This window comes from Oncorhynchus nerka, linkage group LG7, assembly GCF_034236695.1.
Source record: "Oncorhynchus nerka isolate Pitt River linkage group LG7, Oner_Uvic_2.0, whole genome shotgun sequence".
In the NCBI taxonomy this organism is placed as follows: domain Eukaryota; kingdom Metazoa; phylum Chordata; class Actinopteri; order Salmoniformes; family Salmonidae; genus Oncorhynchus; species Oncorhynchus nerka.
The window spans coordinates 40,452,206-40,578,971 of record NC_088402.1 but is presented as its reverse complement, the minus strand read 5'-3'; the positions used below and the strand labels follow the sequence as shown (position 1 = coordinate 40,578,971).

The 126,766-nt window shown below is 43.2% G+C and overlaps 11 protein-coding genes and 2 long non-coding RNA genes across 24 annotated transcripts; 6 read left to right on the top strand and 7 right to left on the bottom strand.

Moving 5' to 3' along the window:
* Window positions 1-638: 638 nt before the first annotated feature.
* LOC135572338 (uncharacterized) lies at window positions 639-4,001 on the bottom strand. Of its 2 annotated transcripts, XM_065020045.1 has the most exons (14): window positions 3,457-4,001; window positions 3,139-3,245; window positions 2,984-3,055; window positions 2,811-2,894; window positions 2,546-2,692; window positions 2,376-2,456; window positions 2,103-2,252; window positions 1,940-1,989; window positions 1,751-1,820; window positions 1,574-1,660; window positions 1,377-1,475; window positions 1,187-1,267; window positions 992-1,096; window positions 639-838 (listed from the first exon to the last, which is right to left on the bottom strand). In XM_065020045.1, the coding sequence occupies exons 1-14, from the start codon at window positions 3,620-3,622 to the stop codon at window positions 707-709; spliced, it is 1,431 nt and encodes a 476-aa protein (XP_064876117.1). In that variant the 5' UTR covers window positions 3,623-4,001; the 3' UTR covers window positions 639-706. The 2 variants fall into 2 exon arrangements, with proteins under 2 accessions (XP_064876117.1, XP_064876118.1); XM_065020046.1 differs by lacking the exon at window positions 1,574-1,660 and having other exon boundaries at window positions 3,457-3,998.
* Window positions 4,002-12,831: 8,830 nt separating this feature from the next.
* LOC135572374 (uncharacterized) lies at window positions 12,832-15,303 on the bottom strand. Its single transcript, XM_065020066.1, has 11 exons — window positions 15,286-15,303; window positions 15,021-15,167; window positions 14,851-14,931; window positions 14,579-14,728; window positions 14,414-14,433; window positions 14,225-14,294; window positions 14,048-14,134; window positions 13,851-13,949; window positions 13,661-13,741; window positions 13,466-13,570; window positions 12,832-13,312 (listed from the first exon to the last, which is right to left on the bottom strand). The coding sequence occupies exons 1-11, from the start codon at window positions 15,301-15,303 to the stop codon at window positions 13,181-13,183; spliced, it is 990 nt and encodes a 329-aa protein (XP_064876138.1). The 3' UTR covers window positions 12,832-13,180.
* Window positions 15,304-15,484: 181 nt separating this feature from the next.
* Window positions 15,485-16,476, bottom strand: LOC135572337 (uncharacterized). The gene is made up of 3 exons (XR_010464220.1): window positions 15,931-16,476; window positions 15,613-15,719; window positions 15,485-15,529 (listed from the first exon to the last, which is right to left on the bottom strand). It is a non-coding gene; the product is annotated as an uncharacterized LOC135572337 (long non-coding RNA).
* Window positions 16,477-25,287: 8,811 nt separating this feature from the next.
* Window positions 25,288-28,916, bottom strand: LOC135572336 (uncharacterized). The gene is made up of 13 exons (XM_065020044.1): window positions 28,384-28,916; window positions 28,066-28,172; window positions 27,911-27,982; window positions 27,738-27,821; window positions 27,473-27,619; window positions 27,303-27,383; window positions 27,030-27,179; window positions 26,867-26,916; window positions 26,678-26,747; window positions 26,305-26,403; window positions 26,115-26,195; window positions 25,920-26,024; window positions 25,288-25,766 (listed from the first exon to the last, which is right to left on the bottom strand). The coding sequence occupies exons 1-13, from the start codon at window positions 28,547-28,549 to the stop codon at window positions 25,635-25,637; spliced, it is 1,344 nt and encodes a 447-aa protein (XP_064876116.1). The 5' UTR covers window positions 28,550-28,916; the 3' UTR covers window positions 25,288-25,634.
* A 2,197-nt stretch (window positions 28,917-31,113) lies between these two features.
* LOC115131667 (zinc finger protein 706-like) lies at window positions 31,114-36,635 on the bottom strand. Of its 2 annotated transcripts, none has more exons than XR_003863989.2 (4): window positions 36,535-36,635; window positions 34,713-34,854; window positions 32,685-32,848; window positions 31,114-32,586 (listed from the first exon to the last, which is right to left on the bottom strand). XR_003863989.2 is itself a non-coding variant. In XM_029663556.2 (4 exons), the coding sequence occupies exons 2-3, from the start codon at window positions 34,845-34,847 to the stop codon at window positions 32,753-32,755; spliced, it is 231 nt and encodes a 76-aa protein (XP_029519416.1). In that variant the 5' UTR covers window positions 34,848-34,854; window positions 36,535-36,635; the 3' UTR covers window positions 31,114-32,586; window positions 32,721-32,752. The 2 variants fall into 2 exon arrangements, 1 of the variants encoding a protein (XP_029519416.1); XM_029663556.2 differs by having other exon boundaries at window positions 32,721-32,848.
* A 14,751-nt stretch (window positions 36,636-51,386) lies between these two features.
* On the bottom strand, window positions 51,387-55,033 carry LOC115132753 (fMet-Leu-Phe receptor-like). The gene is made up of 2 exons (XM_029665490.2): window positions 54,894-55,033; window positions 51,387-52,705 (listed from the first exon to the last, which is right to left on the bottom strand). Exon 2 carries the CDS (start codon window positions 52,702-52,704, stop codon window positions 51,631-51,633), a length of 1,074 nt encoding a protein of 357 aa, XP_029521350.1. The 5' UTR covers window position 52,705; window positions 54,894-55,033; the 3' UTR covers window positions 51,387-51,630.
* Window positions 55,034-58,045: 3,012 nt separating this feature from the next.
* On the top strand, window positions 58,046-65,645 carry si:ch211-171h4.5 (sialoadhesin). 6 transcript variants are annotated; one of them, XM_029663549.2, is made up of 9 exons: window positions 58,046-58,151; window positions 59,291-59,783; window positions 60,551-60,919; window positions 61,731-62,042; window positions 62,584-62,850; window positions 63,061-63,157; window positions 63,280-63,298; window positions 63,645-63,731; window positions 65,192-65,645. In XM_029663549.2, exons 2-9 carry the CDS (start codon window positions 59,615-59,617, stop codon window positions 65,252-65,254), a joined length of 1,383 nt encoding a protein of 460 aa, XP_029519409.1. In that variant the 5' UTR covers window positions 58,046-58,151; window positions 59,291-59,614; the 3' UTR covers window positions 65,255-65,645. The 6 variants fall into 6 exon arrangements, with proteins under 6 accessions (XP_029519409.1, XP_029519413.1, XP_029519411.1 ...); XM_029663553.2 differs by having other exon boundaries at window positions 58,048-58,151; window positions 59,701-59,783; window positions 60,816-60,919; XM_029663551.2 differs by having other exon boundaries at window positions 58,049-58,151; window positions 59,701-59,783.
* A 4,142-nt stretch (window positions 65,646-69,787) lies between these two features.
* Window positions 69,788-74,166, top strand: LOC135572485 (uncharacterized). The gene is made up of 2 exons (XR_010464339.1): window positions 69,788-70,451; window positions 73,136-74,166. It is a non-coding gene; the product is annotated as an uncharacterized LOC135572485 (long non-coding RNA).
* A 5,812-nt stretch (window positions 74,167-79,978) lies between these two features.
* On the top strand, window positions 79,979-84,559 carry il11b (interleukin 11b). Its single transcript, XM_029665489.2, has 4 exons — window positions 79,979-80,261; window positions 80,577-80,672; window positions 83,403-83,573; window positions 83,841-84,559. Exons 1-4 carry the CDS (start codon window positions 80,214-80,216, stop codon window positions 84,003-84,005), a joined length of 480 nt encoding a protein of 159 aa, XP_029521349.1. The 5' UTR covers window positions 79,979-80,213; the 3' UTR covers window positions 84,006-84,559.
* Window positions 84,560-85,078: 519 nt separating this feature from the next.
* LOC115132751 (serine/threonine-protein kinase SBK1-like) lies at window positions 85,079-88,413 on the top strand. 2 transcript variants are annotated; one of them, XM_029665488.2, is made up of 4 exons: window positions 85,080-86,171; window positions 86,593-86,737; window positions 86,849-87,051; window positions 87,190-88,413. In XM_029665488.2, exons 1-4 carry the CDS (start codon window positions 86,166-86,168, stop codon window positions 88,039-88,041), a joined length of 1,206 nt encoding a protein of 401 aa, XP_029521348.1. In that variant the 5' UTR covers window positions 85,080-86,165; the 3' UTR covers window positions 88,042-88,413. The 2 variants fall into 2 exon arrangements, with proteins under 2 accessions (XP_029521347.1, XP_029521348.1); XM_029665487.2 differs by having other exon boundaries at window positions 85,079-86,171; window positions 86,593-87,051.
* Window positions 88,414-100,479: 12,066 nt separating this feature from the next.
* On the bottom strand, window positions 100,480-106,286 carry necap1 (NECAP endocytosis associated 1). The gene is made up of 8 exons (XM_029665485.2): window positions 106,034-106,286; window positions 105,079-105,179; window positions 104,819-104,923; window positions 104,496-104,577; window positions 104,141-104,249; window positions 103,820-103,967; window positions 103,500-103,596; window positions 100,480-101,814 (listed from the first exon to the last, which is right to left on the bottom strand). Exons 1-8 carry the CDS (start codon window positions 106,126-106,128, stop codon window positions 101,760-101,762), a joined length of 792 nt encoding a protein of 263 aa, XP_029521345.1. The 5' UTR covers window positions 106,129-106,286; the 3' UTR covers window positions 100,480-101,759.
* Window positions 106,287-107,106: 820 nt separating this feature from the next.
* Window positions 107,107-115,627, top strand: epn1b (epsin 1b). 3 transcript variants are annotated; one of them, XM_029663546.2, is made up of 11 exons: window positions 107,107-107,165; window positions 107,774-107,924; window positions 108,129-108,214; window positions 108,872-109,027; window positions 110,480-110,608; window positions 111,003-111,123; window positions 111,290-111,471; window positions 111,630-112,593; window positions 112,790-112,942; window positions 113,412-113,540; window positions 113,843-115,627. In XM_029663546.2, exons 3-10 carry the CDS (start codon window positions 108,146-108,148, stop codon window positions 113,534-113,536), a joined length of 1,899 nt encoding a protein of 632 aa, XP_029519406.1. In that variant the 5' UTR covers window positions 107,107-107,165; window positions 107,774-107,924; window positions 108,129-108,145; the 3' UTR covers window positions 113,537-113,540; window positions 113,843-115,627. The 3 variants fall into 3 exon arrangements, with proteins under 3 accessions (XP_029519406.1, XP_029519407.1, XP_029519403.1); XM_029663547.2 differs by lacking the exon at window positions 113,843-115,627 and adding an exon at window positions 113,108-113,129 and having other exon boundaries at window positions 113,412-113,487; XM_029663543.2 differs by having other exon boundaries at window positions 113,412-115,627.
* A 51-nt stretch (window positions 115,628-115,678) lies between these two features.
* On the top strand, window positions 115,679-124,386 carry si:ch211-232m10.6 (uncharacterized protein LOC572203 homolog). 2 transcript variants are annotated; one of them, XM_029663548.2, is made up of 7 exons: window positions 115,679-116,561; window positions 119,186-120,301; window positions 120,876-121,070; window positions 122,063-122,110; window positions 122,292-122,450; window positions 122,624-122,735; window positions 123,668-124,386. In XM_029663548.2, the coding sequence occupies exons 2-7, from the start codon at window positions 120,106-120,108 to the stop codon at window positions 124,050-124,052; spliced, it is 1,095 nt and encodes a 364-aa protein (XP_029519408.1). In that variant the 5' UTR covers window positions 115,679-116,561; window positions 119,186-120,105; the 3' UTR covers window positions 124,053-124,386. The 2 variants fall into 2 exon arrangements, with proteins under 2 accessions (XP_029519408.1, XP_064876575.1); XM_065020503.1 differs by lacking the exon at window positions 115,679-116,561 and having other exon boundaries at window positions 118,137-120,301.
* The last annotated feature ends 2,380 nt before the right edge of the window (window positions 124,387-126,766 follow it).

Sequence of the window (126,766 nt, the reverse complement as noted above, 5' to 3'; positions counted from 1 at the left end):
TTTGAACAGGGTATGGTAGTAGGTGTATCAAGAATGGTCCACCACCCAAAAGACATTGAATGAATTTGACACAACTGTGGGAAGCATTGGGAGTCAACATGGGCCAGCATCCCTGTGGAACACTTTCAACAGCTTGAAGAGTCAGTACAGTATCACACATCACAATACAATGCCATAAAGTGTGGGCATGTAGTACCTGTAAATCAATTAAATGTTGTTTATTTCCATATGCAAAGAATAAAGCACAATTGTTCATGTAATATTAGCCTCATAACTCCAGGAAGAGGAAATAGTGATGAAATAATCAAGTAAATGAAACGACCGAGACAAATGCTGTTGAACTACTAGTTATTTTATTTAAAAATGTAAAATTCAGTGCAAAGTAATATAGTGCGTTAATGTCTATATCCCTCTTAGGTGGCAAAGTGGCACAAGAATCCTGTGGGGAGAGAAAACAAGAGAAAACATTAATTTAATGTGTGTTAACTAATCAAGGTTCAACAAAGCACTTCAAGTCCTCAAATCCTGAGAGAGAGAGAGAGAGAGAGAGATGGACAGAGAGAGAGAAAGAGAGAGAGAGATCGACAGAGAGAGAGAGAGAGAGAGAGATGGACAGAGAGAGAGAGATGGACAGAGAGAGAGAGCGATGGACAGAGAGAGAGAGAGAGCAAGAGAGAGTGTGGCCTTTCAGATCTCTGCAGTAGGACTACATGCTGGCCATGAGGTTCTCCAGGTGGTACTCCAGGAGGCTGGAGAGCTCAGTGACCAAAGATTCTGGGTTAAAGTACCAGGCCAGCTGCTGCCCAAACATGTCATCAAGCAGAGCCATCAGCCCGCCCTGAAGAGAACACCACACAACACATAGATAATGGCTCTGAGTTACTAGCTTACCAAGAGGAAAGAGACAAGGAGAGTTACTCCCTGTAAAATGTAATTGAAACCCTGTTATTCAGGTCAACTAGGAATAAGGAAGTAAACTATTGACTCTTACATTGAGCAGCAGCAGGTATCTCTCAGCCTTTGGCTCAATGCTGGCAGCAGCGGGCAGGAAGGAGTACAGGAGAGCGTACAGACGCTCCATGAACCCACCAGGGTGCTAAAGGAAACAGAAGAGGAGAGAAGAGAAATTGAAGTGAATTTGCTAATAGAGAGACATCGAAACATGTACCAGTGAGATGCTACTTACCACCATCAGGGACTTCTGAGCTGTCATCAACCCAAACAGCACCAGTTCAAAGAGGACATCTATCAGGTTAACATGATGGATCTAGGACAAGAAAATAGGAATGATTTCAAACAGATCAGATACTGTGATGTATAAAAGACATGCATGTGGTAGAACTCAAAGTGAGACATGAAAGAGTTAATGAACTCACCTTTGCCTCAGCCAGCTCCCTCTCAATGTCAATCTTCTTGGAGGGGTCACTCAGGTAGTCCACAAAGTCATTATAGGCACGGATGAATTCGGACTCGTCCTATCACAAAGCAAAGAGCGTTGATATTAATGAACAGAACACATTTCCCACTGAGGACGCTCTCTTTCCCTTGAATGAATAATGAGTTAGTGAGCTACCATGTGGTGGGCCTGAACCAGTGCGCCCATTAGGACCTTTCCTGCCACAAACAGATGGTTCCTGCTCAGGGTGGAACCAAGCAGTGTCTAGAGAAGAGGGAAGAGTTAGGGTGAGACACCCATCTTCCTCTAGGAGACAGACAAAACAAGAGAAAAAATTTAAGTGGGTCCACTCACAGTGAAGGCCTGGCGCAGGGAGACGAGCCTCAGGGCGATGTCCTCCACTCTCTTGGTGGTAAGGTAGAGGCTGTGGGAGGGAGGGAATGGAGCATGTCAACCATTAGAGTCAATGGGGATACAGCATGGTGATAACTATCCTTCAGCATCTGACAAGCCCAGACTACACAGACATTTAGAGGAACTCACTTTAGCAGAGGAACCTCCCTCTCCTCAGGCAGCAGGTCCTCCTCCCAGCCCTACAACAACAGAACAAACATTCAACATCTGTGACATGACAAACAATGGGTCAATGGATGGATCTTAATGCTACTAGTCTATAGAATGTGTAGCTGTGTGTCTAACATCTGACCTCATAGAGGTTGTGGCCCTCAGGCTCTGGCTCAGTGAACTGCTGATTGGTGGGCGTAGAGACGGAGGCAGCCTCCGACCCCCACGAGGAGGAGAGCAGCCCATCCAGCCCCATGTGGAGAGTGGCGTACACCACCGAGACATCAGTCTGCTGCTCCAAAAACACACACAACACACCTGTTTACCACACACACGTTATTAAAAAACAGAGCAGATCTAATGGAAAAATGCCCAGTAATTGGTATTCTATATACATAGGAAAACGTTTATTTACCTGGTAGCAGCCAAACGTCACGTCCACAGACGTCTCGTGGCGGAGGTGAGACGCATACTGGGTCACCCTGCCAGCCACATACTGACAGAGAGAGACGACATGTTAAGGCCAAATGGAATAAGTGAAGAAAAGCCCAATCTAATACTATTTCAGTAGTATTTACATCTTACCTGGATCCAAGTGACAGACTGCACCTTGGTGGCACAGTAGGGGATGCCCTCTGGACTAAGCCTGGCTGTCTCCTTGGAGATGGCCCACACCAGTTGAGTCTCCAGGCCTCGAACCCTACTCACATGGTGCATCCTCACCACCACCTGCTGTGGAGAGAAACGACAAGTAACATCAACAAAACAACATCAGCCATCGCTGTAACATATTTCCATCTTGATCACATGACTCTGAAGATTAGGACTAGATAGTTACAAAGACACATACCTGGGATCCCCCACGCATGTAGGTGATAATGGGGCTGATGAACTGGAAAGTTCTCCAGGCTTTAGCCACTGGACCGGCATTGTTCTGCACAAGAGGGGGGTGACATTACAGTAAATTCAGGTTAGAAACAGCAAACATTGTAACGGTGATGTGACTGTGTGTGGTTCTCTTACCCTGATCACAACAGGATCACAGTACAGGGGGCTGAACCTAATCGGTATCAGCTGCCAATTACCAGTGGGCTCCTAAAGCAGACAACAAAGATTTTCAGAATGAATATGTGGGATACTTTTCAAACATAAAACCAAAAGCTTTCTGAAAAGTGTACCTCAAGGATAGTCGGCACATCCTCAAGGATGATAGCAGCATCCTGGACATGAAGGATAACTGGCAGCAGTGGCACATCCAACTGGACCTCATCCAGTACAGTTGATTCTAAAAGTAGGAACAGGAAAACAAACAAACAGTTATTAGGACGTAAAACGTAGCGCGCTAGCTAGTACTACTAGCAAAAGTGCATCGCTTAGCAACAATTACTCAAGTTAACGTTACCTTGAAAGTTTGGATGACAGAAATACACAACATTTCACAAATTACATTGTCAATGTTGAATGTGGTAAAATAAGAAGTTTAAAACTCCACGTACCCTCTTCGAAGTCGCTGTCGCTGTCCACCTCCCGACGATCGCGAACCCTGCAAAACGGAAAAAGACAACAAAAACAACCCATAAATGAATTTGAACAACCTGTCGACGCAGAAGGCTGCCGACGTCCTCGCACTCTCTCTGTCAATCTTGAAAAGCACCCAGGCATTTTCCTATCGATGTTTTAATCTCAGGTCTCAAAAATCAGTCAAGTTTGTTGTTGTTGAACAGCAAATTGAAGTTGTTCTTGTTTTCGAACAGAAAACGTTCAATAGAACGCCAATATGTTCTAACGGTTAGATGTCTCATGGCAACGCATATATTTGAAATTGTTGTTTATAAAATTGACAGCTGTGTTGCCATAGAAATGAGTTTGGAACTCCATGGTTACCATTAGAATCCTATACAATTCCTGGTCATCATTCTAATTCCATTGACCCTATTTTGTCACCAGAGGCTTTCCTATGTTGTGTGTGTATAATCTAAAACTTAAAGACCAAATCTATTTTTTAAAGTCACTAGCTAGGTCAATGGCCCATTGAAATGTTTTAGCTTGTTTCATGGAAGTTGTTGTTGAACTTCTGAAAGTCTAGGCTTTGGCTCAGTGGGCTATAAAGTCTTGTGGAGCACAGACAACACGGGATAAAACATATTGACCACATTCAGACAAGGGGGGCAAAGCCACCTCCCACTGAGGTAGGAGAGCACTGAACCATCTGCATAATAATAATCCATACCTCTTTTATAAACAGGATATTATCATTGATTATATCAAAGTGTATGTATGAATAAGTCTGATTGACCTTTATTTATGGCAGGTTCACCTTTTGAAGCCGGATGAGGTTCCCAAAGCGTGCTGCGCACCCACCAAGCTCAGTCCCATCTCTGTACTCTTCTACGACGACAACAACAATGTGATCCTAAAGAAGCATCGCAACATGGTGGTCAAGACCTGTGGATGCCTGTAACATCTGTGGTGGCCCATCTATTCTACATCATTTTAATAAACTTCACTACCATTGTTCCAAAAGATACAAACAGGGTTGATAGCAATAATCTGGCAATATGTGGAAAAATAGTATGTATCTACACTGAACATAAATATAAACTCAACATGCTACAATTTCAACGATTTTACTGAGTTATAGTTCATATAAGGAAATCAGTCAATTAAAATATGTTCTTTAGGCCCTAATCTATGGATTTCACATGACTGGGAATACAGATGTGCATCTGTTGGTAACAGATACCTTTTTAAATGAAGATAGGAGCGTGGATCAGAAAACCAGTCAGTATCTGGTGTGACCACCATTTGCCTCATGCAGCGGGACACATTTAATTTAATATATATATATATATTTTTTAATATAACCTTTATTTAACTAGGCAAGTCAGTTAAGAACAAATTCTTATTTACAATGACGGCCTACCCCGGATGACGCTGGGCCAATTGTGCCCCGCCCTATGGGACTCCCAATCACGGCCGGGTGTGATGCAATTAATCAATCAAATGTATTGATAAAGCCCTTCTTACATCAGCTGATGTCACAAAGTGCTGTACAGAAACCAACCTAAAACCCCAAACAGCAAGCAATGCAGGTGTAAGAAGCACAGTGGCTAGGAAAACCTCCCTAGAAAGGCCAGAACCTAGGAAGAAACCTAGAGAGGTACCAGGGTATGGGGGGTGGCCAGTCCTCTTCTGGCTGTGCCGGGTGGAGAATATAACAGAACATGGCCAAGATGTTCTAATGTTCATAGATTACCAGCAGGGTCAAATAACAATAATAATGCAGCTTGGATTTGAACAAGTGACACCTCTTGCACGACTGACACAGTACCTTAGACCGCTGCGCCACTCGGGAGCCCACATCACCTTAGCATAGAGTTGATCAGGCTGTTGATTGACGCCTGTGGAATGTTGTCCCGCTCCTTTTCGATATTTTTTCCTACAGGTGCTCCCGGACGCTCAGCGCTGCCAGAGTCTTCCTCCTGCCCAGCGCTGCCAGAGAGTCCCGTCTGTCCTGAGCTGCCAGCGTCTCCCGTCTGTCCTGAGCTGCCAGCATCTCCCGTCTGTCCTGAGCTGCCAGAGTCTCCCGTCTGTCCTGAGCTGCCAGCATCTCCCGTCTGTCCTGAGCTGTCAGCGTCTCCCGTCTGTCCTGAGCTGCCAGCATCTCCCGTCTGTCCTGAGCTGCCAGAGTCTCCCGTCTGTCCTGAGCTGCCAGAGTTTCCCGTCTGTCCTGAGCTGCCAGAGTCTCCCGTCTGTCAGCCAGGAGCTGCCAGAGCCGTCAGTCAGCCAGGAGCTGCCAGAGCCGTCAGTCAGCCAGGAGCTGCCAGAGCCGTCAGTCAGCCAGGAGCTGCCACAGCCGTCAGTCAGCCAGGAGCTGCCAGGAGCTGCCAGAGCCGTCAGTCAGCCAGGAGCTGCCAGAATCGCCCTTCACTCCGGAGCTGCCGGAGTCTCCTGCCTGTCCGGTGCTGCCGGAATCTCCCGTCCGTCCGGTGCTGCTGAAATTTCCCGTCCGCTCGGGACCTGTGGCTTGTGTCCCCAGTCCGAGGTCGGCGGCGAGGGTCGCCGCGTTAAAGAGGCCACGGAGGCTGGTGAAGAGGCGGAGAAGGACTATGGTGGAGTGGGGTCCACGTGCCGCGCCAGAGCCGCCACCGCGGACAGACACCCACCCAGACCCTCCCCTACAGGTTTAGGTTTTGCGGCCAGAGTCCGCACTTTTGGGGGGGGGGGGGGGGTACTGTCACGTTCTGACCTTCTTTTATTATGACGTTCTTTTATTATGTCTTTGTTTAGTATGGTCAGGGCGTGAGTTGGGTGGGTTGTCTATGTTGTTCCGTTTTCTATGTTGTGTTTGCGTTTGGCCTGGTATGGTTCTCAGTCCGAGGCAGGTGTTGTTAGTTGTCTCTGATTGAGAATCATACTTAGGTAGCCTTTTCCCACTTGTGTTTCGTGGGTGTTTATTTTCTGTTCTGTGTTTTATTTCACCGTTCAGGACTGTTCATTTGTCATTTTATTGTTTTTGTTTCAGTGTTCACTATTTGTATTAAAAATCAAGATGAACACTTACCACGCTGCACTCTGGTCCTCTCCTTCATACGACAACTGTTACAGTATGCTGTAGAGTTAAGATTTCCCTTCATTGAAACTAAGCGGCCTAGCCAGAACCATGAAACAGCCCCAGACCATTATTTATCTTCCACCAAACTTCACAGTTGGCTCTATGCATTAGGGCAGGTAGAGTGCTCCTGACATCGGCTAAAACCAGATTTGTCCGTCAGACTGCCAGATTTTGAAGCGTGATTCATCACTCCAGAGAACGCATTTTCACTGCTCCAGAGTCCAATGGCTTCAAACTTTACACAACTGCAGCTGACACTTGGCATTGTGAATGGTGATCTTAGGCTTGTGTGCGGTGACTCGGCCATGCAAACCCATTTCATATTGCACCCGATAAACAGTTCTTGTGACGTTGCTTCCAGAGGCAGCATGGAACTCGGTAGTGAGTGTTGCAATCGAGGACACAAGCTCCCGTTTTGTGAGCTTGTGTGGCCTACCACTTAACGGGGCAGGATAGCAGCATGAGAGGGTGTAACATTTCAAGCCGAGGAAAATGTTTTGTGTTTTCTCACAAAGTTTATAGTTTTAGACTGTAGTTGCAATTTGTTTTTTCACAAAAAAATATATCTAACCATACAATGTAGCTATTTTGAATAATTGTGTAATTAATTGAAAATTCAGGTTGCAAAGCAGAAGAAACTCACTGAAATGGAGTCAAAGGTAAACGAGAATGGCAGGTATGGTCGGAGATGGAATCTTCGAATTTATGGAATAGCAGAAAAATCTGATGAGAACATCAAAGCAAGACTGAAGGACATTTGCAGGGCAGTTGTCCCGGAGGAGGAGCGAAATGTTGTTGCAGGTTCTCTGGATGTAGTGCACGATCTGGGTAGGCTGAGAGATGGGGAAAACAACCTGCCACCACGACCAGTGATCATGAGATTCATCTCCAGGACAGTGAGGGACCCCACCCCAACCAATCAACACCCCCCCACGTCAACCATGCCCACACACCATTTAGGCCCCCTCAGATCAGACCTATGCCACTCCTGCCCACCCCATGCACCCCACCCCCGCAAAGAGGGCCTCAACATGGAAGCCACACATACGCCCAGGTAGTGAGCGGGCAAACAGTCCCAACCCCCACTCTCACACTCGCCCAAGCCAATGGCATGTACCAGATGCTCAGCAGGCTCTGCTCACACTTTCTGGCCTGAGGCCAAACCCGACCAACAACATTGGACACTCTATGGAACAAAAAGCATTCACTATATCATCCTGGAATATCCAAGGCCTGAGGTCATCTGCCTTTGGCATGAAGAGCAGAAACCCGGACTTCACCAAAGAAATCGGTAACACAGACATTGTCATCCTGCAAGAAACCTGGTATAGAGGAGACAGACCCACTGGTTGCCCTCTAGGTTACAGAGAGCTGGTAGTCCCATCCACCAAACTACCAGGTGTGAAACAGGGAAGGGACTCAGGGGGTATGCTAATTTGGTATAGAGCAGACCTAACTCACTTCATTAAATTAATCAAAACAGGAACATTCTACATTTGGCTAGAAATTCAAAAGGAAATTATCCTAACAGAGAAAAATGTCCTCCTGTGTGCTACCTATATCCCCCCACTAGAATCCCCATATTTTAATGAAGACAGCTTCTCCATCCTGGAGGGCGAAATCAATCATTTCCAGGCCCAGGGACATGTACTAGTCTGTGGCGACCTAAATGCCAGAACCGGACAAGAACCTGACACCCTCAGCACACAGGGGGACAAACATCTGCCTGGAGGTGACATCATCACCTCCCACATATGCCCCCCTAGGCACAACTATGACAACATAACCAACAAAAACGGGTCACAACTCCTGCAGCTCTGTCGCACGCTGGGTATGTACATAGTCAACGGTAGGCTTCGAGGGGACTCCTATGGTAGGTACACCTATAGCTCATCTCTTGGCAGTAGTACTGTAGACTACTTTATCACTGACCTCAACCCAGAATCTCTCAGAGCGTTCACAGTAAGCCCACTGACACCCCTATCAGACCACAGCAAAATCACAGTCTACTTAAACAGAGCAATACTCAATCATGAGGCATCAAAGCCAAAGGAACTGAGTAACATTAAGAAATGCTATAGATGGAAGGAATGCAGTTTGGAAACCTACCAAAAAACAATTAGGCAACAACAAATTCAATCCCTTTTAGACAATTTCCTGGGTAAAACGTTCCACTGTAATAGTGAAGGTGTAAACCTGGCAGTAGAAAATCTTAACAGTATATTTGACCTCTCAGCTTCCCTATCAAATCTAAAAATATCAAATAGAAAACCGAAGAAAATTAACAATAATGACAAATGGTTTGATGAAGAATGCAAAAATCTAAGAAAGAAATTGAGAAACCTGTCCAACCAAAAACATAGAGACCCGGAAAACCTGAGTCTACGCCTTCACTATGGTGAATCACTAAAACAATACAGAAATACACTACGGAAAAAGAAGGAACAGCATGTCAGAAATCAGCTCAATGCAATTGAAGAATCCATAGACTCTAACCACTTCTGGGAAAATTGGAAAACACTAAACAAACAACAACACGAAGAATTATCTATCCAAAATGGAGATGTATGGGTAAACCACTTCTCCAATCTTTTTGGTTCTATAACAAAGAACAAAGAGCAAAAACATATACATGATCAAATACAGATCTTAGAATCAACTATTAAAGACTACCAGAACCCACTGGATTCTCCAATTACATTGAATGAGTTACAGGACAAAATAAAAACCCTTCAACCCAAAAAGGCCTGTGGTGTCGATGGTATCCTCAATGAAATGATCAAATATACAGACAACAAATTCCAATTGGCTATACTAAAACTCTTTAACATCATACTTAGCTCTGGCATCTTCCCCAATATTTGGAACCAAGGACTGATCACCCCAATCCACAAAAGTGGAGACAAATTTGACCCCAATAACTACCGTGGAATATGTGTAAACAGTAACCTTGGGAAAATCCTCTGCATTATTATTAACAGCAGACTCGTACATTTCCTCAATGAAAACAATGTACTGAGCAAATGTCAAATTGGCTTTTACCAAATTACCGTACAACAGACCATGTATTCACCCTGCACACCCTAATTGACAACCAAACAAACCAAAACAAAGGCAAAGTATTCTCATGCTTTGTTGATTTCAAAAAAGCCTTCGACTCAATCTGGCATGAGGGTCTGCTATACAAACTGATGGAAAGTGGTGTTGGGGGTAAAACATACGACATTATAAAATCCATGTACACAAACAACAAGTGTGCGGTTAAAATTGGCAAAAAACACACACATTTCTTCACACAGGGTCGTGGGGTTAGACAGGGATGCAGCTTAAGCCCCACCCTCTTCAACATATATATCAACGAATTGGCGCGGGCACTAGAAAAGTCTGCAGCACCCGGCCTCCCCTGCTAGAATCCGAAGTCAAATGTCTGCTGTTTGCTGATGATCTGGTGCTTCTGTCACCAACCAAGGAGGGCCTACAGCAGCACCTAGATCTTATGCACAGATTCTGTCAGACCTGGGCCCTGACAGTAAATCTCAGTAAGACCAAAATAATGGTGTTCCAAAAAAGGTCCAGTCACCAGGACCACAAATACAAATTCCATCTAGACACTGTTGCCCTAGAGCACACAAAAAACGATACATACCTTGGCCTAAACATCAGCGCCACAGGTAACTTCCACAAAGCTGTGAACGATCTGAGAGACAAGGCAAGAAGGGCATTCTATGCCATCAAAAGAAACATAAATTTCAACATACCAATTAGGATTTGGCTAAAAATACTTGAATCAGTCATAGAGCCCATTGCCTTTTATGGTTGTGAGGTCTGGGGTCCGCTCACCAACCAAGACTTCACAAAATGGGACAAACACCAAATTGAGACTCTGCACGCAGAATTCTGCAAAAATATCCTCCGTGTACAACGTAAAACACCAAATAATGCATGCAGAGCAGAATTAGGCCGATACCCACTAATTATCAAAATCCAGAAAAGAGCCGTTAAATTCTACAACCACCTAAAAGGAAGCGATTCACAAACCTTCCATAACAAAGCCATCACCTACAGAGAGATGAACCTGGAGAAGAGTCCCATAAGCAAGCTGGTCCTGGGGCTCTGTTCACAAACACACCCTACAGAGCCCCAGGACAACAGCACAATTAGACCCAACCAAATCATGAGAAAACAAAAAGATAATTACTTAACACATTGGAAAGAATTAACAAAAAGACAGAGCAAACTAGAATGCTATTTGGCCCTACACAGAGAGTACACAGCGGCAGAATACCTGACCACTGTGACTGACCCAAAATTAAGGAAAGCTTTGACTATGTACAGACTCAGTGAGCATAGCCTTGCTATTGAGAAAGGCCGCCGTAGGCAGACATGGCTCTCAAGAGAAGACAGGCTATGTGCTCACTGCCCACAAAATGAGGTGGAAACTGAGCTGCACTTCCTAACCTCCTGCCCAATGTATGACCATATTAGAGAGACATATTTCCCCCAGATTACACAGATCCACAAAGAATTCGAAAACAAATCCAATTTTGAAAAACTCCCATATCTTTTGGGTGAAATTCCACAGTGTGCCATCACAGCAGCAATATTTGTGACCTGTTGCCACAAGAAAAGGGCAACCAGTGAAGAACAAACACCATTGTAAATACAACCCATATTTATGCTTATTCATTTTATCTTGTGTCCTTTAACTATTTGTACATTGTATATATATATATAATATGACATTTGTAATGTCTTTACTGTTTTGAAAATTCTGTATGTGTAATGTTTACTGTTAATTTTTGTTGTTTTTCACTTTATATATATTCACTTTGTATGTTGTCTACCTCACTTGCTTTGGCAATGTTAACACATGTTTCCCATGCCAATAAAGCCCTTGAATTGAATTGAATTGAAAGAATATGACATCATAAAGGGAATAATGGATTGTACTAAAAAAACTGAACTAACTAATCAGGAATTACTGGAGCTATCATCACGACAAATGCAGTTTGGCTGTTTCTACAAGGAAAAGGCCCGGGGAGCGTTTGTAAGATCAAGACGAAAATGGATGGAAGAGGGAGAGAAAAATACAAAATATTTCTTTAATTTAGAAAAAAGGGTAGGCGAAAAAACTTGCATATGTAAATTAATGATTAATAATACTACCAGTGAAAATCCAAAAGAAATCTCTCAGCATGTTACCCAGTTTTATCAGAATCTGTATACATTTAGCCCAATCAACTTCCAATGTGGATCTTTTCTTAGACAATGTAGCAAACATTGCTAAGAAGATAGAAATTGATTTCAGGGATTTTTGTGATGAGTTATCTGAAGTTGAGATAAAAGACTGTATTAAAAGCCTTAAGGACAATAGGTCCCCTGGAAATGATGGTTTAATAAGCAAGTTTTAGAAAGCATTCGATGATAAATTGATTCCTTTCATTCTTGCTATGTTTCAAGAATCAATAGAAAAAGGGGAGTTACTGAGGACTTTGAAAATTAATATTTGTGTCATTCTCAAAACTTTTGGCCACGACTGGACACATTATTCCACCCTCTGGGTTCCTGCATGAACACCACAAACCACGCTATGATCCAACTAGTGGTCAGTATGCACTACTACACCCTCTCTCACATGAACAATAACATTGGTTTCAGTAGAGTACAGATAGTGAGAAGTTACATTCAAGACTGAAGTGGTCGACTTTATACTATATGCCTGCTCTTTAAATGACAGACTGACCAGGTAAAACTATGATCCCTTATTGATGTCACTTGTTAAACCAACTTCAATTAGTGTAGATGAAGGAGACAGGTTAAATAATGATGTTTAAGCATTGAAACAATTGAGATATGGATTGTGTATGTGTGCCATTAAGACTAAATATGTAAGTGCCTTTGAACAGGGTATGGTAGTAGGTGTATCAAGAATGGTCCACCACCCAAAAGACATTGAATGAATTTGACACAACTGTGGGAAGCATTGGGAGTCAACATGGGCCAGCATCCCTGTGGAACACTTTCAACAGCTTGAAGAGTCAGTACAGTATCACACATCACAATACAATGCCATAAAGTGTGGGCATGTAGTACCTGTAAATCAATTAAATGTTGTTTATTTCCATATGCAAAGAATAAAGCACAATTGTTCATGTAATATTAGCCTCATAACTCCAGGAAGAGGAAATAGTGATGAAATAATCAAGTAAATGAAACGACCGAGACAAATGCTGTTGAACTACTAGTTATTTTATTTAAAAATGTAAAATTCAGTGCAAAGTAATATAGTGCGTTAATGTCTATATCCCTCTTAGGTGGCAAAGTGGCACAAGAATCCTGTGGGGAGAGAAAACAAGAGAAAACATTAATTTAATGTGTGTTAACTAATCAAGGTTCAACAAAGCACTTCAAGTCCTCAAATCCTGAGAGAGAGAGAGAGAGAGAGAGATGGACAGAGAGAGAGAAAGAGAGAGAGAGATCGACAGAGAGAGAGAGAGAGAGAGAGATGGACAGAGAGAGAGAGATGGACAGAGAGAGAGAGAGCGATGGACAGAGAGAGAGAGAGAGCAAGAGAGAGTGTGGCCTTTCAGATCTCTGCAGTAGGACTACATGCTGGCCATGAGGTTCTCCAGGTGGTACTCCAGGAGGCTGGAGAGCTCAGTGACCAAAGATTCTGGGTTAAAGTACCAGGCCAGCTGCTGCCCAAACATGTCATCAAGCAGAGCCATCAGCCCGCCCTGAAGAGAACACCACACAACACATAGATAATGGCTCTGAGTTACTAGCTTACCAAGAGGAAAGAGACAAGGAGAGTTACTCCCTGTAAAATGTAATTGAAACCCTGTTATTCAGGTCAACTAGGAATAAGGAAGTAAACTATTGACTCTTACATTGAGCAGCAGCAGGTATCTCTCAGCCTTTGGCTCAATGCTGGCAGCAGCGGGCAGGAAGGAGTACAGGAGAGCGTACAGACGCTCCATGAACCCACCAGGGTGCTAAAGGAAACAGAAGAGGAGAGAAGAGAAATTGAAGTGAATTTGCTAATAGAGAGACATCGAAACATGTACCAGTGAGATGCTACTTACCACCATCAGGGACTTCTGAGCTGTCATCAACCCAAACAGCACCAGTTCAAAGAGGACATCTATCAGGTTAACATGATGGATCTAGGACAAGAAAATAGGAATGATTTCAAACAGATCAGATACTGTGATGTATAAAAGACATGCATGTGGTAGAACTCAAAGTGAGACATGAAAGAGTTAATGAACTCACCTTTGCCTCAGCCAGCTCCCTCTCAATGTCAATCTTCTTGGAGGGGTCACTCAGGTAGTCCACAAAGTCATTATAGGCACGGATGAATTCGGACTCGTCCTATCACAAAGCAAAGAGCGTTGATATTAATGAACAGAACACATTTCCCACTGAGGACGCTCTCTTTCCCTTGAATGAATAATGAGTTAGTGAGCTACCATGTGGTGGGCCTGAACCAGTGCGCCCATTAGGACCTTTCCTGCCACAAACAGATGGTTCCTGCTCAGGGTGGAACCAAGCAGTGTCTAGAGAAGAGGGAAGAGTTAGGGTGAGACACCCATCTTCCTCTAGGAGACAGACAAAACAAGAGAAAAAATTTAAGTGGGTCCACTCACAGTGAAGGCCTGGCGCAGGGAGACGAGCCTCAGGGCGATGTCCTCCACTCTCTTGGTGGTAAGGTAGAGGCTGTGGGAGGGAGGGAATGGAGCATGTCAACCATTAGAGTCAATGGGGATACAGCATGGTGATAACTATCCTTCAGCATCTGACAAGCCCAGACTACACAGACATTTAGAGGAACTCACTTTAGCAGAGGAACCTCCCCCTCTCCTCAGGCAGCAGGTCCTCCTCCCAGCCCTACAACAACAGAACAAACATTCAACATCTGTGACATGACAAACAATGGGTCAATGGATGGATCTTAATGCTACTAGTCTATAGAATGTGTAGCTGTGTGTCTAACATCTGACCTCATAGAGGTTGTGGCCCTCAGGCTCTGGCTCAGTGAACTGCTGATTGGTGGGCGTAGAGACGGAGGCAGCCTCCGACCCCCACGAGGAGGAGAGCAGCCCATCCAGCCCCATGTGGAGAGTGGCGTACACCACCGAGACATCAGTCTGCTGCTCCAAAACACACACAACACACCTGTTTACCACACACACGTTATTAAAAAACAGAGCAGATCTAATGGAAAAATGCCCAGTAATTGGTATTCTATATACATAGGAAAACGTTTATTTACCTGGTAGCAGCCAAACGTCACGTCCACAGACGTCTCGTGGCGGAGGTGAGACGCATACTGGGTCACCCTGCCAGCCACATACTGACAGAGAGAGACGACATGTTAAGGCCAAATGGAATAAGTGAAGAAAAGCCCAATCTAATACTATTTCAGTAGTATTTACATCTTACCTGGATCCAAGTGACAGACTGCACCTTGGTGGCACAGTAGGGGATGCCCTCTGGACTAAGCCTGGCTGTCTCCTTGGAGATGGCCCACACCAGTTGAGTCTCCAGGCCTCGAACCCTACTCACATGGTGCATCCTCACCACCACCTGCTGTGGAGAGAAACGACAAGTAACATCAACAAAACAACATCAGCCATCGCTGTAACATATTTCCATCTTGATCACATGACTCTGAAGATTAGGACTAGATAGTTACAAAGACACATACCTGGGATCCCCCACGCATGTAGGTGATAATGGGGCTGATGAACTGGAAAGTTCTCCAGGCTTTAGCCACTGGACCGGCATTGTTCTGCACAAGAGGGGGGTGACATTACAGTAAATTCAGGTTAGAAACAGCAAACATTGTAACGGTGATGTGACTGTGTGTGGTTCTCTTACCCTGATCACAACAGGATCACAGTACAGGGGCTGAACCTAATCGGTATCAGCTGCCAATTACCAGTGGGCTCCTAAAGCAGACAACAAAGATTTTCAGAATGAATATGTGGGATACTTTTCAAACATAAAACCAAAAGCTTTCTGAAAAGTGTACCTCAAGGATAGTCGGCACATCCTCAAGGATGATAGCAGCATCCTGGACATGAAGGATAACTGGCAGCAGTGGCACATCCAACTGGACCTCATCCAGTACAGTTGATTCTAAAAGTAGGAACAGGAAAACAAACAAACAGTTATTAGGACGTAAAACGTAGCGCGCTAGCTAGTACTACTAGCAAAAGTGCATCGCTTAGCAACAATTACTCAAGTTAACGTTACCTTGAAAGTTTGGATGACAGAAATACACAACATTTCACAAATTACATTGTCAATGTTGAATGTGGTAAAATAAGAAGTTTAAAACTCCACGTACCCTCTTCGAAGTCGCTGTCGCTGTCCACCTCCCGACGATCGCGAACCCTGCAAAACGGAAAAAGACAACAAAAACAACCCATAAATGAATTTGAACAACCTGTCGACGCAGAAGGCTGCCGACGTCCTCGCACTCTCTCTGTCAATCTTGAAAAGCACCCAGGCATTTTCCTATCGATGTTTTAATCTCAGGTCTCAAAAATCAGTCAAGTTTGTTGTTGTTGAACAGCAAATTGAAGTTGTTCTTGTTTTCGAACAGAAAACGTTCAATAGAACGCCAATATGTTCTAACGGTTAGATGTCTCATGGCAACGCATATATTTGAAATTGTTGTTTATAAAATTGACAGCTGTGTTGCCATAGAAATGAGTTTGGAACTCCATGGTTACCATTAGAATCCTATACAATTCCTGGTCATCATTCTAATTCCATTGACCCTATTTTGTCACCAGAGGCTTTCCTATGTTGTGTGTGTATAATCTAAAACTTAAAGACCAAATCTATTTTTTAAAGTCACTAGCTAGGTCAATGGCCCATTGAAATGTTTTAGCTTGTTTCATGGAAGTTGTTGTTGAACTTCTGAAAGTCTAGGCTTTGGCTCAGTGGGCTATAAAGTCTTGTGGAGCACAGACAACACGGGATAAAACATATTGACCACATTCAGACAAGGGGGGCAAAGCCACCTCCCACTGAGGTAGGAGAGCACTGAACCATCTGCATAATAATAATCCATACCTCTTTTATAAACAGGATATTATCATTGATTATATCAAAGTGTATGTATGAATAAGTCTGATTGACCTTTATTTATGGCAGGTTCACCTTTTGAAGCCGGATGAGGTTCCCAAAGCGTGCTGCGCACCCACCAAGCTCAGTCCCATCTCTGTACTCTTCTACGACGACAACAACAATGTGATCCTAAAGAAGCATCGCAACATGGTGGTCAAGACCTGTGGATGCCTGTAACATCTGTGGTGGCCCATCTATTCTACATCATTTTAATAAACTTCACTACCATTGTTCCAAAAGATACAAACAGGGTTGATAGCAATAATCTGGCAATATGTGGAAAAATAGTATGTATCTACACTGAACATAAATATAAACTCAACATGCTACAATTTCAACGATTTTACTGAGTTATAGTTCATATAAGGAAATCAGTCAATTAAAATATGTTCTTTAGGCCCTAATCTATGGATTTCACATGACTGGGAATACAGATGTGCATCTGTTGGTAACAGATACCTTTTTAAATGAAGATAGGAGCGTGGATCAGAAAACCAGTCAGTATCTGGTGTAACCACCATTTGCCTCATGCAGCGGGACACATTTAATTGAATATATATATATATATTTTTTAATATAACCTTTATTTAACTAGGCAAGTCAGTTAAGAACAAATTCTTATTTACAATGACGGCCTACCCCGGATGACGCTGGGCCAATTGTGCCCCGCCCTATGGGACTCCCAATCACGGCCGGGTGTGATGCAATTAATCAATCAAATGTATTGATAAAGCCCTTCTTACATCAGCTGATGTCACAAAGTGCTGTACAGAAACCAACCTAAAACCCCAAACAGCAAGCAATGCAGGTGTAAGAAGCACAGTGGCTAGGAAAACCTCCCTAGAAAGGCCAGAACCTAGGAAGAAACCTAGAGAGGTACCAGGGTATGGGGGGTGGCCAGTCCTCTTCTGGCTGTGCCGGGTGGAGAATATAACAGAACATGGCCAAGATGTTCTAATGTTCATAGATTACCAGCAGGGTCAAATAACAATAATAATGCAGCTTGGATTTGAACAAGTGACACCTCTTGCACGACTGACACAGTACCTTAGACCGCTGCGCCACTCGGGAGCCCACATCACCTTAGCATAGAGTTGATCAGGCTGTTGATTGACGCCTGTGGAATGTTGTCCCGCTCCTTTTCGATATTTTTCCTACAGGTGCTCCCGGACGCTCAGCGCTGCCAGAGTCTTCCTCCTGCCCAGCGCTGCCAGAGAGTCCCGTCTGTCCTGAGCTGCCAGCATCTCCCGTCTGTCCTGAGCTGCCAGAGTCTCCCGTCTGTCCTGAGCTGCCAGCATCTCCCGTCTGTCCTGAGCTGCCAGCGTCTCCCGTCTGTCCTGAGCTGCCAGCATCTCCCGTCTTTCCTGAGCTGCCAGAGTCTCCCGTCTGTCCTGAGCTGCCAGAGTTTCCCGTCTGTCCTGAGCTGCCAGAGTCTCCCGTCTGTCAGCCAGGAGCTGCCAGAGCCGTCAGTCAGCCAGGAGCTGCCAGAGCCGTCAGTCAGCCAGGAGCTGCCAGAGCCGTCAGTCAGCCAGGAGCTGCCCAGCCGTCAGTCAGCCAGGAGCTGCCAGGAGCTGCCAGAGCCGTCAGTCAGCCAGGAGCTGCCAGAATCGCCCTTCACTCCGGAGCTGCCGGAGTCTCCTGCCTGTCCGGTGCTGCCGGAATCTCCCGTCCGTCCGGTGCTGCTGAAATTTCCCGTCCGCTCGGGACCTGTGGCTTGTGTCCCCAGTCCGAGGTCGGCGGCGAGGGTCGCCGCGTTAAAGAGGCCACGGAGGCTGGTGAAGAGGCGGAGAAGGACTATGGTGGAGTGGGGTCCACGTGCCGCGCCAGAGCCGCCACCGCGGACAGACACCCACCCAGACCCTCCCCTACAGGTTTAGGTTTTTCGGCCAGAGTCCGCACTTTTGGGGTGGGTGGGTGGGGGGGGGGGGGGGGGGGGTACTGTCACGATTTGACCTTCTTTTATTATGACGTTCTTTTATTATGTCTTTGTTTAGTATGGTCAGGGCGTGAGTTGGGTGGGTTGTCTATGTTGTTCCGTTTTCTATGTTGTGTTTGCGTTTGGCCTGGTATGGTTCTCAGTCCGAGGCAGGTGTTGTTAGTTGTCTCTGATTGAGAATCATACTTAGGTAGCCTTTTCCCACTTGTGTTTCGTGGGTGTTTATTTTCTGTTCTGTGTTTTATTTCACCGTTCAGGACTGTTCATTTGTCATTTTATTGTTTTTGTTTCAGTGTTCACTATTTGTATTAAAAATCAAGATGAACACTTACCACGCTGCACTATGGTCCTCTCCTTCATACGACAACTGTTACAGTATGCTGTAGAGTTAAGATTTCCCTTCATTGAAACTAAGCGGCCTAGCCAGAACCATGAAACAGCCCCAGACCATTATTTATCTTCCACCAAACTTCACAGTTGGCTCTATGCATTAGGGCAGGTAGAGTGCTCCTGACATCGGCTAAAACCAGATTTGTCCGTCAGACTGCCAGATTTTGAAGCGTGATTCATCACTCCAGAGAACGCATTTTCACTGCTCCAGAGTCCAATGGCTTCAAACTTTACACAACTGCAGCTGACACTTGGCATTGTGAATGGTGATCTTAGGCTTGTGTGCGGTGACTCGGCCATGCAAACCCATTTCATATTGCACCCGATAAACAGTTCTTGTGACGTTGCTTCCAGAGGCAGCATGGAACTCGGTAGTGAGTGTTGCAATCGAGGACACAAGCTCCCGTTTTGTGAGCTTGTGTGGCCTACCACTTAACGGGGCAGGATAGCAGCATGAGAGGGTGTAACATTTCAAGCCGAGGAAAATGTTTTGTGTTTTCTCACAAAGTTTATAGTTTTAGACTGTAGTTGCAATTTGCTTTTTCACAAAAAAAATATATCTAACCATACAATGTAGCTATTTTGAATAATTGTGTAATTAATTGAAAATTCAGGTTGCAAAGCAGAAGAAACTCACTGAAATGGAGTCAAAGGAAACGAGAATGGCAGGTATGGTCGGAGATGGAATCTTCGAATTTATGGAATAGCAGAAAAATCTGACGAGAACATCAAAGCAAGACTGAAGGACATTTGCAGGGCAGTTGTCCCGGAGGAGGAGCGAAATGTTGTTGCAGGTTCTCTGGATGTAGTGCACGATCTGGGTAGGCTGAGAGATGGGGAAAACAACCTGCCACCACGACCAGTGATCATGAGATTCATCTCCAGGACAGTGAGGGACCCCACCCCAACCAATCAACACCCCCCCACGTCAACCATGCCCACACACCATTTAGCCCCCTCAGATCAGACCTATGCCACTCCTGCCCACCCCATGCACCCCACCCCGCAAAGAGGGCCTCAACATGGAAGCCACACATACGCCCAGGTAGTGAGCGGGCAAACAGTCCCAACCCCCACTCTCACACTCGCCCAAGCCAATGGCATGTACCAGATGCTCAGCAGGCTCTGCTCACACTTTCTGGCCTGAGGCCAAACCACGACCAACAACATTGGACACTCTATGGAACAAAAAGCATTCACTATATCATCCTGGAATATCCAAGGCCTGAGGTCATCTGCCTTTGGCATGAAGAGCAGAAACCCGGACTTCACCAAAGAAATCGGTAACACAGACATTGTCATCCTGCAAGAAACCTGGTATAGAGGAGACAGACCCACTGGTTGCCCTCTAGGTTACAGAGAGCTGGTAGTCCCATCCACCAAACTACCAGGTGTGAAACAGGGAAGGGACTCAGGGGTATGCTAATTTGGTATAGAGCAGACCTAACTCACTTCATTAAATTAATCAAAACAGGAACATTCTACATTTGGCTAGAAATTCAAAAGGAAATTATCCTAACAGAGAAAAATGTCCTCCTGTGTGCTACCTATATCCCCCACTAGAATCCCCATATTTTAATGAAGACAGCTTCTCCATCCTGGAGGGCGAAATCAATCATTTCCAGGCCCAGGGACATGTACTAGTCTGTGGCGACCTAAATGCCAGAACCGGACAAGAACCTGACACCTCAGCACACAGGGGGACAAACATCTGCCTGGAGGTGACATCATCACCTCCCACATATGCCCCCTAGGCACAACTATGACAACATAACCAACAAAAACGGGTCACAACTCCTGCAGCTCTGTCGCACGCTGGGTATGTACATAGTCAACGGTAGGCTTCGAGGGGACTCCTATGGTAGGTACACCTATAGCTCATCTCTTGGCAGTAGTACTGTAGACTACTTTATCACTGACCTCAACCCAGAATCTCTCAGAGCGTTCACAGTAAGCCCACTGACACCCCTATCAGACCACAGCAAAATCACAGTCTACTTAAACAGAGCAATACTCAATCATGAGGCATCAAAGCCAAAGGAACTGAGTAACATTAAGAAATGCTATAGATGGAAGGAATGCAGTTTGGAAACCTACCAAAAACAATTAGGCAACAACAAATTCAATCCCTTTTAGACAATTTCCTGGGTAAAACGTTCCACTGTAATAGTGAAGGTGTAAACCTGGCAGTAGAAAATCTTAACAGTATATTTGACCTCTCAGCTTCCCTATCAAATCTAAAAATATCAAATAGAAAACCGAAGAAAATTAACAATAATGACAAATGGTTTGATGAAGAATGCAAAAATCTAAGAAAGAAATTGAGAAACCTGTCCAACCAAAAACATAGAGACCCGGAAAACCTGAGTCTACGCCTTCACTATGGTGAATCACTAAAACAATACAGAAATACACTACGGAAAAAGAAGGAACAGCATGTCAGAAATCAGCTCAATGCAATTGAAGAATCCATAGACTCTAACCACTTCTGGGAAAATTGGAAAACACTAAACAAACAACAACACGAAGAATTATCTATCCAAAATGGAGATGTATGGGTAAACCACTTCTCCAATCTTTTTTGGTTCTATAACAAAGAACAAAGAGCAAAAACATATACATGATCAAATACAGATCTTAGAATCAACTATTAAAGACTACCAGAACCCACTGGATTCTCCAATTACATTGAATGAGTTACAGGACAAAATAAAAACCCTTCAACCCAAAAAGGCCTGTGGTGTCGATGGTATCCTCAATGAAATGATCAAATATACAGACAACAAATTCCAATTGGCTATACTAAAACTCTTTAACATCATACTTAGCTCTGGCATCTTCCCCAATATTTGGAACCAAGGACTGATCACCCCAATCCACAAAAGTGGAGACAAATTTGACCCCAATAACTACCGTGGAATATGTGTAAACAGTAACCTTGGGAAAATCCTCTGCATTATTATTAACAGCAGACTCGTACATTTCCTCAATGAAAACAATGTACTGAGCAAATGTCAAATTGGCTTTTTACCAAATTACCGTACAACAGACCATGTATTCACCCTGCACACCCTAATTGACAACCAAACAAACCAAAACAAAGGCAAAGTATTCTCATGCTTTGTTGATTTCAAAAAAGCCTTCGACTCAATCTGGCATGAGGGTCTGCTATACAAACTGATGGAAAGTGGTGTTGGGGGTAAAACATACGACATTATAAAATCCATGTACACAAACAACAAGTGTGCGGTTAAAATTGGCAAAAACACACACATTTCTTCACACAGGGTCGTGGGGTTAGACAGGGATGCAGCTTAAGCCCCACCCTCTTCAACATATATATCAACGAATTGGCGCGGGCACTAGAAATGTCTGCAGCACCCGGCCTCCCCCTGCTAGAATCCGAAGTCAAATGTCTGCTGTTTGCTGATGATCTGGTGCTTCTGTCACCAACCAAGGAGGGCCTACAGCAGCACCTAGATCTTATGCACAGATTCTGTCAGACCTGGGCCCTGACAGTAAATCTCAGTAAGACCAAAATAATGGTGTTCCAAAAAAGGTCCAGTCACCAGGACCACAAATACAAATTCCATCTAGACACTGTTGCCCTAGAGCACACAAAAAACGATACATACCTTGGCCTAAACATCAGCGCCACAGGTAACTTCCACAAAGCTGTGAACGATCTGAGAGACAAGGCAAGAAGGGCATTCTATGCCATCAAAAGAAACATAAATTTCAACATACCAATTAGGATTTGGCTAAAAATACTTGAATCAGTCATAGAGCCCATTGCCCTTTATGGTTGTGAGGTCTGGGGTCCGCTCACCAACCAAGACTTCACAAAATGGGACAAACACCAAATTGAGACTCTGCACGCAGAATTCTGCAAAAATATCCTCCGTGTACAACGTAAAACACCAAATAATGCATGCAGAGCAGAATTAGGCCGATACCCACTAATTATCAAAATCCAGAAAAGAGCCGTTAAATTCTACAACCACCTAAAAGGAAGCGATTCACAAACCTTCCATAACAAAGCCATCACCTACAGAGAGATGAACCTGGAGAAGAGTCCCATAAGCAAGCTGGTCCTGGGGCTCTGTTCACAAACACACCCTACAGAGCCCCAGGACAACAGCACAATTAGACCCAACCAAATCATGAGAAAACAAAAAGATAATTACTTAACACATTGGAAAGAATTAACAAAAAGACAGAGCAAACTAGAATGCTATTTGGCCCTACACAGAGAGTACACAGCGGCAGAATACCTGACCACTGTGACTGACCCAAAATTAAGGAAAGCTTTGACTATGTACAGACTCAGTGAGCATAGCCTTGCTATTGAGAAAGGCCGCCGTAGGCAGACATGGCTCTCAAGAGAAGACAGGCTATGTGCTCACTGCCCACAAAATGAGGTGGAAACTGAGCTGCACTTCCTAACCTCCTGCCCAATGTATGACCATATTAGAGAGACATATTTCCCCAGATTACACAGATCCACAAAGAATTCGAAAACAAATCCAATTTTGAAAAACTCCCATATCTTTTGGGTGAAATTCCACAGTGTGCCATCACAGCAGCAATATTTGTGACCTGTTGCCACAAGAAAAGGGCAACCAGTGAAGAACAAACACCATTGTAAATACAACCCATATTTATGCTTATTCATTTTATCTTGTGTCCTTTAACTATTTGTACATTGTATATATATATATAATATGACATTTGTAATGTCTTTACTGTTTTGAAAATTCTGTATGTGTAATGTTTACTGTTAATTTTTGTTGTTTTTCACTTTATATATATTCACTTTGTATGTTGTCTACCTCACTTGCTTTGGCAATGTTAACACATGTTTCCCATGCCAATAAAGCCCTTGAATTGAATTGAATTGAAAGAATATGACATCATAAAGGGAATAATGGATTGTACTAAAAACTGAACTAACTAATCAGGAATTACTGGAGCTATCATCACGACAAATGCAGTTTGGCTGTTTCTACAAGGAAAAGGCCCGGGAGCGTTTGTAAGATCAAGACGAAAATGGATGGAAGAGGGAGAGAAAAATACAAAATATTTCTTTAATTTAGAAAAAGGGTAGGCGAAAAACTTGCATATGTAAATTAATGATTAATAATACTACCAGTGAAAATCCAAAAGAAATCTCTCAGCATGTTACCCAGTTTTATCAGAATCTGTATACATTTAGCCCAATCAACTTCCAATGTGGATCTTTTCTTAGACAATGTAGCAAACATTGCTAAGAAGATAGAAATTGATTTCAGGGATTTTTGTGATGAGTTATCTGAAGTTGAGATAAAAGACTGTATTAAAAGCCTTAAGGACAATAGGTCCCCTGGAAATGATGGTTTAATAAGCAAGTTTTAGAAAGCATTCGATGATAAATTGATTCCTTTCATTCTTGCTATGTTTCAAGAATCAATAGAAAAAGGGGAGTTACTGAGGACTTTGAAAATTAATATTTGTGTCATTCTCAAAACTTTTGGCCACGACTGGACACATTATTCCACCCTCTGGGTTCCTGCATGAACACCACAAACCACGCTATGATCCAACTAGTGGTCAGTATGCACTACTACACCCTCTCTCACATGAACAATAACATTGGTTTCAGTAGAGTACAGATAGTGAGAAGTTACATTCAAGACTGAAGTGGTCGACTTTATACTATATGCCTGCTCTTTAAATGACAGACTGACCAGGTAAAACTATGATCCCTTATTGATGTCACTTGTTAAACCAACTTCAATTAGTGTAGATGAAGGAGACAGGTTAAATAATGATGTTTAAGCATTGAAACAATTGAGATATGGATTGTGTATGTGTGCCATTCAGACTAAATATGTAAGTGCCTTTGAACAGGGTATGGTAGTAGGTGTATCAAGAATGGTCCACCACCCAAAAGACATTGAATGAATTTGACACAACTGTGGGAAGCATTGGGAGTCAACATGGGCCAGCATCCCTGTGGAACACTTTCAACAGCTTGAAGAGTCAGTACAGTATCACACATCACAATACAATGCCATAAAGTGTGGGCATGTAGTACCTGTAAATCAATTAAATGTTGTTTATTTCCATATGCAAAGAATAAAGCACAATTGTTCATGTAATATTAGCCTCATAACTCCAGGAAGAGGAAATAGTGATGAAATAATCAAGTAAATGAAACGACCGAGACAAATGCTGTTGAACTACTAGTTATTTTATTTAAAAATGTAAAATTCAGTGCAAAGTAATATAGTGCGTTAATGTCTATATCCCTCTTAGGTGGCAAAGTGGCACAAGAATCCTGTGGGGAGAGAAAACAAGAGAAAACATTAATTTAATGTGTGTTAACTAATCAAGGTTCAACAAAGCACTTCAAGTCCTCAAATCCTGAGAGAGAGAGAGAGAGAGAGAGATGGACAGAGAGAGAGAAAGAGAGAGAGAGATCGACAGAGAGAGAGAGAGAGAGAGAGAGATGGACAGAGAGAGAGAGATGGACAGAGAGAGAGAGAGCGATGGACAGAGAGAGAGAGAGAGCAAGAGAGAGTGTGGCCTTTCAGATCTCTGCAGTAGGACTACATGCTGGCCATGAGGTTCTCCAGGTGGTACTCCAGGAGGCTGGAGAGCTCAGTGACCAAAGATTCTGGGTTAAAGTACCAGGCCAGCTGCTGCCCAAACATGTCATCAAGCAGAGCCATCAGCCCGCCCTGAAGAGAACACCACACAACACATAGATAATGGCTCTGAGTTACTAGCTTACCAAGAGGAAAGAGACAAGGAGAGTTACTCCCTGTAAAATGTAATTGAAACCCTGTTATTCAGGTCAACTAGGAATAAGGAAGTAAACTATTGACTCTTACATTGAGCAGCAGCAGGTATCTCTCAGCCTTTGGCTCAATGCTGGCAGCAGCGGGCAGGAAGGAGTACAGGAGAGCGTACAGACGCTCCATGAACCCACCAGGGTGCTAAAGGAAACAGAAGAGGAGAGAAGAGAAATTGAAGTGAATTTGCTAATAGAGAGACATCGAAACATGTACCAGTGAGATGCTACTTACCACCATCAGGGACTTCTGAGCTGTCATCAACCCAAACAGCACCAGTTCAAAGAGGACATCTATCAGGTTAACATGATGGATCTAGGACAAGAAAATAGGAATGATTTCAAACAGATCAGATACTGTGATGTATAAAAGACATGCATGTGGTAGAACTCAAAGTGAGACATGAAAGAGTTAATGAACTCACCTTTGCCTCAGCCAGCTCCCTCTCAATGTCAATCTTCTTGGAGGGGTCACTCAGGTAGTCCACAAAGTCATTATAGGCACGGATGAATTCGGACTCGTCCTATCACAAAGCAAAGAGCGTTGATATTAATGAACAGAACACATTTCCCACTGAGGACGCTCTCTTTCCCTTGAATGAATAATGAGTTAGTGAGCTACCATGTGGTGGGCCTGAACCAGTGCGCCCATTAGACCTTTCCTGCCACAAACAGATGGTTCCTGCTCAGGGTGGAACCAAGCAGTGTCTAGAGAAGAGGGAAGAGTTAGGGTGAGACACCCATCTTCCTCTAGGAGACAGACAAAACAAGAGAAAAAATTTAAGTGGGTCCACTCACAGTGAAGGCCTGGCGCAGGGAGACGAGCCTCAGGGCGATGTCCTCCACTCTCTTGGTGGTAAGGTAGAGGCTGTGGGAGGGAGGGAATGGAGCATGTCAACCATTAGAGTCAATGGGGATACAGCATGGTGATAACTATCCTTCAGCATCTGACAAGCCCAGACTACACAGACATTTAGAGGAACTCACTTTAGCAGAGGAACCTCCCTCTCCTCAGGCAGCAGGTCCTCCTCCCAGCCCTACAACAACAGAACAAACATTCAACATCTGTGACATGACAAACAATGGGTCAATGGATGGATCTTAATGCTACTAGTCTATAGAATGTGTAGCTGTGTGTCTAACATCTGACCTCATAGAGGTTGTGGCCCTCAGGCTCTGGCTCAGTGAACTGCTGATTGGTGGGCGTAGAGACGGAGGCAGCCTCCGACCCCCACGAGGAGGAGAGCAGCCCATCCAGCCCCATGTGGAGAGTGGCGTACACCACCGAGACATCAGTCTGCTGCTCCAAAAACACACACAACACACCTGTTTACCACACACACGTTATTAAAAAACAGAGCAGATCTAATGGAAAAATGCCCAGTAATTGGTATTCTATATACATAGGAAAACGTTTATTTACCTGGTAGCAGCCAAACGTCACGTCCACAGACGTCTCGTGGCGGAGGTGAGACGCATACTGGGTCACCCTGCCAGCCACATACTGACAGAGAGAGACGACATGTTAAGGCCAAATGGAATAAGTGAAGAAAAGCCCAATCTAATACTATTTCAGTAGTATTTACATCTTACCTGGATCCAAGTGACAGACTGCACCTTGGTGGCACAGTAGGGGATGCCCTCTGGACTAAGCCTGGCTGTCTCCTTGGAGATGGCCCACACCAGTTGAGTCTCCAGGCCTCGAACCCTACTCACATGGTGCATCCTCACCACCACCTGCTGTGGAGAGAAACGACAAGTAACATCAACAAAACAACATCAGCCATCGCTGTAACATATTTCCATCTTGATCACATGACTCTGAAGATTAGGACTAGATAGTTACAAAGACACATACCTGGGATCCCCCACGCATGTAGGTGATAATGGGGCTGATGAACTGGAAAGTTCTCCAGGCTTTAGCCACTGGACCGGCATTGTTCTGCACAAGAGGGGGGTGACATTACAGTAAATTCAGGTTAGAAACAGCAAACATTGTAACGGTGATGTGACTGTGTGTGGTTCTCTTACCCTGATCACAACAGGACCACAGTACAGGGGGCTGAACCTAATCGGTATCAGCTGCCAATTACCAGTGGGCTCCTAAAGCAGACAACAAAGATTTTCAGAATGAATATGTGGGATACTTTTCAAACATAAAACCAAAAGCTTTCTGAAAAGTGTACCTCAAGGATAGTCGGCACATCCTCAAGGATGATAGCAGCATCCTGGACATGAAGGATAACTGGCAGCAGTGGCACATCCAACTGGACCTCATCCAGTACAGTTGATTCTAAAAGTAGGAACAGGAAAACAAACAAACAGTTATTAGGACGTAAAACGTAGCGCGCTAGCTAGTACTACTAGCAAAAGTGCATCGCTTAGCAACAATTACTCAAGTTAACGTTACCTTGAAAGTTTGGATGACAGAAATACACAACATTTCACAAATTACATTGTCAATGTTGAATGTTGTAAAATAAGAAGTTTAAAACTCCACGTACCCTCTTCGAAGTCGCTGTCGCTGTCCACCTCCCGACGATCGCGAACCCTGCAAAACGGAAAAAGACAACAAAAACAACCCATAAATGAATTTGAACAACCTGTCGACGCAGAAGGCTGCCGACGTCCTCGCACTCTCTCTGTCAATCTTGAAAAGCACCCAGGCATTTTCCAGTCGATGTTTTAATCTCAGGTCTCAAAAATCAGTCAAGTTTGTTGTTGTTGAACAGCAAATTGAAGTTGTTCTTGTTTTCGAACAGAAAACGTTCAATAGAACGCCAATATGTTCTAACGGTTAGATGTCTCATGGCAACGCATATATTTGAAATTGTTGTTTATAAAATTGACAGCTGTGTTGCCATAGAAATGAGTTTGGAACTCCATGGTTACCATTAGAATCCTATACAATTCCTGGTCATCATTCTAATTCCATTGACCCTATTTTGTCACCAGAGGCTTTCCTATGTTGTGTGTGTATAATCTAAAACTTAAAGACCAAATCTATTTTTTAAAGTCACTAGCTAGGTCAATGGCCCATTGAAATGTTTTAGCTTGTTTCATGGAAGTTGTTGTTGAACTTCTGAAAGTCTAGGCTTTGGCTCAGTGGGCTATAAAGTCTTGTGGAGCACAGACAACACGGGATAAAACATATTGACCACATTCAGACAAGGGGGGCAAAGCCACCTCCCACTGAGGTAGGAGAGCACTGAACCATCTGCATAATAATAATCCATACCTCTTTTATAAACAGGATATTATCATTGATTATATCAAAGTGTATGTATGAATAAGTCTGATTGACCTTTATTTATGTCAGGTTCACCTTTTGAAGCCGGATGAGGTTCCCAAAGCGTGCTGCGCACCCACCAAGCTCAGTCCCATCTCTGTACTCTTCTACGACGACAACAACAATGTGATCCTAAAGAAGCATCGCAACATGGTGGTCAAGACCTGTGGATGCCTGTAACATCTGTGGTGGCCCATCTATTCTACATCATTTTAATAAACTTCACTACCATTGTTCCAAAAGATACAAACAGGGTTGATAGCAATAATCTGGCAATATGTGGAAAAATAGTATGTATCTACACTGAACATAAATATAAACTCAACATGCTACAATTTCAACGATTTTACTGAGTTATAGTTCATATAAGGAAATCAGTCAATTAAAATATGTTCTTTAGGCCCTAATCTATGGATTTCACATGACTGGGAATACAGATGTGCATCTGTTGGTAACAGATACCTTTTTAAATGAAGATAGGAGCGTGGATCAGAAAACCAGTCAGTATCTGGTGTGACCACCATTTGCCTCATGCAGCGGGACACATTTAATTTAATATATATATATATTTTTTAATATAACCTTTATTTAACTAGGCAAGTCAGTTAAGAACAAATTCTTATTTACAATGACGGCCTACCCCGGATGACGCTGGGCCAATTGTGCCCCGCCCTATGGGACTCCCAATCACGGCCGGGTGTGATGCAATTAATCAATCAAATGTATTGATAAAGCCCTTCTTACATCAGCTGATGTCACAAAGTGCTGTACAGAAACCAACCTAAAACCCCAAACAGCAAGCAATGCAGGTGTAGAAGCACAGTGGCTAGGAAAACCTCCCTAGAAAGGCCAGAACCTAGGAAGAAACCTAGAGAGGTACCAGGGTATGGGGGGTTGCCAGTCCTCTTCTGGCTGTGCCGGGTGGAGATTATAACAGAACATGGCCAAGATGTTCTAATGTTCATAGATTACCAGCAGGGTCAAATAACAATAATAATGGAGCTTGGATTTGAACAAGTGACACCTCTTGCACGACTGACACAGTACCTTAGACCGCTGCGCCACTCGGGAGCCCACATCACCTTAGCATAGAGTTGATCAGGCTGTTGATTGACGCCTGTGGAATGTTGTCCCACTCCTTTTCGATATTTTTTTTAAGTTGCTGGATTTTGTCAGGAACTGGAACATGCTGTCCTGCACGTTGATCCAGAGCATGCCAAACATGCTTGTGAGTATGCAGGACATGGAAGAATGTTGATATTTTCAGCTTCCGGGAATTGTGTACAGATCCTTGCAACATGGGACCGCGCATTATCATCCTGAAATATGAGTTGTTGGCGACGGATGAATGATACAATGTGCCTCAGGATCTCGTCACGGTTTCTCTGTGCATTCCATTCAAATTGCCATCGATAAAATGCAATTGTGTTCGTTGTCCATAGTTTATTTCCCCATACCATAACCCCACCATGGGGCACTCTGTTCACAATGTTGACATCAGCAAACTGCTTGCCCACGCGATGCAGGATTCATCCGTGAAGAGCACAGTTCTTCAGTGTGCCAGTGGCCATCAAAGGTGAGCATCTATCATGGTTAAAATTGGTCTGCGCTTGGACATACTACCAAATTATCTACAACGACATTGGTAGAGAAATTACTACTCCAGCAACAGCTCTGGTGGACATTCCACCAGTCAGCATGCTCCATCAAAATTTGAGGAAAAACTGTGAGTATGTTGTGTGGAAAAACTGCACATTATAAGGTGGCCTGTTATTGTCCCCAGCACAAGGTGCACTTGTCTAATGAGCATGCTGTTTAATCAGTTTATTGAAATGCCCCACCTGTCAGGTGGATGGATTATTTTGGCAAAGAAGAAATGCTCACTAACATGGATGTAAATTTATGTAAATTCATGAAAATTTGAGAAAAACTTTTTGTGCATATGGAACATTTCTGGGATCTTTTATTTCAGTTCATGAAACATGGGACCAACACTTTATATGTGGTGTTTACAATTTTGTTCAGTATATTGACTTTGAGAATGGTATATGAATAACACCAATTACCTCTTTCATAACGACGGATCTTCACATTCAACTTATAACCATACTTCACTCTTAAACTATTCAAATCTACAGTAATTCAGATAATTACATCACCCTTTGTCATATATTATATGAATCCAATCAAAGCTATAAAGTACCGTGACACAAGTACAATGCTAAATTTCTACCCTTTTGATGACTGTTGTCTTGTTGAACCAATAATTTCTCATTGTCTCTTTTAGATGTACTACACATGGTTCAATTAAAACGCTAAATATATGGACCATAAGTGCGTGACAAATTACTACACATTTTTTTTTACATTTCTTTAATTATACTTTGAACAAGTACAAGTTAGTAGCAATGGCAAATGTCATTCCTATTTGTTTGCAGATTTTCTATGTACAGAGGATCCAATACACAGGAATGTGTCATTGTCAATATATTTATGGAGAACTGTGTACTGCTATATTTGTAATAAAATAAGTAGAATATATATTGTAGAGGTTGATTTGATGCAGAAGTGAGAGGAAATGCCAGTGAACACAGACCTCCAGAAACTCCAACCCCTGTTCAGCTACATAGCATTGCAGTATATTGGAAATACATTTGAAAATACTTGTAAGTATGCATTTGTCTGGTATCAGTATAGAAGGAATGGCGTTTAACTTGCATTTGGAAGTAACACATTTTCTGCTAGAATTACAAGGCATACATATACTCTCACACACAAAACATATTCACTGCTTTCCTTCAGAATGGATCAAATAGGCAGAGGAATGATTTCATATATATTGCTACATTTCTTGGAAATGGTCAAATGCAAAATACAACTGTTACAACGTGGACCAGGTGACTATCCACAGTGATTTTGGCACTGTTTCAACCAGGGCCTTTTACAGGCAGAACAAGACTCAGTCTTGGGCAAATAACAAATCCTTTCCACTATGACACCATTCTCAAAGAAAGCAGAAATGATTTGCACAAGAGTGTATGGGAGGAGGTATAGAAAAGAGTTGTGGGTTAAAGTAAGACTGCGGTACACAAATGAGAAAAAGTTGCAAAAACAGTAACACCCTGATACTTTTAGACGTGTAACAGTCTAGATGTTACTGAATCAGTTATTAATGAAGGAAGCAGCATGGGGAAAAGGGATGTAGGTAGAGTCGGCTCATATAATTAAGATGGGTGCTTCAAAAGAGGCTGAAGTTCAGGGGTGGTTGGACATATAAGATGGGGTGCTGGTGTGCTTCTGCCCCCCTTTTTAGGACATTGTCACAAATATCCCCCACCCATGTCCAGGGGTCTCAGTATTTTGTCTCTTGACGCCATTAAGTTCCAGTTGCAGCGCTCTAATCGTGGTCATCGTGTGTCTGTGAATCACAACATGAAAGGCAATGAGTGACAACATATCCACATATTGAGTCATACAAAATACAACTTTAGCAGAGGGAAAGAGTTCGCTTCTAACATGTAAACTGAGTCTGAATGATGAGAGCATCTTAACCCAGCTGTAGGTCCATTGTGTGTGTTGGTCTTTTAAGCCTCAACATCATCCAGCTCTGGGGGCATTGGGGATTTGGGATGCTTGCTCTCAAAGTGCTGCTTGAACGTCTTCGGGTCCGGCATCTGCGTCTGTAAGGGTCAGGTAAGGGATGGAGGATATCAACAATTGTTGGCTGAGACCGAATATTCAGGTGATAAACAAAGCAATACAATGCATCAAAGTACTACACATCACACAGGCCAGTACAATGGACTAGACACGGAAACCTAAAAGGTAGGGATGTCAAACGTTCAGGCTGCTGTACAGACGATGGAGGCTCTAGTCTAGAGCACCTGGTTAAATTGTGGTTGAGAGCATTATTTTACTCTCTAAATGGTTAAATGAGTGAGAAAGAGATGTCATTGTTGCAATAGTTTGCCAGTGGGCAACAAACTACATGACCAAAAGTATGTGGACAGCTGCTCGTTGAACATCTCATTCCAGAATTATGGGCATATGGCGTTGGCTCCCCCTTTGCTGCTATAATAGCCTCCACTCTTTTGAGAAGGCTTGCTGCGTGGACTCCCGTTCTGTGAGCTTGTGTGGCCTACCACTTAAAGGCTGAGCCATTGTTGCTCCTAGACGTTTCCAATTCACAATAACAGCACTTATAGTTGACCGGGGCAGCTATAGCAGGGCAGAAATTTGACTGACTTGTTGAAAAGGTGGTGCCATGTTGAAAGTCACTGAGCTCTTCAGTAAGGCCAATGTCTGTCTATGGAGATTACATGGCTCTGTGCTCGATTTTATACACCTGTCAGCAACGGGTGTGGCTGAAATAGCCAAATCCACTCATTTGACGGGGTGTCCACATACTTTTGTATATATAGTGTATACTATCATCTTAAATAGACATGTTGAAATATTTTGCCATAGTAAATTGTATATTCTGCAAATTTCCCTAATGTGGACAGTTTGTGTTGATAACCTACACAAACCTTAATTTTCACCCCAGAAAATGTTGTGGAATTACACCTCCATTTTACCTCAGATTGTTGATGCTAGTATTTCAAGATGACATATGATTGACTGCTTAAAACAAATCAATATCTGTGGTTTTGTACCAATGGTTTTGTCACACGCACTGGGTTATGCAGGACTTAGAAATGCCACATAATGAAATGGCAAAGAAAATTAAACACGTTCTCTCTATAAAAGTCTATGGCCACACACCAATACATGGATTTGACAGTCAAAATGTCACTTAAATAGTGTCACTGTTGATATTTCGTCGTGATTTCGTTTAAGTTAAAGATAGCTAACAAAAAAAGTGTTCTGTTTCCTACCGAAATCAACTACTGACATTCCAAGATAAAAATGTAATTCCTCTACAAGTTCATCTAACCAACCGTGTATAGGTTATTCCAAGTGTGAATAGTGTTACTTCAAACAGCACTACACCACCAACATTTAACCCCCATTCTATTGATTTCAGCGTGACATTGATGGAAGTGATGAACAAAAAGTGTTGCATTTGTCTTCCTGTCTTGGTCACAAATCTGACGGTCTTCTGCAAGTTGTTCTCTAACCAGTGATGTAAGAAACCTCCAGTTTCCATGTTATTCTTTTTATTGTGGGTTTCAAGAGCGCAAAACAGGGTTTTTGGTGTGTGTGCCATTAATACAAAAGTACTATGATTATTATTGTTGCACATGTATGTGCAAATAGTACATTTTATGTTTAGGTCTTCAATATAACAAACGGTTTCTGCATATTCGTTATTGATTTGGACACATTGTCAACAGAAAGCAGCCCCACCATCATTTTCAACCTAAGGTTCAGGACTATTTTATTGAACTCTCAACATCAATTTCTAATGGTTATGTACTTAATCAGGTAAAAACTGCTGAATGATTACAAAAACATGCTGAAGTTTATTTTGATGATATAGCAGGAATCACCAAAACGAGTTTGGCCTGCCTTCTAAAGGCACATACAGTACCAACCACTAACCCGACAGACGGGACAGGTGTGGACCAGTGCTGCCTTGGCTGCAGTCTTCTGGTCTGCTGCCGCTCCCTTCTTCTTAGCAGCTGCAGCCTTGGCGTTCTTTTGCTGGGATTGAATCTTCTGTTGACCGCGAGCCATGGCCTACCTGAGAGAAACAGACATAGAAAAATGCTACCCATGTGCATTTATCTGTTGATACTAGTATCTCAGTCTTCGTCAGAGGTCTAGCCATCTATTTAGAGAATGTACAAGTGAATTTAGCTACACAAGAGACTAGCCAGCTGACAACTAAACAAGAGATTCTGTAATATTATATAGCTAGCTAGTATTTGGTAAACAATAGTTTATGCAACAGCCTAGCTATAAGATGTATAGCTCTCCTGACCCATTCTGTCTCAGCCTCCAGTATTTATGCTGCAATAGTTTGTGTGTCGGAGGGCTAGGGTCAGTCTGTTATATCTGGAGTATTTCGCCTGTCTTATCCGGTGTCCTGTGTGAATTTAAGTATGCTTTTCTCTCTCTCGGACGAACTGAGCCCTGGGACCATGCCTCAGGACTACCTGGCCTGATGACTCCTTATTGTCCCCAGTCCACCTACTGCTCCAGTTTCAACTGTTCTGCCTGCGGCTATGGAGCCCTGACCTGTTCACCGGATGTGCTACCTTGTCCCAGACCTGCTGTTTTCAACTCTCTAGAGACAGCAGGAGCGGTAGAGATACTCTGAATGATCGGCTATGAAAAGCCAACTGACATTTACTCCTGAGGTGCTGACTTGCTGCACCCTCGACAACTACTGTGATTATTATTATTTGACCATGCTGGTCATCTATGAACATTTTAACATCTTGGCCATGTTCTGTTATAATCTCCACCCGGCACAGCCAGAAGAGGACTGGCCACCCCTCATACCCTGGTTCCACTCTAGGTTCCTTCCTAGGTTCTGGCCTTTCTAGGGAGTTTTTCCTAACCACCGTGCTTCTACATCTGCATTACTTGCTGTTTGGGGTTTTAGGCTGGGTTTCTGTACAGCACTTTGTGACATCAGCTGATGTAAGAAGGGCTTTATAAATACATTTGATTGATTGATATAAGATGTAGGCATGCTATACTATTTAATGGCTAAAATGTTGTTAAAGTGGACATCGTTTTAACGACTTTGCACATATGAAACAGAATCATAATCAATCAAAAACATAAAATTCCCAGTTTATGCCACCAAACCAACTTCATAAAAGGTTTTAAACTAGGTTTATTATCGTCTGTTCTGGTAAGAATGTGATGAGCATAAAACAAGAACCACAACAGGCCATTCCAGTGCAGTGTCTAGCTGGGGTGTATTCAATAGGAAGAACTGACCTGTGTCCAATAGAAACTCGTTTTCGTTGCGAAACGTTTTGTAACTGTTTGCTACGGTGTGCACTAATGACTTTACCCCGTCTTGATACTTCGCTCTTGCATCGTAGCTAGTTAGACAACTTTAGTTTAGTTGGCAAAGAGAGCTAGCTAGCTAGCAATCAAAGCCAATATATATCTAGTAAGCTAGCCAATTAATTGGTAACAGTTGGCGTGGTTTAATGATAATTGCTAAGACCAACACGTCTGCGGCGCGAACTGAAACAAAATACAAAATGGTTAGCCAGTTCTAACAACGATGGCTAACGTTAAGTTATCAGTTAGCTAGCTAGCTACTTAGCTGACATTGCAGAACTGAATAGCTAAACCAAGACGAACATTACCCAAGTGTTTATTTGGCTATTAGTTGTACAAACCGATATTTGTGCTCTTCAATCTAATAAACCAAATGTTAATTTAGGAAAAAAAATACCTTTGCGTTGCTTCGCCCTTCTTCTTCTTCTTCTTCTTCTTCGGTGAGGTTTATCGCTGGTTGGCATCCAACGTTATGGTGCATTACCGCCACCTACTGTACTGGGGTGCGGATCAGAGACGGAGAAACGAAATCCTACCTGCCACCCCCGTTGCTCTTAAAAAATATAACAAACTATTTAAGACTATATCTAATGACGTTCTTGTCAATAACCTCTTTAAACTCATTTCCTGTATCCCCTTCTCCCTCATACTAGATCTCAGCCTCTCTCTTTCCCTCTGATAAAGCCCACACTGTATCAATACATGCTCCACGGTCTCTGTTTCCTGGCAATAATCACACTTTCCTGTTGGATGCTTTCCGAATACATTTAAGGTATTATTCAACCCGCCGTGTCACACTCTTAATCCTGTAAAAATAGCCTCCTTTCTTCTGTCCTTTCCTGCCAATCTCCCCTCCCAGAATTCCCTCTGCACTTGAAAGAAATGCCTTCACGTAGTATTACATTTACATTACATTGTAGTATCTCTATTCCACTGCTTTTGTCATCTCTGCACCATCACTGTCCAAATCAGTCTTTTTGCCTCTGCTTTGCGCATTAAAACTATAACATCAACATCTCCACTACTAATTGCTTGTTTAGCCAGTACATCAACTGCCCTGTTCCCCTTCACCCCCACATAGGCTGGGACACAAGTCAATCTTATCTGTATACCCATTTGTTTACTCCTGCCATGGGTTTGTAGTACCTCATAAAGCATGTCTTCTCTGCTACGTGAGCTAAAGGACTGGATACCCATCAACACCGCACATGAATCAGAGCAAATAACTACTATGTCTGGCTTGACTTTCTCCACCAACTGCAAGCCAACAGTATTGCCATCAGCTCCGCCGTATACACATCCATATGGTCTGTAATACGTTTCTGTAGTCTCTCCAACACTTCTAGATCAACTACTGGAGGTGCGAGTAGCCATGGTGGATTCACAGGGATAGCTACCTTTGGACTAAACTCCCTTCCATACAGTCCCATCTCCTTAGCCTGGGTATTACCCAACCACCCAAATCTTGTGTTCTGTCTTCACTCATGTTCCCAGCTTGCCTGAAAAATCCCTTTCGCAGGATGAGACACCACATTTCCCTGTAGGTTAACCCATTAATTCATTGCCAGCTGCTGTCTCCGTATCTGCAATGGCCTATCCCCCATCTCTACCTGTAGTGCAGCCACTGGGGAGTTCCGAAACGGCCCACTACATATTATTGCCCCTGTATGACAGGCCCGGGCTGCCGAACCATTCACTATGCTGCCATAGTCTATTACAAATTGGATAAATGCAAGATACATGGTCCTCAATGAGGAACGCCCAGCCCCCCCACTCCTTCCCGGTCAGACAGCACAACACATTTAGCACCTTCTTACTCTTTCCCACCCCTCTCTCAATGTGTTCTGCTCAGGTCAGTCTAGTGTCAAAGTATACCTCAAGGAACCTGAAGGCCCCTACCCTCTCCAAGTTTCTCCCATATATCCTCAAGCATACCTCATCACTCACCTTCCTCCTAGTAAAGAACACTGTCTGAGTTTTCTCTACAGAGAACCTGAATCCCCACATTAATGCCCACTGCTCTACCTCATCAATTGCTTCCTGTACCATCCTGACTATGTATGGCACATTTCTTCCCCTCTTCCATAAGGCCCCATCATCTGCAAATAACGACCTCCCAATATCCGGCCGTACCCGAGAGTAAACATCATTGACCGTGTCATGACTGTCCTGTGAGGATCAGAGTGTTTAAAAGGACTGGCTAATAATGAACATTTCAGACCAGAACATTGCCAGGTTGCAGCTGTGCGTGTAAAGTGGTCTAAATCCCGAACCCTTTAATAATCAACACAAGGTGTAGGCGAGGACCTAATCTCTCAGACAATCACTGTTACAGCTGATTAGCTGTCCTGAATCAAATATCTCAAACTCTTCAAACTATCCTACTACTCTTTTCAAAACACCATAGTATGATACTCTCATCATCCCACTGGAACCATCGACACGGCTGGCTGGCTTATCTACAAATAAGCAGCTTCAGGAGTGAATGGAACAGAGTGAACTCTGTAGTTCTGTTCAGGACTACACAACAAACAAAGGCACCCATACATAAATATATTCATGATTTCTTATTCCAAATGGGCGGCGGTTCGTGTGATTAACCATATGATTAATGTAAGAATAGTTCTGAAATGTATCGATGATTTTTTTAAATTCTCTCGCTCCTTTTCCATGTCGTGGTGTAGAAAGCCACCATATTTTAAAAGACCGCTAAGGACCTTTGTCTCATGTATTAAGTGTGTATGTTATCTTGTGATTATTTAGTTAGCTAGTAAATAAATAATTAAACCAAATTTGTGTAGTACTGAATCATGAATACGGCTGGGGTTTTTGCAGATCCAAGTAAGTTACAACTTTTTATTTAACTAAGCAAGTCATTTAAGACCAAATTCCTATTTACAATGACAGCCTTCCAAGGGCAAACAGGTGCTACCATATGATCCTCCCAATCACAGCCAGATTTGAACAAGGTGGATTTGAACAAGGTGATGCCTCTTGCACTGAGATGCAGTGCCTTAGACCACTGCGCCACTTGGGAGCTCAACTATCCAGAATTATGATATGATAAGAGGTTATGATTAATAAGATGACTGTTTATGGATGTAATAGATATACAGTTGAAGTTGGAAGTTTACATACACTTCGGTTGGAGTCGTTAAAACTCGTTTTTCAACCTCTCCACAAATTTCTTGATAAACAAACTATAGTTTTGGCAAGTTGGTTATTAAGACATCTACTTTGCGCATGACACAAGTAATTTTTCCAACAATTGTTTACAGACAGATTATTTCACTTACAATTCACTGTATCACATTTCCGGTGGGTCAGAAGTTTACATACACTAAGTTGACTGTGCCTTTAAACAGCTTGGAAAATTCCAGAAAATTATGTCATGGCTTTAGAAGCTTCTGATAGGCCAATTGACATCATTTGAGTCAATTGGAGGTGTATCTGTGGATGTATTTCAAGGCCTACCTTCAAACTCAGTGCCTCTTTGCTTGACATCGTGGGGAAATCAAAAGAAATCAGCCAAGACCTCAGAGAAAAAATTATAGACCTCCACAAGTCTGGTTCATCCTTGGGAGCAATTTCCAAATGCCTGAAGGTACCACGTTCATCTGTAGAAACAGTAGTATGCAAGTATAAACACCATGGGAACACGCAGACTTATCGGCAGATTCAACAGCCTTGGTTTCTCAAATGATTGCCTCGCCTGGTTCACCAACCACTTCTCTGATAGAGTTCAGTGTGTCAAATAGGAGGGCCTGTTGTCCGGACCTCTGGCAGTCTCTATGGGGGTGCCACAGGGTTCAATTCTCGGGCCGACTCTCTTCTCTGTATACATCAATGATGTCGCTCTTGCTGCTGGTGATTCTCTGATCTACCTCTACGCAGATGACGCCATTCTGTATACTTCTGGCCCTTCTTTGGACACTGTGTTAACTAACCTCCATACGAGCATCAATGTCATATGTAATACATATAACACTCCTTCTGTGGCCTTCCGTGCTCTTAAATGCAAGTAAAACTAAATGCATGCTCTTCAACTGATCGCTGCCCGCACCTGCCCGCCCGTCCAGCATCACTCTGGAGGGTTCTGACTTAGAATATGTGGACAACTACAAATACCTAGGTGTCTGGTTAGACTGTTAGGCTGTCTGGTTAGACTGGTTAGACTTCCAGACTCACATTAAGCATCTCCAATGCAAAATTAAATCTAGAATCGACTTCCTATTTCGCAAACAAAGCATCCTTCACTCATGCTGCCAAACATACCCTCGTAAAACTGACTACCCTGCCGATCCTTGACTTCGGCGATGTCATTTATAAAATAGCCTCCAACACTCTACTCAGCAAATTGGATACAGTCTATAACAGTGCCATCCGTTTTGTCACCAAAGCCCCATTTCGTACCCACCACTGCGACCTGTATGCTCTCATTGGCTGGCACTCACTTCATATTCATCACCAAACCCACTGGCTCCAGGTCATCTATTTTATCTTTATTTAACTAGGCAAGTCAGTTAAGAACAAATTCTTATTTTCAATGATTGCCTAGGGACAGTGGGTTAATTGCCTGTTCAAGAGCAGAACGACAGATTTGTACCTTGTCAGCTCCAGGGGTTTGAACTTGCAACCTTTCGGTTACTAGTCCAACACTCTAACCACTAGGCTACCCTGTCTGTGCTAGGTAAAGTCCCTCCTTATCTCAGCTCACTGGTCACCATAGCAGCACCCAGCACGCGTTCCAGCAGGAATATCACTGGTCACTCCCAAAGCCAATTCCTCGTTTAGCTGCCTTTCCCTCTGCTGCCAATGAATGGAACACATTTCAAAAATCACTGAAGCTGGAGACTCATATCTCCCTCACTAACTTTATGCACCAGCTGTCAAAGCAGCTCACAGATCACTGCACCTGTACATAGCCCATCTGTAAATAGCCCATCCAACTGCCTCATCCCCATACTGTTATTTTTTATTATTTCTTTATTGTTTTTTTGCTCCTTTGCACCCCAGTATCTCTACTTGCACATTCATCTTCTGCACATCTATCACTCCAGTGTTTAATTGCTAAATTGTCATTATTTCGCCACTATGGCCTATTTATTGCCTTACCTCCCTTACCTCATTTGCACACACTGAATATAGACTTTTTCTATTGTGTTATTGACTGTACTTTTGTTTATCCCATGTGTAACTCTGTGTTGTTTGTGTCGCACTGCTTTGCTCTATCTTGCCCAGGTCGCAGTTGTAAATGAGAACTTGTTCTCAACTGGCCTACCTGGTTAAATAAAGGTGAAATATATATATTTTTTAATTTAAGGAATCAATCAAATACTACTCTGGCAACATGTCATACTCTTTTGTTCCAGACAACATCAGATACATGGGCTTCACATACTGAGACAGAGGGGCGCCCTTGCCCTTGCTCTGATGATTTCTCCGGTGAGATTCAGCCACTTGCGATTTGACAGAAAATGATGAATACATCAATATAATTGTATATTGTATATTTGTATATTTTGTGTTTTTTTATTGTTAAAATATTTGAGGAAGTCTGGCTTCCTTTGGCATCCATGAATACACACCACTGTCTTAGACATGCTTGGAAGAGGATATAGTTTAGGTGATGACTTGATGACTCACATTCTTAAGCTTAAAGGAAAGAGGAAGCACGAGAGAGCTGTCTGCTGTGTGTGTCTGACCGTGTTTGTGTGAAAGAGAGAGTGCGTGAGGGAGAGTATATAGACCCCAATGTGTGTTTATTAACCCTAGTTTCATGTCCACACCCCGGCTCAACTCCAACCCTAGCCCTAACCCTAAATACAGTTCGGTACAGTGTAATAATGTCACGCCCTGGCCTTAGTATTCTGTGTTTTCGTTATTATTTTGGTTAGGCCAGGGTGTGACATGGGGATTTATGTGGTTTGTTTTGTCAGGGGTTGTTTGTAGGTATGGGATTGTGGTTAGAGTAGTACTCTATGTAAGTCTATGGTTGCCTAGAGTGGTTCTCAATCAGAGGCAGGTGTTTATCGTTGTCTCTGATTGGGAACCATATTTAGGAAGCCATATTCTTTAGGTCTTTTGTGGGTGATTGTTCCTGTCTCTGTGTTTGCACCAGAATAGGCTCAGTCACTTTGGTTTTTATTTTTTCCTTGTTTTGGAAGAGAAGAGAAGAGAAGAGAAGAGAAGAGAAGAGAACAGAACAGAACAGAACGAGCGCCATTCTCCTTGCGGAGATGGTGCTAAATACATCAACACGGTAGGTCCCTGGGATTGGGCTGGCCAACACGATTCGGTTTGCTTGGAAGGAAAAGGAGTTGGAGCCTTTAGGACGGGAAACTTTTGGAAGGATAATATTGATGGGGATTCTAAAGCTGACGTTGAAGGACGTGTTTTGTTTCCAAGGCAACTCGTTGGAGGGAGCATACGACGTGGCACTATATACAGAGGAGAAACACGATGATATCCTGAGAAGGGCAAGAGCAGTGAGAGGTGAGAGGCCGATGAGCCACTATGAAATAACAAGCTTGGCGAAGAACAACTTTAGGGTTGTAACTGTCAACATTTACAACCCATACGTTAAGGACGAAGAGGTGAGGGCCTTTCTGGGGAGATACATGGATAACGTCTCCTCAGCAAGGCACCTCAAAGACTCCCTTGGGTTTTGGAATGGGAGGAGAGGCTTTCAGGCCCTCCTCAGAGAGGACCCAAAGGGACATGGTGGCTACCTCCATCCTCCTGCTATGTTCTCCCTAGGGGCTGACAGGGGACGTTGTTTTATGCACGTCAGCCCCCATTTTGCAGGCGCTGTATGGCCTACGGACACATATTCGCCTCGTGCAGCACAAGAAAATGCAGATTTTGTGGATCTGAGGAACACGAGGCGAGGATTGTGACAAGCCTAAGGCGTGCCACGGGTGTGGCTCGTCCCAGCACACCTGTGGCGGGGTGCCCGGCTTGTCAGAGGTCATATGCGTCTGCGGCTGGGGGGGGAGCAGGAGCGGGGGATGGGGGAAGAAGAGGAGGGAAGGAAGCACACCTCATGACCAGAGTACAGGTCTAGAGGGGAAGGCCGCAAGGAAGGAGGAGGAGCAAGAAGCGACGGATGGAAGAGAGAAGGAAACGGAAGGCACGGGAGTAGGAGAACCAGGAAAAGCGGCGGAAGAAGGCAACCGAGTGGAGGAGCATGAGAGAGAAGAAAGCGAGGGAGGAGTGGTGAAGAAGGAGACGGTGGAAGAGCAAGTGGACTGGGGGGAAAGTGCCCTGGTGGAAGAGATGAGGGGTATGGTGGAGGAGCTGGCGGGGGAGGGTGGTATCTCTCCACTGCCGCCATCACCAAAGAAGAGAATGAAGAGGAGGGTGCGATTGGCCGACAGTGAGAGGGAGGGGATGGCCAAGAGAGTGATGGGGGTGGGAGAAACCTCTGGGTTGCTGCTGGTTTCCCCAGGCCCTCAACTTCTGTTGGGTGGGGACACACCTAACAAGACTCAGGACTGGGTACAGGAGGAGGTGGGGAGTTTTTTGTTTGGGGACTCAGCCTCCCCAATTTTTTTTCCAAACCAGCTGCAGCACTGGGGAGGGGGAGGGGGAGGAGTGTGGGGGTAGACCCAGGGTGCAGGGCACCCCGGACCCAAACACTATTCCTGCATCCTGGGTTGGTGAGATGGAGGAAGAGGGGGATGTCGGGAGTACGGATGGTGTTCTCACCGGTAGATATGGAGCAGGGGAGCATCGGGTGAGTCTCCTGTTTTTTTTTTTTTCTGTCTGGGTTTAGAATTTGAGTGTATTACATGTTTTTATTTTATTCTTTCATGGGGTCTAATTTTACTTTTGTTAGTTTAAATGTAAGGGGTTTAAGGGATTTTGTTAAGAGGAGGGCGGTTTTTAGTTATTTGGAGGGTGTGGGGTTTGATTTTTGTTTTTTACAGGAGGTTCACCTGAGGGATGGAGGGGATGTTAGTAGGTTTAAGAGGGAGTGGGACAAGGGGAGTCGGTTTGGGGTATTGGGGGTGCACTCATCGGGGTAGGGATTTTGTGTGGGCACAGGGAGGTAAAAGTGGAGGATTCTTTTGTGGTAATGCAGGGGAGGGTTATAGGGGTGGATGTCACGATAAGGGATTGTACATTTAGATTAGTGGTGGTGTATGGGCCACAGGTGGTGGCAGACAGAAGGGAGATGGTTGACTGTCTGACGCCCCTGTGTGTCACAAATAGGAAATTAGTGATAGGGGGGGATTTTAATACAGATTTAGGAATAGGGGGGGATAGCAGTGCAGGCGCCATTGCCGGGCTAATGGCTTGCCATGGTCTGGTAGATGGTGGTCTGCACACTACTCCGAAAATGGCCGATCCTACATGGCGCAACTCCAGGGGGGTTGAGCGGAGGCTCGACTATTTTTGTACCCAGGTCTTTGGGTAAGTTGTCTGGGCGGCTGTTGCCTGTTTTCTTTTCGGATCACGACGGGGTGCTCCTGCAGGTGGGGTCGCCAGTCTGCCTCTTTGGTAGGGGGTACTGGAAGTTAGATCGGGATGTGCTGGAGGAGCAGGCTTTTGTTGACTGGTTTTATGGTTTCTTTTGGAGGCTTGAAGGCCTCCGTTCCATGTGCGAGGGGGTGTTAGAGTGGTGGGAATTAGTTAAGGTGAGGATTAGGGCTTTTATAATAGGGTATTGCAAGAGGAAAAAAAGGGAGGAGAGGAGGGAGGTGGATCGTATCCAAAGGTTAATTGAACTCGAATACGAGGCAGGCAACCTCGGCGGGTCGTTTGACTGGGAGAGATCCGCAACCCTAAAGGCGCAGCTCAGGGAGTTGCAGGAGCGGAAGGCTTGCGCTTTCCTGGAGCGTGCGCATAGTGGCTTTCTAGAACATAATGAGACTTGTTCTGCTATGTTCTTTAAGTCGGTTAGGGCCAGACAGAGTAGGAAGGTGTTAGGGAAGAAAATGGTAGTATAGTTAGAGAACCAGAGGATATGGTCAGGGTGACAACTGATCATTTCCAAGGTTTATTTAAGGAAAGGGAAATAGATGTAGAGCAGGGAAATGTGTTTTTAGAACACTTGTCCAGGCGGTTGCCGGAGGACATTAGAGAAGTGATGGAGACCCAGATTTCACTAGAAGAGGTTGAGAGCGCTCTTAGGAGGATGGGAAAAGGGAAGGTGCCTGGGATGGATGGGCTGCCGGCTGAGTTTTATCTCAAGTTTTGGGGTATACTTGGACCAGTGGTCCTCGAAGTCTTGAAGGCCATCCTTGAGACGGGGGTCCCGGGGGGATCAATGGCTGTTGGTGTGCTGTCACTTTTATATAAGAAGGGGGAAGTAACAGACCTTGGCAACTGGCGGCCGTTGACCATGCTGTGTGTAGATTACAAGCTACTTGCAAAGGTTTTAGCAGACCGGTTGCGCACAGCCCTTCCCTACGTCGTCCATGAGGATCAGACGTGCGGGGTAGAGGGCCGCTCTATTAGATGGAACCTACAGTTAATCAGGGACTCCATCGCTTGGGTTGAAGATAGAGGACTGCCTTTAATGGTAGCAGCGCTAGATCAGGCGAAAGCCTTTGATCGCGTGAATAGATCCTTTTTATTCAGAGTGTTAGGTCGATTAGGATTTGGGGAGAAGTTCATAGGATGCATTCGTACATTATATGTCGGAGCGGGGTGCCGAGTTAGTGTAAATAGTCACTTGGGTGACGTTTTTGACCTCTCGTCTGGAGTCAGGCAGGGATGCCCACTCTCGGCTCTCCTCTTCGTTCTGTACATGGAGCCTCTGGGGGCTGCCATTAGGGCAGACACAGGGGTGGAAGGCTTGTTGATCCCTGGAAGTGGTGGGCTGCGTGTTAAGATGACGCAGTACGCCGACGACACTTCCTTGCTGCTGTGCAAGGACTCGTGCCTGACAAGGTCCCTTGCCATCTTTGGGGATTTCACCCGAGCGTTGGGAGCAGTTCTGAACCATGCAAAATCTTCCGTCAAGTTTTTCGAAAGATGGCGCGGTAGAACGGATGTGCCTGGGGGTTATCTCTCTGTGGGGGCCCTGAGGATTCTCGGGGTCCATTTTGAGACCTCCGGCTCAGCGACGCTAAACTGGAACATGCGTATCGCAGTGTTACAGAGGAAGCTAGCAATGTGGAAGGCTAGGTATTTGTCTTTTATGGGCAAAGTCCTGGTCCTAAAGGTGGATGTGTTGCCGTCTGTTTTGTATTTGGCGTACATCTACCCATTGCCGGCTTGTCTGAGGAGGCCTCTAGTGAGGCTTGTGTTTCAGTTCATGTGGAGTGGCAGGTGCGAGTGGGTCGCCAGGGCACACATGATCTGTCCCATCGGGGAGGGAGGTAGGGGGGTACCACATTTCCCCCTCAAGCTGGACACAATTTTTGTTTCTTTCTGGTTACCTCCTGCGGGTGTTACAGCTGCGGTGGCACTTTGGTCATGCGCCTGTAGTGGGCATCTCGGAAGTAGTCTGGGAGGGAGTGCAGGCGCGGGGTCTGGAAAACAGGCTCAAGGACCTGAATTGGTTGAGCCTCCATAAGTGCTTGCCGGTACGTTACATCATGTACCGGAATAGTTTGGTGCAATCCCCCACCTGTCCAAGATCCTCTTGTGGCAGGGAGGAGACTGTGCGCCATGTCTTTTGGGACTGTGCCTTTGCCGGAGTAGTATGGGCTAGGGCACGGGTGTAGTTAGGTTTGGTAAGGGGGGATTTTTGTATTGACGTGGGCCAGGTTAGAGAGAGGTGTAGGGAGAGCGAGAGGGACGGCTAGGGACAGGTTTCTGCTCTGGCTTCTCATGAGTCTCTTTAAACGGGGGCTGTGGGAAGCAAGGCAGAACATGGTGAAGACAGGGAAAGGGGGGTGGAAGGGATAGTGAGGAGGGGGAGGATGAAGAGGGAGGAGAGGAAGTGGGGGCAGCATGCTGCTCGGGAGAGGTGGAAGGGGGGTTTAGGGCTGGGTGTCATTTAGATTTGTAAGGGGATAGATTAGGGACGGTGAGATAGGGAAAGGTATTTTGTAGGGTGATGGGGAGGGAAGATGCTCCCCTGAGGTTTTGTTTGGGGTTTATGTTTAGTTAAATTAGTTAAATTAAAATACCATTATTTGAGTATGTATGAAAATTATGAGTTGTAAAGAATGAATGGTATTGAAGATAATAAATTATTTTTTATAAAAATTTAAAAAATAGGACTGGTTTGGTTTTTTCACGTTTCTTGTTTTGTAGATTGTTGTATTTTCATCTTTATTAAAGATGTACAAAACTAACCACGCTGCATTTTTGTCCGCCTCTCTTTCACCAGAAGAAAACCGTTACAAATAATGAGTTATGACAATACTTTTTACACTATAATTACAGGAATAAACACAAAGTAATAGGGCACTGTGTTGTAATGTGTAAACATCCATATCGTGGAAGATTTAAAGGCACTGTTCGTGGAGTCTGCATTCACGGTAAACGCTGCATATCTTGGCTCAATTCTAAATTACCTTTACATTTAAATGCGGATCGTCCGTCATACTTCCGCGATATGGATTGAATCCAGCCCTAACTTGAACTAAATGAAATAGACTCAAACTCTGCCTGATGGAAGTTTGACATAAAGCAAAGGAAGAAAAACATATATTTTGGGCTGATATCCACTTCTGCTTTTGGGGTTTTCTTTCAGCTGGTCTCTCTCACAGTTTCACTACTGCTAAACTAGTGCCCCCACCTCCACCACTCCACCCCCCCCCCCCCCCCCCATCAACACTGGGACATCACAAGGTCAATGAAAGGATCCCAGAGGCCATGTTTCCGTTCACAAATATTTTCAGTGTATTTCTGCTTTCTGTTTACTTCCCCTTGTTGGTTTAAAAAAACGTGGTTGCGTAATTCCACCTCCGAAACCTTCAAAATAACAGCTATGCACGAGTTGGCTAGCTCGAATGTGATTGAATCTAGCCTTGAATCTACAAGTGTCAGGACACAGTTTAGACACAGTGTCTAAGCAATGCTGATTCCTTGGCTAGTGTGAGAATCCTAATCTTGAGAATGTAATCATGATGATCGGTAACAAAAATGGTAGCAAAGAAAAAACACAACTTGTGTAATTACATGCACAGTAGCACCCTTCACCCCACTGCCATCAAACCCATGTTATTATTTCACTTGTTGCTCAATTCAAGACCTTTACCCTTTTGACTCATGACGAATCAAATGATTCAGACAGACAGTAGTATAGGACAACAGTGTTGGTTGAAGAATGTGATATGCGTTAGCAAACTGGTCAATTTGCTTCACACACTTATTGATTTAGACGTCTTTTACATTATGTAATACATTGAAATGATAAAATCACCCCAAAAAAGATATCACAATATTTAACGTATCACCACTTACACTATTCAAAATAGTCCAAACATTTTTTCTTTGCATTGGACATTTTAACCTTTGACATATGTTACAAAAGGCAACAATGCCGAGCAATGATGATACAGGGGGAAGAGCGTCATTTTTTTTAAAGGGGGTAGATCAGCTTTAATATTGCATACAGATTGTGGCTTCTATCAATGTCATTGCCTGCATCATTTTCAGTCCCCCATATATATATAATTTATATGTACAGTACCCGTAAAAAGTTTGGACACACCTACTCATTTAAGGGTTTTCTTTATTTTTTACTATTTTCTACATTGTAGAATAATAGTGAAGATATCACAACTACGAAATAACACATATGGAATCATGTAGTAACCAGAAAAGTGTTAAACAGCTTTGCACACTCTATGCATTATCTCATCCAAATAATGAGGTAGTTACCTGGAATGCATTTAAATTAAAAGGTGTGCCTTCTTAAAAGTTAATTTGTGGAATTTATTTTCTTCTTAATGCATTTGAGCCAATCAGTTGTGCTGTGACTAAGTGGGAGTGGTATACAGAAGATATCCCTATTTGGTAAAAGACCAAGTCCATATTATGGCAAGAACAGCTCATATAATCAAAGAGAAATGACAGTCCATCATTACTTCAAGACATAAAGGTCAGTCAATCTGGAAAATTTCAAGAACTCTGAAAGTTTCTTCAAGTGCAGTCGCAAAAACCATCAAGCCCTATGATGAAACTGGCTCTCATGAGGACCGCCACAGGAAAGGAAGATCCAGAGTTACCTCTGCTGCAGAGGATAAATTAATTAGAGTTAACTGCACCTCAGATTGTAGTCAAATAAATGCTTCACAGAGTTCAAGTAACATACACATCTCAACATCAACTGTTCAGAGGAGACTGTGTGAATTAGGCCTGTTTCTTGCTTGGGCCAAGAAACAAGAGCAATGGACATTAGACTGGTGGAAATCTGTACTTTGGACTGATGAGTCCAACTGTGCGATTTTTGGTTCCAACCACTGTGTCTTTGTGAGATGCAGAGTAGATGAACGGATGATCTCTGCATGCGTGGTTCCCACCATGAAGAATGGAGGAGGAGGTCTGATGGTGTGGGGGTGTCTATGATTTATTTCGATTTCAAGACACACTTAACCAGCATGGCTACCACAGCATTCTGCAGTGACACGCCATCCCATCTGGTTTTCTGGTCTTTAATGCAGAGCTAACAGACAAGTTCCTGACCTTCTCCCCTTTCCACTTGCTTCCTCCATTTTTGTGGTAATGATGCAATCAGTTGGTTGCAATTTTGGATTAAGCAAAAAATATATATATATTTTTTTGTTCACTGCATGTGTGACATAACTCCACCAGTCCTATTTATGATATAATTTGCAAAGATTATACAGTGCTTTGTACATTTGTTCCCAAAATAACGTTTTTTTTTTTTTCAATAATATTTGTTCTAATATTTGTTCTGTCTTTTCTGGTGGATTAAACTGAACTGTTCTGTTCCCGCTCCTCCGCTCTCTCCACTGGCTTCCAGTTGAAGCTCGCATCCGCTACAAGACCATGGTGCTTGCCTACGGAACTGTGAGGGGAACGGCACCTCAGTACCTCCAGGCTCTGATCAGGCCCTACACCCAAACAAGGGCACTGCGTTCATCCACCTCTGGCCTGCTCGCCTCCCTACCACTGAGGAAGTAACGTTCCCGCGCAGCCCAGTCAAAACTGTTCGCTGCTCTGGCCCCCCAATGGTGGAACAAACTCCCTCACGACGCCAGGACAGCGGAGTCAATCACCACCTTCCGGAGACACCTGAAACCCCACCTCTTTCAGGAATACCTAGGATAGGATAAAGTAATCCTTCTCACCCCCCTTAAAAGATTTAGATGCACTATTGTAAAGTGGCTGTTCCACTGGATGTCTTAAGGTGAACGCACCAATTTGTAAGTCGCTCTGGATAAGAGCGTCTGCTAAATGACTTAAATGTAATGTAAATGTTCCCATCCATTCATGTCCCTTCTCCTCCATTGTCCTGAGGGAGATTGCTGTTTCTCTGCATCCTGGACCTTCGGGCCTTTCATGAACGACACAGAGGACATGATGTAGCTAGCTACACAGTTTCAGACAAGACAGGAAAACAGTTCTGATTCATATTTAGATTATTTACCAAAAGATAAATAGACTTCAGCTGAACTGTCTCTTTTACATACTTTTTATTTCAGCACAAGAGTTCTGAATAAGCAGAGAGATGGAGTTTCAGAAGAGATACATTGAATAACTAGTGTGAATTGAATTGTGCGAGTGTGATGTTTGTCACTGCAAATTAATTCACCATCCTGTCTCTTTAAACTGGCAACCACAGTGCTTAAGCTGAGCCACTGTGTTCACCACAGGATAGGCCAGTCAGACAACTGACAGACCAGTCATACTCCTGAGACATGATAGAGACAGTCTAACTGTGAGGAACAATGTGGTGACTAAAAGAGAAACAAGCGACCACCACACTTCCTCAAGTCCAGCTGTCCAGATTACATCCTCTGTTTCTGACTTCCCTCTCCCTTTCTTTCTATTTTCTCTCTAATCTTTCATTTCCCCCTTTCAAATCATCAATGAGAGTGAATGAGGTGTCACCGATATGTCAAATTCACCAATGGCACATAATGATGCTGTCCTGTGGAAGACAATGCTTCTAAATGGAAACACTAAAATGGAAATAATGTTTTTCCCCCTGTTGAAACCTGAAGTTGACTTTTAGTAGAAATAACATGACTGAAGTCATCTATGACTTCCCCCAAAAGGTTGTGTCATTTCCCCCTTTTATGCTATTTTCTAGGCACAGTTCCACTTTCTTTCTGTGATGTTCATCACATACATCAAAACATTAGCACTTAACACTTTGAAACTGTGAGAGCTTTTTATTCAGTCATTTACATGAATTCACAGTCTCTATGTATCCCCTGTGGTCTAGCTTCCACCTCTCTTAGCTACAACAAAGTCAATGGAATGTGAACGGTTTGAACAACTGATCAAAAATATATATATATTTTTTTGTCTACACAAGCTATTCAGCTATTCAGTGTTAACTAGCCTGTAAATTAATAAGGACTGAAACCCCTCCTCATACCAAATGTGACTCCCCTCAGAAATTGGCCACATTCACTCGAGACTGACCAGTCACCATTACAGGTCGTGACGCAGGGCCAGAACTATCATCCACTGTGCGCTCGTTGGACTGCGTGGACCGACCATCCCTGTCATCGGCTAGTGCTCTCTGGTACACCCCCGCTAAGCTCTGCCTGAACCTTGAACCCCTCATGTCCAACCCCATACAGAAGTACAGCAGCGGGTTCACACAACTGTTGAAGTAAGCAAAGCCTTTGGCCACTGTCAGCCCCACCTTCACCATGGTATTCTTGCTGTACATCATTTTGGCCAGTAGAAGGCAGTGGTAGGGTGCCCAGCATAGGAAGAAGGCACAGACCAGCGATGCCAGGATACGAAGGGGACGCGACTTGCCCGACAGGCGGGTGCGTCGGATGCCAAGCCCTGCCAGGACGTAGCAGCAGAGGATGATGAGAAAAGGAAGCAGGAAACCGCATAGGAAGCGGATGGAGTAGAGCGCTAGCTTGGCGCTGTTGTCGCCTTCCATTGGCTCCTTGACCTCCAGCGAGCACTTGCTCAGGTTGTTCTTGCCCAGGTAGACCTGGCGGTAGGCAAAGTAGGGGGCGCTCAAAATGGCCGCCACCGCCCACACGCCGGTGCTCATCAGGCGGGCGGCGCAGAGTGTCCGGCGGCGTTTGGTAAAGACGGGGTGCCAGACGCACAGTGCCCGGTCCATGCTGATGACGGCGAGCAGGAACACGCTGCAGAACATGTTGGTGTACTTGAAGAAGCCATTGAACTTGCACAGGAAGATGCCGAACGGCCAGTAGTCGAAGAAGAGCTTCTTGGTCAGCGAGAGCACACGGCTCAGGCAGAAGATGAGGTCGGCCACGGCCAGGTTGACCAGCCACACGTTGGTAACGGTGGGCTTGAGCTTGAAGCCCGCCACCCAGATGACCACAGAGTTGCCCGTGGTGCCCAGGACAATGGTCAGCGTGTAGAGGACAATGATGAAGTTGTCCATGATGGCGTCAATGTCCACCACAGTGGCCTTGTCATCTCGGCCGGCTGAGGCAAGGAGGACGAATGGAAGCGTGGCGTTGGATGTCATGCTGTTAAAAAGGGCGAGAAGGGTGTGAATATACATAATGATTTCCTTATACATTACCACTTAATGGCTTTCCTCTAGATGAGTCATAAAGAGGAACACTTTTTCCTCTAATGATTTTGAACTTTGTCCAGCCAGTAGCCAGTCAGTTGTTATTATCAGGAAGAGGACTCATAGTCACAAATGGACAGAACTATAAATTCTTGACTGTAAGATTAAAATATCTTTAGCTTTTTAGGAAGTATTCTGAATCTTCAGATGGGACCTTGTGTGCCGGGCATGATGTGATCTGTCCATGACAGTCTGAGTCATTCTGTGTCTGTGTCTGGGAATGTGTGTGTGTGTTTGTGTGAGTATGTGGCGGAGGTCTGGTACTATGAACTACCCACAGTTGTACTTTTTTGTTTTCCTTGCTTTTTCCAGCGTGGACACCAGTGGAGGCTGCTGAGGGGAGGACGGCTCATAATAATGGCCGGAACGGAGTTAATGGAATGGTATAAAACATGTGTTTGGTGTATTTGATCCCATTCCACTAATTCCGCTCCAGCCATTACCACGAGCCCGTCCTCCCCAACTAAGGTGCCACCAACCTCCTGTGGTGCACACCCACATACTATGCTATTCATCGGATACTGACATACCGTCCGCATTCCACCTAAAACATATCAGTCCAACAAGGAACTTGTAAGAACACGATTTGCCGTCCTGTTCCTCTTTGCATACAGTATCTCCATTTCCTTTCCAGAGGCATACATAGACAGGAACCATATAATGGTTTTGTCTTATGACTGATGTGACCAGTCTCTTGCCCAGGTGCCCTCTCATTAAGAGTCAGACCAGAGATACCTGGGTCATAGCAGCGGGAAGTAGGGTGCTGGGGGTGTTACAGCACACTCTGGTGGTGAGATGTTAATCCGCAGTCAGCACCCCCTAGTCAAAACATCTTGCGGCTATGGCTTGGGGTAGAATATTAGGGCACAGTATCCTGTGCCATATACCCATTCCCATCAGTGAACCAACAGTAAAACAAACATATTCCTGTGGTCTAGCAACCAATAAGCTTCCAGTCCATATAAGTGATGGGGTTTACTTAGGAGCAAGATTATTAGGAACGCGTTATTATGAACTGAGCCAGGGACTCACTCCACCTCTTGGATGGCTTTTGTGGTTGTGCTTTTTTTTTTACAAGCAGAGGCTTCTTTGATATGACGCCGATACGATTTGCATTCCCCAAAATACTTTCATTGCCATGAAGCTGACTCCCGGCACAAGTTCAAAGTCAATATTAGACTACATTCATTGGTTGTTCTTTATCAGTTTGAGGATGTAATCCATCCATGGAAATACACCTTACAAAGTAAAATCCCGATTATTTATCCAAAGCACTGTCGTTGACAGATGTGAGATACTATTTCTGTTTGAATTTCTTTATTGTCAAGATAAAGAACTATGTCTCATTGTTAGATTGACTGACATACTGCATGTACTGGTGACTTCACTGATCAATGGGACGAGCACAGTGGACTGATTGCTCTGGACTACAGTGTATAAATTATGAGTATTTAGTCATTTTATTACGCCTCCTTTTTTATGGCACTGTTTGTGTTACTACTACAATATTTATGCTTGCCTACATGATTAAATGCTGTTTCAATAAACGCTGCAAAACAAACCTGCCATAATCCAGCCTTTACTCAATTATAGGGTGTCATTTGCTGGGCCCCCCCTCCACCTCAATGTCATATTTGAATCTACAGTAGTAATGTATATCAGTGGCTAATCATTATTCATCTAGTTGGCAACTCAACTTGAGCTGACATGTGGTAATGGAAAGCAATGGACACAGACAAAGGGTAACATCTTCTTCATGTAGTCCCTGACAGATGATCTGTATATGTTCAGCTAACTATACACAGAATCTCATCATTTGTCCAGAATGGGCTATAGCAATGCTGCTACTGTACGTGTACAGCTTGAGTATAGTACAGCTAGTCAGGAGACAGAGTTGCTGCATGTCAAACGAGTTGACCTTGTCTCTAACTAAATCGAACCAGTCGTCTGTTGATAGAACGTCGACAGAATGTTCTCTCCTGCCCTTGAAACTGTCCAAATGACGTGATTTAACAAACGAAATGAGAAGTAAAGCCCAAAAAATGCTGTGTACGGTTGATACTCATACTGATAATGCTTACCTGATGAGTTGAGATGCTCCAGTAGTAGCTGACCAGTACTTCAGCTTCAATGGTCGAACAGAGTGTGGAGGTGCATAGTTCTATGCTGTGTGTCTGTGCAGATAGTTGTGTCTCTGTGTCAATACAATCCTCACTGTCGTCTTTGTCATCTCTGTGTGCATCAGTGTGTCTGTGCGAGCGAGCCTAAAGGATGTGGGCTCAAAACCCACTTGGGTGGCCACAGAAAAGACATGAGTTCTATGAACTTCCTCTCTCTCTCTCTCTCTATCTTTCTCTTTCCCTCTAGAAGAGGCACGAGTTGGAAGGGGGTGGGGAATACTGGCCATGCCTTACTCGGTCATTAGATGCTCTTCCCTCTTCAACTGGAGTCCACTTCCTGCCCGTATTCTCTATGGTCAGCCAAAAGAAACACACAGAATGAGGTGAATGCCCCCAAAATCTACAGTAATGTTCTCACATTAATACAGTGCCTTCAGAAAGTATTGATACCCCTTGACATTCTGTTGTGTTACAGCCTGAATTCAAAATGGATTAAATTGATTTTTTTTGGCGGTCATCCATCTACATACAATACCCTATAATGAGAACGTGAAAACATGTTTTTAGAAATGTTTGCAAATTTATTGACAATGAAATACAGAAATATCTCATTTGCATAAGTATTCACATCCCTGAGTCAATATATGTTAGAATCATCTTTTGCAGCGGTTACAGCTGTGAGTCTTGGGTAAATCTCCAAGAGCGTTGCACACCTGGATTTAATAGTCGTGGCCAAAAGTTTTGAGAATGACACAAATATTAATTTCCACAAAGTTTGCTGCTTCAGAAAAACATATGGCAAATAGAAATCCAAAATGGATGATGTTGAGGGATCGATGGGAGAGGTTGAATGGAGCTGAAGGGTGGGACTAATAGCAAGATAAAACATGTAGAACATACGGGGTCTGTCAAATGTATATATGTTCAGAACTTTTGTGAAATAGCACAGTTACAAATAGCACAGTTACAAATAGCAGTTACAAATAGCACAGTTACAAATAGCACAGTTACAAATAGCACAGTTACAAATAGCACAGTTACAAATAGCACAGTTACAAATAGCACAGTTACAAATAGCACAGTTACAAATAGCACAGTTACAAATAGCACAGTTACAAATAGCACAGTTACAAATAGAAATCAAACTGGATGGACATCAGAAATAGAGGAAGGACTAAAAACAAACAAAAAATAACTATTGTAAAATAGACTGTGAATGTAAAATGTGTATTAAGATGTATAAATTGAAGGTAAAAGCCAACGTGTTTATTAGTTTACTCGGTGGAAGGGTTTGCGGGGAATAATAATAAAGGTATATTCTTTTAAAAAGTATGTATGTCTATATAGGTATGTGTATGTATATACAGTGCCTTGCGAAAGTATTCGGCCCCCTTGAACTTTGCGACCTTTTGCCACATTTCAGGCTTCAAACATAAGGATATAAAACTGTATTTTTTTGTGAAGAATCAACAACAAGTGGGACACAATCATGAAGTGGAACGACATTTATTGGATATTTCAAACTTTTTTAACAAATCAAAAACTGAAAAATTGGGCGTGGTATGAAGAGTGGTACTCAGTGATGTGCTGTGTTGGGTTTGCCCCAAACATAAAGCTTCGTATTCAGGATATAAAGTTCATTTCTTCGCCCCATTTCTTGCAGTTTTACTTTAGTGCCTTACTGCAAACAGGATGTATGTTTTGGAATATTTGTATTATGTACAGGCTTCCTTCTTTTCACTCTGTCATTTAGGTTAGTATTGTGGAGTAACTACAATTTTTTTGATCCATCCTCAGCATGCTCTTATCACAGCCATTAAACTCTGTAACTGTTTTGAAGTCACCATTGGCCTCAAGGTGAAATCCCTGAGCTGTTTCCTTCCTCGCCGGCAACTAAGTTAGGAAGGGTGCCCATATCTTTGTAGTGACTGGGTGTATTGATACACTATCCAACGTGTAATTAATAACTTCACTATAGTCAAAGGCACGGGGTTGTCTTTGGTTTTAGAAGTGAGGGGGACAAACAAACAAAAACATTCAAATGTATCCTGTCGGATTAACACACCAAAAATGCCAATGATAAAACCTGGGCGACAAAACTGCAATTTCAGAATATGGGGGGGACATGTCCTCGACTCCAGTGAAAGTTGTGCCCCTGGTCAAAGGGATATTAAATGTCTGATTTTTGCATTGGATAACCTTCCTGGTCTTTGTGGTTGAATCTGTGTTTGAAATTCACTGCTCGACTGAGGGACCTTACAGACAATTGTACTGTATGTTTGAGGTACAGAGATGATTAAACAAGTGCAACACTATTACTGCACACGGAGTCCATGCAACTTACTATGTGGCATTTTTACTCCTGAACTTATTTAGGCTTGCCATAACAAAGGTGTTAAATACTTATTGACTCAAGACATTTCAGCTTTTCTTTGTTAATTCATTTGTAGCTCCACTTTGACATTGAGTGCAGTATTGTGTGCAGGCCAGAGACACACAATCTCAATTGAATCCATTTTAAATTCAGGCTGTAACACCCAAAATAGACAAAGTTATTATTTCATATGTTGTTGTCATAATGAGATTGGGATGCCACCATGAATAAGCCTTTATCTTGACTAACTACACCATTAATAAAGTGATGACCTTATGATGAATTGACTGACGCATCTAAACTCATCATTCAATCACAGTTTTTTTTATTTGATTACGAAATGAACGACGTCAATCTTTTAGCTTCATTGCAGATTTGATACGGTATTTAAGAACATAGAGTTTGAGTATATAACTTTCCAAAACGACCAATATATGTCTTACTGATGCATGTACTGCACGATTGTATGCAGAGCTTTATAAAAGCTATCTGCAGAATGCCTCTGGCCCCTAATAGTTTTGGGTAACTCCTACATGGGGATGCTGCAATCTGGTGGCAGACTGTGACAAGTCATTACATTGTGCCTTTTTACAATAAAGAAGTCTGATATATCCCGCCACAGAACGTTGCAGCCAATTGTAAATGTTCTATCGACTGCAGAAAACATCCTCTTTGTTCTGACGTTTGTTCTTGCTTAAGAGCAGGGTTTGGTGTGACGAGGACAATTTCCTTTATTTCGCAATGCATATAAAAGAAAAGACAGCATCTTGCTTGATTAAACACCCAGAGCCATTTTGGAGATATCGGCGATCTCAATATCCATGATCTCTTTCACCCAGTTACAGGTAAGGCTTTTCATGATTTCATCTAAAAGACACATTTAGAGTATCTCGAACGCATTACCCAATAAACACAATTCCACCAAATCTCATTCACAAATATTGAATCACAATACTGAAGACTTGAATCGTAGAGAAAGTTAGAAATTGTATTGACGTGGAAAAATGTGTTACCTCTTTAAATTTCAAATTGAGTTTTGGAAAAATGGCACTGATAAACAATTCAGTTGTAGCAAAAATGTAATTGAATGTCAGTTAAACAGTAGTTACGGTGTTCATAAGTAATTGCTACTTAGAATCAAATGCTAAACATTCCAGTATTTTTACCTATTTTTACCTATTTACCTACACTGAACAAAAATATAAACGCAACATGTTTAATTATGGTCCAATGTTTAATGAGTTGAAATAAAAGATCCCAGAAATGTTCCACAACCACAAAAAGCTTATTTCTCTCAAATTTTGTGCCAAAAAATGTGTATACATCATTGTTAGTGAGCATTGATAATCCATCCACCTGACAGGTGTGGCATATCAAGAAGCTGATTAAACAGCATAACCATTACACAGGTGCACCTTATTGCTGGGGACAATAAAAGGCTACTCTAAAATGTGCAGTTTTGTCACACAAGACAATGCCACAGATGTCTCAAGTTTGAGGGAGCGAGAAATTGGCATGCTGACTGCAGTTATGTCCACCAGAGCTGTTGCCAGAGATATTAAGGTTAATTTCTCTACCATAAGCCACCTCCAATGTCGTTTTAGATAATTTGGCAGTATGTCCAACCGGCCTCACACCGCACACCACGTGTATGGCATCTTGTGGGTGGAGCAGTTTGCTGATGTCACCGTTGTGACCAGAGTGCTCTATGGTGGCGGTGGGGTTATGGTATGGGCAGGCATGAACTACGGACAATGAACACAATTGCATTTTATCGATGGCAATTTGAATGCAGATATCGTGACAAGATCCTGAGGTTGATTGTCATGCCATTCATCCACCGCCATCACGTCATGTTGAAACATGATAATGTACACGATTCCTGGTAGCTGAAAATATTCCAGTGCTTCCATGGCCTGCATACTCACCAGACATGTTACCCATTGAGCAAGTTTGGGATGCTCTGGATCAACGTGTACAACAGTGTGTTTCAGTTCCCCGCAATATCCAGCAACTTTGCACAGCCATTGAAGAGGAGTGGGACAACATTCCACAGGCCACAATCAATAGCCTGATCAACTTTATGCGAAAGAGATGTGTCACGCTGCATGAGGCAAGTGGTGGTCACATCAGATACTGACTGCTTTTTCTGATCCATGCTCCTACCTTCTTTTTTTTTTAAAGGTATCTGTGATCAAAATATGCATATCTGTATTCCCAGTCATGTAAAATCCATATAATCCATATATTATATTTGACTGATTTCCTTATATGAACTGTAACTCAGTAAAATCTTTGAAATTGGTGCATGTTGGGTTTATATTTTCATTCAGTACAGATTATCCATAGCTGTCTAATTCTGATCTACTTTTTCTATCTCTATGTTTATTTGAGGTGTATTCTTACTGTGGAAGGCATCTCAACAACATCACAGATGGGTCTGTGGTTTATTGCTTTCATCACTTTTCTGTTGAAAGGTCAGTTTCTTCCTGATTGTGCGCACTGCACTTCCCTCTTAACTTGTACACACTTTGACTTAATGACAATGATGACATCTCTGCAATATGTACTTGGGTGTTTCGACACGTGTGTGTGAGATTGATAAACCTTTGTGTGTGTCCGTGTGTGTGTGTGTGTGTGTGTGTGTGTGTGTGTGTGTGTGTGTGTGTGTGTGTGTGCAGACAAATGTGTTTTGCTGTTCAGCCTGGCCTCAAAGAGTAAACGTAACATAGTAAATGTGAATATGTGACACTCAAATGACTAATGATATGTTACATTTGGTATGGTTACGTAAGACAGAAGATTACTTTAGCCAAAAACGAAAGGAGGGAGGTTGGTTGGGGAGGATGGGTAGGCGTATAACACGAATGTCTAGGTCCACATCAAGGACAACTTTAGCATTTGAGCTAATTTGCAACCTTTCAATTATTGTCTACTTTTTAGCAACTTTGCAATTGCTTAGCATATTAGCTAACCCTTCCCCTAACCCTAACCTAATCATATCTCCTAACCCTAACCTTAACCCCACCCTAGTGGAATTCGTAACATGTCATAAGGATTGCAAATTCGTAACATACTGTATCATATAAAATGGATGATGGACATCCACAAATGAATACATAGCACACGAAACGTAACATATCATATTAAATGGAGGGAGACAAATTAACATTTGATATGTTACGCGTATCCCCGAGTCCAGGTTTTGCTGTTCAGTGTTTCTTGATGGTGCTGTGTTCTCCAGGTGCACTCTGCCAAGAGTGGAGTCTGTGGATGCCCCAAAGCATTGTGGCTGTTGGTGGATCCTGCCTACTGGTCCCATGTAGATTTGAGATCCCTGCTGCATTTGATGCTGACTTGAAAAACTGCACACCCACTGGGCTTTGGTCTAAAAAAATTTGGGGGGGAAATATAGTATTGAGCTCAGCCCAAACGGATGCCCAAAACATCATAAAGGGAGTGATGGTGGGAAATCTGTTGAGCAAGAACTGCACCACTCTTTTCAACAGTTTCCCTGCAGGATATGATGACACATATATCTTCAGGCTGGAATGTGCTGGAACAAATCGCCTCAAGTATATTTTCTACCCAGGAGTACATATCAGTCATACAGGTACACTGAATTTGACCTTACCTAAGATATTTATGATTTCCAATTAAAACAAATATTGAGGGCTAAACATTCTAACAAATGGACTACATTGAACTCTTGTGAATACTAACAGCAAACACAGGTTTAAATACTTACCACCAGGGCCGGCTCTAGCCTTTTGGTTGCCCTAAGCAAGATTTGGTTGAGGGGCCCCCTCACCAAACAGCTCTACACATTGTTGCAATGGGGCAAAGATACATTTTATAACAAATTTCATGCAATTGTACACATTTTGCCATGACTTATGCCATGCTAATGATATCTGAGTGAGAGTGACTAACAAAATCAATGGGGGCCCCCTGGAGGTCAGGGCCCCTGAGCACCTGCATGCTCGGCTAAGATTACAAATAATGTAGATAACTGGCAAGACTAACTTACCAATCTAAAAATTGTTAGCTGAGATGGCTAATTGAGTGACTGTCAGTGACTGACAAAACAAGGGAAAAACTGTAGAATTTAAATTTAAAAAATGTAACCTTGCACTTTGTGTATTCTACTATTCTGACTCTCAACAGAAAGTAATTTTTTGGTAGGGGGCCCTAAGCGACCGCTTATATCGCTTATGCCTGGAGCCGGCACTGCTTAACATGAAAAAGAGAGTGATGTTCTAAGCAGAGTTGATTTAAACCTGGTTGCCCCATACGGTATGTCATTGGGCTTTACCCAGGCCTCGTTCTGTCTTGTTATTGATTCTCTCTCTCTCTCTCTCTCTCTCTCTCTCTCTATCTCTCTCTCACACTCTCTCTCTCTCATATACCTTTATTACCTCCAGACACCCCACCCAAACCCCAACTAACCACTATGGGCAACATCACAGAGGGGGAGCTGGTTAGAATGAGCTGCTCTGCCTCTGCCCCCTGTCCTACGTTCCCGCCCTCTCTGATCTGGACCTCTGGGCTGGGTGGCAGTGTCGAGAGCCAGCTACAGGAGGGTATAGATGGGCTCATGACCATGACCTCCACCCTTACCTTTACCGCCTCCCTCCTCCATCACGGGCTGCTGGTCAGATGTTCTGCCCGCTACACACTGCAGCCAGGGGGCACCACCAAGACGACTCAGGGGAACCGGACCCTCAATGTTCTTTGTGAGAGACCACAACAACCATTATCATATGACCATACAGGCAACCATATGACCACAACTATAAACAGTAGTGTAGTTATACAACAAAACCAAGGAATCTCCTCATTCTGTTTGTGAACATGATGAGTTAATTGATAGATAATTGATACTGTTAAGTGCTAAACAGTATCAAAGAGCACAGGGCATAAAAAAACGAACTGGTTAAACATGAGTTAGCAGGTAATAAGCAGCCAGTTAGCTATTCATACCTATGCAGTGATTCGTCCCATCCTCATACACTGCATGTGTACCTTCTCAATAGTGCTTTCTGGATCATGTTCACAATAATATGGCAACCTTCCAGCACACTTGTGAGACTTCAATCTATTTTTTCTGTTTTCTCTCATTCACACCAATACACTCCATCACACATTTCTATTGTTCGCACTCTCGTTGACACTCACATGACGAACGTTCCCTTGTGGGCTTTTAATCTCACAGATCAAAATGAGCTCACGTACCTCACAGGAAGTTGATTTAACTGTGTGGATTCTGTCTTCCAGATGCTCCTAAAAACACTGTAGCCCTGTCCAGCCCATCTGGGCCTGTGCCCGACGGGAGGGCAGTGACCCTGACCTGTCAGAGTGATGCCAACCCACCAGTGGAGCGCTACTCCTGGTACAAAGACAGCAGTGGGCAGGTGACCTGGAAGGCTAATGGGCAGACACTGGTCCTCCTGGTCAACAAAGCAGACAGCGGGCTGTACCTCTGTGAGGCCCACAACGAGAAGGGATCACAAAGGTCAAAGGTCATGCCTCTGGAGTTCGAAAGTAAATCATTTTGTTCACTTTATGACAAATACACAACATTTGACCTTATAGTGCACTATATGAAATAGGGTGGCATTTTATTTGTTGAAAAGTGCCATTGTTGACAAGTGAACATTAAATATCTATTTTAAATGGTTAACACTCAAGACAAACGGACAACAAATGAACAGTAAACTTTAAAAACCAATGTTCTATTACCATTGTTTTTAGGTGGCCAATGTTCCGTGATGGTCCCCTACATCATTTGTGGAGTGATGGTGTTGCTCTATGTTCTAACCGTCACCGTGGATGTGTATAAATATAAAAGGTATCATTGTTTACATATTCATGCCCATCGAGTTTAGGAATACATTTATAGAAAACATTTATAGAAGGACTCTTCCGATCCACTTTCTTCTAACCCAAGTTCCCCATTTTTCCTCCCCTAAGTCTGTCCAGAAGACTGAAAGTAAGAGGAACATTTTCATTTTCATAATATTCTGTTTAATTAACTGAGCAATTTTAAGGCATTGGCAGTAGATGATGCAGTATGATACAATACAGAGACAAAGTGTTTCTACGTCAAAGATTCTACGTCAAAGATCCTACGTCAAAGCTTTAACAATTCTCTGTATGACTAATACACATCTTGAATCTTTGACCAAATTCACTGTGGTTTTGTATAAAGCGTGCAACACTAAGGCTCCTATTTCATATTACATTTGATATAGTATTGATACCTCTGAGACTGATAGTCTGTTGGATAAGATATAACTCCTCCGTTTAAATACAATTATTTCTCCTCGATATTCCAGCAGCAGCTAGAGCTGTCAGAGAAAGGAGACGCCACGTACACTAACCTAACGATCGCCAGCATCAGTTCTGACTATGACCAGCTCCAGGTATTTATAATGAAAGATGTCTAATATAAAAACTCACAACAACATAGAATGTTATAGTTTGTAGGTATTTAAGCTAACTGTTTTGTGTGTGAGCTTTAATTTGAATTAAGTAAAGTCAGTGGTGTAAAAATTAACCAATTGTCATACTTGAGTAAAAGTGTACATACCTTAATAGAAAGTTACTCAAGTAAAAGTGAAAGTCACTCAGTAAAATACTACTTGAGTAAAAGTCTAAAGGTATTTGTTTTTAAATATACTTGCATATCAAAAGTAGATGTAATTGCAAAAAATATACTTAAGCATCAAAAGTAAAAGTATAAATCATTTCAAATTACTTCTATTAGGCAATCCAAACACCACAATTTTCTTTTCTTTTTACCAATAGTCAAGGGCACACTCCAACACTCCAACACAATTTACAAATCGAGCATTTGTGTTTTGTGAGTCTGCCAGATCAGAGGCAGTAGGGATGACCAGGGGCCTCATTTAAAAAACGGACTTACGATCAATTTTGATCTTAAGTATGACTTACGCAGAAAACCTCGTATAAGTAGTTATTTATGAAACCTTACTTTGACATGGAAATGATCTTATCTCTACGCAAAGTCTAGACTTGAGGTAGGTGATTTTCCGGCTGGTTATGTAGGGCTATTCTTTTTATCCCTTGCAGTTTAAGGTCAGACCATTTCTTTTTCACATCAGCCACAGTTCTGTCTTGCTGCCCCACCTCGTTCACTGCAGCGGCGACACACTCCCAAGATACCTGTTTGACTTTGTTTGTCAACCCACTATTTAGTCCACCGAATAATACATGTTGCCTGTCTTCAATCTCCTCTACCATCGCCGTGATCTCGTCTTCCAAAATGTTTGCTTTTCTATTTTGGTCCATGGCTATTCCCGACTAAACTTTTATTTGTGCTAGCATTCTATAAGGGGACATCGCTGATTATAAGGCACGCTCAGGTGCCGTCAATTTGAAGTTAATTTGAGATTTATAGATCACAGAACCTGAGTAAGCAAGGTTTTTTATGCTCAGTATCTTTTATGAATCGAACGTAAGCACACCGTCGGAAATGATGTTATGACTAAGTTCAAGTATAAATCTAAGAACATTTTTATAAATGAGGCCCCTGGGATGTTCTCTTGATAAGTGGGTGAATTGGACCATTTTCCTGTCCTGTTAAGTATTGTAATGTAACTAGTGCTTTTGGGTGTCAGGGAAAATGTACATTATTTCCTTTATGAATGTAGTGAAGTAAAAGTAAAGTTTAAAAAAATATAAATAGTAAAGAAAGTAAAGGTACCCCAAAAAACAAAAAAACTAGTTAAGTAGTAATTGAAAGTATTTTTACTTAAGTACTTTAGACCACTGAGTAAAGTCAAACATCATCAATGTGTATGTGTGTGCACGCATGTATGTGTGTGTGTGTGTGTCTATTTGCAATGTCTTCCTTTGACAGATGACCAGGGCTGCCCGAGGTGAAGCTCACCCTGGCAGAAGAAGTGAAAGAGCTGCTCCTTGAAACCACATGGCAAAACAGATCCAGATTTGACCTTTGCATTTTAACTTTGTTGTATGGAAAATGTTCATCTTGTTATTTTTCTTCAGATCGTACTGTATAATTCTATCGCAAAATACATGATATTATATATTTGAATCTGATGCCTCGATTTTATATACCTGTCAGCAACGGGTGTGGCTGAAAAAGCCAAATCCACTCATTTGAAGGGGTGTCCACATACCATGTCGTGTAGTATTAAATTGTAGTTTAATCTTTTTGGTTTGTGGTTCAGCATCATCAATGTATTTCTGTCTTCTTCTCTGTAGATTATGTTAAACCATGCAGGGGATTATGGGTTGTGTCAGTCAGGATTATAATGGCCATAATCAGTCGAATAAATCTCTTAATGTCATTCTACCGTGCCTTCTCTCTTCAAATTCCACACATTCCATTGCCTCCATCAATGAACAGGAAAGAAAGTAGAGGAGTGGGTGGGCGGAGGAGGGGAAATGATGAAGCAGGGCGTGATCTGACATCACTTTTTTGACACATCCCCAGATAACAAACTTTGATTCTGGGAATGTTACTCGAAGGTTGTGGAATCGTTCCCTGAACGTTGCACCGATGTTCCCTAAAGGACCAATCAGATTTTTTTTCTTAATGTTCTTTGAATGTTCTCTTTTGGTTGTATGAATGTTCTGGGAATGTTCTCTGAATGTTACAAAGTTAGGAAGGTTTTGGGAACATTCTCCGAAGGTTACAAAGTTGGGAACACACACACCCAAGATTACACAATTAAATATGAACAATTAATACACAATTATAATTTCAGTTATCAATTTTTTTAATGAAATTGGTTCGGAGAAATCTGCAATATGATTGGCACACACAGACCTTTACAGACCGAGGCCCGAACTCGGCAGTCCTCACTGCAGGAACTTCATCAACACTCTCGCCAGGTTTGATCTCTGAGCTACTGAAACACGTATGCCTCTTTTTGCACTTGACGTCAACCTTCCTCGACACTCAACGTCTTCTCGACAGTCATCACTGCACATGCCACCACATATAATTGATCCTCACTTTCGTCACTCTCAATTTCCTCAAGTTCTTCCAAAAGTTCAGCAAAATCCCTCATTCCGTATTCCCTCATAACCATTTCCACTGTTCTCCTTTTTTCCCTTGTCCATCATCTTTTCCTTCACCAGATCTTTCAGAAGCACAATGCTGTCCCCCCCACTCCATGTTTATTCATAATACGCTTCCCTTTCTTCACTTATTTCCTTTTCCGCCATCATCTCCAATCGCTCCCTTTCTCCAAACATTTCTCTCTGTGCAACCTCTCCAATGCCATCCGTCATCTTGATAACAGCTCTATATGGCTTGTAGAGGAGAGTTCAATACTTTTTGGGGGGGCGGGGAATAAAAACGCCTGAACAAAAATATAAATGCAATATGCAACAATTTCAACAATTTGACCGAGTTCATATAAGGAAATCAGTCAATTAAAATAAATGAATTAGGCTCTAATCTATGGATTTCACATGAATCGGCAGGGGCGCAGCCATGGGTGGGCCTGGGAGGGTACAGGTCCACCCACTTGGGAGCCAGGCACAGCCAAGCAGAATGAGTTTTCCCCCACAAAAAGAGCTTTATTACAGACAGAAATACACCTGAGATTCATCAGCTGTTCTCAGACAATCCCGCAGGTGAAGAAGCTGGATGTGGAGGTCCTGGGTTGACGTGGTTTCACGTGGTCTGCGGTTGGTTGTACTGCCAAATTCTCTAAAACGACATGGTTAGAGAAATTAACATTACGTTCGCGGGCAACAGTTTTGGTGGACATTCCTGTAGTCAGCATGCCAATTGCATGCTCCGTCAAAACATGTGTCACGAGTCCGACCGAGGGTGTTTCCCCTTCCCGGGCGGGTGGCGCTCGGCGGTCGTCATCACCGGCCTATTAGCTGCCACTGATTGTTTTTTCCTCCCCCTCCTTGTATGTTTAGTGGTAGCACCTGTTCATGTTTTACATTTTACATTTAAGTCATTTAGCAGACGCTCTTATCCAGAGCGACTTACAAAATTGGTGCGTTCACCTTAAGACATCCAGTGGAATTAATTAGTTTGTCTTTATTAGACACCTGGTTGTTGTGCGGGATTATTTCTTTGTAAACCTTCGGCTCTGTTGTACTTTTCTCCATTTGTACTTTTTCCCCTGTGTTTGGGAACGTTACTTTTGTGAGCAACCTGTGGTGCGTTGGTGCTAGTAAAAGACGCACAGCATTGAACTCTGTCTCCTGCATTTGACTCCACACCCACGACACCCGGAGCATTACAGAATCCGGCACCTATCAGATTGATGGAGTCAGCAGGAGCAGCAGCCAACCCTCTCCCATCGATGGAGGAATGGGTTCTCCACCACACCACCGTCCTCCATCGGATCAGATCCGCGATGGATCAAGTGATGGAGAGAATGGAAAGATGGGAGAGGAGTGGTCTCCTCTCTCCACCTTCGGCACCCACGGTTCCGGACTCCCCATCTCCCGACTCCAGCACCCTCCGTCTGACGCTACCGAGGGCTTATGATGGAGCGGCGGCGGGTTGCCAGGGGTTTCTGCTTCAGCTGGAGCTATACCTGGCCACCATCAGACCCACTCCCTCAGGAGCAGAGAGGGTGAGTGTCCTCATCTCCTGCCTCACGGGTCGTGCTCTGGAGTGGGCGAACGCAGTCTGGAATGGCCCAGACTCAGCGCGGGAGCACTACACAGAGTTTTCCTGCCGCTTCCGTGCCGTGTTTGATCACCCTCTAGACGGCCGAGCGGTGGGAGAACGACTATTTCATCTCAGGCAGGAGAAGAGGAGCGCCCAGGATTACGCGCTGGAGTTCCGGACCTTGGCAGCCGGATCTGGGTGGAACGACAGGGCCCTTATGGACCACTACAGGTGTAGTCTCCGAGAGGACGTCCGCCGGGAGTTAGCGTGTCGGGACACCACTCTGTCACTGGATCAGCTGATCGACATGTCCATTCGACTGGATAATCTGCTGGCTGCCCGCGGGCGTTCAGAGAGGGTTCTGTGCGTTCCACCACCCAGCCCCTCCGCTCCCATTCCCATGGAGTTGGGAGGGGCTACGCCGAGGGGTACCAGAACCCGCTTTGAGGACAATACAGTGCCACTGACACGGCCTGCAACGAAAACATGCGGTCTCTCCTTCACTGCAGCCGAGGTGAGTAAGACATTTAAACGTGTTAACCCTCGCAAGGCTGCAGGCCCAGACGGCATCCCCAGCCGCGCCCTCAGAGCATGCGCAGACCAGCTGGCCGGTGTGTTTACGGACATATTCAATCAATCCCTATACCAGTCTGCTGTTCCCACATGCTTCAAGAGGGCCACCATTGTTCCTGTTCCCAAGAAAGCTAAGGTAACTGAGCTAAACGACTACCGCCCCGTAGCACTCACTTCCGTCATCATGAAGTGCTTTGAGAGACTAGTCAAGGACCATATCACCTCCACCCTACCTGACACCCTAGACCCACTCCAATTTGCTTACCGCCCAAATAGGTCCACAGACGATGCAATCTCAACCACACTGCACACTGCCCTAACCCACCTGGACAAGAGGAATACCTATGTGAGAATGCTGTTCATCGACTACAGCTCGGCATTCAATACCATAGTACCCTCCAAGCTCGTCATCAAGCTCGAGACCCTGGGTCTCGACCCCGCCCTGTGCAACTGGGTACTGGACTTCCTGACGGGCCGCCCACAGGTGGTGAGGGTAGGCAACAACATCTCCTCCCGCTGATCCTCAACACGGGGCCCCACAAGGGTGCGTTCAGGGCCCTCTCCTGTACTCCCTGTTCACCCACGACTGCGTGGCCATGCACGCCTCCAACTCAATCATCAAGTTTGCGGACGACACAACAGTGGTAGGCTTGATTACCAACAACGACGAGACGGCCTACAGGGAGGAGGTGAGGGCCCTCGGAGTGTGGTGTCAGGAAAATAACCTCACACTCAACGTCAACAAAACTAAGGAGATGATTGTGGACTTCAGGAAACAGCAGAGGGAACACCCCCTATCCACATCGATGGATCAGTAGTGGAGAGGGTAGCAAGTTTTAAGTTCCTCGGCATACACATCACAGACAAACTGAATTGGTCCACTCACACTGACAGCGTCGTGAAGAAGGCGCAGCAGCGCCTCTTCAACCTCAGGAGGCTGAAGAAATTCGGCTTGTCACCAAAAGCACTCACAAACTTCTACAGATGCACAATCGAGAGCATCCTGGCGGGCTGTATCACCGCCTGGTACGGCAACTGCTCCGCCCTCAACCGTAAGGCTCTCCAGAGGGTAGTGAGGTCTGCACAACGCATCACCGGGGGCAAACTACCTGCCCTCCAGGACACCTACACCACCCGATGTTACAGGAAGGCCATAAAGATCATCAAGGACATCAACCACCCGAACCACTGCCTGTTCACCCCGCTATCATCCAGAAGGCGAGGTCAGTACAGGTGCATCAAAGCTGGGACCGAGAGACTGAAAAACAGCTTCTATCTCAAGGCCATCAGACTGTTAAACAGCAATCACTAACATTGAGTGGCTGCTGCCAACACACTGTCATTGACACTGACCCAACTCCAGCCACTTTAATAATGGGAATTGATGGGAAATGATGTAAATATATCACTAGCCACTTTAAACAATGCTACCTTATATAATGTTACTTACCCTACATTATTCATCTCATATGCATATGTATATACTGTACTCTAGATCATCGACTGCATTCTTATGTCACTAGCCACTTTAACTATGCCACTTTGTTTACTTTGTCTACATACTCATCTCATATGTATATACTGTACTCGATACCATCTACTGTATGCTGCTCTGTACCATCACTCATTCATATATCCTTATGTACATATTCCTTATCCCCTTACACTGTGTATAAGACAGTAGTTTTGGAATTGTTAGTTAGATTACTTGTTGGTTATCACTGCATTGTCGGAACTAGAAGCACAAGCATTTCGCTACACTCGCATTAACATCTGCTAACCATGTGTTTGTGACAAATAAAATTTGATTGATTTGATTTGAGGTGGCCTTCCCTGCACCAACTGTGGTCGGAGAGGGCACACGTCTGATCGGTGCTGGGGGGGTCCGTCTGGGAGTAGAGATGGCAGGCGGAACGCTTCTCGGTCACCCCAGGTGAGTCAGCATCAAACTCACCCAGAACCCCTTGTTGGCCATATGTTTGTCTTAACCTCTTTCCTTCACTTTTTTCCCTCTTCCCAGCATAGGGCGCTAGTCGATTCAGGCGCAGCTGGGAACTTTATGGATCGCGGACTCGCCCTTAAGTTAGGGGTTCCGCTGGTGCCGATAGATTCTCCTTTCCCCGTGCACTCCCTAGATAGCCGGCCATTAGGGTCAGGGATGGTCGGGGAGACCACGGTCCCACTGGACATGGTGACGCAGGGGAATCATAGGGAGCGTATCAGTTTTTTTATTATTGATTCGCCTGCGTTTCCAGTGGTGCTGGGGACTCCCTGGCTGGCCCGGCACAATCCTAAAATTTCGTGGAGACAGGGGGTTCTCCAGGGGTGGTCAGAGGAGTGTTCTGGAAGGTGTTTGGGAGTTTCCATCGGTGCCACGTCGGTGGAGAGTCCAGACCAGGGTTCCACGGTGTGCATTCCCCCCGAGTATGCCGATTTGGCAATCGCTTTCAGTAAAGTGAAAGCGACTAAATTACCACCTTATCGACCGGGAAGGGATTGTACGATAGATCTCCAGGTGGACGCTGCGCTTCCCAAGAGTCACGTGTACCCGCTGTCCCAGGAGGAGACGTTGGCAATGGAGACATATGTCACGGAGTCGCTGGGACAGGGGTACATTCGGCCCTCCATTTCACCCGTCTCCTCGAGTTTCTTTTTTGTGAGGAAAAAGGAGGGAGGTTTGCGTCCGTGTATCGATTATAGAGGTCTAAACGCCATCACAGTGGGGTATAGTTACCCTCTACCTCTCATCGCTACGGCGGTGGAATCGTTCCACGGAGCGCAGTTCTTCACAAAACTGGATCTCAGGAGCGCGTATAGTCTGGTGCGTATTCGGAAGGGAGACGAGTGGAAAACCGCATTTAGTACTACATCCGGCCACTATGAGTACCTCGTCATGCCGTATGGGTTAAAGAATGCTCCAGCCGTTTTCCAATCCTTTGTAGACGAGATTCTCAGGGACCTGTGCGGGCAGGGAGTGGTTGTTTATATCGATGACATTCTGATCTACTCGGCCACTCACACCGCGCATGTGTCTCTGGTGCGCAAAGTGCTTGGTAGACTGCTGGAGCATGACCTATACGTCAAGGCTGAGAAATGCGTGTTCTCTAAACGAGCCGTCTCTTTTCTGGGATATCGCATTTCCACCTCGGGGGTGGTGATGGAGGGTGACCGCATTAGGGCCGTGCGTAATTGGCCGACTCCAACCACGGTAAAAGAGGTGCAGCGGTTTTTGGGTTTTGCCAACTACTACCGGAGGTTTATCCGGGGTTTTGGCCAGATAGCGGCTCCCATTGCCTCACTGCTGAAGGGGGGCCCGGTGCGGTTGCAGTGGTCAGCAGAGGCGGACAGAGCATTCAACAAGTTGAAGGCGCTGTTCACTGATGCGCCCGTGTTGGCGCATCCGGACCCCTCTCTAGCATTCATAGTGGAGGTGGACACGTCCGAGGCTGGGGTGGGTGCCGTGCTATCACAGCGCTCGGGTACGCCACCAAAACTCCGCCCCTGCGCTTTCTTCTCAAGGAAGCTCAGCCCAGCGGAGCGTAACTATGATGTGGGGGACCGGGAGTTGCTAGCGGTGGTTAGAGCTCTGAAGGTGTGGAGACACTGGCTTGAGGGGGCTAAGCACCCTTTTCTTATCTGGACCGACCACCAGAATCTGGAGTATATTCGGGCAGCTAGGAGACTTAACCCACGTCAGGCAAGGTGGGCCATATTCTTCACCCGGTTCCGGTTTACTTTGTCTTATAGACCGGGCTCCCAGAACGTGAAGGCTGACGCACTGTCCCGCCTTTATGACACCGAGGATGGGTCCACCGAACCTACTCCCATCCTTCCCGCCTCAAAGCTGGTAGCTCCAGTGGTATGGGAGGTGGACTCGGACATCGAGCGGGCGTTACGGGCTGAACCCGCGCCTCCTCAGTGTCCAGCGGGGCGAAGGTACGTGCCGCTTGGGTTTCGGGACAAACTGATTCGGTGGGCTCACGTCCTACCCTCCTCGGGTCACCCTGGGGTAACGAGGACAGTGGGGAGCCTTCAGGGGAGGTATTGGTGGCCTACGTTGGTTAAGGACGTTAAGGGTTATGTCTCCTCTTGCTCAGTGTGCGCTCAGAGTAAGGCTCCTAGGCACCTTCCTAGAGGGAAGCTACAACCCCTCCCCGTTCCACAGCGGCCATGGTCACATCTGTCCATAGATTTCCTGACCGATCTCCCGCGTCTCAGGGGAACACCGCGGTTCTAGTGATTGTGGATCGGTTTTCTAAGTCCTGCCGTCTCCTCCCGTTGCCCGGTATCCCTACAGCCCTGCAGACTGCGGAGGCATTATTTACCCATGTCTTTCGGCACTACGGGGTGCCGGAGGACATCGTTTCTGATCGGGGCCCCCAATTCACGTCTCGGGTATGGAAAGCGTTTATGGAACGTTTGGGGGTCTCTGTCAGCCTGACCTCCGGTTATCACCCCGAGAGTAATGGGCAGGTGGAGAGAATGAACCAGGAGGTGGGTAGGTTTCTGCGGTCGTATTGCCAGGATCAGCCAGGGGAGTGGGCACGATACATTCCTTGGGCTGAAATGGCTCAGAACTCACTACGCCACTCCTCTACTAACGTGTCCCCTTTTCAGTGTGTGTTGGGGTACCAGCCGGTCCTGGCACCATGGCATCCGAGCCAGACCGAGGCTCCTGCGGTGGAGGAATGGGTACAGCGCTCCAAGGAGACCTGGAGGGCCGTCCAGGAATCTCTACGACAAGCGAGTGGACGGCTGAAGAGGAGTGCTGACCGCCACCGCAGTGAGGCCCCCGTGTTTGTACCGGGGGACAGGGTCTGGCTCTCGACCCGAAACCTACCTCTCCGCTTGCCCTGCCGGAAGCTGGGTCCGCAGTGTGTAGGGCCCTTTAAAGTCCTGAGGAGAATAAACGAGGTGTGTTATCGATTACAACTCCCTTCCTATTATCGTATTAACCCCTCGTTTCATGTGTCTCTCCTCAGGCCGGTGGTAGCTGGTCCCCTGCAGGACAGTGAGGTACCGGAGGTCCCTCCCCCCCTCTGGACATCGAGGGGACCCCGGCGTACACGATCCGGGCCATTCTGGACTCAAGACGCCGGGTGAGGGGCCTGCAGTACCTCGTGGACTGGGAGGGGTACGGTCCGGAGGAGAGGTGCTGGGTACCGGTGAGGGACATCTTGGATCCATCCATGTTGAGGGATTTCCATCGCCTCCATCCGGATCGCCCTGCACCTCGTCCTCCGGGGCGACCTCGAGGCCGGTGTCGGCGCGCTGCGGGAGCCACGCGTCAGAGGGGGGGTACTGTCACGAGTCCGACCGAGGGTGTTTCCCCTTCCCGGGCGGGTGGCGCTCGGCGGTCGTCATCACCGGCCTATTAGCTGCCACTGATTGTTTTTTCCTCCCCCTCCTTGTATGTTTAGTGGTAGCACCTGTTCATGTTTAATTAGTTTGTCTTTATTAGACAGCCGGTCCGCCTGGTTGTTGTGCGGGATTATTTCTTTGTAAACCTTCGGCTCTGTTGTAGAGGTACGTGCTTAGTGCCTAGTCGTGATTTTTTCCATTTGTACTTTTTCCCCTGTGTTTGGGAACGTTACTTTTGTGAGCAACCTGTGGTGCGTTGGTGCTAGTAAAAGACGCACAGCATTGAACTCTGTCTCCTGCATTTGACTCCACACCCACGACACCCGGAGCATTACAACATGAGACATCTGTGGCATTGTGTTGCATGACAAACCTGCATAGGTGCACCTGTGTAATGATCATCCTGTTTAATAAGCTTCTTGAAATGCCACACCTGTCAGTGGATGGATTATCTTGGCAAATGAGAAATCCTCACTAACAGGGCTGTAAACAAATTTGTTCACAACATTTTAGAGAAATACGCTTTTTGTGCTTATGGAGAATTTCTGGGATCTTTAATTTCAGCTCATGAAACATGGGACCAACACTTTATTTTTTTCATTTATATTTTTCAGTGTAGTTAGCTATTTACAAAATTATGTGCACTCCTCACCTCCACACACATTGTTCCTTAGATATACAACATTCCCAGAATGTTCCCAGAACTTTTTTTCTTCCAACATCCAAACGGGAACCACAGGGGAACATGGCATAAAAGTTCTAATTCCTCTAGTCTAGTTCCTAACCAGAACCCAACCCATGACCCCAACCAGTGTAAAGAAAGTTCTAATTCCTCTAGTTCCTAACCAGAACCCAACCCATGACCCCAACTAGTGTAAAGAAAGTTCTAATTCCTCTGGTTCGTAACCAGAACCCAACCCATGACCCCAACCAGTGTAAAGAAAGTTCTAAGTTCTAATTCCTCTAGTTCCTAACCAGAACCCAACCCTCTGGTTCTAATTCCTCTGGTTCGTAACCAGAACCCAACCCATGACCCCAACCAGTGTAAAGGAAGTTCTAATTCCTCTAGTTCCTAACCAGAACCCAACCCATGACCCCAACCAGTGTAAAGAAAGTTCTAATTCCTCTAGTTCCTAACCAGAACCCAACCCATGACCCCAACCAGTGTAAAGAAAGTTCTAATTCCTCTAGTTCCTAACCAGAACCCAACCCATGACCCCAACTAGTGTAAAGAAAGTTCTAATTCCTCTGGTTCGTAACCAGAACCCAACCCATGACCCCAACCAGTGTAAAGGAAGTTCTAATTCCTCTAGTTCCTAACCAGAACCCAACCCATGACCCCAACCAGTGTAAAGAAAGTTCTAATTCCTCTAGTTCCTAACCAGAACCCAACCCATGACCACAACCAGTGCAAAGAAAGTTCTAATAACGTTATTTTATGAGGTTATTTCAACGTTCTCAGAACAATGTGTTTCTACCTTACCAAAATAGCGACGTTCCCTAAAGTTACTTCTTTCATACTTAGAAAAATTACTTTTCCACAATGTTCCCAGAATGTTCTGTGAAAGTAATTTTTCAAAGAACCGAAGGAGAAACGAAGGAGAACCTTTAGAGAACGTTGCAGGAACGTTCTATGCTAGCTGGGCCCCTCCCTTCACCCCATTTCCCACTAGGGGAGGAAGTGGCAGATCTTTGATGACATCATGGCATGCTCATCTCCTTTGTCTGCTCTGTCTGAGTCTCTATCCGTTTGTGTCCATCCATTAAACAACATCAGGCAGAATGCTAGTGGGGAGATCTGACAGTACTTGCTACAGAGTGGGTTGGGTGCAGAGTGGGGACATAGGGTCAGTGCCACTACTTTTGTGGGATTACCTAATTCACTAAAAGAGGAGAATTATATAAAACTCAGTTAAAAAGGAATCACCACTTAGCAACCCTTTCAAACATCAAACATATCTGATAAATATTAGTTCTGAATCATCTCTTTTATTAGAGAAACTGCAGCTCATCATATCAGAGTTACAGAGTGGGACAGTTTTTTTAGCGTCTGATTGCATCACTATTTCAAACCCAAGATTATTCCATAGAAAGGCCTGATAAGAGAACCCAATCAGTAGAACCCAACCGGTTTTAAGAACCCAACCAGTGAACCAAACCAGTATAAAAAAACAGTATAAAAAACAGTATAAAGAACTCAACTGGCATAAAGAACCCAACCAGTATAAAGAACCCAACCAGTACCCAACCAATGAACCCCACGAGTGAAGAACCCAACCAGAACCTAACCAGTACCCAACCAATGAACCCAACCAGTATGAAGAACCTAACCAGTATAAAGACCCCAACCAACCAGTGTAAAGAACGCAACCAGTATGAAGACCCTAACCAACCAGTGTAATGAACCCAACCAGTATAAAGACCCTAACCAACCAGTGTAATGAACCTAACCAGTATAAAGACCTCAACCGGTGTAAAGAACCCAACCAGTATAAAGAACCCAACCAGTATAAAGACCCCAACCAACCAGTGTAAAGAACCCAACCAGTATAAAGACCCTAACCAACCAGTGTAATGAACCCAACCAGTATAAAGACCCCAACCAACCAGTGTAATGACCCCAACCAGTACAAAGACCCCAACCAACCAGTGTAATGAACCCAACCAGTATAAAGACCCCAAACAACCAGTGTAATGAACCCAACCAGTATAAAGACCCTAAACAACCAGTGTAATGAACCCAACTACTATAAAGATCCCAAACAACCAGTGTAATGAACCCAACAATTACAAAGATCCCAAACAACCAGTGTAATGAACCCAACCAGTATAAAGACCCTAAACAACCAGTGTAATGAACCCAACCAGTACAAAGACCCCAACCAACCAGTGTAATGAACCCAACCAGTATAAAGACCCCAAACAACCAGTGTAATGAACCCAACCAGTACAAAGATCCCAAACAACCAGTGTAATGAACCCAACCAGTATAAAGACCCTAAACAACCAGTGTAATGAACCCAACCAGTACAAAGACCCCAACCAACCAGTGTAATGAACCCAACCAGTATAAAGACCCCAAACAACCAGTGTAATGAACCCAACCAGTACAAACCAACCAGACCCAGTATAAAACCAACCAGTGTAATGAACCCAACCAGTATAAAGAACCCAAACAACCAGTGTAATGAACCCAACCAGTACAAAGACCCTAAACCAACCAGTGTAATGAACCCAACCAGTATAAAGACCCCAAACAACCAGTGTAATGAACCCAACCAGCACAAAGACCCCAAACAACCAGTGTAATGAACCCAACCAGCACAAAGACCCAAAACAACCAGTGTAATGAACCCAACCAGTACAAAGACCCCAAACAACCAGTGTAATGAACCCAACCAGTATAAAGACCCCAAACAACCAGTGTAATGAACCCAACCAGTACAAAGACCCCAACCAACCAGTGCAATGATACCAACCACTACAAAGACCCCAACCAACCAGTATAATGAACCCAACCAGTACAAAGACCCCAACCATTCCAGTGTAATGATACAAACCAGTACAAAGACGCCAACCAACCAGTGTAATGAACCCAACCAGTACAAAGACCCCAACCAACCAGTGTAATGATACAAACCAGTACAAAGACCCCAACCAACCAGTGTAATGAACCCAACCAGTACAAAGACCCTAAACAACCAGTGTAATGAACCCAACCAGTACAAAGACCCTAAACAACCAGTGTAATGAACCCAACCGTTATGATGAAAAACAAAGAAAGGAAGTGAACAGCCGTGTTTTGGGAGGGGGAGAGAGGGGGCTTGCGGGGGAGTTCTTCTATGAATGGAGAGGGTGACTCAGGTGATGTGTCATCGTACACATTCTATAAAAGAGAACATTTGGGTTTGTGAACTCATTTAGGGGGATGAAAGATTGGGGCTGCTGACAGTTTATTTACAACTTTTGGATTTTGGGGTGACGATGAAATGTAAGTATTTCTGATACTACACTATTGATTGGGGATGTAATGTGCCTGTGGGGAGGGGGGGAGGGGTGTATACATTTTGTAACCTGCCAACAATTCTGATTAAAGGTATAATTCAGCGATTTTGCATATTTAGATATTTGTTTCCTTATCTTGAAAGCAGTCTATGGAAAAGGAGTGACTGCAATCCACACGAGCACTTTTGGACCAATTCCTCACGCAAATCAATCTCCACCATTTAGCACCAAAATATTTAAAACCAAAATAGTCAAAATAGTTTGAGACCAACACAATCCATTTAAGACATGATTTGGGCAGAGTGGAAACAAATAAGCAAATAAATAAATATATAAAACTACTGACTAGTCAGCTCTTCACGCTGCATCGTTTGGAAGGGCTCGTAAGCAAGCGTTTCATGGCAAAGTCTACCAGATGTATTTGGTGCATATGACAAATAAAATGTCATTTTGATTTTGATTTAAGCTATTTATTCTACTTAGAAGAGTGATACAGGCAGCTCCAAAACACTATAACAATAGGTTTCCAGAAACTGAACTTAGACTAATACTGTTCCACTGTACGTAGACAAAGCTGTGCACTTACAAGCAGCAACGTGTGCAGAATTTCTCAAATACATGGGGGTGTTAGGTCAGCCCAAGGCTACGGGAAACTTCAGTGCAGTGCTTTCTGAATCAGCTGTACAGTATAAATACTGGGTCAGGAATAGCTTTTTTACCAGTGCAAAAGTGACATACATTTTTCAAAGAAATGACTGCACAGGAAATGGTTACCTCTAAAGGTAACTCTCTTGGCTAAATGTAACATATGAATATAAGTACAGAATGTTGTTTCTAAACTTAAGCAAGTGTTCCAAGTATAATTGATTTAGGTTTTTGTATACGTCAGACTATGCTCGATTAACCTCTAAAATTCTAAGCGGCGGGGGGGGGCTAATATTTGGAATTGTTTTAAGATGGATAAGTTATCGATTTAGAATTTTAGGACCCCTTCAGGTGTCTTTTATTTGATAAAATATTGCATTTGGCCTTTACTACTATAACCCATAGAAGCACATTGACAATTATAAAGGAAAAAGGAAAAACAGTAAGAATTGCTACCGGATTATTCTACTGGCAATGTACTGTACTGATCATCAACATGTAGCTCAGACAGATTCCATCTCACTCCTTCATGTTCACATGGAATGTAAGATGTCTACCACAACATACTCAGCATTCATCGTCAATGACTTGGCTTCAACTGCAATATCGTGTTTAGTTCTGGTTGGTGATCTTTTGAAGGTTTGGTTGCAGTCTGCTGGCTAAGAAAACAGTTGGCATCAATGCTTGTCATTTCGTGATTGGATATCATCAAATGAATCACTATCCTACTGATTCAGAGCCATAATGCTTGCTAGCAATAACCACATAGTCTAGAAAAGGTTCTTTGAAGTTGTCGGCTTGATGAGTCAATGATGAAACCGTTGCACTCCATGCTGATTGGATGACCCCTTTTCCAAACACAACCTCTTTTTCAACTGGAAGCTATCAGGTCTATGCATTTCCCGTTCATGGAAGCATATGGCATCTCATGTTAAAGGCAAGTTACACCAAAGTGAGGGTGGGGGGGCAAGATAAAATAAATATCTGTTTCCATAATGGTTTCTTGCTCTCTGGGAAGACAAAAACCTGTTACGTGGTAACCAATCAGTGTGTCCACTCACTCGAATGTAGGCCTACCATGTGGTCTGGTACCATGTGGTCTGGTACCATGTGGTCTGGTACCATGTGGTCTGCTACTATGTGGTCTGGTACCATGTGGTCTGGTACCATGTGGTCTGCTACCATGTGGTCTGGTACCATGTGGTCTGCTACTATGTGGTCTGGTACCATGTGGTCTGGTACCATGTGGTCTGGTACCATGTGGTCTGGTACCATGTGGTCTGGTACCATGTGGTCTGGTACTATGTGGTCTGGTACCATGTGGTCTGGTACCATGTGGTTTGGTACTATGTGGTCTGGTACCATGTGGTCTGGTACTATGTGGTCTGGTACCATGTGGTCTGGTACCATGTGGTCTGGTACTATGTGGTCTGGTACCACCACTTAGCAATTGTTGAATAATAAACCTTTTTTGAATTGTTGATAAATGCTGTGATCTTGAATGTAACACTGATCCAATGCCTCATTTAATGTAGCTCTCTAAAATTATGATTTATTTCTTATCTCTGCAGTGTGCCTGGACTCCACACAGTCTCTCCTCCTGTTGCTGCTATTAGCCCGGCTGCTTGTCCTTTCGTGGTCACGCCCCACCCAAAAGTGCCCCCTCTGTGCCCATCTGACAGTGATGGTCCAGCAAATGAGAAGCCTGCAGATGCTGACAAGGAATCTACAGGTGAGTGAGTTGACCATAGTTTGGTAGGCATTGCTAGTCATGTTTGGTAGGCATTGCTAGTCATGTTTGGTAGGCATTGCTAGTCATGTTTGGTAGGCATTGCTAGTCATGTTTGGTAGGCATTGCTAGTCATGTTTGGTAGGCATTGCTAGTCATGTTTGGTAGGCATTGCTAGTCATGTTTGGTAGGCATTGCTAGTCATGTTTGGTAGGCATTGCTAGTCATGTTTGGTAGGCATTGCTAGTCATTGCTGGTCAACATACGCTCGTTCTGTGGCCATCCAATTGAACTCTTATCCATGTCCTCTTAAATTAGAGTGAAAGTGAGTTCGGCGGTATGGAGCTTACGGAGTACAATCTAGACTCTCTTCCCGAGATGGAGCACACGGCCAATCACCTCAGTTCATTAAAGGTATGTAAGCGTCTACTCAAGTCCAGTCCTTATTGCATGCTCTCTCTAAATAACTACAGTGTCTTCAGAAAATATTAATATCCCTTGACTTTTTCCACATTTTGTTGTGTTACAAAGTGTGAATTAAATGGATGTAATTGTCATTTCTTGTCTGTAATGTCAAAGTGGAAGAAAAAAAACTTTATTTTATTTTTATTAATGGAAAATAAAACAAATATATTTTGATCAGATAAGTCTCTAATAGCTTGGCAAACCTGGATTGTACAATATTTGCCCATTATTCTTTAAAAAATTCTTCAAGCTCTGTCAAGTTGGTTAATGATCATTGCTAGACAGCCATTTTCAAGTCTTGCCATAGATTTTCAATCCAATTTAAGTCAAAACTGTAACTAGGCCACTCTGTAACATTCAACGTCGTCTTGGGTAGCAACTCCAGTATATATTTTCCCCTGCCTTTTAGGTTATTTTCCTACTGAAAAGTGAATTTGTCACCCAGTGTCTGTTGGAAAACAGACTGAACCAGGTTTTCTTCTAGGACGTTGCCTGTGCTTAACTCTATTCCTTTTCTTGTTATCATAATAAACTCCCTAGTCCTTGCTGATGACAAGCATATCCATAACATGATGCAGCCTCCACCATGCTTGAAAATATGGAGAGTGGTACTCAGTAATATATTGTTTTGGATTTACCCCAAACAAAAGGCTTTTTATTCAGGACCAAAAAAGGTCATTTCTTTGCCTCATTTTTTGCAGTATTACTTTAGTGCCTTGTTGCAAACAAGATGCATGTTTTGGAATATTTGTATTCCTTACAGGTTTCCTTGTTTTCACTCTGACATTTAGGTTAGTATTGTGGAATAACTACAATGTTGTTGATCCATCCTCAGTTTTCTCCTACAACAGCCATTTAACTCTGGAAGTTGTTAAGTATGGGAAAAAAAAGTTAAATATTTAAAATCACCATTGGCCTCATTGTGAAATCCCTGAGTGGTTTCCTTCCTCTCTGTTAACTGAGTTAGGAAGGATGGCTGTATCTTTGTAGTGACTGGGTGTATTGACCATCGAAAGTGTAATTAATAACTTCACCATGCTCAAAGGGATATTCAATGTATGCTTTTTTTTGTACCCATCTACTAATAGGTGCCCTTCTTTGCGAGGCATTGGAAAACCTCCCTGGTCTTTGTCGTTGAATCTGTGCTTGAGATTCACTGCTCGACTGAGAGACCTTACAGATAATTGTATGTGTGGGGTACAGAGATGAGGTGGTCATTCAAACATCTTGTTAAACACCATTATTGCACACAGATTAAGTCCATGCAACTCATTATCTGACTTGCTAAGCACATTTTTACTCCTGAAGTTATTTAGCCTAGTCATAACAAAGGGGTTTAATGCTAATGTCTCAAGACATTTCAGCTTTTCATTTTGGATTCATTTGTAAAAATGTCCTTTACCACAATTGTAAATGTCCTTCAGTCAAGTATTGAATTTCAAGCACAGATAAACACCAGGGAGCTTTTCGAAAGCCTCATAAAGAAGAGCAGTGATTGGTATATGGGTAACAATAACAAATCAGACATTGAAAATAGATGTATTAGATGTATGGTTTAATATATTAAACCACCCAGACACATTAAAGATTTCAGTCGTCCTTCTGAACTGAGCTGCAGGACAGGAAGGAAACTGCTTAGGGATGTCACCAGGATGCCATTGATCAACAACATTTGAGGGACTCTACAATAATGACCTAAATGACATAGTGAAATATCACGCCAAAAAAACATGCACAGACAATGAATGAAGTTGATTCACTTAAACAGTGCAAGATGTATTGGGACTTGTCTGGTTAATGTTTTTCGGATATGTTTGCTTCAGAAAAATGGCAATTAATCCATATATCAGCAATAATGCACAAATCAATACAGATCTGAAAGTGATCTGAAAAAACAAGGCACTAAATTATTACTGCAAAAAAAACACAGCAAAATAATACACTTTTTGGCCTAAATTAAAAGCATTATGTTTGGGGCAAATCCAACAACACATCACTGAGTAACTGCCTCCTTATTTTCAAGTATGGTGGTGGCTGCATCGTGGTATGGGTATGCTTGACATCCACAAAGACTGGGGAGTTTTTCAGGATGAAAATAAATGGGAATTTGAAAAGAATAATGGGCAAATATTACACAATACAAGTGTGCAAAGCTCTTATGAGACTTACCCAAGAAGAATCGATGTCAAAGGTGTTCCTAACATGTTAAATACTTATGCAACGACTATATTTTAGTTATTTAATTTGTAGTCATATCGTTTTTGTTGGTATAATTGTTCTTTCATTTTGACATTACATAGTATTTTGTGTAGATTGTTGACAAAAAAATGACAATTAAATACATTTTAATCCCACTTTGTAAGACAACAAAATGTGAAGAAATCCAATGGGTCGGAATACTTTTGCAAGGAGCAGTATACAGTGCCAGTTGTCTGAAAGTGACAAGGTTTTATAAATGTAGTGACTTAAAGCAACATAAATGTATTCCATAATTCATCACTGCTCAGTTTATTTAATCTTTTGGGAGGAATTCTTCAGCGATGCTTTATAAATTCACCAGGAACACTTTTCAGAAACTTTTTTGACGTTGTACTAAATAGGATGTAAGCGTTTAAAACACAGTGTCAAGTCCCCAGTCTTCGGAATTCACACCTTGTCGTCCTCTCTTCCCTCTCCCAGCTAAACGACTCCCTCTCACAACTTTACACGGATCTCATCTCCTTTAAACTGCATGTTGACTGGATGATTGACTCCCGAGTCAATATGAGCTTGCCAGTCTCTCCCAAGACACTAGAGGTCGCTAAAGGCCTGCATAATCTCTCAAGCTTCTGTTCTACTGCACTACAGCAGGTAGGTAGCACAATATACTCTGTGTACAGTTCTAGGAATCACTTACGCGCTCAAATTCCAAACCTTATCTATATGTGAGGGAATATGTAACTGACCATAGATCAGAGTATAGGCTCAATGTACCCAAGCGTTTTAGCTTAGTCACGGTGTGTAAAGAACATCTATATAATATAACACACATGGAAAAGCTATTTGGATTTTGATAATTCACTGTGGTATGTTCAGGAGTCATATTTTAGAGTAACCCCTTTTCTTCCCCCATTATAGACTGCATGCCCACTACCCCAGATTTCCATCCCCTCCTTCCCAACACAACTCAAAGCCTGGGATGTGGCCCTCCTCTCCTACGAGATTCCTGAGCGGTTACGATTCTACTGTCAGTGGTCAACCAGAGTGTTGCTCCTCCTTAGGTCAAAGGTTCAGCGCCTTTGACATAAAGTTTCCCGCCATCTAAGTTCCTACTCTGTGCAACAACAAATGCCTTCCTCGAAAGCAGTGTTATCGTATTCAATTTAACTCAAGGTTTTTGCTGCGGTAAGCACGCTTACCTACTGTGACTGCGAATTGTGTTCAACTTGAGTATTTAAGACTCAGCTAACTGTAACGTCATTCTTTCAAACATAATGCCCTCTATACGGTCAATTGCTTTTTTACCTCTCCCTTTGGTCTTAGCTCATTTATATGTTGAAATGAAAATTCATCTTCTTCAATATACAGTCATTTGTAACATCCTTATTACAGTGATGTTACTGAAGAATGTGATTGAATTAGGGTGAACCCTGACCCTAACCCTGAATCTGACTGAGCCTATGACCCTGTTTTGTATTGTATTTACTGAATGTACAGTTATTTATTAACCAATTGTCTCATATCTGAGACTATTATATTTTCGATGCTGGCATCACATATTTTTTATACAAATACATTATCCATGGGATTTACCAATCTAAAATAAAAAAGACAGTGATATATTACCACGTTGTCCTGCATTTCTATACATCATTCTAAATAAAGACCAGGTGTCACCAGGTGTCACAGGAAGGCCAAGAAGATCACCTGGGACACCACGGACTGTTCTCCCCGCTTCCATCACTTAGACACGGACAGTATAGGAGCATCATGGTAAAAAAAAAGAAGGAAAGACTGGCCCATAGCTTGTAACCCCAGACCATCAGGCTGCAGTAGGTACCCTTTAAATGAAGTGTCACCCAGACATTTGCTACACATGAACATGTAACGCTGAGGACATATTGCTAACACAGCTAAAGTGACAGTACAGTTGTAAGTTGCGTGGTAATGCGAGGCACGGAGAAATGTATCCGCCCCAAGGGGGGCTGGAAGGGTTAGAAAAGATGTTGGGCAGAATAGCTGGTGGTCGGATGGGTGGCGGTGGGGGAGAAAGTTGGATAGTTGGCAAGCTGGAGGAAATAGAGTTGGCAGGCACCCAAGGTACGAGAGGATCGCACTATAAAGCTGTTTTGGTGCGTGACCCCCTGCAGCTGTTCGGTTTGTCAAATGAGGGGAGAGAGGGAGTTGGAGAGGAAGACAGAAAGAAAGACAGAAAGAAAGAAAGACAGAAAGAATTAATAAAAAAATAAAGAACGAAAGACAGACAGAAAGAAAAACAAAGACAAAAAGTCAGACTGAAAGACAGACAGACAGACAGAAAGACAGACAGAAAGACAGACAGAAAGACAGAAAGAAAGAAAGATAGACAGAAAGACAGACAGAAAGAAAGAAAGAAAGAAAGAAAGACAGAAAGAAAGAAAGAAAGAAAGAAAGAAAGAAAGAAAGAAAGAAAGAAAGAAAGAAAGAAAGAAAGAAAGAAAGAAAGAAAGAAAGAAAGAAAGAAAGAATAAAGACAAGGAATGAAAGAGGCACAAAACAGGTGGACAAGTTGAGGAAAAGAGGCAGTCATTTGAAAGCCTGTGATGGAGTGTGTGCCGCTTGTTAAGCACAGGTCACACACAGATGGTTATCCAAGACCAGGTTTGTCAGAGTGGCATGCCCTCTCTTGCTCCTCTTCAAAGGTGAAATGCAGCAAGAGTGGAGGGAGAGAGAGAGAGTGGAAAATGAGAGAGTGTCTGGATAAGTGTTTGGATAGACACAGGATAGACACCGGCGTTCATTTGTTGACTGACAGATCAAATTCAAAACATTGACTCTCCTTGGGCTCCACAACAGGGAGGGAAGGCAACAGTGGGAGTGGCTGGCTTTCGACTGATGGGACAGACAGCTCACCAGAGAATCCGGAAGGAGGGAGAGAATGAGGGAGGTGTGCGGAGGTGAGGAACAGGGGAGGGAGCAAGATAATGTAATGATTAAAGTAGGGGAGGAGATATCAAAACGCACAAACAGCAGGGATAGAAGAGCCTTTGCCGAGAAAGACAGACAAGGACAACTATTCGACAAGATCTCTAGAGCAGGAACTCTTTTACCTTGTGATTGGAAGCGCTACAGTGCAGCTTATGTTCTGTGGAAGCATTTCTGAAAGGTGCACTACTTGGTAGATGTGGGCAGGGATACAGATTCACTGCAACCTGTCTGTGAGGAACATCACAATATCAGTGTGAAGTCAACCACAGAGCCAAAATGACAGTAAGTAAGCCATCCTCTCAACCCCATTTTCCTCTGCAACCAAAGAAAGAATTAGGAGCGATGTGTTTCATTCAGCCAATAATCATCAAGGTTTAGGGAGACATTTGTCGAAGTTTTCTAAGATGTTGACTTCTTCTGGAATTGAGTTAATCCAGTTTAACTTCATAATTTTTTTCCCCGAAATGTATTAATAGACAATTCCCTTTTATTGCACTGTTATATAAACAAGGGGGGGTTCCAGTCTTTAATGCATGTATTGCCTCCGTTACAATAGTGTATTTTCCTTGATGACTACGCCAATTTAGAATTTATATCATGCATAAATGCATCAAGCCGTTCATAGGGCTATAAAGGGAAGTCTTTACATCTGGTTTAGTGATAAGCATCATGACAGATATCTGTTATGCTCCCATCTCCGCAGGCTGCCACGAGACTATTGGACGAGATGTGCCATCTCACGGCCCAGTCGCTGACATCACTGGAGACCTCGGACCACTTCCAGGTGGTCAAGATGTTAGGGGAGGGGTCGTACGGGAAGGTCATGTTGGCTGTACATCGGGAAAGAGGTCAACTATGGATCTGTTTTAATCCTAACCCCAGTTTGCCTGGCCTCGTATCTCCAGAATGTCTTTCTTTCTTGTGTTCTAATCACTTGTCTCTCTTTTCCTTCCCCCAAGGCACTCCAATGGCCCTGAAGTTCTTTCCTCGTGATTCCACAAATCTCTTCTCCTTTTTGCGAGAGTATAACCTCTCCCTCTCCTTCTGCACCCACCCGTCCCTGACCAAGGCCCTGGGCATTGCCTTCTCCACCCCCTCACATTACGTTTTCGCCCAGCAAGCCAGCCTCTTCGGTGATTTATACGACGTCATTGTCCCTGAGGTATAATATACAGTATGGTAAAAAAAATATTTAAAAAACGTCCACGCCCCTGAGACATTTGTCAGTGTTCTCTTATGAATCTTTGGTGACTAACAGAATGGGAAATGTAGTTCAACTGTGCCTATGTCTATGTCTCAGGTGGGTGTGGAGGAGGACTGTGTCCAGAGGGTGGTTTCCCAGCTGTGCGGTGCCCTAACCCACCTCCACTCCCTGGGCTTCGTCCACCGTGACGTCAAGCCCGAGAACATCTTCCTGGTCGACGCTGCCTGCCGCTGGGTCAAACTGGGCGACTTCGGCATGGCCAAGGCCACGGGAACCAAGGTACCCGGTGTGTGGTACAGTTCTGCTTACTGTACGCCCGAGGCAGAGATAGCAAAGGAGTCGGAGGATAGTAGACATAATACTGCTTCAAAACCAGATGGAGGAAATGGGTTGGACAGCAAGATCAAGAGGGTGTGGGTGTCGGTGGAGGCCAGTACAGACTGCTGGGCCTTGGGGATCCTCACCTACGCCATGCTGACTGGCAGTCTACCCTGGACTCAGACAGCGTCCGACGACCGCTCTTACATCAAGTACAAAGAGTGGTTTGACCAGCAGAAAGATCAAGAAGGTCAGGTCGATGAACTAGACCGATGGGGGGAAGGAAAAGACGAGGACATCATGATGAGTTTGGATAAAGACAAACAGAATCGGAGCAAGAGAAAATCCCCTCCGGTCGCCCCCCAGTTTGCCTGTTTCACCCCACTGGCCAGTTCCCTTTTCCTGTCACTACTTCACCCGCAGCCTAGGCTTCGCGGTAGGCCCGACGATGTGCTGGGCTACCTGGGAGAAGACTGGTTGCAGGTGAAGGAGAAGATACAGCTGGAGGAGGAGGAGGAGAAGAAAATGAGAGGGCGAGAGGTCATCAGCAACGAGAAAGAGAGGGAGGGGAAGGGGAGAGGGATAAAGGAGTGGCGACACACGATCATGAACTCACAAACTCAGAGGTGAAAGAGACAATGTTTTGACCTCCCAGAAGACAATACATATCCTCTGATGTGTCACATTGGTGCATAAAAAGACCTTGTACAGTATATAATACCACTACAGTTGCACTTACTATAAGATAAATAGCCATCAAGTCATTGTTGATACTGGATAGCATTTGGGGATAGACACAGCTGCAATTGGCTACTTTAGGGACTTGTAAGCACTTTAAAAGTATCATTTTGATGTGTTCAATCTAGTAAATTCTAAGTGTGACTTGATGATGGTGTTTCTGTATTCTAATGTTTTTTTAATAATATGTAAATGTCATCTGAATGTCATATAATTTCTTGTGGTTGGAATTGAGTCTAATAAACATTTTATTATGAATTATCATTTGGATTAAACTCATAACTTCAACGTTTTCCTGGGCCTGCCTCGCCTAGACTGCTATGATACTTACAAATGTTAAAGTCTTCTGCATTTTGTGTTGATTCTACCGTAAGTTATCTGGTTACTCTACTGTATTAAGTTAAGCAAGATAATTGACCAGATTGCAGATTTGTTGATTGTATTATTGGACTTGGAAAGTAGAATAACAACAGCGACTGCAAGCACCGCACTGGGCAGAAACTGGTTGAATCATCGATGTTTCCATGTCATTTCAACAACAGAAATGCAATGTGATGACATTGAATTAACGTGGAAAACTGATTGGATTAGCAACAAGTCATCAACGTAAAGGGAATTTGGTCTTTTTCACCCAACTTTTCACCTAAATCCAATGGCATGGTGACATGTTTTGTTGATTTCACGTTGAATTCAGGTTAACTCAACCAAACGTAAATCAAAACTAGACGTTGAACTGACGTCTGTGCCTAGTGGGACATGACTATCACTCCATAATGTGAACTCCATGCAGTAGGCAGTTGGCCTTCAACAAGTAGCCATACCCCTTTGCCATAGAAGGAACTGGCATTATGATACAACATAAATCTGCTCGTCTGCACAGCAGGGTGCTCCAAAATCCCATAATAATGCACAATGTCAGCAGAACGTCATCGTCCCCATTGCAAACGGACGGAAATATGGAGGCCATCTTATGTGTTTGGGACCATCTCACTCCACAAGACGACACAGTGACTGTCATTCACTTATCATGACAAACAAGATCCAGAGAAGATTGGAACAAAATGGCTGCTTGTTATGACACATTTGCATTGTGGTGTGCGAGTAACTGAACACGATTTAATAACCATAATACGACACCCCGGCATGCATAGGCCTGCATACAAACACACACCCTCACATACAGACACTAACACACAGAGTACCAAACACACACAGAGAGATCTTCCCAGGGTGCCACCACAAACATATTTAAAAATAGACCGGACGCAGTTTCTTAACCACGACGAACCATCATCATCCCCAACCCCCTACTCTGCACCTTTCTCACTTGTGGGCCTACAAAGTTCTCAAACAGTTCACACACAGCATTCACTTAACCCACTCACACACACTTTCAGTCAACATTATCACAAGCAATGGGTGAAGTCCTTGAACAAACCACACATGAACACGTAGTCCTGTCAGCTCTCTTTCTCATACCATCAATGCACATACACTACCGGTCAAAATGAATCAATGCACATACACTACCGGTCAAAATGAATCAATGCACATACACTACCGGTCAAAATGAATCAATGCACATACACTACCGGTCACCTACACATTCAAGTTTAAAAAAAAAACTATTTTCTACATTGTATAATATTAGCGAATACATCAAAACTATAAAAAAAATCACATGGAATCATGTAGTGACCAAAAAAGTGTAAACAAATAAAAAATATATTTTATATTTGAGATATTTCCTTTGCCTTGATGACAGCTTAGCATTCTCTCAAACAGCTTCATGAGGTTGGCACCTGGAATGCATTTCAATTAACAGGTGTGCCTTGTTAAAAGTTAATTTGTGGAATTTCTTTCCTTCTTAATGTGTTTGAGCCAATCAGTTGTGTTGTGACAAGGTAGAGGGGTATAAAGAAGACAGTCATATTTGGTAAAAGACCAAGTCCATATTATGTCAAGAACAGCTCAAATAAGCAAAGAGAAATGACAGTCCATCATTACTTTAATGGATGAAGGTCAGTCAATCCGGAAAATGTCAAGAACTTTGAAAGTTTCTTCAAGTGCAGTCGCAAAAAACACCAAGCGCTAAGATGGAACTGACTCTCATGAGGACCGCCACAGGAAAGGAAGACCCAGAGATACCTCTGCTGCAGAGGATGAGTTCATTAGAGTTACCAGCCTCAGAAATTGCAGCCCAAATAAATGCAAGTAACAAACACATCTAAACATCAACCGTTGAGAGGAGACTGTGTGAATCAGGCCATCATGGTCGAATTGCTGAAAAGAAACCACTACTAAAGGACATCAATAAGAAGAAGAGACTTGCTTGGGCCAAGAAACACAAGCAATGGACATTAGACCGGTGGAAATTTGTCCTTTGGTTTGGAGTCCAAATTGGAGATGTTTGGTTCCAACCGCTGTGTCTTTGTGAGATGCGGTGTGGGTGAATGGATGATCTCTACATGTGTATTTCCCACCGGAGGTGGTGTTATGGTGTGGGGGATGCTTTGCTGGTGACACTGCATGGCTACCACAGCATTCTGCAACGATACGTCATCCCATCTGGTTTGGGCTTAGTGGGACTACCATTTGTTTTTCAACAGAACAATGACCCAACACACCTCCAGTCTGTGTAAGGGCTATTTTACCAAGAAGGAGAGTGATGGAGTGCTGCATCAGATGACCTGGCCTCCACAATCCCCCGACCTCAACCCAACTGAGATGGTTAAGAATGAGTAGGACCACAGAGTCAAGAAAAAGCAGCCAACAAGTGCTCAGCGTATGTGGGAAATCCTTCAAGACTATTGGAAAAGCATTCCAGGTGAAGCTGGTTGAGAGAATGCCAAGAATGTGCAAAGCTGTCATCAAGGCAACGGATGGCAACTTTAAAAAATCTAAATGTATTTTTAGATTTTAAATTCTTCAATTGGTTACTACATAATTCCCTGTGAGTTCTTTCATAGTTTTTTGATATCTTTACTTTATTCTACAATGTAGAAAATAAAGAAAAACCTTGAAGGCAAAAGACACCCTTCGTCGAAAATTCTCATGAAATAACTAAATACTAAATCTAACTCTCAAACGTTTTTTTACCCTCAAAGCTTAATTAACGTAAAAAAAAATCTACCATGCATCATCCATTAGACGCACAAAGACACACGACTCCTTTTGAAGGTTTTTATTGCCACTTTCACATGTCATGATGAGTAATGACGACCAAGGCAATAAATCATAAGTACGCATCCAGTGACAGGCAAAGGGTGTGTATTTGAAGAATCTCAAATATAAAATAGATTTTGTATATATATACTTTTTTTGGTTACTACATGATTCCATATGTATTATTTCATACAATATAGAAAAAAAGTACAAATAAAGAAAAAACATTGAATGAGTGTAACGTTTGTCGTCGGAAGGAGACCAAGGTGCAGCGTCGTAGGCGTACATTCTTTTATTTAAATGTTCCACCAAGAAAAACAATACAACGAACGAACAGCTTCGCCGTGTAACCTACATGCACTCAAACAAAGACAAGATCCCACACTGAAGGAGGGGAAAAGGGCTGCCTAAGTATGATACCCAATCAGAGACAATGAAAGACAGCTGCCTCTGATTGGGAACCACACTGGCCAAACACAAAGAAATAGAGAACATAGAACATTACGTGAACAGTAAACACTTTATGTGCATATATCACACTAACTCCATGTACAATAAGTCTGTCAATAAAATAGTTATTCTTTAGGACTATTGTAATAAGTCTTCGTGTACAACCCTACATGGCTAGTCAATTTATTAGCTTGAATACATTTGCTCTCTTGACACCCGCAACTTCTTGGAAATGACAGCGAGGTCAGTGGCAAGATATCTACGTGCACAGTATGTTGAACCATTACCCAGTCAAATCAAAACATCATAGAACTGTAACTCAACCAGTACAAGACAACTGGAAAACGTGTGGTTGTATCATTCTTACCTAACACTTTACATACAACCTGGTCTCAAATATGTAAATCCAGGACACTCAAATTAGTCTGATATGTTACATTTGGTATGGTTACCTAAGACAATATTTACCACTTTCTCCAATTAGAAAAAAACAGTACAAGAATTCAACATCTATTGGGTTTGAGTCATCTTGACCCATAGACTACATTAGATCCCAAAGACCAACAGCCGGTCCTTACAAACAACTGATTCCATGTTGGGACCTGGGCGATACAACTCCTGATCCCCTTGTAAAACACTGAGGTTGAAGCACCCAATGCAAGATAGGTCACACTACAATGGGTTGTCCTTTGCGTAAATCAAAGCGTAAAAACTCTGGTTTTAAGAGCAAAACCGAGGGCCGAAAATGGTGTCAGAAAAGGTGCTCTAGCCAGTAGTAAATGTATATGGATGGATAAAATACAGTTGTCATCTGCCAGGCTAAAAACACCAGGTTACAACTCACTCGGCCAAAACTCGTTAATTTACGTCTCGTTAACGGCTGGACAGTTTCATTAGGGTATTACACATGAGAAGGAGAGGGGGCTGGGTTGGAGGGGGCTGAGAAGGATCGCTGCACAGCTCCAATACATTATTACAACCGCGGCGCACTCCTGACATTTCACCTGATATGAGTCACTAATGGTGTGTGCTTGTAAAAGTACGCCAACGTTTGTGTGTGTGAGAGTGAGTGAGAGTGAGAGTGAGAGAGAGAGGGGGGGGAAGAAAGATCGAGAGAGATGCAAGAAAGTGCATTTTAGGTATGTTTAAAATGTATTTTCTCATGGCCACAACATCAGAACATCGCATGCCAACTAAATTCAAACCGATCTGTCTCGTAGTTTGGCTTAGAGTTTCATAGATATGTATTAAATGTTGACATACAATTTTACATAAGGTGCCAGTCTCTGATGGGTAAGTTAATATTAGCATCCAGTAGCTACAAGTCTGTTATTGGGCCTAGCACACGACTAGCGCAGTCAGGCACTCTGCGGTCTGACACCTGAACCCCCACATTGCCTTCGACCAGACCTGTGTTTGTGAGGCAACTTTAAAAAAAATTATGGATGTAGGACATGAGAGCATTGGAATCAGAACTAGAATCTCATGTGCTTGTATACAAATGTCATAACTCTTAAATATAATTTGAAATAGATAAAGTGACATTTCAAAGATGCTATTCAGTCACGTCCTCCTGAAAAGGATACTTTTATAATATGAGTTGGATTGAAGTGTTTGAAAGATGTTTCAGATATATTTTCAGAATTAATGAGGCTCTATGGTAACACTTAAAACACCGAAATCTAATACCTAAAGTGAAATACAGCACATTTATCCAAAAATTGTTTTTCGGAATCGACAACCACCAAGTCGATGGAAACATCATATTAAATTGTGTTTTGAGAGCAACATCCCGTCCTCTGCCACAACTAACCACTGCCACCAACCACTAATTTTAGCATTTTCTAATGTAGGATAATGAAGTTAGCATGCTTCAAATATCATGTCCAAATCATCTCTGAAAGGGATTGTGTAGCTCAAATGAAGTTTATTTTGGATGATTTGGGCATGAAATTTAAAGCATACCAATGGGGGACATTTACTTACAGTGGGGCAGAAAAGTATTTAGTCAGCCACCAATTGTGCAAGTTCTCCCACTTAAAAAGATGAGAGAGGCCTGTAATTTTCATCATAGGTACACAGACAAAATGATGAAAAAAAAAATCCAGAAAATCACATTGTAGGATTTTTAATGAATTTATTTGCAAATTATGGTGGAAAATAAGTATTTGGTCAATAACAAAAGTTTATCTCAATACTTTGTTATATACCCTTTGTTGGCAATGACAGAGGTCAAACGTTTTCTGTAAGTCTTCACAAGGTTTTCACACACTGTTGCTGGTATTTCGGCCCATTCCTCCATGCAGATCTCCTCTAGAGCAGTGATGTTTTGGGGCTGTTGCTGGGCAACATGGACTTTCAACTCCCTCCAAAGATTTTCTATGGGGTTGAGATCTGGAGACTGGCTAGGCCACTCCAGGACCTTGAAATGCTTCTTACGAAGCCACTCCTTCATGCCCGGGCAGTGTGTTTGGGATCATTGTCATGCTGAAAGACCCAGCCACGTTTCATCTTCAATGCCCTTGCTGATGGAAGGAGGTTTTCACTCAAAATCTCACGATACATGGCCCCATTCATTCTTTCCTTTACACGGATCAGTCGCCCTGGTCCCTTTGCAGAAAAACAGCCCCAGAGCATGATGTTTCCACCCCCATGCTTCACAGTAGGTATGGTGTTCTTTGGATGCAACTCAGCATTCTTTGTCCTCCAAACACGATGAGTTGAGTTTTTACCAAAAAGTTATATTTTGGTTTCATCTGACCATATGACATTCTCCCAATCTTCTTCTGGATCATCCAAATGCTCTCTAGCAAACTTCAGATGGGCCTGGACATGTACTGGCTTAAGCAGGGGGACACGTTTGGCACTGCAGGATTTGAGTCCCTGGCGGCGTAGTGTGTTACTGATGGTAGGCTTTGTTATTTTGGTCCCAGCTCTCTGCAGGTCATTCACTAGGTCCCCCCGTGTGGTTCTGGGATTTTTGCTCACCGTTCTTGTGATAATTTTGTCCCCACTGGGTGAGATCTTGCGTGGAGCCCCAGATCGAGGGAGATTATCAGTGGTCTTGTATGTCTTCCATTTCCTAATAATTGCTCCCACAGTTGATTTCTTCAAACCAAGTTGCTTACCTATTGCAGATTCAGTCTTCCCAGCCTGGTGCAGGTCTACAATTTTGTTTCTGGTGTCCTTTGACAGCTCTTTGGTCTTGGCCATAGTGGAGTTTGGAGTGTGACTGTTTGAGGTTGTGGACAGGTGTCTTTTACACTGATAACAAGTTCTAACAGGTGCCATTAATACAGGTAACGAGTGGAGGACAGAGGTGCCTCTTAAAGAAGAAGTTACATGTCTGTGAGAGCCAGAAATCTTGCTTGTTTGTAGGTGACCAAATACTTATTTTCCACCATAATTTGCAAATAAATTCATTAAAAATCCTACCATGTGATTTTTCTAATTTTGGCTGTTATAGTTGAAGTGTACCTATGATGAAAATTACAGGCCTCTCTCATCTTTTTAAGTGGGAGAACTTGCACAATTGGTGGCTGACTAAATACTTTTTTTGCCCCACTGTATATGGGTTTTGGTTAGAAAATGCTCATATTAACAGCTGGTGGCAGTGGCTAGTTGAACATAACCAACGTGTGGATTGCAGTCTTTTCTTGTACATACAGCCAGTAGACTAAGGAAACAAATCTGCTAATTTCCAATTTGGCTAAGTTATCCCTTGAATGTGAAAAATGTAAGGATATATGACACTGAGCTTGGTCCAGACCCTCTTGGTATTTTCACAGTACGTCATCTTCAAAGCATTGACAGACTAATAGCATTGCTAGTCCCGTTCCTCAGAACTATGAGTGTATGTGTATGAGCCACGTGTTGCCAATTGATCAGTTGAACGATATCCTGGGACGGATGGGGACAGATGGGGGAATAGAGCGAGATAGATGAGGCTCAGTGGAAGTCATTGAGACTGTACCTCCTCTCCTTTTTCCATCTCTCTCATTACTATCACTATCCATCCATCTCCTTCCTTCGTTTTCTCTGTCAGCAATGCTAAAAGCGACCAGCCACGGAGAGATCATGCACTGACCCCCTGTTCCTCACCTCTCCCTCACTCTTCCTTCTCGTCTGTCTAGGTCATGTCACCAGCAACCAGTCATGGAGTCACGCTAACCCCCTCTCACCCCCACCTCTTTCTCTCTCCCCCTCTCTCTCCCCCACTCCTTCTCTTCATTGACTTCCAGCCTCTGCCTGGCTTGTCACAGTCTTATCAATCTGTCTGTCCACTGTGTTCTTCACATGATGTTCCCTGTGCCCATGTCCCCCTGACCCTGTTGTGCCAACTTGGTATTTGTGGCGAATGTGTCAGGTCTATTGAAAGGTCCAATGCAGCTATTTTATTTTAATATCAAATAATACAATTTATATTTTCTTCTATTTATTCAGGGCAACCCAACTAAGACCAGTGTCTCATTTACAATGGTGCCTGACAAAATTACATCAACAAAATGATTAAGAAACTATCAGACAGCTATAAATACATCAGGTTATTACAACAAGTTATAACAATACATTGAAACAATTGCACGCTTCAGTAAACTCATTTAACAAGAGTTTTAAACTGCTCTATCGGCAGCAGGGAATCCATTTTGCGTAATGAATGTTCCGGAGGGATCCGTGACAGCTTCCTGCTGTTCGTAGAGAGGTAAGATCTAAAAGATCTCAAAAATAAGCCCATCTTAAATCTTAGCTCATCTGTGTACATTTTTTCAAATGTTAGATCTTATCAATCCAAACGCCCAGATATGCATAGCCGGGACCCCGCTCGATAAGAGAACCAATCATCCAATGAGTGAATCCCATGTCAGATATTTCCCTGTGAATTAGGGAACAACATATATTTAGTTTGCCTGCATTATGTAAAAGTTTTAAATCAACAAGTTTTAAATCACCATCCGAAAGCACACATTGTCTGTCAAATAGTTCTTAAAACCATTTGCAAGACTCCTTATCTAGGCCCATTTCAGACTGTTTTTGAATGAGTAGGGAATGGTCAACTGTGTCGAAGGCCTTGGAACGGCCTCTAAATAAGGCAGCACAACGATTTTTATGATCTAGGCAATTTAACCCATCAGCTGAAACAAGCATAGTGGCTGAAACAGTGCTATGTCCAGGTCTTAAACCAGACTAGTGGAAATGTAGAATAGATTGAGAAGTTGAAAAAGTTCTTAGCTGGGAGTTGATCCAAATCTTTCCAAATCTTAGGGATAACACCAGTAGCAATTTGTCAAGTTACAAAAACACAGGTCAGAGGTTCAACGAGGAGCGGGGCAGAGAGCTGTAGTAAGAAGAGGTCAAGTGAATCATCTCCTGCATAAACATTACATCATAGAAATCAAATGGTTGAAATGAAAATAAAGTATGTGGGGGCGGCAGGTAGCCTAGTGGTTAAGAGTGTTGGGCCAGTAACCGAAAGGTTGCTAGGTTGAATCCCCGAGCTGACGAGGTACACATTTGTTGTTCTGCCCCTGAACAAGGTAGTTAACCCACTGTTCCAAGGCTGTCATTGTAAATAAGAATTTGTTCTTAACTGACTTGCCTAGTTAAGTAAAACTACAATCTGATGTGACTAAAGGACTCCCTCTAGTGGAATGAGATACATTGACATAGATTATCCTTTCAAACAGATGGCTAGCTGACACAAAATGGTTATTAAAAGCACTACAAATTTCCATTTTGTCTAGTATGGGACCAGATGCTTTCAAAACCTGCTGGGCAATTACAACGGGGTGGAGTTTTGTTTGAAGGATTTGACCACTTTTCGGAAGTTGGCTTGATTACCACCAGTCTCCGACACACAATTCAAGAAATATGTTGATTTTGCTTTTCTTTGAGATAGATGTCCATTTCTCAAATGTCTGAAGGACAAAAACATGTTCTTAGCAAATAGCAATTTCTCAAGCATTTTGCTAGGACTGTCTAGGGGTGGTTTGAGTGGGGAACTGAAAATGAGCTGTTATTGGCTTTGAGGTTTGGAACTCTGTTTCTTATTGGCCTAGTAACAAAATTTACCGCATGGTGATGTCACCTTAGAAGGCCAAAAACTCCTCCTATTAAAACAGTGTGGAAATATATGTACATAAAACCCCAAAAAGTCCCGTTGACTGCACTGGGCCTTTAACTTCTCAACCTTTCGTGCTTTAGATAATGTGAGGTAGTTCAATGAGGGAATCGGCGTGGGCCTGTGTTAACCTTCATGTCACGTGTACAGTATATAGGTGTGAGTAGATATATTGAGGCTGGGGTGGCAAGTTAAAAGCACAGTGGTGTAAGTACTTAACTAAAAATACTTTAGAGTACTACTTATGGAGTTTTTTTTGTATTTGTACTTTACTAATTTACTTTTACTTCACTACATTCCTCAAAGAAAATAATGTACTTTTTACTCCATACATTTTCCCTGACACCCAAAAATACTTGTTACATTTTGAATGATTAGCAGGACAGGAAAATGGTCCAATTCACACACTTGTCAAGAGAACATGCCAGGCCATCCCTACTACCTGATCTGGCGGACTGCCTAAACACCAATGCTTCGTTTGTAAATGATGTCTGAGTGTTTGGAGTGTGCCCCTGGCTATCCATAAATAATATACGGAATTTGAAAGGATTTATACTTTTACTTATGATAGTTAAGTACATTTGATCAATTACATTTACTTTTGTTACTTAAGTATATTTAAAATCAGATACTTCTACTCAAGTAGTATTTTACTGGGTGACTTTCACTTTTACTTGAGTCATTTTCTATTAAACGTATCTTTACTTTTACTCAAGTATGACAATTGGGCACTTTTTCCACCACTGTAAAAACAGAGCATGTACAAAGCAATTCAAAGTGGCTCTGTAGTGATCAGTGTTGGGCTGTCCCCCTAGTGGTAAAGGTTGACAGCCACAACAACTATTTGACATACTTTTTCCCTGTCAGGGGATATAGGGATGTAAATGTAAAACTTGAAAAATTAATATCCGCATTTTTGGAATGTATTTTGGGAAGCCATGTTATCTAACACCTTTGACATACAGTAGCAGTCAAAAGCTTGGACACACCTACTCGTTCAAGGGTTTTTATTTATTTGCACTATTTTCTACATTGTAGAACAATAGTGAAGAACTCAAAACTATGAAATAACACATAAGGAATCATGTAGTAACCAAAAAAGTGTTAAACAAATCAAAATATATTTTTGATTTTAGATTCTTCAAAGTCGCCACCCTTTGCCTTGATGGCTTTGGACACTTTTGGCATTCTCTCAACCAACTTCACCTGGAATGCTTTTCAACAGTCTTGAAGAGGTTCCCATATATGCTGAGCACTTGTTGGCTGCTTTTCCTTCACTCTGTGGTCCAACTCATCCCAAACCATTTCAATTGGGTTGAGGTCAGGTGATTGTGAAGACCAGGTCCTCTCCCTCTTGGTCAAATAGCACTTACACAGCCTGGAGGTGTGTTGGGTCATTGTCCTGTTGAAAAACAATTGATAGTCCCACTAAGTGCAAATCAGATGGGATGGCATGTCGCTGCAGAATGCGGTGTTAGCCATGCGGGTTCAGTGTGCCTTGAATTCTAAATAAATCACTGAGTGTCACCAGCAAAGCACCCCCACTCCTCCTCCTCCATTCTCCATGGTGGGAACCACACATACGGAGATCATCCGTTCACCTACTCTGCGTCTTACAAAGACTCCGAGGTTGGAACCAAAAATCTCAAATTTGGACTCATCAGACCAAAGGATAGATATCCACCAGTATAGTGTCCATTGCTTGTGTTTCTTGGCCCAAGCAAGTCTGTTCTTCTTATTGGTGTCCTTTAGTAGGGGTTTTGACAATGAAGGCCTGATTCACAGTCTCCTCTCAACAGTTGAGGTTGAGATGTGTTTGTTACTTGAACTCTGAAGCATTTATTTGGGCTGCAATACCTGAGGCTGGTAACTCTAATGAACTCATCCTCTGTAGCAGAGGTAACTTTGGGTCTTCCCTTCCTGTGGCGGTCCTCACGAAAGCCAGTTTCATCTTAGCACTTGATGGTTTTTGCAACTGCACTTGAAGAAACGTTCAAAGTTCTTTACATTTTCCTGATTGACTGACCTTCGTGTCTTAAAGTAATGGACTGTCATTTCTCTCTGCTAATTTGAGCTGTTTTTGCCATAATATGGACTTGGTCTTTTACCAAATAGGGCTGTCTTCTGTATACCACCCCTACCATGTCACAACTCAACTGATTGGCTCAAACGCATTAAGAAGGAAAGAAATTCCACAAATTAACTTAGAGCACACCTGTCGATTGAAATACATTCCAGGTGACAAACTCATTAAGCTGGTTGAGAGAATGCCAAGAGTCTGCAAAGCTGTCATCAAGGCAACAGATGACTACGTTAAACAAATCAAAATATATTTTTATATTTTGAAGAATTTAATACTTTTTTGGTTACAACATAATTCCCTATGAGTTCTTTTATAGTTGATGTCTTCACTTTGTTCTACAATGTAGAAAATATAGGAAAACTTTAAGGCAAGAAAACACCCTTCGTCGAACATTCTCATGAAATAATGACAAAATACTAAATCTAACTCGCAAACGTTTTTTACCCTCAAAGCTGAATGAACGTCAGATTTTTTCTACCATGCATCATCCATTAGACACACAAAGACACACGACTCCTTTTGAAGGTTTTTATTGCCACTTTCACATGTCATGATGAGTAACGAGGACCAAGGCAATAAATCATAAGTACGCATCCAGTGACAGAGCCATGTGAAACCATGTTCTGGGGAAGGTAAACAAACACTATTGACATGAGGCAACTTCAGTCATTCACTTCCAACGGCATTCATCCATAAACAGCAGCACATCCTCCCCAACAATAGCTGGAGTTGTCATACATTCGTCAAATTACAGTGTTAGACAATCATCATAGTTCACAGCCTGGATGCCAGATTGGTTTGTGCATTGGCTATTGATAAAGGAATAGACAAACACAGATCTAGCACCCCAGGCTACTTATTTCATAAACAGACAAATGAATCATTGAATAGCACTTTTGAGCATATTCGTTTTATACCGATTTACTTGTCATTCTTTTCATTACAAGTATGCATTTTAACCCATTTTTCATCCAATGTACACTACATCACAACTACCTACCTACAAATGGACTGTAGAGTGCTCTGTCAAGTCCTCCACAAAGTAAACACAGATACATGCTCTTCTCTCTTCAAAAAGGCCCAGTGTGTGAGGTGGTCAGTACAATGGTAACAGATACATTCATCAATATGAGCTCTACTCCGTTTCTCCCCGTTCTCCCAAAAATCGCCTATCGTTTGTATGCAATCATAAGGAATATGGTAGACTCCCTCCAGCCAATGCATACACTAATCCAATGCGTTTAAATCCTTGAGGGGGAGAGAACAAATGCACAGAGGAGAAAACGGAATTGAGCTACTGTCCTAGCAATTAATTACTACAAATCTTTTCCCTATTATGATCAGAAGAAAACCATATGGGAAAGGACGTCTCCCTATGTGTTGCCCTCTATAAATCAAGCATGTCGTGATGATTAGGTAAACATTAACAAGAGGGCACTGTTTCTGGGTAAAAAGCAGTACTGTAATATTGCTCCTATTCCTGTGATAACAAGAAATTGAAGATCCTATCATCATAGCCCTTAGGCGGTATTGAAGACCTACCATAAATCTCATATGCCCAAACATTGAATATGTGCAATAGATTTGCATTATTATCCAAAATATGACTTCATTATTATTTTGTACTTTGGGAGGAGATTAAAGCCTACACTCATTCATAGTTTTGATAAAGGCATTCTAGAAGTGCATGGTGTTCCTTGCCTCTTGGACAGTTTTCTGTTGTATTGTAGTGACAGAGGGAGGCGGTGCGTTCAGCGATGGAATCAAATAAAAAAAACATGCCGTGACGTGGACTCAAAACTGGCCCCAATTCAGAGTGTGCTGTTGTCGCGATGTTGGGTGGAGAGAACTGAAGATAAAGATACAATTTTTACATGCTGATTGACTCATAGCAATACCGGTGTTACAGAATATCAAGCATGTACAGTACCAGTCACAAGTTTGGACACACCTACTCGTTCAAGGGTTTTTCTTTATTTGTACTATTTTCTACATTGTAGTATAATAGTGAAGACATCAAAACTACGAAATAACACATATGGAATCATATAGTAACCAAAATATGTTCAATCAAAACATATTTTAGATTATTCAAAGTAGCCACCCTTTGCCTTGATGGCAGCTTTGCACACTTTCGGCATTCTCTCAACCAGCTTCATGAGGTAGTCAACTGGAATGCTTTTCCAACAGTTTTGAAGGAGTTCCCACATATGCTGAGCACTTGTTGACTGCTTTTACTTCCCTCTGCAGTCCAACACATCCCAAACTCTCTCAATTGGGTTGAGGTCGGGTGACTGTGGATGCCAGGTCATCTGATGCAGCACTCCATCACTCTCCCTCAAATAGCCCTTACACAGCCTGGAGGTGTGTTGGGTCAATGTCCTGTTGAAAAACAAATGATGGTCCCACTAAGCGCAAACCAGATGGGATGGCGTATCTTTGCAGAATGCTGTGGTAGCCATGCTGGTTAAGTGTGCCTTGAATTCTAAATATTTCACAGACAGTGTCACAAGCAAAGCACACCCACACCATCACACCTCCTCCTCCATGCTTCACTGTGGGAACCACACATGCGGAGGTCATCCGTCTTACTCTGCATCTCACAAAGACAGAGGTTGGAACCAAAAATCTCAAATTTGGATACATCAGACCAAAGAACAGATTTTCGTCGGTCTAATGTCCATTGCACGTGTTTCTTGGCCAAAGCAAGTCTCTTCCTCTTATTGGGGTCCTTTAGTAGTGGTTTCTTTGCAGCAATTCAATCATGAAGGTCTGATTATGTCTCCTCTGAACAGTTGATCTTGAGATGTCTGTTACTTGAACTCTGTGAAGCATTTATTTGGTCTGCAATCTGAGGTGTAGTTAATTGTCGATTTCTGAGGCTGGTAACTCTAATGAACTCATCTGCAACAGAGGTAACGGTCTTCCTTTCCTGTCTCGGTCCTCATGAGAGGCAGTTTCATCATGGTGCTTGATGGTTTTTGCAACTGCACTTGAAGAAACGTTCAAAATTCTTTACATCTTCCGTATTGACTGACCTTCATGTCTTAAAGTAATGCTGGACTGTCATTTCTCTTTGATTATTTGAGCTGTTCTTGCCATAATATGGACTTGGTCTTTTACCAAATAGGGCTGTCTTCTGTATACCACCCCTACCTTGTCACAACACAACTGATTGGCTCAAACGCATTAAGGAAATTGAAACGCAGTCCAGATGACAACTTCGTGAATCTGGTTGAGAGAATGCCAGGAGCATGCAAAGCTGTCATCAAGGCAAAGGCTGGCTACTTTGAAGAATCTCAAATATATTTTTGATTTGTTTAACACTTTTTTGTTTACTTCATGATTCCATGTGTGTTATTTCATAGTTTGTCTTCACTATTATTCTATTATGTATAAAATAGTAAAAATAAAGAAAACCCTGGAATAAATAGGTGTGTCCAAACTTTTGACTGGTATTGTATATCAGTATGTCATAGCATAACAAAACAAAAGGCTAAAATAAGCTCATCACAGACAGTTGTAACAAGTTACCTTGCAGGAGTGGAGAAGTCTCCCCAAAGAGCAGTGCTGGGATGAGATGATTGGACCACAGTGTTGGAGTTACTACTGTCCAGATCTAGCAAACTGCCTAGAGAGAGAAAAAGAGACCCTTTTGTGTGTTCAATGGCAACTGTTAATTTGTGATTGTCAAAGCAAGTGAAATAAACAATGTTAACATATGTTTCCCATGCCAATAAAGCCCCTTTGAATTGAGAGAGAAAGAATAAACAACCAAAGCTACCAAATTAAAGCTTTATTTAGCTATAGAGAAAAGTTAATCAAGGCTATATTGAGAGTTTTAACTGCTGTACCGATCTCTGGGCCTCCTGTTTGAGGCACTGTGTTGTGATTGGAGAAGGTAGAGGAAGGAGGAGGAGCCATCTTGCCTTTTGGTGGCGGTGGAAGGAGACCAGACCCACCTGCCCCCTGTGAGCGTGGCTTATCTCTTTTTTTGCCTTGCTGGTAGAGAGAAAGGATGATAGGAAAAATATTGAAATTGGAACAGTTAAGGAATATTGGGTGTTGGTGAAAAATTAAATGGCAAATCCCAAACAAACCCCAGGGTCACAGGCTATAATTTTGTTATACAATTTCTATAAGAATGATCTAGTTGAATTGTTCCAGGTCTTTACCCCAATATTAAGGGTGATGGTTTGTCCTTCTTTAAATCCAAAGTCTAGCTTTGGTCCCGAAGCTGCCCCCTGAGGGTTTTTGCTGATCTCATTCTCTTGTTTCACCCACCTGTGAGACACACACAAAATCAACTTAATGTGCCCTGACACTGGAAAAAGTAATGTCACATCAGCTGTTTTGGAAAGTGCAATATCTGGAACAAGCGTACTCAATGACACTTAGTTTTGGCTGGCAGCTTATGCTGCAGACAGACCACAGTAGGTGTGTTTGTTATAAGTGGGAAATGGTGAAGCACCAGTGTTTGAGTGCCTTAACAGTCACACGGTCCCTGGAGTGACCCCTTCCATCACTTACTTAAAGTGGTCCTGCAAAGACACGTTGAAATCAAAAGAGTCCCCTCTGTCCCCGAATCCAACACCAATGAACGCACTGCGGCCTGAGAGAGTAGGTTGACATAGCTGTATGAGTGCATAGGCATGGATCTGACAGTGTATTGTGAATTGACATTTGAGGAGAGCTGACAAATTTGAATGCGATCCAAGACATGACGTTGACATAGATGGATGAAAGTACTATAACCTGCTAAAGGAAGCTGACATAACACTATATGACCGGTGTAAAAGTCTGACATCTATGAACGCACAGGGAGGGGCTTTCACTCATATATACATACACACCATTGTCATCCTGTATTCGCAGGACAAAGTAGCGACTGGAGTCGCTTACGGTTTCAACTGCGATGCCGGGATACTCTGTGACAGGGGCTTGGGCGAACAGCTCCCCTGCAGGATGGGAGGAGAAAACAACATAATAATATTCCACACAGATAAGCTGTATGAAGTTCTATTTCCTGGCTACATCGAACGGGTTCCTAATGAGCAGTGCTGGGACAAAGGGGCAGCTGTGCAACACACACACAGTTTCATCACTCTCTCACCTGAGACCTTGTCTTCCAGTTTGATGTAGGCCACTTTGCCCTTCGCCGTGATCCGCATGCGCCCTGACCAATCGGGCACATCCAGCTTCCAGTCTGCTGCCCTACAGTTAATACCCAGGTCAGAGGTAGCCAACAACAGAGCAAAACAGGAAGTACATCATAAGGTCAGTAAACAGTGCCTATTTAAAAACTGTTCTCAGACAGCTTTTTAAACAAATAGTACTGTGTAATATGGAGATAATTCTGAATTGACCCAATTGTCTTGTTCTTATAAGGCCTGAAGGCTGAAGCAAGACTATTATGAAGATCACAAATCCCAATTAATAGCATATCAGATCATCTACAGTCTTAGAGAATCTCAATTAAAACCATTTAGCCTACAGTTAACACACATATAGGCCAGATTGAAAACAGTAGTCTGCTGAAACTACTTGTTATCCTCCCTGGCAGCTGGCACTGCTTGTTTCAGTTGTCCTTAATAGACAATGGTTTCATTATTTGAGCAATTCTGTAATAAAATGTTACTGTCACAATAAGACTGTTGTAGAATGATTGCTAGCCTTGGCAAAAGGATATGGGCCTATTTATCACCTATATACCTTCATATAACAATTGCGGTCAATGCATTACACCAATACATTTTCTGGGTAAACTATGGTGATAAACAACACACGTAAATAGACATAGCATGCCATTCACTTTCGATTCCTCCGCACTGATAATGCCAGCTTTGCAAGTGTAACATCAATATTGCCAATGGGGCAGAATAATTAATGACTCATAGGCCTACGCAAAACAAATATTAGACACACAACGACAGCGTTAAACATCCTCTGAGCAAACAGACAGATATAGGCGCGCACACACACAATGCAGCACTCTGACCACAGATAGAACCACCCGCACCGCGCTTTTAGTCCAACACCCCAAAAATGGGCCAACCCTTTGCATTTACCTGTATCCACGATTTGTAGCCCTCGGTGGTATGCGATAAACATTGATGTCAGGTTTAACGCACAGGATTGACTCATATTCGCCTTCGGCCGCCATTTATGTCAAATAAATTGATGATGTGTGTCGTATTTATCGGTCCTTTCGGGTTTTTGCGAGTGGCCTACACAGTCACAAGCCACGAGACGGTGATGACGTGACGGGGATTCAAGAGCGGAGTTTGTGTTCCAGGATGCATTCCCTGAGCACATCCCCCAATGTTATAAGGCAGCATACCCCTTCCATTAATTAGTGGTGGGAAAAGTACCCAATTGTCATAATTGAGTAAAAGTAGACACCACAAGTAAAAGTCACCCTCTAAGTAAAATATACTTAAGTATCAAAAGCACATGTAATTGCTAAAATATACTTAAGTATCAAAAGTTCAAGTATAAATCATTTCAAATTCCTTATATTAAGTAAACCAGGTGTCAACATTTAGACAAACACTCCAACATTTAGACATCATTTACAAATGAAGCATGTGTGTTTAGTGAGTTCACCAGATCATAAGCAGTAGAGATGACCAGGGATGTTCTGTTGATAAGTGCATGATTTTGAACATTTTCTTGTCCAGCTAAGCATTCAAAATGTAACGAGTACTTTTTGGTGTCAAGGAAAATGTATGGAGTAAAAAGTACAATATTTTCTTAAGGAATGTAGCATAGTAAAAGTAGTCAAAAATATAAATTGTAAAGTAAAGTACAGATACCCCCCAAAAACGACTTGAGTACTTAAGTTCTTTACACCACTGCCAATATGCATAGATGTGTAAGCACCCCTAGATGGTATTTCTAACCAATGCAAACAGAGGTTTATGTAAACATTTGAGACCCCAAAAATGCCGACCTTATGAGAAACAGGCAAGACTGCTCCCAATAATAATCCATTAATTTGTGAAAAAACAAAGAAACGAGTCGTTTGTTTCCCTCTCAATAAAGACACTGTTAATACATTGTTTAATTTTATTGACTACAATGTAGCCTAACATCATCGTACTTATTAAGTAGGGGGTTGGTCTTTTAGTCAGGTGCGGATTGCAGACGGAAGCGGAAATTGTAGTTTTTTTTTTGCAGATCTCTGAAAACATCTCGAAGGTTCGTATTCCTTTGAAATAGACGCATAATCATATAAATAAATGTATGCTCAATGGAAGTATGTATTTTAAAGGTGTCAGTTGTCCATAAAAGTAGACCAAAGCTATATTTCCAAAGCTGTCATCAGACGGCTGTCGTTGACAGCTAGCTTGCTCTAAAAACAACATTCGACAGCCATGAAGACGCACTGACGGTTTTTAGCTACGCCGGTCGCTGTCCAAGGTGCTGAATCGTGATGCCTTTCGTAGATGGATGTACATAACGCAACTAGCGTTCGTGACGAGACGAAAATTGCCAAATAACATGCTAAATTGACAATAGCCTACTCAGGTGCATAGCTAATCGGTAACACTGCAGAGCCTGGATTTGTCGCCATAGTATTGGCATTGCAATAATGCTCGCTAGCTAGCCACAGAGCTAGCTTAGCTTTTTGCAAACATGAATGGTGTTGATTTGATCGCAATCATGACTAGGTCTAGTTTCTAGGCTGCTTTCGGCATTTTCTGTTAGGCATTTACATTATAAAAACACAAACAATTTGTTTCCCAATGGCATGTGAAGTAGCTTCTTCACTAGCCTAGCTATGTCATTGCTTTGCTCCCTTTTAGAATATTTTTCCAGATCTGTATGTGCTGGGACCCGATGTCGTCGTGGAGAGAGAGACTAAAAGAATGAGCATCCAGTGAGCCAGTGAGACCAGATCGCAAGACAGACTCACGTCTTTGACATCCCCCCCACTATCCGTTTTTATTTCAATAGGTATGGAGATGTAGCTATCAGCAGCATGATTTGGGATAAATGCCAAGCAGCTTCTCCTGTGTCGATACCTGCCATTACGTGAGGCGAGACAGAAGCCTCATTCATATATGGACGAAAGCTCTGTCTGCTTCCGTTGAGTATGCGTCTGTGTGTGTGTACATGCTGTTACTAGTCTTTATACTGACTAGGTCCTTGTGATTTGAGACACCCCATTAGGCGTCATGACGTCCTCCATGCTACGCCGACAATTGAAGAACCTTGTTCAAAACTTCTCTGAGGCTGAGGTCAAGGTAAGGGAGATGATTTACTTTACCCCATCCCCCATCTTGTCTTTGACCCCTCTCCTTTCCCCTCTTTCCTTTTCCCTACACTCTCACTTCTCATTCTCTTCTGTCATCACTCACTCCTCCTGTTCTCTCCTTTCTTGCTCTCTGTCCTGCGTTCTCAGATTTTTCTCCTGATTTGTCTCATCTTCCTTGCACTCTCTGCCACGACATGCTTCCCTTCATCTTGACTATCCCTCTCTTTCTCCCCTCTTGATGTTGTACCCAGGGTGCGTCAATTTTACCTTGCAAGGGCCGGTGTGGGTTCATTCTTTTGTGACAGCCAATTAGTAGCACACCTAATTCAACTGATCACAGTCTTGGATCATTTAGTAGAATCAACCTAGTACTGCTTGGCTGGAGCAAAAGCCTGCATCCACACTGGCCCTTGCAGAGTAAGATTGGCCACATATGCTGTTCAGTTGACACTGTCAGCATTCCAAAATACCTTTGCAGCTTCCTTCTAATATAAGACACACCCTCTGTAGCAGAGCATGAGTCAGTTCTCCATCTGTTACCCCTGTCTGTAACACCAGTGACTCTATCACCAGTATTTCCCCTACAATTAAATACAGTAGCACAAGTGAACAATAATCTGTATTAACACTGCTGTATGTCTGTCAGGTGAGGGAGGCCACCTCCAACGACCCATGGGGTCCCTCTAGCTCGCAGATGGCTGACATCTCGGACCTCACCTACAATGTGGTGGCCTGCAATGAGATCATGACCATGCTGTGGAAACGCCTCAAAGACGATAAGAACTGGAGGCACATCTACAAGGTGAGGGCAAAGATAAATAATTACGCATGTACAGTACCAGTCAAGAGTTTGGGCACACCTACTCATTCAAGGGTTTTTCCTTATTTTTACTATTTTCTAAATTGTAGAATAATAATGAAGACATCAGAACTATGAAATAACACATATGGAATCATGTAGTAACCAAAAAAGTATTTAACAATTCAAAATGTATTTTATATTTGAGATTCTTCAAAGTAGCCACCCTTTGCCTTGATGACAGCTTTGCACACTCTCAGCATTCTCTCTACCAGCTTCATCTGGAATGCTTTTCCAACAGTCTTGAAGGAGTTCCCACATATGCTGAGTACTTGTTGCCTGCTTTTCGTTCACTCTGTGGGCCAACTCATCCCAAACCATCTCAACTGGGTTGAGGTTGGGTGATTGTGGAGGCCAGGTCATATGACACAGCACTCCATCACTCTCCTTCTTGGTCAAATAGCCCTTACACAGCCTGGATGTGTGTTGGGTCATTGGCCTGATAACAAATTATAGTCCCACTAAGCACAAACCAGATGGGATGGCGTATCGCTGAAGAATGCTGTGGTAGCCATGCTGGTTAAGTGTGCCTTGAATTCTAAATAAATCACAGACAGTGTCACCAGCAAAGCACTCCCACACCATCACACCTCCTCCTCCATGCTTCTCGGTGAGAACCACACAAGTGGAGATCATCCGTTCTTGTACTCAGCGTTTCACAGAGACACAGCGGTTGGAACCAAAAATCTCAAATTTGGACTCATCAGACCAAAGGACAGATTTCCACCGGTCTAATGTCCATTACTGGTGTTTCTTGGCCCAAGCAAGTCTCTTTGGTTCCTATTGGTGTCCTTTAGTAGTGGTTTCTTTTCAGCAATTCGACCATGAAGGCCTGATTCATGCAGTCTCCTCTGAACAGTTGATGTTGAGATGGGTCTGTTACTTGAACTCTGTGAAGCATTTATTTGGGCTGCAATCTGAGGTGCAGTTAACTCCAATGAATTTATCTTCTGCAGCAGAGAACTCTGGGTCTTCCTTTCCTTCCTTTTTATTTTTGGTTATTCAGGTTGGTTGGTGGTTTTTCAAGTGCTTTGTAAAACTGTAGCCCATATATTTAATCTTTCTGTGAAAAGATGGTCTTTATATTATTTGACACTTTCTTCTTTGTTTTTTTCTTCTAATGCCACAAATCAGATACAAATAAAGGTCCTCCACAGGATGTGTATTGGCATGGGAAATATATACAGTATGTATGGTAATCTTTCTCAGTATTTACAATCCGCTTAAATACCCTCCCATCTTTGCCACACTATGGTGTCAACTTAACTTTTTATGTATTTATTTTTATGTTGATGACCGCTCCCATTCAGTGATTAAGTCGCAGAGTGTTTTTAAGGAGCAGGGGACGCTCATCTGGATCCCCCATTTTGTTTTTCTCCCATCCCCCAACTGCAGTCATTGACTCTGCTGGAGAACCTATTAAAGACGGGCTCAGACCGCGTTCTGAATACGATGAAGGACAACATCTACATTGTGAAAGCGCTAACAGAGTTCCGTTTCCAGGACAAGGATGGGAAAGATCAGGTACTAAAGCTGGCTAAATGCATGTTTGTCCCACCAACTCCTCTGATATGCAGGTTCCATCTCCAATGTACTCTTTTTGAAGCCTCCCCACCTGAGAAATTCACTGTGAGCTCATTTACTAATGAATAATTATTATTAGCATAACTCCAGTGAAAGTGCTTTGTAGAACAGGAATAGGCTTAAACTGGTCCGGGAGACCAGTCCAAATATTGAGTGAGGCTTGAGGTATCTGACTCGACTAACATCTAAGCTAACACATTGCTTTTCCATGCATACATGATCATTTGAGCTTCCCCTTACTAATTCTGCACAGTTACATTTAGGGATCACCATGTCTTCAGAAAGAGAGCTGCCTAGCAGTACTAATGATGTCTCCTCATGCTATCCTTTACAGGGGGTGAACGTGAGGGAGAAGGCCAAGGTAGTACTGGTTCTTATGGAGGACGACGAGAAACTAAAGGAAGAGCGAGAGTTTGCACTCAAGACCAGAGACAAGATCTCAAAGAACGCCACTGGTGAGCGTTACAGAGCACACTCAAAAGTTGAGAGACTTCAATTGACCATTTCCCTTAAAACATTCTTGGAAAATCCCTACAGGACACAAAACTGAATTGACCCCAACCCTGCTTTACCATAATAATGTATCTCGTTATGCTATATCTTATCGTGCTCTTTCTACAGCCTCCTCGGACGACCCCAAGGACCCCAAGGACCCCAACTACAAGCCAGTGTATGTCCCAGGAGCCACCGGGCTCCCCTCCCTAGCCAACATCCCGTCTGTGGCTGATCTTGCCGCCAGCTTTGAGGCCAAGAAGCAAGAAAAACTGAGACGAGAGGCCCAGAAAAAAGAGGAGGAACGAAGGGTAAGTATTACAACTTAATAGTCAGATTTCTCCCTTTATTTGGACTTTCAAAGGCACCTTTCAAAGGTAAATGATTGTACACTTCGGACATATTGGATCATCTACCAAATAAATGTGTGTTTGGCATCATGATTGTCCAGTCTCTTATGTAATTGCAGTCAAAGATGACCAAGGAAGAGCTTGAATGGGAGGATGCCGCCAAAGCAGGAAAGCCTAAGGTTGCTGATGGCTTTGGTGGGGCAGATGAACCATCAGAGGACGATGCATGGGGCGCAGCAGCCAAAGCACCCACTCCTGATCCTTGGGGGGGTGCGCCCAAAGCTCCATCCGAGGATGCATGGGGTGCACCATCTAATGCTACAACAGAAGAAGCAGATCCTTTTGCGGCGCCAGCCAGTGCCCCAATAGATGGTTCAGATCCTTTTGCGGCGCCAGCCAGTGCCCCAATAGATGGTTCAGATCCTTTTGCGGCGCCAGCCAATGCCCCAATAGATGGTTCAGATCCTTTTGCGGCACCAGCCAGTGCCCCAATAGATGGTTCAGATCCTTTTGCGGCGCCAGCCAGTGCCCCAATAGATGGTTCAGTTCCTTTTGCGGCTCCAAAAGATGGTTCCGATCCATTTTCGGCACCATCCAATGCACCATCTAAAGTTGAAGCTGATCCATTTGGGGCACCAAAAGATGATCCATTTTCAGCACCATCCAATACACCAAAAGGTGGTTCTGATCCGTTTGGGGCACCAAGAGATGGTTCAGATCCTTTTGCGGCTCCAAAAGATGGTTCCGATCCATTTTCATCACCGTCCAATGCACCATCTAAAGTTGAAGCTGATCCGTTTGGGGCACCAAAAGATGATCCATTTTCAGCACCATCCTATACACCAAAAGACGGTTCAGATCCTTTTGGGGGCCCATTGAATGTCCCAACGAAGGGTGCTGATCCTTTTAGTGCACCATCCAGTCCAAAAACCGATGCTTCAGACACGTGGGGTGCTCCATCTAATCCACTGTCCGAAAAGAAGGCTGATCCCTGGGGAGACGAGGGGACCACAGCTGCCTCTCCCCCCACAGATCCATTTGGCGATGGCTCGAAGGCTGATGGTGACGCATGGGGACCAACAGGTAAGCAGTGATGGTTATAATCTTGTGACACCATCACATGAGCTCTTAATTCAGATTTTTGTCTCAATCCTTAGGTTAAATACATGATATAAAATGTGTATACGATCATTTTAAGATGTAGAGCACAATTTCCATATAACAATTTTTCATTGGAGTTCCCCTTTAAATCCGTTTAACCCCACCCCCTTTACACCAGCATCGTCTCCGCCCATCGCCAGTGACCCTTGGGGTGCACCTGCAGCTCCCACCGACACAGCATCCACAGACGACCCCTGGGGAGATGGAGGGGCTTCCACCACCACAGACGCTATAAACTCTGACCCATGGGGAGCTCCAAGTAATGGAACAGGTAATGTACTGTAGTATCGTATGCTTTCTCAAGGCTGTTGCCTCCAAGCTCTGAGGAAGGCGTCTGACAGGCCACAGTGTAAGCCTATCTGTTTGTCCTGGCAATAAACCTTAAACACCCTTGCATGCAGACATCTGAGTGCCCCTTTTTCTTTTTCTGGGATAGTCGGCAATTGAAGTGCCCTGGGGTAAGATGTTTTTAAAATGTATTCCTATGTCTCTTTGTTGAGCACCGTATTCCATTTTTCAGTCAAGCTGAGCTGAAGAGCGCCTGTGTACTCTAACAGATCCCAGTAATGTGTTTGTGTGTTAGCGCCCCGTCTGTCTTCCCTCTATGCCTGTGCCTCCGACACTATACTTGACACACCCTTGTCGTCATACATCTTTCATGATACACACTAATATTGTAATATCGTGATAATATTGTAATATTTCGCAGAGGCCTAATTTTCCTCTCTCTCTCTCTACAGACAATGGAGCCACAGAGGACGAAGACAACAAATCGCCAGCTTCCTTCCATGGTGCCGGCGCTTCGCTCGTGGACGTGGGCTCAGTCCTTTCCCCCCAAACCCAAACACCCCCCTGCACCAAGTAACAAAGTAAGGACGGGTAAACGAGAGACTGAGAGAGATAGACAGAGAGAACCAGAGGGTGAATATGAGAAGTATATTTCTGTTCATTTAAAGCAGTGTTTGTGATTCAGTGTTTTCACTAGGCCTTCCTCCCCCCTATAGTGCATAACTGTTGTGTGGGTCAGTATCGGTAGTAGCCATGCATAGATTTTAGAGATGTAACCTTTTCACTCCTCTCTCTGTTCTATACTCTCTCTTGGAATGCTCTGTACTGTATATCTGTCCTCCCTCCCTTGCCCCATTTTCTTTTGCTTTTCCTAATTTCCTAGGCGTTTTACAAGGCCCAGGCATGGCTGGCCCTATGGGCAGAGTCACATCTATTGCTGGAGTGTCTCGTACTACAATCTCCCCAAACTCCAGCCTTTTTGGTTCCACCCACATATGTCCTACGGTGTTACCCGCCTTTGGGTCCCACAACCCCTTGCTGGGGCCTCCTTTAACCCAGCTATCATCCCATTCCCTGGGAATGCCTCATCCTGGCCTGGCAATGCCTGAAATGGGACCTCAGATGGCATGCCCCTGTTTTGGAGCTGGGATGGTACAACCCAATTGTCTGGGTTGGGTTCCTCAGGCAGGACACGCTGCAGTGGCTCTGCAGTGGAGCTTCCACTCCTCAAATGGGAGGGTGGTCCCTTTGCAGTGACACATGATTTTAGACACCAGAATGGGAGATCCTCCCCAACGGAACAACAATCCTATACTTTTTTGAAAAGCTACAACCTGTCCAGCTCACCTTCCTCAACCCCAATATCTGCAATGGTTAATATAATGTACATGTCCAATGTAAGTGTATGCAATAATATGTAAGAAATTAAACAAGACAAAATATAAGTATCTCAAAATAGTTTTTCCAAGAAAAACATTCAATTTTGGTTGATTCGATGTTCATTTCGGTTCTTTCAAGAGTGAGAAGCTGAGATGGGGCCGTAGGAGTTAGTTCCATTTAGTCCTTCTGTGATTTTGTTCTTGTGCTGTGATTTTTCAATTAGACTGGTTATTATCAATGCTCACCTTCTCTATGCTTGACTCATAAGGCTCTGAGATAGGTGGATGGAGGGTTAAGAAGACCCGATGAATCATTACAGTAGTCTACAATGGAACATGTACACAGAAAGAACAGGATGTCAGTAGAGCTGCTATCAGGAGGTGTGTGTGTGTGTGTGTGTGTGTGAGAGAGAGAGAGTTTTGTGTAGAGGTGAGATCCTTGAGCAAAAGTAACTTATTTGTGATTTTTTTTTAAAAGTACAATTGTATCTATTTATTAATTTACTTATTAGCCTATTTACTGTATTTATTAATTCAATTATTTGTTTGTTTCTTGAACACTTGGCCTCCGACAGATACTTTCAAAACAAACTAGAGCCATATTCAAATTCAATCATCTCACATTATTGACAGCAAGCATCAAAGTGGTCATTGTCCTGTGGGTTTCTTTAGTTGACCATTGACTTTAGTTGGAAAAGGTCATATCCAATTGGATAGAACCCATAATCATAATCAGCCAATAACCAATAGTGGCTTTATTTCGCTTTTGTCATTTTATACACTTAAGTCTACTTATTTACTTGTGTTTGGGAACAAACAGATTGTGTACAAATGAAAGCTGAATTTGTCATCTTTTTTTTCCTGTCCTTGCGTATGTTGTTGAAAACTGTATCTCAGTCAGTTGAAAGTCTTTTTGTCAAATATTTGTATGACAAGACAACATCCCATGCACACGGTATTGTTATGTTTATCTATTCAGTGAGTTTTCATCGTAAGGCCTATGAATCCTACGGGATGCTTGTCATTCTGTGTTTTGCGTTTCCTCTTTGGCCTCAAACAAAACAGTTGAAATACAACAACACAGTACACAAAATGTGAAATGAAAATGAATTAATCTGAATCGTAGTGCAAAAGGATTAGTGTTGTTACGATAATACATTTTATCGTGGCTACTATTATCATTTAATTCCTATGATATACTTTTTTATTTATGTCAAGGCTGTGGTGGAAACTGTGACAGTACACATTTGAGAAATAAAGTTATTCAATACTTGAGATCTCAGATCTGACTATGGTATGGGCAAATTCTCTCTTTTTTTTGTTGGCATTTCTTGCTTTAAGGTGTCTCCACCAATGCCTTTTATCTCTTGATTGAGGTGTATGGCCTATGCTCAATCCACATTTGTCTCAACATCAGTGATGGTACCTATTACAAATGGCCACATGAGGGCTGGTGAAACATCTGTCACTACAGGCACTCCAGTACAGCGTTATATCTCCCTTTTTAGTTTACACCTACACGCATGTGCGCCACAATTCCAATGCCCAATTTCAATTATTTTTAATTCAGTCGCTCACGTCACTCTTTCAGCTCCTCGCCAAAATAGTGATGATTCAAAGTGATTTGTGGACATAATTTGAGGAACAGCTGTTTGAAGGGGAGTGATCTCAACGGAGTAGAGATTGCTGGGTCGAAGGGAGATTGGGTGGATCAGTGTTGAGTGTACTACATAACTTGAACACTCCAAATGACGGGATGAAAGCGAGGGGGTGAGCGGCGCACATACTGTACATTCTCTAATTCCACTCCTCATTCAGAGTATGGCATGACCTTTGGAAAGCAGGGCGGTGACTCGTCATCCGGGTCAAGATGGGGATTCCCCGGAGGCGAACAGATAAACAGTATAGAACAACACATGACCCTTAATCATTATGTAGTGAACTACAAAGTAGAATCATGGATTTGCTTAAAGTGGAGCGTAAGAAATTGTGGGAGAGAGAGCGAGAGAATGTGACGATGGATGATAGATAGATATAGGGAGCAAAGGGAGAGATAGTAACAGATGGGTTTGTGAGGATTAAGTGAAATCTGGGTGGGTTTGTGATAGAAACTCACCCAAGAAAGGCAGAAGCGTGAGGAAGAGAGGGAGAGAGAGTAAGAAAAGGTGAAGAAAGTTAATCTGGTAGAGGACAGAGTGTCGATGTCTCTGAAGGCCTTATATGGTATGTTTTTTTTTCTTCATTCACAAACATCCGTTCGGTAACTTTCATGCATGTATTGTACAACCGTATGGGGGGACAAGGACTCAATGGAAAGCCCGGCGATATGCAGCACAGAGAAATTACAACCGGTATGGCCATTTGAACTCAAATTTAGGCACAACTATTACAGGACATGAAACTGCGTGTGTGATTGTGTGGCTGTGTCATATTTAATCATATTGCTGGATAATGGGGATAGGAGATTTCCTTTGGTTTACGCATTAAATTGATGCGGTTCCTAGACTGCTGCAAATATTTTCCGGTTTCGAGTCAAGTATAAAAACATTTTTTTTGCCGGAGTATCTGGAGTTAATATGGATGAGACTCTTAGGAAGGAGATATTGATTGACAGTTTGCAACAAACGTTTTGTTGAAACGCTTACAGATTTGGAAAATTAAGAGCTTGTAATTTAATACCTTTGGGAGAAATTTACAATGTTTGAAGGTTATTCTAATTGTTGAAATATTTTGGTGTCGTGATGGGATAAATTAAATACCCGAGTCTGATTAACTCCTGTTTTTACTGTAATGAGGAATAATCTCTGTCATTATTTTGTGCCGCAATTGACAACCCAATCTGGCAACAACACAGCTTTACTCTCTTCGAAAAAAGGGTTCCAAAAGGTTATTTGGCTGTGGTCTTTTTATTACATTTTTACATGTAACATATGCTCTTATTCAGAGTCCAGGGTTCTACCTGGAACCAAAATGGGTTCTCCTATGGGTACAGCCGAATAACCATTTTTAGGTTCTAGATGGCACCTTTTTTCAAAGAGTGTATAGTGGTAATTGATGCAGATGTCGCCAGATTAAATAGAAATACACAAACATCTGTGATTCTGCTATCTTTGTCAGATTGCTATTTTACATAAAGACCATATCAACACAGATGGATTAATATTTCAATGATTATTCCCTAAAGCAAGGTTCGCGGACGGAATTTGTCCCCCAAGTTTTCTAAGCAAAAAAATCTAATAACATTAGTTTTTTTGTTTCATTATAGAACATTAAATACAGTAAAAACACCAGGAAATAAGATCCAAGTGATTTTTAAATAAGAAATCTGTTCACAAGTATTCCCACGCATAATAAAAGGCCTTATCTCAGCTCACTGGTCACGATGGCAACACCCATCCGTAGCACGCGCTCCAGCAGGTGTATCTCATTGAGCATCCCCAAAGCCAACACCTCATTCGGCCGCCTTTCGTTCCAGTACTCTGCTGCCTGTGACTGGAACGAATTGCAAAAATCGCTGAAGTTGGAGACTTTTATCTCCCTCACCAACTTCAAACATCAGCTATCTGAGCAGCTAACCGATCGCTGCAGCTGTACATAATCTATTGGTAAATAGCCCACCCATTTTCACCTACCTCATCCCCACAGTTTTTATTTATTTACTTTTCTGCTCTTTTGCACACAAATATCTCTACCTGTACATGATCATCTGATCATTTATCACTCCAGTGTTAATCTGCAATATTGTAATTATTCGCCTACCTCCTCATGCCTTTTGCACACATTGTATATAGACCCCCTTTTTTTTCTCTACTGTGTTATTGACTTGTTAATTGTTTACTCCATGTGTAACTCTGTGTTGTCTGATCACTCTGCTATGCTTTATCTTGGCCAGGTCGCAGTTGCAAATGAGAACCTGTTCTCAACTAGCCTACCTGGTTAAATAAAGGTGAAATAAAAAATAAAAAAATTGAGAAAAATGTGATGGTAAGCAAGGTTGAAATGATTGCACTGTATCTGTTTGGGCTTTTTGCGGTCAATTTGCAGTCTACAAATTATTTGTAATTGTGTTCCGGCCCCCTGACCATCCGCTCAAGAACAAATCGGCCCGCGGCTGAGTCTAGTTGATGATCACTGCGCTAAAATATCCAATAATCATTCATGGAGTCAAGACAGACCTCAGAGGTGCGTTTAGTTCGCTTGAACGTTTGCTACGTTGCTGAACGGTTTGTTCGGAACAACACTCTTCCCCAAAACGTTATTGAACAAAGTTTGAGTTATTTTTGGTGGGTGTGGTTTGAAGCAATGTGTGACGTGTTTAAATGGCAGTGGCCATGCTGACTGCATTCACCATCTCCCAACCCCTCCTTGTTTTTCAACTGGTCGTTCAGTAGCCTTTTCTGTTCAATTGCTCGTTCCAGAACGTAAATCATACCGAACGCAACCCAGACCAGTACACTAAACCATCCGCATAGGATGATGAGTGTGATGATGCAGAAGATTGTGATTATGAAGATTGTGACAATGATAAAGATTGTGCTGACAGGATATGATGACAATTATGACGATGATAGGATGACGATTGTGTGGATTGTGATGCAAAAAATTGTTGTGACTATGAAATGATGATGATGGTCTGTTTACGTAATCCACATAGTCCAATGTATATACAATATGTAATTTCAAATTTAGCTGACTATATGGATTACATTGTTGTCTAAGCCTATTGCCATGTGATATGAAATGTTTCTACATAAAGGAGATTACATCAAGACCAGTGCTTTCTGTAGATTGTGTCCCCTTAATTACTCCTCCCGATACTAATCCAAATTATTTGTCTTGCTCTATAGGTGGTTGGACAGACGTTACGAGTGTGGGATTAAACAGATTGATTTTGTACAGGGAGATTAACACAGATTAATGAGGATTACGAGTCTACAGAGAGGTAGACGAATCATTATATCAAATCACAATCTTCCTGAGAAAGCCGAGATGCACGGGAAGAACAGAATGTTTCCCGAGAAAAAGGAGACAGGATATAATAAATAATTAGTGGTTCTGTAAAATGTAAGTGTTTATCTTCCAGGACCCAACTGTATACCAACGAACACATAATAAATCCACGTCATATACTGGAAATATGGGATGTAGCATATGGACGTAAAATGTAAGAAGTGAATTATATATATTTTTCTTCCCAAATCAAAAGCTCTCTGCCTGGTTGCCTCAGTTCAATGACTGCTTTCATTTGTAAATTATTCATCACAAGTTGTTATTGCGGGACCACAGCTGGATCAGCGTGTAAAGTGTGGAGGAATATCGAAAGGACTAATTGAAGGTGACAGAGGCTAGCTAGCCCTCATCCAGTCCGTCTGGCTCGGTGAATAAATCCTCCCCTCTATTGCCCTCTTCTTCTACTTCTTCCATCCCATAATTTTCTCACAGTTTCCTAATCCCACTCTGCCATACCATCCCTTTGTCAATCCCCCTTTCTCTACTCTATATCGCTTCATTCCATTTCCCTCATTCGGCCTTGTCATTGAGTCCTCCCACCGGTTCCCTCCTCATCGTCATCACTGCCCTCACTCTAGCTGATCTCTCATCTGTCATCCCTGTACCCGTCCTCTAACCAGCCCCCATCACCCTGTTTCACCATCATTCGTCTCAAGCTCCTCTTGAGACACCCCGTCTCTCCCCCGACCTCTGTCTCTCCATCGGAGGGCCACTTTTTCTCTTAGCAGTGGCCCCTGTCCCACCCCCATAAGCCACCATGCTGGAGAACATGTCACGATGCAACCGCTCCCTGCTCTCCCTGTCCCTGACGTCACTGGCCCTGGCATTGTCCATCCTGGCCTTCTGCACCTCGTACTGGTGCGAGGGGACCCACAAGGTTGCCAAGCCCCTCTGCCTCTCCCCGGTCAAGTTGAAGAACTGCGGACAGAACAACAGCCAGCCCTACACCACAGGTAGGGAAATAATTCACCTATTCACCTGTGCAAGAATGAATGTGGAGCCCGGTACCTAAATAATGATTTGTTTCCCTTGCTTTGTACTTGTGGACTCACCCATGTTGAACCAACCCCTGAACATGAATCATGACACTGAAATTTGTTGCTTTTCAGAGAAGGCACACAAAGGTTTGTTGACAAAGCCCAATGTATGTATTCTCAAACTTTGTTGACTATCTGGATTACATTGTTGTCTAAGCCTATTGCCATGGAATATGCAATTTTCTACATAAGGTAGATTATGTAAAAAACAGATTTCATACGGATTTTGCTGTAGATTGTTGCCCCTTCATTCCGTTGACACCAGGGGGTGGTTTATGGACTCATGGGCACTTTTTTATCTCTGTCCCTGAAGAATATTGAATTATGGTCTTGAAATGCCTTTGAGAAAATTGTTTGGAAGGTGTGTGTTTCTGGAGTTTATTGTAGAGAAATTACAGTAGTACGGTGTGTAAACTAGATGCATATATTTCGCCTAAAACTGTCTAACCGTTCCTGTCCCAATGACCCTCTTAACCTCTCTTTTCCTCAGAGACTCCCACTCTGGACCCTAAGAAGCCGTCAAACAACATCACCTTGTCGCCCCTGGAAAAGGAAGAGCAGGCGAGGCTTGAGAAAAAGGCCCTCGCCAACGCAGTGCACTACATCTGGGAGACAGGCGAGGATAAGTACATGCTGCGCTACTTCCACACAGGTTTCTGGTTGTCCTGCGAGGCACACAACGAGGGTGAGCATTGGGTCTTTATCCAGGCCATTGTTTAAGTATGCTTTACCTTTTATAGAAAGGGGGGTTATTAAGTAGCCTTCATCCCAAGAGCCTAATGATGCCTGGTTCTTGCACTGTAAGATCCAATCTTCTCAATGAATGTACTTGCTATGACTGTGATATGTGGTTGTCTCACCTAGCTATAACGAATGAATGCACTAAGTAAGTCACTGGATAAGAGCATCTCCTAAATGACTAAAATGTAAATGAATCTCTAGCCTTAGCCAGTAATTGCTTGACACGGAGAACTTCATTGGAAAAGTGAATAAAACAGGATACGGCTCTTGTTTTAGGCTGTTGATCTACAGAACCTTGATTGAGTAAAGTCTTACAATAGAGTCGGACCTAGGACGTTGACTTGTGGAACCCCAATAATGACTGGACACTAGTTACTAGAATGCACTATAATGTTGATATATCTATCAGCAATTACCATTGTATATTTGAATGTGGCTGTTTTGCTGTTCCACTGTCAATCTATCTCTGCATGACTGGTTGCTTTAACACCATACGCATTCACTGATCTGGGATAGTCCCTAATCAACCAAGGCTATTTAGAAGTAAATTATCACAAGCGGGTGCTCTGTTAATAATTGAATCATCTTTAATGTTGGCAATGTAAGCTCGAGTCAGTGAAGGAAAACTCAAAGTAATGTCTTTGCATGTCGCCTTAGGACTAATTTGCAAAATCACTGTAGAGAGGGGAGAGTTAGACCTTTTGTCTTGACCCTAGATAGAGAACATCTGGTGGATTATTCTACTCCAGTAAGTGTCCCCCTCTGATTACCCATGCCAATTGGAGCACTATTTTAAGATCTCACAACAGACACTCATGGGATCTAAATTAAATCAGTATGTCCCATTTCCTTGACAAGGCCCTAAAAGATACAGTACAAGTGAATATACTGACTTAAGTTGTATTTGTTGCTAATCATATTGTATTTGTCTTACAGAGGAGAAATGCCGGAGCTTCATTGAATTAACTCCAGGAGAGACACAAGGTTTGTGCTCATTGAAAGTAGATATAGGTGAAGCTAATACGTCGCCATTTAAATTGCAGGTCGTCAAGTCAAATAATCACTGTATGCCAACTTTTTCTTGCTCTACCTCTCTCCAATCTTCATTTTCCCTCTCTCTCTTTCTATCGCTCTCTTCCTCAATCTATTTCTCACTCACTCACAGGGGTGCTGTGGCTGTCAGTAGTATCAGAGTTTGCGTACATAGGCCTGTTGGCCATGGGCTTTCTCCTCATGTGGGTGGAGGTGCTGTGTCTCTGTGCCCATAAGGAGATGTACGCTCTCAAGATCAACGCCTTTGCCGCAATATGCACTGTCCTTTCAGGTGAGACGGCCACGACGAGCGGCCATGTCTCTTATCACCACAATGATCTATACCAAGTCTTTTGAGCATTCTGTAGAAATATTCACAAGGTAAAGCATTGATTATTGGATGTTGGTCAAATAAATGAAGAGATTGTCAGAAAATCAATCACTCTTCCTTTCTCGCTCTCTCAGGTCTGATGGGGATGGTGGCTCATATGATGTACACCACAGTGTTCCAGATGACTGTGAGCATTGGGCCAAAAGATTGGAGACCACAGACCTGGGACTACGGCTGGTCATTTGTGTAAGTATTCCCTTCGACATAGTTCACCCAAATTTACAAAATTGCTTATTTTGTTCCCTTACCCTGAAAGCAGTCTTTGGACATGGAGATTCTACAATCCATGATTGGTTTGTTTACCTAGGCACTGTCTCCAACCATTAGCTTAAGTATTTTCTAACCACAGTCCAATTGAAAACCGTGGAGTCCGGAATTATTGGATACCTTCATAAAGATGAGCAAAGAACTATTTGCTATTTTATTTTTATAATTGTATTATTTTTATACTATTACAATTTCTCAGAGAAAGCGATTGTGTTTATCAACTAGTACAAATCTCAAAAAGATAGGGGTACAAATCCACAAAGAAATGGTTCATTGACCACAAAATCTATATTTTGCAATGGCCATCTGTCTCAGGATTTGAACCCCATTGAAAACCTGTGGTTTGAATTGAAGAGGGAAGCAGAATAAGGATATCAAGGATATCAAGGATATCAAGGATCTGGAAATATATCTGTATGGAGGAATGGTTTAAGATCCCTCCCAATGTGTTCTCCAATTTCATAAAACATTTGATTAAAAAGACCTTATCCACGCAAGGGGAGGGTACTGGAGTATTGAAAACAATAATCCAATAATTGGATTATCCAATAATAAATTATTGGGATCCAATATTTTTTTATATATTTTTTTACTTCTTAGACAAACTAACACAATTCTGAGCAACTGTATTAGTATAAAACAATATAATAATACAAAAAAAAGTGAGCATACAATATAGCACAGTATTTGTATTGTTTATTTTATACTGTGTTTTTTGCTTATCTTTATCAAGGGATCCATTAATTCTGGACCCGATATCAGCATATTTTAAACTTCTAGGCCATATTTACAGCCTATTCATAACCAATGACCACTACGGCCCTACCATCCTTTCTCTCTCTTACCCTCAGTCTAGCCTGGATCTCCTTCAGCTGCTGCATGGCGGCGGCCGTCTTCACCCTCAACTCCTACACCAAGACGCTGATAGAGATGAAGCACCGCACCCGCGTTCGTCTGGAGGAGGCCCGGGCGGCCATCCAGGCCCCCTCGTACGACGAGGTGTTGCAGGTGGCCGGGGGCGCCTGCTCAGTCAGCAGCCTGCTCCAGCACTGCAAGCAGGGGGCGATGATCGACCCCGGTCCGGGGGTTCCAGATCACAGAGGGCTGGTGATGATGGCTGGTGGCTGTGGGACAAAGGGGTGTGAGGACTGCGAGAGAGAGATGGATGAGATTGAGGATGCCCTGGATAGGGAAGAGAGGGAGGAGATGGAGGGAGAGGACTGTGGGAGGTGCTGAGGGAAGGGAGAGGTTAAAAAGAGGTTCTAGCCACCTGGAACTTATTTTTGTCTTTTATTTTTTACTGTTTTGAAATTGAACTGTGAAATGGACTGTGCTTGATTTCAGTACCTCAACCCATAAATTAAATATGAGTAGATAAAGCTCTACAACCACACTCAGATTGACATGTATTGTCTGGGAAGAGATCAATAGAGACAATCGCTAAGAAATGCCTGGCATTGGCCACATTTAACATATATATTATATATTATTTTTATTGTATTGATGGTAACCCTGTTATTACTATCCTGATATTGATAGTAACTGTGGTGACATTGTGAATAAAAGTGGTTAAAGTGAAACTGTTTCATGTCAATTACTTAGTATTGGGATTTTCTCTGAGTCTCTTGTCATGCCAGTTCTAATTAAACTGGATGAATCCCGGGCATTGTCGGTTGGGACAACTCTCTCAATATCACCGGTTGATGTCCAGAAAGAGATGAAGTGATCTTGTAGTTAAACAGACAGTGATGCAAAGATGACATGAAAATACAGGGAGCTTCGGAAGTTAACAGATGCTTGACAGAAGATTATGTCAATAATCTCCCCAGTCAGGAACAAGGGCAGAGAGAGAGGGGCTAGGGAAGGATGGATTGATGTGTGTGACAGTCATCTCTAAGTCTGTAGGGATATTCATATATATATACACAAAATGACACCCCCTTCAATTAGTGGATTTGGCTATTTCAGTCCCACCTGTTGCTGACAGGTGTATAAAATTGAGCACACAGCCATGCAATCTCCATATTCAAATATTGGCAGTAGAACGGCCTTACTGAGGAGCTCAGAGACTTTCAACATGGCACCGTCATAGGATGTCACCTTTCCAAAAAGTCAGTTCGTCAAATTGCTGCCCCAGTCAAATGTAAGTGGTGTTTTTGTGAAGTGGAAACATCTAGGAGCACCAGTGGTAGGCCGCACAAGTATACAGAATGGGACCAGCGAGTGTTTGAAGCACGCAGCGCGTATATGATCATCTGTCCTCTGTTTCAATGCTCACTACCGAGTTCCAAACTGCCTCTGGAAGCAACGTCAGCACAATAACTGTTCCGTCAGGAGCTTCATGAAATGGGTTTCCATGGCTGAGCAGCTGCACACAAGTCTAAGATCACAATGCGCAATGCCAAGCGTTGGTGTGGTGTGGTGTGGTGTGTAAAGCTTGCCGCCATTGGACTCTGGAGCAAAGGAAACGCGTTCTCTGGAGTGATGAATCACACTTCACCACCTGGCAGTCGGACGGACGAATCTGGGTTTGAACGCTAGCTGCCCCAATGCAGAATGCAAACTGTACAGTTTGGTGGAGGAGGAATAATGGGCTGCAGCTGTTTTTCATGGTTCGGCTTGGCTCCTTAGTTCCAGTGAAGGGAAATCTTAATGCGAGAGAGATTGCTGACATTATAGATGATTCTGTGCTTCCAACTTTGTGGAAACAATTTGGGTTAGGCCCTTTCCTGTTTCAGCATGACAATGCCCCGTGCACAAAGCGAGGTCCATAAAGAAATGGTATGTCGAGATCAGTGTAGAAGAACTTGACTAGCCTGCACAGAGCCCTGACCTCAACCCCATCAAACCCTATAGGATGAATGCGAGCCAGGCCTAATCACCCAACATCAGTGCCCGACCTCACTAATGCTCTTGTGGCTGAATGGACGCAAGTCCACAGGGGGGACCAGCTCCATATTAATGCCCATGATTTTGGAATGAGATGTTATTTTTTTTTAAATATGTTTATTATTTTCCAATAAAAAAAGAAGACAAGAGAAACAAACATTGACATTCATTGTAGTGTTGAACGGGATGGCAAATTTAGGTCGATTTCCCCGGGCGCCGAAGATGTGGTTGTCGATTAAGGCAGCCCCCCGCACCTCTCTGATTCACAGGGGTAGACATATTTCAGTTGACTACATTGTTGGACAACTGACTAGTTATCTCCCTTTCCCTTTCCTTTCCCTAGGTACAGTCTCCAATTTCTGAAATTGCAATATGAGCCTTTTGGCTAATAGATGACAAAGCGAGACAGCCTTCCCTTCCTGGTTATTCCCATCAACTGAGCCAAACAATCATCAAATTTCAATCGTCAAATGTATTTATATAGCCCTTCTTACATCAGCTGATATATCAAAGTGCTGTACAGAAAAACAGCCTAAAACCCCAAACAGCAAGCAATGCAGGTGTAGAAGCACGGTGGCTAGGAAAGACTCCCTAGAAAGGCCAAACCCTAGGAAGAAACCTAGAGAGGAACCAGGCTATGAGGGGTGGCCAGTCTCTTCTGGCTGTGCCGGGTGAAGATTATAACAGTAAATGGCCAATATGTTCATAAATGACCAGCATGGTCAAATAATAGTAATCACAGTGAACAGGTCAGGGTTCCATAGACACAGGCAGAACAGTTGAAACTGAAGCAGCAGCACAGCCAGGTGGACTGGGGACAACAAGGAGTCATCATGCCAGGTAGTCCTGAGGCATGGTCCTAGGGCTCCGAGAAAGAGAGAGTGAGAGAGAGAGAGAGAGAGAGAGAGAGAGAGAGAGAGAGAGAGAGAGAGAGAAAGAAAGAGAGAATTAGAGAGAGCATACTAAAATTCACACAGGACACCAGATAAGACAGGAGAAATACTCCAAATATAACAGACTGACCCTAGCCCCCCAACACATAAACTACTGCAGCATAAATA

Bases quoted from the DNA above. Each gene is read 5' to 3' on its own strand.
- LOC115132753 (XM_029665490.2), bottom strand. From the start codon at position 52,704: ATGACATCCAACGCCACGCTTCCATTCGTCCTCCTTGCCTCAGCCGGC.
- si:ch211-232m10.6 (XM_029663548.2), top strand. From the start codon at position 120,106: ATGCTGGAGAACATGTCACGATGCAACCGCTCCCTGCTCTCCCTGTCC. The intron at 122,451-122,623 runs GTGAGACGGCCA...TCGCTCTCTCAG, and splicing joins AATATGCACTGTCCTTTCAG to GTCTGATGGGGATGGTGGCT. The intron at 122,736-123,667 runs GTAAGTATTCCC...TCTTACCCTCAG, and splicing joins GACTACGGCTGGTCATTTGT to TCTAGCCTGGATCTCCTTCA.
- necap1 (XM_029665485.2), bottom strand. From the start codon at position 106,128: ATGGCGGCCGAAGGCGAATATGAGTCAATCCTGTGCGTTAAACCTGAC. The intron at 104,578-104,818 runs GTGTGTATGTAT...CTACTCTCTCAG, and splicing joins GCGAATACAGGATGACAATG to GCCGCAGTGCGTTCATTGGT. The intron at 103,597-103,819 runs GTACAGCAGTTA...TTCTCTCTCTAG, and splicing joins AACAGGAGGCCCAGAGATCG to GCAGTTTGCTAGATCTGGAC.
- LOC135572338 (XM_065020045.1), bottom strand. From the start codon at position 3,622: ATGCCTGGGTGCTTTTCAAGATTGACAGAGAGAGTGCGAGGACGTCGG. The intron at 3,056-3,138 runs GTACACTTTTCA...TGTCTGCTTTAG, and splicing joins ATGTGCCGACTATCCTTGAG to GAGCCCACTGGTAATTGGCA. The intron at 1,476-1,573 runs GTAGCTCACTAA...GCTTTGTGATAG, and splicing joins TGGTTCAGGCCCACCACATG to GACGAGTCCGAATTCATCCG.
- LOC135572374 (XM_065020066.1), bottom strand. The intron at 14,932-15,020 runs GTAAGATGTAAA...TCTCTCTGTCAG, and splicing joins AGTCTGTCACTTGGATCCAG to TATGTGGCTGGCAGGGTGAC. The intron at 14,434-14,578 runs GTCAGATGTTAG...GCCTGAGGAGAG, and splicing joins AGGGCCACAACCTCTATGAG to GGGGAGGTTCCTCTGCTAAA.
- il11b (XM_029665489.2), top strand. From the start codon at position 80,214: ATGGTCCAGCAAATGAGAAGCCTGCAGATGCTGACAAGGAATCTACAG. The intron at 80,262-80,576 runs GTGAGTGAGTTG...CTCTTAAATTAG, and splicing joins TGCTGACAAGGAATCTACAG to AGTGAAAGTGAGTTCGGCGG. The intron at 80,673-83,402 runs GTATGTAAGCGT...TCCCTCTCCCAG, and splicing joins ATCACCTCAGTTCATTAAAG to CTAAACGACTCCCTCTCACA.
- LOC135572336 (XM_065020044.1), bottom strand. From the start codon at position 28,549: ATGCCTGGGTGCTTTTCAAGATTGACAGAGAGAGTGCGAGGACGTCGG. The intron at 27,983-28,065 runs GTACACTTTTCA...TGTCTGCTTTAG, and splicing joins ATGTGCCGACTATCCTTGAG to GAGCCCACTGGTAATTGGCA. The intron at 27,384-27,472 runs GTAAGATGTAAA...TCTCTCTGTCAG, and splicing joins AGTCTGTCACTTGGATCCAG to TATGTGGCTGGCAGGGTGAC.
- si:ch211-171h4.5 (XM_029663549.2), top strand. From the start codon at position 59,615: ATGTTGGGTTTATATTTTCATTCAGTACAGATTATCCATAGCTGTCTA. The intron at 62,043-62,583 runs GTGAGAGACCAC...TCTGTCTTCCAG, and splicing joins CCGGACCCTCAATGTTCTTT to ATGCTCCTAAAAACACTGTA. The intron at 62,851-63,060 runs GTAAATCATTTT...CATTGTTTTTAG, and splicing joins CATGCCTCTGGAGTTCGAAA to GTGGCCAATGTTCCGTGATG.
- LOC115131667 (XM_029663556.2), bottom strand. From the start codon at position 34,847: ATGGCTCGCGGTCAACAGAAGATTCAATCCCAGCAAAAGAACGCCAAG. The intron at 32,849-34,712 runs GTTAGTGGTTGG...TGACCCTTACAG, and splicing joins ACACCTGTCCCGTCTGTCGG to ACGCAGATGCCGGACCCGAA.
- epn1b (XM_029663546.2), top strand. From the start codon at position 108,146: ATGACGTCCTCCATGCTACGCCGACAATTGAAGAACCTTGTTCAAAAC. The intron at 111,124-111,289 runs GTGAGCGTTACA...CTCTTTCTACAG, and splicing joins GATCTCAAAGAACGCCACTG to CCTCCTCGGACGACCCCAAG. The intron at 111,472-111,629 runs GTAAGTATTACA...ATGTAATTGCAG, and splicing joins AAAAAGAGGAGGAACGAAGG to TCAAAGATGACCAAGGAAGA.
- LOC115132751 (XM_029665487.2), top strand. The intron at 87,052-87,189 runs GTATAATATACA...TCTATGTCTCAG, and splicing joins ACGACGTCATTGTCCCTGAG to GTGGGTGTGGAGGAGGACTG.